This window comes from Pelophylax lessonae, assembly GCF_965119305.1.
Source record: "Pelophylax lessonae genome assembly, chromosome: 5".
Taxonomy (NCBI): domain Eukaryota; kingdom Metazoa; phylum Chordata; class Amphibia; order Anura; family Ranidae; genus Pelophylax; species Pelophylax lessonae.
The window spans coordinates 436,521,287-436,665,465 of record NC_138772.1 but is presented as its reverse complement, the minus strand read 5'-3'; the positions used below and the strand labels follow the sequence as shown (position 1 = coordinate 436,665,465).

At 45.7% G+C, this 144,179-nt stretch overlaps 1 protein-coding gene across 2 annotated transcripts; it reads right to left on the bottom strand.

The window, feature by feature from the left end:
• Positions 1-34,004: 34,004 nt before the first annotated feature.
• On the bottom strand, positions 34,005-105,519 carry YTHDF3 (YTH N6-methyladenosine RNA binding protein F3). 2 transcript variants are annotated; one of them, XM_082259214.1, is made up of 5 exons: positions 105,105-105,519; positions 80,258-80,316; positions 70,768-70,853; positions 64,926-66,506; positions 34,005-34,778 (listed from the first exon to the last, which is right to left on the bottom strand). In XM_082259214.1, the coding sequence occupies exons 3-5, from the start codon at positions 70,831-70,833 to the stop codon at positions 34,755-34,757; spliced, it is 1,671 nt and encodes a 556-aa protein (XP_082115340.1). In that variant the 5' UTR covers positions 70,834-70,853; positions 80,258-80,316; positions 105,105-105,519; the 3' UTR covers positions 34,005-34,754. The 2 variants fall into 2 exon arrangements, with proteins under 2 accessions (XP_082115340.1, XP_082115339.1); XM_082259213.1 differs by having other exon boundaries at positions 80,258-80,282; positions 105,105-105,277.
• Positions 105,520-144,179: the final 38,660 nt, after the last annotated feature.

Here is a 144,179-nt window from a genome sequence, read left to right as displayed (position 1 = left end):
CAATATTGTCAAAGGAGGCGGGAAAGGGAAACCCCTTTGCCATTTTTGAGGACCTGTGGGTGCCAAAATTGACCCGCCCCTCAGATGCTGCGTTCGTCGCATCCTCCATCTTAAGGTTTCCCCCATTGATACAATCAGTTCATCCACTAGCGCCTTTTCATGTGCAGGTAGGGGAGCAGAGGAATTATCCTCACTATCTGAGCACACAGGGTGCATGGACGCAGACCCCCGAAGTGTAACACGCATTCTCGGTGGCCTAATGAGATTCTAGATCTGATGAGACAGAGGAAACAGGTGAAGGGGGGGGCACTTTTTGCTAGCCAGTTTGCCCAGAACAAAATCTACCTTGGACACCAAGGGCTCCAGGACTGCCGTCCGTGCAGTCAGTCCTTGGGACCCGGAGGGCTGGACAGCCTCTGAGAGGGGATCAGGTGGTGAAATATGCTCCAGGGACTCGATGACAGGAAAGGGGATCACACACAAGAAAGGTGTAGAACACCGTAAGGGACACCCCACTGTGCTGTGTCACCACAAGGCCCAGCACAGAGCACTACCACAGCAATAGCAGAAAGAGGGAGAGAAAATCCCACAAAAAGGATCACCAGTCAGGTACTCACAGCACCAGATGAACTGCACACCCTGCGGCGATCAGGAAGAGAAATGTCCAGGGATCAGCACTAGGAGACGAGGAGAGGCTCCCACCGTCAAATCACCACCCATCCGGCTCGAAAAACATGGCCGCCGCTATTTGTAATGGGAAACCACAAAAAAATGGCCGCCGAGGCTGCACAAACATGGCGGCCGATCTGTAGTATGAAAACTACAAGAAAATGCTGGCCCCACGCGGCTCCCGGAGAGCCCAGCAGCACAAAAAACAATCCCAACAGAATGGGGGGCCCCGGCAGGCGCCCCCACCAGGCTCATCTCCCTCCCGATGAACAATCGCCGGTGCTGCTCCCCCCCTCACCCCCAGTGCAACACCCCAGGCTGACCTAAAAAGGTATGTTGACCACGGGGGGGGGGGGGGGGAGGGGGTGTGGGCCGATGGGGGGGGGGGGTAAAGGCCTGCAATAGACCACTGAGGCAGGGGGGAACGCTGACTGGGAGGGAGGGGAGCCCAGGGGTCCGACCTTCATAGGTAGGGGCCCACGTTCACCCCAAAACCCTCCAGGGGTAGAGGGGGGACAGTTACTTACCACACCAGGAACAGGGTGGGCACCACTTCAGACAGTCCACTGCTCCATAGTAATGTGGGTGCTGTCGGGCAGGAGGAAATGCTGCGACCCAGGCCGGAGCCAGTTCATATGCGCCCTTGCGAGACGTTTAACTCACAGGCCAGCCCCCATCCAGTGGGGCTATGTCGCGGCCGACCTTGCGTGGAGCTGCGCTCTGCATACGCTCGCTGGTCGAACTGGGAGGACCCTAAGGATCTAGATTATCCAGTTCGTCGCTCTTGACACTTGATTGTAGATCACACAGGAAGAAAATAATAAATAGAGGAAAATAAAAAATTGCCAGGACTAGAGACCCCAGTAAGGAACTAGGTCCTTACTCCTGACTAGGCAGAAAAAATGTAATACCTATAGCAGAGAGTGGGAGTATACTCCCTGGGACTGCCCCATAGGCATACTCAAGTTTTTGTCTGCCTAGTGTCCTACTCCTGTAGGGGGCAGTATAACCCAATGGTCAAGAAGATAAGGAACTGTGTTCATCAATGAACGAAAGAGAAATAAGCATGGTTTACTGCACAGTACTGCAATACAGAGTAAGTGAGGGCACTTTAAGCAATGTGTTCCATTCCTCAGGAATGGCACCTCAACACACAACCACAGTAGGTGATTTAAATATAACTCCATCTAAATAAATAGGCTGCTATAAAGGAACACATGCAGTAACATATGATAATGGATGGCTATAGTGTGAAGGGTAAACCTCTCCCCCCCCCCCCTAAAAACATGCAACTATTACACTATTTTAAAAATGTTCCATATTTTTTTAAATAGGATAATCGTGCTTCTGTGTAGAACATTTGTGATATGGACATATGAATTTAAGTAATTCCCCTAGCTGTATAGCAGACGTCCTCCAATGCCACACCTTCCACTGAAAGATTTGCATCTAATGTCTCATTTTTCATCTGCAGTCACCTAAAATACCCAAAATTGCAGATATGGTGCAAAAGTATACACTCTAAGTAGCTGTATAGAATTACAATTTTTCAGGATTTCCCTACAGTTAAAAAACAAAAACAAAAGGCAAACTAAGAAAGACAGCAGAGCGCCAGTGCCAACATAAACTAATCTTATTGCCTTGCATTTCGCACTTGCTTTAAATACCTGTAAAAATTGCCAGATAGAATTGCAGCAGAGCTTAAAAAAAAACCTAAGAGTATTATACAAGTTGAGCTTGATTCACTCTGTAATAATCAAAAAGAGCAAAAAAAACATAAAAGAAAAAAAAAATTGAATGTGCACTTAGTGGGCATGTAAGGTATCACAAATCCCAACAAGGCCAGCCACTATACAGCAAGTCTGGAAGTGAATCATTATACATATTGGTGCACAACACACACCACCAGACTCTAAAATAAAGCTGACTGCACTCAAAATGGGAACACCACATAAGCTTTAAATAAAATACAATATAGTATGCAGAAATGAACAGAATTTGTGCAACTAAAAATCCATTCTATACCGTTAAAAAAACAATATTTATATTGTTATGCTAGAAGTTAAATATAAAACTACTGAAAATGCTGTATTTCCAGAAATCTGGTGTGTATTAACTGGATACCTACGTATATCTCAGAAGCTCGTATTATGAGCATATTTCAAAATCCCTATCACAGAATGTGGATAGATTAAAGTCATTTTCATCTGCGAATATTGGAAGATTAGACTATTCAGTAGGTTTGTCAGAAACAGCCACCAAATAACTAAATAGAAATACACAGGAGTCACCAACTTAAAGCATGACTGCTTCAAATGACTGTGGAAAAGAACTGTAACAGAAATATTTTTTGGGGATGCATTATCCTTTTTCAGTGGAACAATTGCTAAACTAATCTCCAAGCCCAATAAATTGGTCCGAACAGAAAACATATTATCAAGAGCCAAGTTTAGATTTCACTGTCAGCACAGTAAGCAAAATGTAAAAAGTTTTCCAGGTAAAGTAGAAATCTTAAAAGGTGTAATGTATATCAGCGCAACTAAATAAATAAATATAAAAGTATCAAAAAATATTAAAGTATCAAAAAATATTGTGGCTGCAATATCAGCGCCGGTTCACACTGCAGCGACGCTACTTCGCACCGCGACCTCGGAGCGGCCGCCACGGACTTCATAACATTGAAGTCTATGGCGGTCGCCTCCGGGTCGCCCCAAAGAAGCTCCGGACCCTTTTTCTAGGTTGGAGCGACTTGTGTCGCTCCTATTAGAACGGGTCCGCAGCTTCCCTATGGGAGGCGACCTGCGGCAACCTGTGAGGCGACCAGGTCGCCTCACAGGTCGCCCTAGTGTGAACCGGCACTCAAAGTGGTGAATCACTACACATAAAATCAATAAATAAATAATTAAAGTGATATCGCGCTACAATAAAGTGCTAGTAACAAAAAATTGCTGTTCTATTCAAACAGCAAAAATGCTGTGCAGTGCAAATAACAAAAATTGCTGTGCAAAGGTGCAATAATAAAGGGTTGTAGAAATGATTGAATATTTCAACAAATCAATCAACATAAAACATACGTGTCCATATGATTCCTTCGCATAAACACTGAAATAACATGTAAAAATCAGCTTAATCGCATCAATTGAAAAGATAAATCAAAAGTGTAAGGTGCTAGTCCATTAAAGTGATTCCAAGTGAATACTGTAAACAGTCTCTTAAGTGCCAAAATAAGTGCAGCAGCCGCAATGGATCATTCAGGTGCTCACGATCCCGCCACCAGTGAAGGATGGCCTCTCACCTTATAATTTGACCAGTGTTTTACCACTAGGTCAAAAACAGCTTTATAGTATCCCCAGACAAATGGGTAGACTCGATCCCCTCCTGAGTGCTTCCTGGTTGCTGCACAGATAATTAGGGTGGCTCTGTCCTCACTGTATTTCCCCAGTCTACGCCCCGTTCTCCCGGCTGCCAGGCTGAGGGTCAAATTATAAGGTGAGGTGGGATCGTGAGCACCTGAATGATCCATTGCGGCAGCTGCACTTATTTTGGCACTTTAGAGACTGTTTATTCACTTGGAATCACTTTAATGGACTAGCACCTTGCACTTTTTGATTTATCTTTTCAATTGATGCGATTAAGCTGACTTTTACATGTTATTTCAGTGTTTTTGTGAAGTAATCATATGGACACATATGTTTTATGTTGATTGATTTGTTGATATATTTAATAATTTCTACAACCCTTTATTATTGCACCTTTGCACAGCACAGCAACTTTTGTTATTTGCACTGCACAGCATTTTTGCTGTTTGAATAGAACAGCAATTTTTTGTTACTAGCACTTTATTGTAGCACGATATCACTTTAATTATTTAAAGTAGAAATCTTGTTTGTGATGGACCACTCCATAATACTAAACAATCCCCCTGCTGCAACTCCATTGATATTAGGACTGTCCTTAGTGCATAGCCGCTGGCAGGTGCATGCGCATCAACCGCACAGCTCTGTGCAGGCAGCCCATACAAATGGATGCATATGCAGCACCAGCACAAAGCCACGTCATGATATTTGACAAGCAGTGGTGTCTGGGCCAGTTTGGTTTTCACATCCACTTCTATGGACTGCCTGCACGCATTTGGTAGCGGTTCTTCATGGAGGACTGCACTAATCTGCCGTCTGAATAAGCCGTTAGATCAGGGTTCCATGGAACCCAAGGCTTCCTCCAGGGGGTTGCTGGGGGTTCTTTGAGCAATGAGAAATTTCTGCCTCTCAGATAAGTTCCCACTGACACCATTCATCATTTTAGCTAGCTGTAGGGGGATCTCTATCTGTTTCTTCCCAATGACCACAAGTGTAAGGAGCATTCTTCCCACTGACCATCACACTAATGTATCATGAGATGCAGATACAGCATTTTTAGCAGGGGTTCTCTGAAACCGGAAATGTTTTTTAAGAGTTCCTCTGTGTTGAAAAGGTTGAGAAAAATTGCCTTAGATGTTTTACTTACAGCCGCACCTGCTAGCCATGCAATACAGTGGAAAAGAAAACCCATAAAACACAACTGTGGGAAAAGCTGCAGTTTTATTGACTTTGGTTTGAGTGTTGTAGTTTGCTTGAGAAATAAAAAAAAAAAAAAAAAAGGAAGGGCCCCCTCCAGTCTATTGGGGTCCTTACACACTGGCACTCCCCATTAATCTGTTGTCAGTTTTTCAGACATATCCAGACTGAACCACAATTTATGCCTTTAAGCCCCGTACACACGCACCGATTGTTGGCCGTAAATTTTCGGCCAACGTCCGATCGGCCGATTGTCGGCTTGTTAGTATGATGCTTCCGACAACCGACTGCGACTTTTCGGCCGTGTGCATGCTATAAAATTTTTGTTGGCCGTCACCAGAACGGCCGATTGTTCGTCAGTCAGTACAGATTTCGGCCGACAAAAGTCAGATGAGCAAGACTGTTCATGCTCAGAGAAGAAAAAAAAACACGAAAAGTAGACCAGAACATGACATCACTTCTGCAGTTGGTTGTTGTTGGCCGACAAAATTCGTGTGCAGTCTAGAGCACATTTCAACCAACACAACAACACTGGACAAAAGACGGCCGATCGGTCGGCCAACAATCGGTGCGTGTGTACGGGGCTTTAGGCAAGCGAATGTAGATAGACATTCATCTGTTGAAACCTTTTTTGGTTTCTACTTTTGTTACTAGGACTAGTTTCTTTAACACCTAAAAAAAAAATTGACATAGGTGTACAAATGGAGGTAAACTGACAGGATGGGGGGGGGGGGGGGGGGAGGAGCTGGGTCCAGGGTCAAAAGAGCATCGAATCGGATATGACCTGTGGGATCAAGGGGAGTCTTTGGGCAAGGCCTGGAAAGTAAACATAAATTTAGCCATGGAGGGGTCCGTCTGGGGGAAAGTATACTTGATGTAGGCGTCCCATTTCTGAGAGAATAGTTTCCGTGAGGAACGGGCTGAAAGATCCGTATTAATGCAGTCAATGGAAAGAAGTGTGGCAAGCTCTGATCGGACCCGGGCAAGTGATGGGGGGGTCGTGGAGATCCAGTTAGCCAGAAACGTTCTTCTAGCCACCAATAAACAGGATAGGATCCACAGGTGATGTGTCGCAGCGGAGGTGCTAGACCATTTTTGCAGGCGTTTGTCCCAGTAACCAAACAGGAGCAATAGAGGGTCTTTAGGCAATGTGGTCTTGGTCACTTTCTTGATAAAAGACAGAACCTGGTCCCAGAAAGAGGAGATAGAGGGACAGGACCAGAACTTGTGGCATAAGGAGGGTCTTTCCGCAGCACATAACGGACATTTGTGAGCATCCGGAATTGTTTTGTCCGACAGAAAGGGTACATAGGCACGGTGGAAAATCTTTAGCTGGGTCTCTTTCCATATCGAATTGGGTGTGAGTCCGAGGGTGGTGTTGAGACCTTGGATTATGTGAGGCAGTGTATCTTCTCCAGGGAAATCCTTGAGCCAGTTAGAAGCCGTTGAGGTGTAAAGCGCAGGCGGACACTGTTTCAGAAGTGGTTTGTAAATCGCTGATATAGTGAAGGTGGCAGAGTCCAACAAGGTGTAGATGAGGGATGGTTTAAAGCGAGCTTCTGGTTTCCCCGCGGTATTAGTGAGGAAGTGTAGGCATTGTGCCACAAAAAAAGTGTCCTTGTCCTGAAGTTCAAATTTAGCCTTGATGGTTTGGAGGGGATATGGAATGCGAGAGCCCAAATCACATAATTGTGCAAAAGTTACCAGACCCTTCCTTTCCCATTGTTGAAATACAGAATGGTCCAGGCCCGGAGGGAACCCGGGATTTCCCCGGATCGGGAGAAACTTGGAGAAATGTAAAGGTAGCTTCAGGAGTTTCCGTACCTCCCTCCACGCTATGGCAGTGTCTCTCAAAAGTATATTATGGCGGAGTGCAGGGCATAGCTGCGCCCACTTAACGTGCATAAGAGCTGTCAGGGAGATTGGACTGGACATCTGAGATTCAAGCTCATAATTGGAATAATGCGATGTCTGGGATATCCAGTCCAAGGCCACCCTGAGTAAACATGACAGATTATACATTCTCAGATTAGGAAGATAGATACCCGCGTCGCTCCTGGGGAGATGGAGCTTTTTATAGGAGATCCGTGGCCTCTTCCCCTGCTAGAGAAAGCGAGAAAACGCCCTCTGGAGGGTTTGAGCATCTTTATGTTTGATCAGCAGGGGAAGAGTCTGGAGGAGATAAAGCAGGCGAGCAAAACTGACCATCTTAATGAGATGACATCTCCCCAGAAGCGACAGCGGTAGTTCCATCCAATTATCCAGTTCCCTCGTTATTTTGGAGAATAATGGGGGGTAGTTCAGTGTGTAGATAGAGGCAGGAGTGCGCCCTATCTTAATACCCAAATAGGTGATATGTTTAGATGCTATCATGAACGGGGAGTTCCCCTCCCAGGGGCGAGAAGCACCGGTTCCTAAAGGGAGTATTTCCCTTTTATAGTAGTTTATTTTTAGACCGGAGCAGAGCCTGAAACTGTCAAAAGTGGAAACCACCACCGGGATGTCAACTGCAGGGTCCGAGGTAAATAGAAGCACATCATCCGCAAACAGGGATAGGCGGAGTTCCTGAGAGCCCACACCGATCCCATGCAGGGGGGCTTTAGTCAGCAGGTAGCGAGAAAGGGGTTCGAGTGCAAGATTAAACAATAGCGGCGAGAGGGGGCAGCCTTGTCTGGTACTTTTAAATAGGCGGAAATCATCGGTGAGAGCACCCCCTACACATAGTCTGGCTGAAGGTGACAGGTACATCGAGGTAACGAGGTTGACAAAGGGTCCGCTGAAACCCATAGCATCTAGGACTCGGCGTAGCCACGTAAAGTTCACATTGTCAAATGCCTTTTCGGCATCGAGTGTTACTATGGCCATGTCTTGGTCCGGATGCAATCTGGCCTGTTCCAGTGCTACCAGCACTTTCCTGATATTTGCCGTAGCCGAGCGACCCTTGGTGAACCCCGATTGCGCTGGATGTATAAGATAGGGCATAATATTGGCTAAGCGAGACGCCGTGATTTTCGAGAGGATTTTGACATTGAGGTTTAACAAGGAGATAGGGCGGTACGAGCCCGGCTCCAAGGGATCTTTTCCCTTTTTCGCCAGCAACTTAATGATGGCCTGATTACCCATCGGGAGATAGGGGCTGCCGTTCCATATCGAGGAGTATACTTTGACGAGTGTGGGGATTATACTGGGTTCAATGACTTTATAGAACTCCCCGGAAAGACCATCGGGGCCAGGCGCCTTGTTCGCCGCTAGATGTTTAATTGTTGCTGAAATCTCCTCAGCCGTAATCGGGGCATTAAGTGTGTCAAGATGTTCTCTGGTAATTTTAGGCAGCCCAGTACCAAACAAAAAGAGATCGGCCACAGATCCGTCCACCTCATCGGGAGCATATAGCGAGGCGTAAAAGTCCCGCATAATCTGTTGAACCCCCTGAGGGGTAGAATCGACCACTCCCGCTTTGTTTCGTAGTGAGCCAATGTGCGTGGTGGACATCGAACCTTTACACAGCCTAGCCAACAATTTCCCAGCTTTGTTGCCGAAGCAGTGCAAAGTTGCCGATAGATGCGCTTTGTGAATAGATTGGACCTTGTCGGCCCATGTATCAAACTCGTGTTTTGCCTCCAGCCAGGATGTTCGAGCCGTGGGAGTGTCCGCTTGTATAAGTGCACGCTGTGCTTTTTACAGCTTGTCGCTAGCCGATTTGTACCCGCTGTTCGCATGTCGTTTAAAAGCCGCCGCATAAGAGATAATACGGCCTCTCAAGAAGGCTTTGCCCGCCTCCCAAAATAGGAGAGGGGAACCGGAGTGTAGTGAATTGGCTGCCGAGTATTCTTCCCATTCACGACGTAGAAATAATTCGAAGTCGGTGTTATTTTTTAGATAGGAGGGGAATCTCCAAATACGGGGGGCAGGAGGGGAGTCCGAGAGCGTCAGGGATACGGAGACTGGGGAATGGTCTGAGATCGCTATGTCGTGTATGGTGGCCTCGCGCAGGAGAGGGAGGAGGGAGTCTGTGCAGAACAAATAATCGATTCTCGTGAACAATTTATGAGGGCGTGAATAAAAAGAGTATTCCCGATCCGTTGGGTGGGAGTGTCGCCAAACGTCCGTCATGGAAAGCGAATCGATCACCGACGCCAGCGGAGTAGGACATTCGGGGGGGTGGGGAAGCGGCGACAATCTAGAGGAGGACTTGCCCAGGACAGGATCCATAACGGCATTGAAATCCCCGCCAACAAGGCGAGGGACATTCGGAAGGGTGAGAAGTCTGGCAGAGATCGCAGCGTGAAAGGATTGGTCAAACACATTGGGGGCATATACATTGGAGATGATTATTTCAGTGTCGTACAGACGCAGATGAACCGAGACATATCGCCCCTCAGAATCCGCGTCCGTGGAGAGAATTTCCACCGGGAGTCTTTTATGAAACAGTATCATTACTCCAGCTTTACGGCCGGAGGAAGCTGAGCCTACAATTTTGCCCACCCATAGTTTTTCCATGCGTTTCATGTCCTCTGCGGGGAGATGCGATTCCTGGATAAGAGCAAAGTCCGCCTTAAGCCTTTTAAGGTGACGTAAAACTTTCATCCTCTTAGCCGGGGATCGGAGACCCTTAACGTTCCACGCCACAATAGGCATGAGACGTGAGGAGGGGATCTAGGAAAAAGGGAGATCATAAGTAAACTATCATTACCCGGGGGTAGGGAAAATGGGCACCCGATTCTGGACGAACCGACCCACAAGAAATCACGGACCCAGGAGACCAAAGGAAAAGGGGACCCATGTTTGATCCTCAGGGACAGGGATAGGGAGGGGGCAAATAGGAGAATGGGATGGAACCAAAATGAGATGTAACAAGTAATACAGCAGGATAACAGTAAACTCAGTAAGAACTTCGCTTTTTTCCGCATGTGTACAACACGGAGCACAGCTCGCCAAGCAGGACCCCATAGCTGAAACGGGGATACAAAGGCCCATTCGTCAGCCCAGTATCGCAGAGTCGCATGAGTCTCGGTCCAGGACAAGGAGGAAGCAGGCCACCGAGGTGTACACAAACGGAGCAGGAGAGGAGCACATAACAATGAAAGTGCAGTAACAAGTACAACGAAGCATCAACCCATAATGTACCAATAAAGAAAAATAAAAGTACACAAAAACTTTAACCTGAGAAGGTGCCAGGGAGAGCACCAAGTGAGCCCCGGGCAGGCAGCCCTGGGTTAGACAGCCAGGACAGTTCCAAGAAAAAGGCACAAAAACTCACGTGAAAGGACAGTTCAGTGCGGCGCGCCCGGGCGACCAGAGCTAACCACGTTAGAGTACCTTTGACGCTTGGGGGATTCCTTCCTGGGGCTCCTTTGATCCATAGGTCTGGAAAATGGAAGGGCTTTAGCAGAAGAAGAGGGTCCCTGATCGCCATGATGGAGTGAGCGGACGAAGGCCTCTGCTTCCTCAGGGTCCTGGAAGGAAAGTTGGTTGCCGTTAGGTGCACGAAGGCGCAGTGTCGCCGGATAGGCCAAGGTGAATTTCAGGTGTTCCTGATGCAGTTTGGTGCAAACGGTCTGGAAGGCTTTGTGTCTTTTTGCGACATCGACAGAGTAGTCCGCGAAAATCAATATTTTCATGCCTTCAATTTGGAAATTAGTAGTTTGGCGGAATTTTTGCAGGATAGGAGATTTGTCCGCATAGTTCAAATATTTAGCAATGATAGGGCGCGGAGTTTTGCGTTCTTCCGAGTACAAACCCATCCTGTGAGCCCGCTCTACCAGGGGATTTTTTTTGCACAGAGTTCAGGGATAGCTGATGGGGCGACATTTTCAGGAACCCCAATAAATCGCAGGTTGCTCCGTCGCGATCTGTTCTCCAAGTCCTCTAGTTTATCCATTATGATGCGATTGAGCTTGTCTTGTGACTGCTCGGTTCCCTGGGATTGATACAGTTCATCCTCGACGTTAGATAGCCGGGACTCCACCTCGTTGAGCCTTTGGGAATGTGCTGCCAACTCCTTCTTTATGCCAGCCATGCCAGCAGCCACAGCCTTTTCCACAGAGGCCGCAATTGTAGGGGTTAAAAGAGCCACTACTGCCTGAGCAATCTGGTCTGTGGAGGAGCCAGGTATGGGAGAGACAGGAGCAGATGGCTGCTGGAGGGTGCCTGGTGTCACATTAGTGGTGTCCATAGCTGCTGAGTCCGCAGCAGCGCCGGAGTAGGCCGAAACCGGGGCCTCGATTTGGGATGCAGCCGGCGGAGGGCGCGGGGCGGCCTTCTACAAGAATCGATCCATCGGGCGGGCAGTGACTGACCTCCGCCGGGTCCCTAGGGTATGTCGGGCCGGAGTTATATGCGGATTTAGGGGTCTGCCGCGGGAGCTGCGGATCGCTCACTCACTCCATGCGGAGCCCGGAACCGGAAGTCTCTAGGAACACTTTTTAATCAGAGTATAGTATGAAGTCAATTAACCTTCTGAGATATTGATCTGTTCAGTTAGGCCCCTTTCACACTAGCAAACCGTTCAGATCCACCTGTAAGTTTTTCAGGCGGATCTGAACGGATGCCCCATGCATCTCTATAGGGCATCGGATGTCAGCGGAGACATGTCCGCTGACATCTGATCCGGTCCATCAAATCTGGACAGATGGAAACCCTATTTTCCATCCGTCCAGCAGATCGGATGAGAACGGACAGGCTGTCCATTCTCATCCGATTCCCCCATAGAGAACAGCGGGACCTGACAGCTCTGTCTCTGCACATAGCACAGGGACAGAACTGCCAACCGCCTGTTCAGCGGGGGATCAGTAGATCGATCCCCCCGCTGAGAAAAAACGGAGTCCGCCGACAGACTCCCATGTGTGAAAGAGGCCTTAAGTAGCAGAGAGGGTTTCAGCTGCTTTAGTATTAATGAAATTAACAGGTCCACTAGATGGGCAACAATGGGACAACCTCCAAAACAGGAATGTTTTACAGGTGGAGGCCACGGCTTTTTTTCCCTACTCATCTTTTCTGACAGTTTTTCACTCGTTTTGCAAGGTCAATGTCACTACTGGTAGCATGAGGCGATACCTGGACCCTATAGAGGTTGTACAGGCAGTCCATCTCCTCCAGGATAGCACAATAATAAGAACCATTGCTAGAAGGTGTGTGGTTTCTTCTAGCACATTCTGAAGATCAAGGAGGTGATTCCAGGATACAGGCAGTTACTCTAGGAGAGCTGGACAGGGCCATAGGTCGTCATTAATCCATCAGCAGGACCAGTATCTGCTTCTTTGTGCAAGGAGGAACATGATGAGCACTGCCAGAGCCCTACAAAATGACCTTCAGCAAGCCACTGGTGTGAAAGAGAGAAGTGCTTATGCCGCTGTACAGAACACTGGTGAGACCTCACTTGGAGTATTGTGCGCAGTACTGGAGGCCATATCTCCAGAAGGATATAGATACTCTAGAGAGAGTTCAGAGAAGAGCTACTAAACTAGTACATGGATTGCAGGAAAAAACTTACCAGGAAAGGTTAAAGGACCTTAACATGTATAGCTTGGAAGTAAGAAGAGACAGAGGGGATATGATAGAAACTTTTAAATACATAAAGGGAATCAACTCGGTAAAGGAGGAGAGCATATTTAAAAGAAGAAAAACTACCACAAGAGGACACAGTTTTAAATTAGAGGGGCAAAGGTTTAAAAGTAATATGAGGAAGTATTACTTTACTGAGAGAGTAGTGGATGCATGGGATAACCTTCCTGCAGAAGTGGTAGCTGCAAATACAGTGAAGGAGTTTAAGCATGCATGGGATAGGCATAAGGCTATCCTTCATATAAGATAGGGCCAGGGATTATTCAGAGGATTCAGATATATTGGGCAGACTAGATGGGCCAAATGGTTCTTATCTGCCGACACATTCTATGTTTCTATGAATGTCTCCGATCAATCAGAAACAGACTTCATGAGGGTGGCCTGAGGGCCCCACATCCTCTATTGGGCCCTGTGCTCACTTCCCTGCACAGTGGAGCTTGCTTGGCATTTGCCTTTGAACACCAGAATTGCAAAGTCCGCCATTGGCACCCTGTGCTTTTCACAGATGAGAGCAGGCTCACCCTGAGCACGTGACAGGCGCGAAAGGGTCTGGGGAAACCGTGGAGAATGTTTTGCTGCCGATAACATCGTTCAGCATGACCAGATTGGTGGTCGGTCAGTGATGGGTCTGGGAAGGCATATCATGAAGGGACACACAGATCTCTACAGGCTACACAATGGCACCCTGACTGCCATTAGGTATCGGGATGAAATCATTAGACCCATTGTCAGACCCTGTGCTGGTGCAGTGGGTCCTGGGTTCATCCTGGTGCAGAACAGTGCCCAACCTCATGTGGTGAGAGTATGCAGCCAGTTCCTGGAGGATAAAGAAATGGATACCATTGAATGCCCCTCCACACTCACCTGACCTAAATCCAACAGACCACCTTTGGAACATTGTAAGTTGCTGCAATGAAATTTCAGTAAAGTGGACAAGCCTGCTGCATAATTTTTCATTTTTTTTTTTTTATTTTTAGGGTGTCTTTGAATTCAGTCCTCTGTAGGTTCATAATTTTCATTTCCATCAAATGACGTGACATCGTTTTGTTCCTAACACATTACCCAGTCCTTATTAATATACATATCCAGCATGATATTTTTCCCTACTGAGATCTAATGTATTTTCAAAGTGTTTCTTTAAATGTTAGCACTGCTGATTACATGTAACAGAGGCTGGGCAGGAAGCAGTAAACAGCAAGAAACAAAATTTAGACACACCTAGAAATGTAGGATTGTTCTAATTTTATCTCTGTATGCAACTCTGCAGTGAGTTAATATCATTGCCCGAGGGAACAATATTTATTTTAAATAAAGCATTTTTTTTTAACACAGGATGCTCGTTTTCCTTTTTAATAAAATACAAAAGCTTAAAAAAACACAGCTTACTGTACACTGAAATTGTGGAGCGCCAGTCAAAGACTTAGAAAGACCTGAAACCTCTTTTGGGGGGTTTCTGCTATTGGTCTCTCCACAGAGCATGATCGCTCGTGCTTCCTGTCTTATGGATGATTTAGGTGGTAACTAGGACAGGAATCGAGGGGGGGGGGGTTTCAGCTAAGGGAAAACAATTTTTGTAAAATCTTACCGTAAAATTCTTTTCTCCGAGTCCTCCGACAGTCACCGCCCACTCATACAGTCTTCACCAATGAGTATTGACTTCCTCTCCGCAGGAGTAGCTAGCCATAAGACTTGTTAAAAACAAAAGCATTTAACATAGACACACCCATGGGGGCTGTCCCACTGGTCAATACCCCCCTGCAGTAAGCCATCCCAACTCAGTTTGGTAGCATAGCAGTAAGTGTACAAGAAAACCCCACAAGAGAGGCGGGGGCGGCGACTGTCGGAGGACTCAGAGAAAGGAATTTCACGGTAAGATTTTACAAAAATTCCTTTTTCTCTTACGTCCTCCAACAGTCGCCGCCCACTCATACCGTCTTCACCAATGGGATGTCCCAAAACAGTGTAGACACGAGGGGTGGGAAACGCAACCGTCAGAAAGGCAACGCAGTACCCACATCAGAGAAAGGAACCTTACACGCACAGTAAGAGAACCTCCTGGGCAACAGAAAAAGGCTCAACAGGAGCAACAACCCAGGAAAGCAAATAACCCAGGGGATAAACACCCCAACAGCCAGGGACCCCCCCCCCCCAAAAAAAAAAAAAAACAGGGTCCCCCTATGGCACTGCCGCACAGAGAACTTTGCGGCGAAGGGGGGCATCAGCTGATGCTAGAACATTAATCTTATAGAATTTGGAAAAGGTGTGCACTGACGACCAAGTCGCAGCCTTGCACACCTGGGCCACGAAGCCTGATGCCGGTAGGCCCAGGACGTACTCACCGATCTAGTAGAGTGCGCCTTAACAGGGAAGGGTGGAACCCGTTCCTTCAAGGCATAGCCCTGAACAATTGTCTGTCTGATCCATTTGGCAATGGTCACCGCAAACGCAGCCATGCCCTTCCTAGATCCCTCAGGAAGGACAAAGCGAGAATCCGATTTTCGAAAGGATTCAGTGGACGACAGGTAAACCCTGATCGCCCTGACAACATCCAAGGAATGCTATGCAATCTCCTTAGGATGCTTAGGCTTCGCACAGAGCGAAGGCAAAACAATGTCCTCATAAAGGTGAAAATCAGACACCAGTGCAATTTGGGTGGGTGGTGCGCTTCAGAAGTGGAAATGTAACTTATAAGGGTGTGGCTTAAAACATGGCTTAAAATGGTGAATATATAAAATAAAGACGTGTTCCTGTGATAAAATTGTGTATTCGTTAAATTATGCCGTGGTGATCAAACAAATTAAAATGTAAATAAACCATTACAATATATCTTCTATACAAAAAAAGTGCTGAGTACTTCAATTTCATAAAAAATCAGTAAATAAATAATCCGTTAATAAAGTATAAATATATAGATGGAGTTTCAAAACCAATTAAAGGTGCTTTGTGCTTTCTGAAATAAATAAATAAAGTGCACTGTTCAAGGTGTCCATTTATAAAAATCCAAAAATCAGGTACAATTCCCTTCAATAGCTTCAAAGAATAGTAAACGTGCTCTCATGCAAGAAATAAGGGTGTTGTGACTTGCTGCCTCCACCAGGTGTCACATCTAGGTGTTCTATATTCTCACCTCAATAAGGTGTATATTGCGCCTGTATGTAAAGCTTAGCCTCCGGGTAACATGTAGGCTTTTGCTAATTCCAGTCTCCTGTTTCGACCTCCGGGTGTTTTCCTGTCCTGTCCTTTCAGCTTTTGGGGTGTAATCTGTAATCTCAATAAGGTGTATATTGCGCCTGTATGTAAAGCTTAGCCTCCGGGTAACATGTAGGCTTTTGCTAATTCCAGTCTCCTGTTTCGACCTCCGGGTGTTTTCCTGTCCTGTCCTTTCAGCTTTTGGGGTGTAATCTGTAATCTGGCTATCCCGGCCCGGGATAGCCAGATTACAGATTACACCCCAAAAGCTGAAAGGACAGGACAGGAAAACACCCGGAGGTCGAAACAGGAGACTGGAATTAGCAAAAGCCTACATGTTACCCGGAGGCTAAGCTTTACATACAGGCGCAATATACACCTTATTGAGATTACAGATTACACCCCAAAAGCTGAAAGGACAGGACAGGAAAACACCCGGAGGTCGAAACAGGAGACTGGAATTAGCAAAAGCCTACATGTTACCCGGAGGCTAAGCTTTACATACAGGCGCAATATACACCTTATTGAGGTGAGAATATAGAACACCTAGATGTGACACCTGGTGGAGGCAGCAAGTCACAACACCCTTATTTCTTGCATGAGAGCACGTTTACTATTCTTTGAAGCTATTGAAGGGAATTGTACCTGATTTTTGGATTTTTATAAATGGACACCTTGAACAGTGCACTTTATTTATTTATTTCAGAAAGCACAAAGCACCTTTAATTGGTTTTGAAACTCCATCTATATATTTATACTTTATTAACGGATTATTTATTTACTGATTTTTTATGAAATTGAAGTACTCAGCACTTTTTTTGTATAGAAGATATATTGTAATGGTTTATTTACATTTTAATTTGTTTGATCACCACGGCATAATTTAACGAATACACAATTTTATCACAGGAACACGTCTTTATTTTATATATTCACCATTTTAAGCCATGTTTTAAGCCACACCCTTATAAGTTACATTTCCACTTCTGAAGCGCACCACCCACCCAAATTGCACTATTGTATTGACTGGTTCCTGGTACCAGTATTGTGGTGCAGCAGCAGGAAGGGAAACATATACGACCTCGGATAGCGCAGGAACCACCCATACATATAAGAAAATCAGACACCACCTTAGGGAGAAAATACGGGTTAGGTAGCAAAACCACCTTATCCTTAAGAACCACTAGGTAAGGAGAGGGGCAAGACAACGCCGCCAACTCCGACACCCTGCGAGCCGAAGTGATCGCCACTAAAAAGGCAACCTTCTTAGACAGCAGAGGCAACGATACCTCGCGGATGTTTTCAAAGGGAGAATGCTGGAACACGGACAGAACCAAGTTCAAGTCCCATGGAGGTAAAGGCGCCCTCCAGGGAGGGGCCAAGTGACGCACACCTTAAATGAAGGTGCGAATTAAAGAATGAGATGCCACAGGGCGTTGAAAAAGAACAGCCAGTGCAGATACCTGGCCCTTAACCGTGGCCAACTCAAGGCGCTGGTCCACACCACACTGTAGGAAAGCTGCCACCGAGCATGAACGAGGAGAAAAACCCCTGGACTCACACCAGGAAAAAAACTGAATTTTTGTAAAATCTTACCGTAAAATTCCTTTCTCCGAGTCCTCAGACAGTCGCCGCCACTTCAAAATCTTCACTAATGGGGTAATTGACCTTTTCTCCGCAGGAATAGCTAGGCAACAAGATTTGTTAATATCAAAGCTTTTAGCATATCACACCCCTAGGGGGTGGTCCCCTCAGTCAATACCTCCCTGCTTCCAGCATTCTCAACTCACTTTCAGTAGCATAGCAGTAGAGTACATAAACAAACCCCAAAAGAGGGGCAGGGGGCGGCGACTGTAAGAGGACTCAGAGAAAGGAATTTTACGGTAAGATTTTACAAAAATTCAGTTTTCTCTTACGTCCTCCGACAGTCGCCACCACTTCATAATCTTCACTAATGGGGACGTCCCAAAGCAGTGTAGACATGAGGGGTGGGAAAAAAGGCAGCCGCGCATAAAGCAACGCAGTAACCACATCAGAGAAAGGAACCTTACCAAAGTAAGAGAACCAACCTGGCAACAGGAAAACATGCTCAACAGGAGCAACAACCCAGGAAGAACAAGTAACCCAGGGGTAAAAAAACACCCCAACAGCCAAGGGCCCAAACAAGGGACCCTAAGGCACTGCCGCACTAAGAACTTTACGGCCAAAGGAAGCATCTGCCGATGCCTGAACATCCACTTTGTAAAATTTTGAGAAGGTGTGAACGGACGACCAAGTCGCCGCCTTACACACCTGGGCCACAGAAGCCTGATGACGATAAGCCCAATACGTACTCAGAGATCTGGTAGAGTGCGCCTTCACAGGGAAAGGAGGAACCTTCCCCCTCAAAGCATAGGCTTGCACAATCGTCTATCTGATCCATTTGGCGATGGTAGCAGCCGACGCCGCCATGCCCTTCCGAGGTCCCTCTGGAAGGACGAATAGGGAATCCGACTTGCGAAAGGACTGGTAAACCCTGATCGCCCGAACAACATCCAAGGCATGCAAAGCCACCTCCTTCGGATGCTTAGGCTTCGCGCAAAGCGAAGGCAAGACAATATCCTCATTCAGGTGAAACTCCGAGATCCTTTGAACAAAGGTGCTAACCAATGAATTAAGACGCCACAGGGTGTTGAAAAAGAACGGCCAGCGCAGAAATCTGACCCTTAATTGTGGCCAGCGCCAAACGCTGGTCCACTCCAGTTTGGAGGAAAGCCAACACTCTCGACAACGAGTATGAGCGAGGGGAATACCCCCTGGACTCACACCAGGCAAAGTACGCTTTCCAAGTACGGTAGTAAATTTTTCCCGAAGAGGCTTTTCTAGCCTTGATCAAAGTGGGAATGACCTCAGGGGAGAGACCCCTATCCTTCAGGACCTGGCGTTCAACAGCCAGGCCGTTAAAGCCAGCGACTGAAAAGCAGGATGGAATATCGGCCCTTGAGACAGAAGGTCTTCCCGAAGCGGCAGGCGCCACGGAGCGTCGATTGCCAGATTTACGAGGTCTGCGGACCAAGACCGGCGAGGCCAGTCCGGTGCCACCAGAATCACCACGTGCAGTTCCGAGGCCAATCTGTGAAGCAGCCTGGACAGCAGCTGAATCGGTGGAAAGGCATACATCAGACGATACTGATGCCAGGGTGCCACTAACGCGTCTGCCTGAGGATCGCGCGTCCTTGCCACGAACCTTTCCACCTTGTTGTTCAGACGAGACGCGAACAGGTCCACATCCGGAAGACCCCACTTCGCGCACAACATCTGGAAGACATCCGGGTGAAGGGACCATTCTCCCTGGTCCAGGGTCTGGCGACTCAGATAGTCCGCCTGCCAGTTCTCCACCCCCGGAATGTGCACAGCCGTTATCGTCGGGACGTGTGTCTCGGCCCACGACAGAATGCCGTTTACTTCCCGAGCAGCACGGGCACTCCTGGTGCCCCCTTGATGGTTGATGTAGGCCACCCCTGTGGCATTGTCCGTCTGAACCCGAACCGGACGGCCCTGAAGCCGCTCCGACCAATGCAGAAGACAAAGTTTTATCGCTCGCAATTCCAGAATGTTGATCGGAAGGGAGGATTCCTCCTCCGACCAAGTTCCCTGGGCGGACAGAACGCCCAGACCACCACCCCAGCCCAACAGGCTGGCATCCGTGGTGATCACCGTCCACGACAAAGGACGAAAGGACTTGCCCCCCCGACACCGCCGGGGACTGGAGTCACCACAAAAGACCCCTTCGGGTGTGGCGGCTCAACGAAAGCTGCCGATCCAGAGATTGCGGACGCCCGTCCCACCTGGCCAGGATCTCCGCCTGAAGACCCCGCGTGTGAAACTGGGCGAAGGGAATCGCCTCGAAAGCCGAGACCATTAGACCTAGACATCGCATACATGTCCGGAGGGACGAACACTGAGTGTCCCTGAGGGACCTGACCTCGTCCCGAAGTGTCCGGAGCTTGTCTTCCGGCAGGAAGACCTTCGCTTGAGCAGAGTCCAGGATCATCCCCAGGTAGGGAAGACGAACCGATGGGCACAACGTTGATTTTGGAAAATTTATCGTCCAACCAAACTCCTGCAGAGTCTGCATCGTGGTGGACAGGTCGTTCACCAGGCCCTGACTGGTCGCAGACCGAAGCAAGATATCGTCCAGATACCCCAAGACAGAGACGCCCTGGGCTCTCAATAAAGCCAGGACCGGCGCAAGCACCTTGGTGAAAACCTGCGGAGCCGAAGCGAGACCGAAGGGTAACGCCACGAATTGGTAATGATCCTCCGCAATGGCGAATCGAAGGTACATCTGGTGACCCTCGAAAATGGGGATGTGAAGGTACGCATCCTTCAGATCGATGGAGGCCATGAATTCCCCGGACTCAGGGCAGCCACCACTGAGCGCAGGGATTCCATGCGGAACTTGCGAACCCGCACAAAGCGGTTCAGAGCTTTCAAGTCCAGAATCGGACGCACTTTGCCCTCCTTTCTGGGCACAGTGAACAGATTGGAGTAGAACCCCCGAAATCTGTCCCGATGAGGCACCGGAACCACCACTCCCTGGGCCCGCAGATCCCGCACCGCTAGGTGCAGATCCTGCAAACGCTCCGGAGACAGCTGAAGATTTGAGGGAAAAAATCTGCTCGCCGGCCGAGAGAGAAACTCGATCTTGTATCCAGATCGAACAATTTCCTGAACCCACCTGTCCGGAATGCGAGCCAGCCAGGGTTGAAGAAAACCGAGCAAACGTCCCCCCACCCCAGAACCGGGTGAGGGCACCCCTTCAGGCCGAATTGGTATGGGCAGCGGACCCGGACTGACCGGACTTCTGCTTACCTGCCCACGGCTTCTTCTGGGAGCCTTGGCCCTTGAAGGGCTTGCCCTTGTATTGCGACCGAAAGGCACGAAAGGACCCCTGAGAGGGCCTAAACTAGGTATTCTTCTTACTGCGAACAAACTTATTCTTGTGAGTTTGGGGTAAGAGAGTGCTCTTACCCCCGGAAATTCCCTTTATCAGAGAATCCAAAGACTCGCCAAAAAGGCGAGATCCCGCGTAGGGAAGATTAGCTAGAGTCTTGCGAGAAGATTGGTCAACTGACCAACATTTCAGCCATATCAGGCGACGGTTCAACACCGCTACACTGGAGAGGCATGCAGCCAAAGGGACTAAATCCAAGTCCGCATCGCACAAATACATGACACCCTGATGAATTTGATCTACCATAGCCAACGTTGTCGGCGGAGCAGAGTCAGCCACCAGGGTGCGCATGAGCACCTGCGTCCAATCCGCAATAGCTTGGGCTGCCATAATGGAAGCAAAAATAGGCTTCAGCATAGAACCAGCAACCGTATAAGTATGACGGGCCAGAGACTCCAATCCGTATTTATTCAAAACTGCCACCGCGTGATCCACCTGAGGCGGCACACACCAACGCTCATCAGTGGTGGGTGTAAACGGATAACGCAGCTTGAACTTACTTGGCACAGTAAAAGGCTTCTTTAAATTGCGCCATTGCTCATCAACAGCGCGCTGAAATTCCGCAGGACAGGGAAAAACCTGCGCGGATTTGCGTTTCCTTTTCGTCCCGTAAGAGGACATCAAAGCAGGAGGACATGGTTCATCCTGCAGATGCAGTGTTTCCTTGATAGAAGTAATCAGCTCATCCATGAGTGCAGGCTCTTCAGGCGAGCCAGGGGGAGAAGTATCAACCCCTTCAACCTCAGCCTCCCCCTCTGACCCCACAAGGTCCAGAGATGAACGAGACCCTGAGAAGGGCACTCCAGCCATAGCAGCCCCATCGCCCTCTGAATCAGAGGAAATAGATAATCTGGGCCGTTTTGCGGATCGATCAGACATTAGCATCTGCACCTGAGAAGCCAAGGTTGCTACAACAGCAGCCAGATCAGCCCCTTCGGGGGATGCAGCAGCCCCTTGGCCCCCCACCAGGGTGGGAGGAAACTTGCAATCCTGAGAATCCATGCCCCAGTATCAACTGAAATAAAGGACTGCCCCTTTAAGACCGCGGTGAGCGCAGCCCACCACACACTACTGTATGTACCGACCCCCGCAGGGATGAGGAGCACTGAGCAAGGAAATACAGGATAAGGAAGGTAAAAACCTGGAGAGACCACACAGGCTGCTGCCACCGATCGCTGTTCCAGAGCAAAAGGAAGTGATGCAATGACTGACCGCCCTATATAGCCTATGAGGCTTCACAAACATGGCCGCTCGGCTGAGGGAATCAAGGCAACAAGAAAATGGCGCCGACATGTGCTCGCAGGAGCGATCGCCGCCAAAATGTGTGCCCCATACATCACACACAGCAGAGCGGGAGAGCCCCCCCCCCCCCCGCAGCCCACAGAAAGGCAGCTATTCCACACAGGAATCTGACAGGGAGCTCAGCATTTACACAGACATGCAGGGTCACACATTCACAGACTGACACCCAAACAGACAGGTCCCCACATAGAAATTTACTTACCAGTCCAGATGGCGTGGGGAGCCCTCTCTAGCGACCAAACCGCTGTACTGAGGACAGGGAGTGTCGCAGCCAGGACGCAGTGGCCTGGGGTGCGAAACCGAAAATGGCGTCCGGTGAGGTAGCCACCTCACAGGCAGCATCCCTGCAGCGAACAGGGATGGGTCGTTCAATATGCCAGGAAAACCTGAGCTGAACGCTCGATGGCAGGCTGGGGAAACCCCTGGCTTCCAGCCCTGGGATCCAGGGTGGCCAGACCGAGACCCAGCTCCGCATGATCATCTTCATCCGAAGAAGACTAAACTAATGCTGAGAAAAAAAACAGCTAAGTAAAAGAAAGAGAAAAATACTTGAAATAAAATCAAAAAGAGGATAGAAGGCTGAGGCTGAAAACCCCAGCACAGGAACAGCCAGCTACTCCTAAGCTAGGCAATTGAAAACTGAGTTGAGAATGCTGGAAGCAGGGAGGTATTGACTGAGGGGACCACCCCCTAGGGGTGTGATATTCTAAAAGCTTTGGTATTAACAAATCTTGTTGCCTAGCTACTCCTGCGGAGCAAGGGTCAATTACCCCATTAGTGAAGATTATGAAGTGGCGGCGACTGTCGGAGGACGTAAGAGAAATAAGCTTTCCATGTACAGTAATAAATCTTACCAGAAGAGGCTTTTCTAGCCTTGATCAAAAGTAGGAATAACCTGAGGAGAGACCCCTGTCTCTCAGGACCTGGCTCTCAACAGCCATGCCATTAAAGCCAGCGACTGTAAAGCAGGATGGAAGATCGGTCCCTGAGACAGAAGATTGTCCCGCATAGGGAGCCGCCAAGGAGACTCGACGGCTAGGTGAACGATGTCCGCGTACCAGGACCAGCGTGGCCAGTCCAGCGCCACCAGAATCACCAACGTCGGTTCCGAAGCCAATCTGCGAAGGAACCTGGATAACAACTGAATCGGAGGAAAGGCATACAGACGATACTGATGCCAAGGGGCCACCAGCGCATCCGAGGCGTCCACCAGAGGATCGCGCGTTCTTGCCACGAACCTTTCCACCTTGTTGTTTAGCCGAGACGCGAACAGATCCACATCCAGGGATCCCCACTTCGCACACAGCATTTGGAAGACCTCCGGGTGTAGGGACCATTCCCCCTGATCCAGGGTCTGGCGGCTCAGATAAATTGGCCTGCCAATTCTCCACACCCGGAATGTGAACTGCCGAAATCACCGGGACATGAGTCTCGGCCCAAGACAAAATGCCGGTTACCTCCTGGGCCACCCGGGCACTGCTGGTGCCCCCTTGGTGGTTGATGTAAGCCACCGAGGTAGCATTGTCCATCTGTACCCGTACAGGACGGCCCAGAAGACGATCCGACCACTGGAAGAGACACAGTTTGATCGCTCTCAATTCCAATATGTTGATCGGAAGGGAGGATTCCTCCTCCGACCAAGTGCCCTGGGCAGACAGGTTGCCCAGGACTCCACCCCAGCCCGACAGGCTGGCATCCGTGGTAATCACTGTCCACAGTAACGGTCAGAAGGATTTCCCGTCCGACACAGCCGGGGACTGAAGCCACCACAGAAGATACATTCTGGTCTGGCGACTCGAGACACTCCGATCCAAGGACTGAGGTAGTCTGGCCCACCTGGCCAGGATCTCCGCTTGGAGAGACCACGTGTGAAACTGAGCAAATGGTATCGCCTCGAAGGCTGCCACCATCAACCCCAGGAACCACATACAGGTCCTGAGTGACGAGACTTCGTTGTCCCTGAGGGACCTGATCTCGTTCTGTAAGGTCCGGAGCTTGTCCTCCGGCAGAAACACCTTTGCTTGAGCAGAGTCCAGAACCATTCCCAAATAGGCAAGACGAACCGAAGGAGACAAAGTCGACTTCTTAACGTTGATGGTCCAACCGAACTCCTGGAGCGTCTTTAGTGTAGTCGACAGATCGCACAACAGGCTCTGACTGGCACTCGATCTTAACAGGAGATCGTCCAGATATCCCAAAACCGCAATGCCCTGTGCCCGCAACAGGCCCAGAACAGGCGCCAGCACTTTGGTAAAGACCCTTGGAGCCGAAACGAGACCGAAAGGTAACGCTACAAACTGATAGTGGTCCTCCGCTATGGCGAATTGTAGGTACCTCTGATGACCCTCAAAAATGGGGATGTGCAGGTACGCTTCCTTCAGGTCGATAGAGGCCTGGAATTCCCCTGGACTCAGGGAGGCCACCACCGAGCGGAGAGACTCCATGCGGAACTTTTGAACACGCACAAAGCGGTTCAGAGCTTTCAAGTCCAGGATCGGATGTACCTTGCCCTCCTTTCTGGGCACAGTGAACAGATTCAAGTAAAACCCCCGAAACCTGTCCCGATGAGGCACCGGGACAATCACCCCCTGGGCAAGAAGGTCCTGCACCGCTTGATGCAGGTCCTGTAACCGCCCTGGGGTCAAATGAAGATTTGAGGGAAAGAATCTGTCCGCCAGCCGCAAAAGGAATTCGATCTTGTATCCTGATCGAATGTTTTCCTGAACCCACCTGTCCGGAATTTGCGTTGCGCGGTTTCCTCCAACCTTGGCTGAACCAAACGTCCCCCCACCCCTGAAACAGGTGAGGGCGTCCCTTCAGGCAGAGGCGGATTGGGCCGCCGCACCGGCGTGGCCGGTCTTCTGCTTGCCCGCCCATGGCTTTCTCTGGCCACCTTGGCCCTTGAAAAGTTTGCCCTTGTTTTGTGCCTTGAAGGCACGAAAGGACCCCTGATTGGGTTTAAAGGCGGGACCCCGCTTACCGCAGAAAGACTTGTTCCTCGGATTCTGGGGCAGCAGAGTGCTCTTGCCCCCAGTGACTCCTTTCATCAAAGTATCTAAGGCCTCGCCAAAAAGGCGAGACCCTGCATAAGGAAAATCAGCCACCGTTTTCCGTGACATCTGGTCAGCCGACCAGCTCTTCAACCAGATCAGTCGACGGTTAAGTACCGCGACACTAGACAGGCGTGCAGCCAAAGGGGCCTCATTCAAGGCCGCATCTCACAAATACATGACCCCTTGATGAATTTGGTCCACCATGTCCAGCGTGGTAGGTGGGGCAGAATGAGTCACGAGAGTGCGTCTAAGCACCTTAGTCCAATCCGCCACCGCCTGAGCCACCATGACAGAGGCGAAAATAGGTTTGAGCATGGAACCGGCCACCATGTAAGCATGGCGGGCCAGAGACTCCAACCTCCTGTCCGTAGGATCCCGGAACACCGGGGTATCCTCAGCGGGGACCAGGGTAGCCTTGTTAAACACGGCCACTGTGTGATCCACCTGGGGCCACACACAAGCGCGAATCCGTAGAAGGCGCAAAGGGGTAAAGCAGTTGAAACCTTTTGGCACAGTGAAGGGGCGTTTCAAACTGCGCCATTGTTCATTCACTGTGTGATGAAACTCAGCGGGGCAGGGAAAAACCTGCGCCAACTCGCAGGTCCTATGTGTACCAAAAGAGAACACAATGCCCGGAGGATTGGGCTCATCCTCCAAATGTAGTGTTTCTTTTACAGAAGAAATCAATGTATCCATAGCTGCGCGTTCTTCAGGTGACCCCGGGGGAGAATCATCTACCCCCCTCCACCTCCGCCTCCCCCTCAGACCCCAGCGGGTCCTGAGAAGAGCGAGACCCTGAAAAGGGCACGCCCCCCACAGCAGCCACATCCCCATCTGAATCAGAAGAGAAAGATATCCTAGGCCTTTTTCTAGCAGCCCGTTCAGCCATCAGCACCGCCATTTTGGACACTAAAGTCGCCACCACAGCGGCCAAATTAGGTAGAACAGGGGGTTGAGCAGAACTGGGGTCCCCCATCAAGGTCAGGGGGAATTTGCTGTCCTGAGATTCCATTGCAGAAAACACAATTTTTAAAGGTACTGGCCCTTTAAGAGCGCTGCGGACCCCACAGCCCACCGCTAAATAGACTGTGTACACAGACCCCCTACAGGGAAAAAACTGAGCCAGAAAGGACAAAACAGAGGAAATATAGAAAGGACAGTCTTGCAGAGCCCCACAGAGTGTTACCACACCGATCGCTGCTCCAGAGGAAAAGGAAGTGAGGTCGTCAGAGGCTGAACAATATGCTGCAGGCTAAGGGAAAATGGCTGCCCATAGGAAGTAATGGGAGGCTTCGGAAAGATGGCCGCTGGCATGTGCACCGAACGATCGTTCGCCACACACAAGATGGCACCAGATGGCGCCAAAAACACTACATAGAAGCTGTGTAAAAAAAGCCCACAGTGAAGCCAGACATGCTGCCCACACCTAAAATGGCAGACCGCGCGGTTTTCACCCCGCAGCGGCCGCCACACACAGTCTGCACCTCCAAACACCGAAGTGACATAGGAGAAGGGCCCCCACACATACACAGCGCCAGTATTGCAAATAAAAAGGGATCGCATCAGGGAGCCCCCACAAACGCACAGACATGAGGGGACACCACAGCACAACAGGACTGCCACCCCAGAGGCCCCACACAGATAGTACTTACCCATACCGGATGGCGTGGGGTGCCTCTTAGTAACAGAAAGCCACTGCCCTCAGATGGCAGGGAATGCCGTCAGCCAAAAATGCAGGACACTGCAGCATGCGAGTGAAAACGCAGATGTGTCCAGTGAGGTAGCCACCTCACAGGCTGGATCCCTGCTGTGAACAGGGATGGGTCGTTCCTAATGCCAGGGCGAACACATGGCTGAACGCTCGATGGTGGGCTGGGGATCCATCTGACCCTCTGTCCTGGAGAACCAGGGCGGTCAGTCCGATTCCCAGCTCCGCAAAATCCATCTTCCTCCAAAGATCCGACTAAACTAAAGCTGACAAATAAACAGCTAGTAACGCAAAGAAAAAATGACATTCTTACAAACAAAATCATAAGAAAAAGATTAGAAGGCGGAGACTGGAGCCCCAGCACAGGGAAGCCTATCTACTCCTAACGCTAGGCAGAAGACAAACTGAGTTGGGATGGCTTACTGCAGGGGGGTATTGACCAGTGGGACAGCCCCCATGGGTGTGTCTAAGTTAAATGCTTTTGTTTTTAACAAGTCTTATGCCTAGCTACTCCTGCGGAGAGGAAGTCAATACCCATTGGTGAAGACTGTATGAGTGGGTGGCAACTGTCAGAGGACGCAAGAGAAATGGGTGTTTTTTGTAAGTCCAGTATGCATGGAGCCTTAGGTGACTATTGAAGAAAATATCTGCAGCTGGTATAGATGATTATGAACTAATTAACCACCAGGGGGTAATTATGTACTGAATTGAGACACCTACACTTGCATGATGTGGTCTGCCTAAAAAGATAAGTGGTTTCATGTTATACAGAAAACAAAAAAATAAGAAATTGGATCGTAATCACATCTGCATTCAAATTCAAAATTACCCCATGACATCGCCAGGCAATCAACTGAGGATGGCCATAGACTAGTCCATTTGTTTTTTTTTAAAACGGACTTGATTTCCCCCTTTTACACATTGAAGGTGGATGGGGGATTTCCCCCTGCTGTCTCTTTATTCGGACAGCAGGGAGAACCCCCACCACCATCAGCATACACAGATCAGAGTTGCAGTCTATCGCCTGCAACCGATTAAGCAGAGATTTTTCAACATGGTGGTTGAACAGAAGTTGACTTCTGTTCAACCACAGTTGAAATTCAGCTGGTCCCAGTTCAACCAGTCCAATTTCAATCCATGCTCGGTAAGCCTATAACTGAGCACTTTCATTTTAAGATGTTTCTCCCTTTAGAAAATTCCTAAACATCTTAAGGCCCTCTGTCAACAAGCTTTTTGTTCGCCAATCACTCCAGTCTATGAGAATGCAAAAACACCTAAAAGCAAGTTGAATGCAGATAAGGAGGTGGTCAACTGCACCTATCAATGAATTCTGAATGATCTCAGTAGTCTCCCAAACTGATGGCATTGACAAGAACCTAAAGCTCGTAGACACAGCTCTCAAAATGTTGATATCTTCATGATAATTTATCATGCTCATAGGTTCAAGAATCTTTGGTGGGTTTATGGATTCTTCATGTCAGATTGTATCTGCTTGCCCATACAGGATGTACGGGTAAGCAGATACAATCTGACAGGAAGAATCAATATATATTCTGGCAACGTGCCAGTTAACCACTTAAGTCCCGGAGGATTTGGCTGCTAAACGACCAGGGGGTATTTTGCGATTCGGCACTGCGTGACTTTAACGGACAATTTCGCGGTCGTGCTACGCTGTACCTAAACAATTTGGCGTCCTTTTTTCCCACAAACAGAGCTTTCTTTTGGCGGTATTTGGTCACCTGTGCAATTTTTTGATCATGCGCTATACATAGTAGATCCGTATGATCATCTCTCATACAGAGGGGAGAATGACAGGCAGCTTGTTTACACAAGCTGCCTGACTTTCTCCCTCTCCCCCGCCGATCGCAGAGTGGCCGGCGGACATCGGGTCCGCCGGTCACACGCGCGGGGGGGGGGGGGGGGCCGTGACCACGCGGGAGCGCGCCTCCGGCGGCACGCACTCGCTCCCTAGACCCTCACAAGCTAGTGACGTAGCCCTACGTCACTTTGCCTGTGAGGGGCTGACCGCCGCCATAGATAGTCGTGCGGCGGTCGGCAAGTGGTTAATATACTCTTCCATGAATGGTGAAAAGTAATGCCTTCTGGGATATATGACATCCATCACTTTTCCTAGTCAGACAGTGACACCTCCTGGAATACTGCCATCACATATCCCAGGAGGCACTGCTATCCTCCATTAATAAAATTTGTAAACTAACACACCGCCAGATCTCTATCTGGAGCTACATTATTAGTGGCCAGCATTAAAGAAATAAAGGCGGTGAAGAACTGGAGCTGTAGCAGGACAGCAGTATAAGAAAAGAGGGCAATTCTTGATCCCCTAGACTTGTAAGTATAGCAAAAAAAGAGCAGTAAGGGTAAAAGTGAAATAAGAGGGACATTTTGATTAGATGGGTGAAGCTGCTCTTTAAAGGAGGCTCCTACATTCTGTTAATCTAATCCAGCAGGAAGAATGAGAACAAAGACAATAGGTAGTTCACTGAAAGTAAAGCCTCGTACACACGCACAGATTGTTGGCCGACCGAGCGGCCGTCTTTTGTCCAGTGTTGTTTGAAATGTGCTCTAGACTTGCACTGGACTTTTGTTGGCCAACAAAAACCAACTTCAGAAGTGATGTCATGTGATGGTTGACTTTCCGTGTGTTTTTTCTTCTCTGAGCATGCCCAGTCTTGCTCATCTGATTTTTGTCTGCCGAAATCTGTACTGACTGAGGAACAATTGGCCGTTCTGTTGTTGGCCAACAAAAATCTTATAACATGCACACCAGATTTTTTTCGGCCGAAAATTCGCAGTTGATTGTCGGAAGCATCATACTAACAAGCCTACAATCGGCCGATCGGACGTTGGCCGACAATTTACGGCCAACAATCTGTGCGTGTGTACGGGGCTTTAGTCACTTGTGGGTAGACTATGTGTTACGTACCAAGCATATACTCACCAAAAAAAAAAAAAGATTAGACTGAAAACAATGGAAATAGGAAGCGGTAAAACAGCTGCAGTGAAATATTTTGGTGTAATGCTTTTGATCTTAAATTTATTTTTTATGGAAATACATATATAATTTTTTTCTCTCCATTCAATAAAGAAGCATCAACTACAATTATGTGAAATCATTCTAGGTCATTAAAATTTGTTTCAGAAGTTTAGATGTGTTAACCATTTTTTTTTTTTTTTTAAACGAAGAAACCAGAGGACAAAAATAACTGTATGACAGCAAATTATCTTTAGTATTCATGATGGACAGACATGTTTAGCATAAAAAACATTTCTACGGCATGGTGACCCCAAGTTTGCACTACATTAGGATACGCTAGAAAGCAGCTTTCAAGAGAATGCACGATTACTGCCATTTTAGTGAGGCTCATATACTTTACATTAATACATTTGTATCTGCAATACATTACCAAGTATTTTTTTTTTTTTTTTTTAAACTAAACTATAATGAAATCAAAAAAAAATATATGAAATGAAAGAGGCACTTAAAACAAATCAAAGCGGGCAATGGAAGTGAATCAAGACTGGATTAAGACAGGGCCCACAAGAAAGAGGAAAGCTGAAAGAATTGCTCAGGGCTACAAAACAAAGTGCCAAACTTCATGAATATGTTTCTAATCAAAAATGTTTATTAAGCTAGTAAATTAGAGAAATTGATTACTATCTCGTGTGAGCACTTGGTCAGGCTTGCAAACACCCACAAATCTGAATTTAAATGTAGTTATAAAAAGGTTTTAGCTGGACCAAGGTACCTGTTCTCAAAACTTTTTGAGATTTGTGACACTGAGTGGTATCAAACAAGAACTTCTTGCAGGCTCTTCATTACAGCTGTGTAAGTAGAGTTATTTTTGACAGTAAGGTCTTATAACCACCAGAGTGCTTCCCGCAGGATGCATCTGCCAACGTCTAAGAATGTTGCAATTTACCAGCTCCCAGTAACATGTAGTTCACTATAGAAACCACCACTTTTAGCCTAGGTTCACACTGCTCCCACATGAAAGTTAAGCGACTTTCAGTGCAACTTTGGAATCAGACTTTGATGTGGCATTTTACACTCTGTGCAATTGAAGTTGTATCGAAGTCAGACCAAAGTAGTACAGGAACCTTTTCAAAAGTCAGAGCAACTTGTGTAAGATCAGTTAAGACAGCTCTCACAGGGAAAAATTTGACATGCCATGCAACTTGTGCTCTCACAAGTCAGATCCCATGTTGCACCAGTGTGATCCGGGCCTTCATGGTGGAAACCGGTATCAGTACTCAATGCCACTTTGCTACATGTGTTTACTCATAGAATGTCAATGTCTATCAAGTGGTCAGCAAATTGTTTGTGATTACCAATACAGTCATCTATAAAAAGCAGCTATCTATATAGTAAGCCCTTCCACCTTAGGGCACATAAATTCATGAATACTCCCCTTTTCAAAAAAGCATAGAAACTACTGAGCTAGAAATAGTTATATCTCAGGAGGTGCATGTGATCTCCAGGAAGGCTGCCGATTCTATTCACTATACTTCTTGCACTTTACCGGAAACTTCCGGCTCTCCTACAACAAGCCGCTCTTTCAGTGCTATGTATTCTGTGGACTGTTCATAAAATGCTTTGCATTCCATGAACTGTTCACAATACACACTGTGAATGGACTAAAGGATAGGTGTGTGCAAAGGACAGTCCCAAGTCTGCTGTTCGAGCATCACAAGTAAAGCGAAAGCTATATTTTACGGCTTAATTTGTAAAGAACAAGAAGCGATTAGGGAGGTCACACACTCTTCCTGCAGAGTAGCTATTTGTAACCCAGCAGGTTTCTAAAAAAAAGTTTTTTTTTTTAATCGTAAGTTCTTTAACTTGCTTGGATGAATAAATTAAGGGCAACAGAAAGGGGACCTCTACTGAACAAAATGCTGTTTGTAGCTTCTGGCAGTACTTGTCAATACCAGCATTGGAAAAAGCTTAGGCTTTTGGTAACAATTCTGCTAGAATGAAGGATAAGCCAATGTGAACTGTAACTTTCCCTTTTAGTAGTGGTTACAAAACCTAGGGCCTTTGGCCATGTGCACAGCACTAGAGAACCGCAGCAGCAGCATTGTGTAAAGGAAGTGAAGTCCTTCTATTGGTGTTAACATTCAACAAGGATCTATAGGCTTTTTGATATTTTCTAGTAAAAACTGAATTAAGTGTACTTAAAGTTCAAAAAAGTGCTTGCATGTTTAAATAAAAAAAATTAAAAAAAACTAGCTTTTAGATGAAGTTTATGATTATTATGCGGGAGCAGACATTTTGATTATTACAAAAGCAGATTCCAGATATCCTTTATCACTGATATATTCAAAGTGAAAATGGGCAATGAAATCTCTATTGATGCCAAACAACCACAATTCTCATGGTAGCCTGTGGCAGGAGCAGAACTTAAATTACAGCAAGAAAAAGGGTACTTTTTTTTTTAATGCCAAGATGTCCTTTAGATGTAAAGAACTTTTAAAGTATATTTCCACTTTTGCCTCCAAATTGGGATAACACCTACTTTATACTGGTTACACGTTCCCTTGTTTAAGTAGCAAAACCTTAAAGAAACTTAAATAAAAATGCAGCTTAACCTTTTTGGTCCCCCCTTAAATGAAACTTAAGCTCTATAAAATAGTACTAATTCTCTATATGAGGGGACCGTGTTAGTCATAATTAATCTCTGAACTGTGCAAGAGATCTTTATTACCAGTTGTAGAGTAAAGCCTAGTACACATCATTCGTTTTTCATTCAACCTAGCAGGCTGAACAAAAAGAAAAAACGATTGCTCCAGTCAAAGCCGCTGTACTAACAATTCGAGGTTAGTAAAGCGTTCTCCCCTGCTGAGCTGTTGTGTTCTGACAGGGGGACAGCTATTGGCTGAGAGCGCTGATCGGCCGCTGGTTTTCCAGCATGCAGGGCCGCCTGCCATACACATGGGCCAAATGTCTTTTGAACTGGCTGATGTCATCCGAGATTCGGCTTTATAGGTTTGGAAGCTGGGCTTCTTGCACTGTATGTTAATGAGAGAAAACACAGCCTGGCCCCAGGACAGGCTTACTCTTAATCTGATCGTTCGTATACCGCTTTCGCTCAAAATTATCCGAAGGGACAAACAGGAAAATGATGGCCAAAAATACAATACCAATACAACAAATTACATCACTTCCAAATTTTTGCTGTGTCGTATGAGAATTTGAACTTTAGGAACCGCTTCATTTTTTAAATTGAGACTTGCATTAAAAAAAAATATAAAAATTATGGACAATCGCTTGTCTGATAATCTCATGGCATGTACCAGCCTTAAGGCCGGCCATAGATGGAGTGAATGTCCTGTGGTTGCAGGAAAGAAATTTGCTAATTTCCCCCATAAACACAGCCCCGTTTACTCCTGTACTAAATTGAAACTGTACTGTCTGCTATCATGTTGTAAAGTGCTGCACAAACTGTTGGCGCTATATAAATCCTGTATAATAATTTTTTTTTTTCTTTAGGTATGCTGTGTAAACAGTAACACATAAAAGATAATAGAATTTTCCCAAATTTCACTGAAAACTGGAAATATATTTTAAGGTTAGGCTGACTTAACATTTATATATTTTTTTTTAAGATTTTCTTTTTTTTCCCTTGCTGTATTTACTTTTTAAAAATCACGTATGTAGTGGCACATAAGGGATATGGGACATATTTGCAGTAAGGGTAGCATCTCCACAGCAATGGAATTCTGGTACATTCATAAAATATGGTTTGACATCTCAAGTACATTGAAGAGTGCAGCGCCACTATGGCAGCCCCTGACTATGCACAAAAGCATTGCACGGGGGCAGACATGAACAAAGTGTCATGTAACATTTCATTCAGGCTTCTGCACTGCAAGGACTCCTGTATATTAATGAACTGGTTTGGCAAGAGTGTCAAATTAATTAAAAAAGATAACGGAGAGCAGGTAAAAAAAAAAAACACATTCCAATTGAAACAGAAGTATCCACGCCTGTGAATAGGAGTCCTAGCCTAAATCCGACAATGTTAAAGAAGCCTAAATGTGCATTAAAAAGGGGAGGTGGCCACAAAGCTGAATTTAAACATTCTTACACCAAAACAGCCGATACATAAATCTCTACTAAATCTGCAGTCTTAAAACTTGGTTTGCCATATCAATGCCACTATAATAATCTTGATAGACAACTAGAGTGTACTGAATAAAATATGGCATGATGCAATTTCAATTTTAATTCTTTCAACAACTAAGGAAAAAAAAAAAAAAAAAAAAGACAATAAAAAAAGAAAATAGAATAAAATAAATGAAGACATGTGAATTTCACATCAGTGACTAACCAATTTTCTAATAGTTGTTAGTATTGAACAAACCAAAACAAGGGAAGGATCCTTGCATTTATAATGAGTCTCCTGCGTCTTTGCTAGAATGCTTGATTACAAAAAGACAGCAGATACTGGTAAAAGCTTCAGGACAGAAAGTGCTTAACAAAGTTAAAGTTCTCAGGTGTGTTTGGTGAGATACAACGGCAGATGCACTGATGAAAACAATTATGCGAAAAAATAAAATAAAATAAGAGTCAAATTTATGTTAAAGTGTTCAAAGATGATGCCTTAAGCAGAAAAAAAAGCATTAATTATGTTTTCTTCAACAAAGTAGGCGAATTCCAGAGTCTGCATCATTAGTGTTGTTTTTAGATTTACTCCACGCAATTATTGTTTGTTTCGATTTCTCTCCTGCAAAAAAGAAAAAAAAAAAAAAAGATCATTAGATTCTACCAAAATCCTCCACAGGACATGATCTAAAGATGTAATGCAGTTCATGCTCACAAACAAAATACAAATTTGCTACACTTCTAAACACTTCTTTAAACAGGTTTGAATTGTCTACGAATAACCATTCTGATGTCTTTGTGATAGGACTCTTATTTGGGATAAGTTAGGTTCCCTTTTGGAAATATTTTTTTGCTAAAAGTTATTATATTTTCTATGGAATCTATGACCGACACAAAAATAAAGCACTTTTTTCTATTTTGACTACTGTATAGATTAAAAAAGTCATTTTATTGTAAATAAAATGTACACATTTTATAACCGGTCCCATTTAAAACACTGAATGTATTTTTCTCCTATGTTTGGCAAAGTTATTTGGAAATGCAAAAAACTCCTTCAAAGCTTTTGCAACTTGTTATGCACCACTGACAAAAAGTAATATTAAACAGTAAAAAAAAAAAAAAAAAAAAAAAAAAAAACACAAGCAGGAGAAAAATAATAGCGAAGGGTTAAAGGGAAGAAACTACCGTATTTATCGGCGTATAACACGCACTTTTTCCTCCTAAAAATGGAGGAAAAAGCAGCAGTGAGTGTTATACGCCGATATTAAAAAAAAAAACGGCCAGGAAGCATTGCCAAGAGCAGAAGGGGCGGGTCGGGCTGAGGAGAAGGAAGGACGAGCTGTCATAAGAGCAAAAGGGGGCGGGCCGGACCGAGGAGAAGGGAGAACGAGCGAGCGCAGTCATCGGAAGTCCCGACTATGACAGACGTCACACGTCTCGGCAGAGGAGGCGGGACTTCCGATGACTGCGCTCGCTAGTTCTTCCTTCTCCTCTGCTGTAAATGCTGCTATATTTATTGCTGCATGGTCTGATAGTGTCATAATTCCTATTGATGTATTAACAACTGATTCTAACAATCTGTGCTCTGCCATAATATAATCCAGTCTTGAATACATCCCCATGCACAGGGGAGTGGTAGGAGTAATCTCTCTCCCTAGGGTATTGGACTCTCCACAAATCCACTAGTTGGCAGTTTATAGTAGAATATTTTTTTTTTTTTTTCCACCATCCTGGGCTGGTGTCTCCCAGTCACCTGCGCACGAGATGTACAATCCACGAGTGAATCCATGCAGAAATTAAAGCGGAGTTCCAGCCATTTCACTCACCTGTCCAACGGTCCAGCGATGCGGCCGCCCGAAGCCTCGATCCTCTCCCTCGGCGCCGGCATCACTGCTGTGGGCACCCGGCTGTGACAGTTTGCGGCTTCACAGCCGGGTACCCACTGCGCGCCGTGATTAGCCGCCAATCTTCTGGGACCTCTGACATGTCCCAGAAGATTGCAGGGAGGGAGGGGGCGCTCCGAGCGGAAGTGGGAGCGGGTACCTGTCAAAACCAGGTACCCGCTCCCCCCCCCCAAAAAAATTACATGTCAGGGGGTTAGGACCACCTAAAGCGGAAGTTCCACTTTTGGGTGGAACTCCGCTTTAAAATCTCCTGTCATATTCAATTTATCTTTTTTTAAACCCCACCAACTTCTCTAGTACTCTTAAAATAATCTTTTGGGTTTTTGTTGGGCAGTACACATTTGCCACAGTACATTCCATTCACTGCAGCTGACCCTTCAAAAATATATACCGCCCTTATGGGTCAACCAACCTATCCTCCAAAACAAACCTTACAATCCTTGCCACGCCAATTGCTACTCCCTTTTCTATCTTGGTTGGAGAGTCTCCATAGTACCAAACTGGGTATTATTCTGAGTATAATTTCACATTTGTTTCTTGTGCTATGTGGGTCTCCTCTAGAAATATTATACTGGCAGAGTAACGCCTAATTTCTTCTATAACCTTATGTCTTTTAGTTGCTGTTTAGTCCTCTTGCACTGTATGTCAAGAAATTTAGGGTATTTGTGTTGTTTCTCCTACCCCCTCCTGTACTTTATCTCTTTTCTTCCTCTCCCTCAATCTAAAAATTTTCTTCTTCTGTAGTTCCCCCCCCCCCTCCCCCCAATTTTGCCATACATCCTTCCCTCCGGCCTATCAGAAAAGCTGGGAAACCCCAGTTGTACAATACTGCATGGTTTTGCATCAACTCCAAGAGGAGTTTCAATAGTCTCCTCCATGTTTCCTGTGCCAAATCTGTGAAGATCTGTAGGTTGACACTTTACTATTTTATTGGTGTTTTTCTTTCCACGCTCTCCCAAATTTGGGCTCTCTTTTTGCAGTTTTGATCTTCTAATCCGGTGTACTCTATTTTTATCTGTTCTGCTTCTACTCCAATATTGGATTGAAAATGTTCTTCATTTTATCTATTAGATCCTCTTCGTGTGTAGGTTCTGGTTAGCCTCGTATTTCCAAGTTCTTCCTTCTATTCCGATTTTCTTGGTCTTCCAGTTTATATGCCAGGTTCCTCTGATCCTTTTTTTTAGAGCTTTAATTTCTCTTTTTAGCTTGTTTATTGTTTGTGTGTGACTGTCTTGTCTTTTTTTTCCATACCTTCAACAAGTGAGATTATGTGGCCCATAACGTTATGTATTGTTGCCATTTTTGAGTTTAAAGATTTTCTAATGCTGTAAACATGGCTGCCATTTCCATTTTGGTAGCCAATTGGGCTGGCTTCCGTGATTTGTTCTGCAGTATGGTTCATCTCCGGGTCACTCTCTAAATCTCATCCCACTCCTGGTTGCCCCAGAGTGTTTTTACGCATTAGTGATCTATTTTGTCAACTTTTTCCTTTACCTCTTCCTGTTTTGCATGGGAACCCTATTTTTTTTAATACTTGCTTATCTGGGCCATCATATGGTGTAATTTTTTTTAATTGTTCCAGGACCTGAGCTAATCTTGGGTGATTTTGTGGTCGCACCTCCTCTTTGCAGACCCCTATGGTGCTTCAATCTCCCCCGTGTAGCTGACTGAGTTCAGCAGACAGTCAGTGCAAAGCAAAGTCAACAACCGTAGAAAAAAGAAAAAAAAATAGGAGGTCCGCTCACCATTCTGCAGGGGGTCTGCCAAAAAATAGACAAGTGTTGGCGGGTCCAATTTACCGGTAGAGGGGGTGCTTAGGCCAGCCCCACTTAATTCCTTGTCTCAGACGGGGTTGTTGTATCTGTAAAATGTCCGGTCTTGACCTTCCCTCCTCGATCTCTGGTCTTCTAGCCAGTTTTCCCGCTCTCCTGCAGTCTCGCTCTCCCCTGCGTGCCTCCATGTACTGGTCGGTTGCCGCTTGGCTTGTCTGTCGCTCTCGACGGCCTTCGGCCGTCTCTGCGCCATCAGTCACATGCCATCTGAGCTCTCTTGCGCGTCCCAGCCGGCGCCAGCCTGCCTGAGCTTCCAGGGTCTTCCACAGATGCCTGCCAGCCCGCCTTCCGACAAGCCAGCTCTTCATCCCCACTGCTACTGCCAGCCGCACCAAGAGGCTCTGAACCCTCTCTGATCGCAAGGGGTCCACGCTGGGCTAAGTGTGAGGGGTGGGGCGGGGCATCAGATAGGCCACTGCATAGGTGGATGGCTGCCTAGAGCTCGTAGGACAAGCTCCCTATGCACGCCATAGGTAGGCTCCTCCCCCAGGATAGCCATCCAATGCCATTTAGAACTATCTTCAGTGTAAAGAAGAACAAGGAGTCCTGGAAGTGATCGTTTGGCCCAGAACTATCTTCAGTGTAAAGAAGAACAACAAGGAGTTCTGGAAGTGATCGTTTGGCCCCCACAGAGCCCTGATCTCAACATCAAGTCTGTCTGGGATTACATGAACAGTCAGAAGGATTTGAGGCCGCCTACAAACACAGATCTTTGGTTAGTTCTCCAAGATGTCTGGAACAACCTGCATGCCTAGTTCCTTCAAGAACTGTGTGCAAGTGATCCTAGAAGAATTGAACTAATGCTGGTTTGAAGGCAAAGGGAGGTCACACCAAATACGGATTTGATTTGGATTTCCCTTCTGTTAATTTACTTTCCATTTTAATGGATTAAAAAACAAAATATATATATATATATATATATATATATATATATATATATATATATATATATATATATATATATATTTTTACATGTTTAAGCTCCAGAGCAATTCATCTGGAAATGTTAGAAGATATGTCAACTAACGCATTCATCAATGCCTTGAGATGTTTCATAGCCATTAGAGGTACTGTCAGAGAGCTTAGATCTGACCAAGGATGCAATTGTCGTAGCAAAAAATGAATTGAAGAAAGCTCTATAAGAGATCGACAAAGAAAAGGTAACGGAGTATTTGTCACAGAATCAATGTGACTTTCATATGAATGCTCCACATGCAAGCCACACAAGGAGTTTGGGAAAGACAAAATCAGAACTGTAAGAAATGTGTTAAATTCAATGTTGAAAAAGAACTCCGGAAGAATGGATGATGCTTCACTTAGGACTTTATTCTATGAAATAATGTCTATTAACAGTCGTCCACTTACAGTCGACAACATCAATGATCCAACAAGTTTGGAACCTTTAACTCCCAACCATCTACTTCACCTTAAGTCTGATTACATACAACCACCACCTGGCAAGTTCATCAAAGAGGATTTATATGCCAAAAGGAGATAGCGAAGAGTTCAATATCTATCAGAAGTTTTGGAATAGATGGAGGAAAGAGTACTTAGCCAATCTTACACTAAGAAGTAAATGGCAAACACCCAGAAGAAATGTCCAAGTTGGTGACATAGTATTAGTGAAAGAAGATTTACCTAGAAGTCAATGGAAATTGGCCAAAGTTCAAAATGAAAAAAAGACAGACTAGTAAGAAGAGCGTTGCTACAAATAGACTCAAAACTTGACAAAAAGGGAAAACGTCTCACCACTCCACTCCTATTGGAATGTCCTATACAGCAGTTAGCTGTTCAATTTGAGAGTGATAAAAGGCACTTGGAAGTTGAGAATCTGATGGAAAATTCCCCAAATTCATGTTCAAATCCTACTATAGAGAACATAGAATTATAGGTAATTTTGGTGGGAGTGTCCTGGGTTGCTAATATGACTTACATGTATATACAGCTAGACCTGCTAATAACTAATACAGTTCATATGTTTATATGTGAGGGGACAAGAGCAGATTTACTGTGATGTTTGGATTTCATATAACAATTGAATATTGTGTTCACAGAAGCAAAAAAGAAAATATGCCTTTAAGATTCATTATATGACATTAGCTAAGGTAAGCTCAATGACACAGCAGAATTGAAACCAGGAAGCATAGAATTAAGCTTTTGTTACTCAATGAGCAAGAGTCTTGGCCAATAACAGCCAGCCTTACACCCATTTTTGTCTGGGAAAGTTCCCCAGCACACTGCTAGAAATCATTACACCAGAGAGAGAAGAGCTGAACACACAGATCCAGTCAGTTTTATGAAAGAAAGTGGCCAAAATAGGCATTTAATACAGTTATATATGTTTCTATTGTTAGCAATGTGATTAGAACTGTATACTGAACTAGTTATGTGTTCACTTCTAGTTCCACCAAACGTTCAAACGTCCCTACAAACTCATACTGTAAACTGCAAATGTCCCATCAAACGTTCCAGCAAACAGCAAAATATCAGATAACAGCAAACAGCAAGTGAAACTATTGGTTAAGCATCAGATAGATCATAAAGTGCTTAAATAACTTAAAGTGAGAGTACAGATACTGAAGAAAATAAATATATCTACCATTTTATGTAGACCGACAAGATTGAACAGTTGTACCGCCATTTTGTTATACTTTAACACATGTTTGTACATGGACTTGTCTGCTGCGAAAGTGTCAGTGTTATATATGAAGAAAAGCTGAAGTTAATAAAGAAGTTATCATAAGCGTTTGGTGTGCTCTTTAACCACATCCCGCCCGCCCTATAGCAAATTGACGACGGGATTGTGGTTGTATTATACTGACCGGACGTCATAGGACGGCGGCAGGATAATACAGCTCTGCGCGCCCCCCGGGGGCACGCAGAGCGGCGATCGGTGATGCGAGGTGTCAGTCTGACTCCCTGCATCTCCGATCTCGGTAAAGAGCCTACTGAAGTAGGCTCTTTACCATGTGACCAGCCGTGTCCAATCACGGCTGGTCACATAGTAAACAGGAAGAGCCGTTGATCGGCTTTCCTTAGTTCGTGCCTGACGGGCACAATTAAAGGAGCGCCGATCGGCGGCTCCCCTGACGGGGGGGGGGGGTCGTCACTGGTAATCCGATCATTGATTACCAGTGCAGACCCTCGGGGGGGGGGGGGGTGCCACTAGAACCACCAGGGATGCCCACCTATGACCCCAGGGATACCCACTATGGCCACCAGGGATGGCAATCAGGGCTCAGAGAGCCCCCCCATTGCCCTCCCCATCAGTGTTGCCCGCCAGTGCCCTCCCTATCAGTGTCGCCCACCAGTGCCCATTATTGCCCACCAGTGCCGCCTATCAGTGCCCATCAGTGCCGCCTATCAGTGCCACCCATCAGTGCCGCCCATCAGTGCCCATCAGTGCCCATCAGTGCCGCCTATCAGTGCCGCCCATCAGTGACCACCAATGCTGCATATCAGTGCCGCCCATCAGTGACCACCAATGCTGCATATCAGTGCCGCCCATCAGTGACCACCAATGCTGCATATCAGTGCCACCTATCAGTGCCACCCCATCAGTGCCACCCCATCAGTGCCACCCCATCAGTGCCACCCCATCAGTGCCACCCCATCAGTGCAGTCTCATCAGTGCAGTCTCATCAGTGCAGTCTCATCAGTGCAGTCTCATCAGTGCAGTCTCATCAGTGCAGTCTCATCAGTGCAGTCTCATCAGTGCAGTCTCATCAGTGCAGTCTCATCAGTGCAGGAAAAAACTTATTTATTTACAAAATTGTATAACAAAAAAACTTTTTTTTTTTTCAAACTTTTCGGTCTTTTTTTATTTGTTTATCAAAAAGGAAAAAACCCAGAGGTGATCAAATACCACCAAAAGAAAGCTCTATTTGTGGGGGGAAAATTTGGTGTAGGTACAGTGTTGCATGACCGCGCAATTGTCATTCAAAATGCAACAGCGCTAAAAGGGGAAAATTGGCCTGGGCAGGAAGGGGGTGAAAGTGCCCAGTATTGAAGTGGTTAAACCTACTGCTTCCATAGAATGGCGCTAGGAGTTATAGAGTAACAGATAGTCTTGTTTGGACTAAAAGGTCAGAGAAATCAAAATTCTTCTAATGCCATAGTGCATAAGGCACTTCATAGTGCTGCGCCTGCCACAGTGTATAGTCGCGTGGTGATGAGAAGATTCACTTGGTGAATACTGAGAAGAAAAAAAAGTGTTGGGATCATATGTTTGGGGACAATTTTTGTTTTATTTTGTAAACCCTCCTATCGTTTTTAGCCAAAGCTGCCGCCATCTTGGCCTCTGTTTAACAGCTTCCCGTGAATCGACCCAGCCCTACGTCAGCTCAGAGAAGTGGTTGTACCGGGGTGATCCCTGCGGCTAGAGGCATCATCCCGGTACCATTTTTTCAGATGATAAGAGCCGCTCGACTATTATCCCAGCAAGCGGGAGGGGACGCTCCCCCCCTTCTCACGCCTCTGCCCGTGTCTTTCGTCCTACTGGGAGACCCAAGCAACCAGTAAGCAGGTCCGCTGGCTGATTGGAGTCCCGATCAAAGCCATATTTGGCTTGGTCTCCAATGTAGTAACCCGGAAGCTGCATGATGTCCCGTCCGGGTTACTCGGCGGCTAAATGCACCATTTAAAATTGTCAGTATTCAAAAATGCCAATTTCAGCATTTTGAATACATCGAAGTCCATTGGAGGGGTCTAGGGTCTTTTAGACCCCCAATCCCTCCATAAAGAGTACCCGTCACTGCCTATTTCTGTCACAAGGGATGTTTACATTGCTTGTCACAAAAATAAAAGTGATCAGATTAAAAAAAAAAAAAAAAAAAAAAAAAAGAAGTGCTATGTGAGTTTGCGCACAAAAAAAAAAAAAAAAAAAAAGATACGCAAGCCGCGCCCACAAATGAAACGTGAGGCATCGTGATCGCCAGAGCGAGAGCAAAATCTATAAAAAAAGAGCTGCTTTAACGCTAAACTGGTAATCGTTAAAACATTTTAAAGCGTCGCCTATGGAGATTTTTATGTATCGTAGTTTGTCGCCATTCCGCAGGTGTGCGCAATTTTAAACCGTAACATGTTCGATATCTATTTACTCGGCGTGACATCTTTCACGATATATAAAAAAAAAAAAATTAAAAAAATGGGCCAACTTTACTGTTTAGTTTTTTTTTTTTTTAAATGCAGTGAAAGGTTTTTTTTTTGGGGAAAAGGTGTTTGAAAGATCGCTGCGCAAAAAATACCACGTGACAAAAAAATATTGCAATGACCGCCATTTTATTTTCCACAGTCTTTGCAAAAAAATATAATTTCCTAGCTAAAAATACAGATTTTGACTTGTAATTGGCTCGGTACAGAAGTGGTTAATCAACTGTCATGATGCTGAAAATATGATCAGTTAGGATACCAGCCATTGGATGGTTTGACAGTTTGGTTGAGAGCACAACCTAGGTGACAGTGGCGGGAACGTAAATGGTTGAAATTGTTCAATCAATAGGTTTACTTCCATGTTAATGCTGGATGACTTTATTTGAGCACAGCACCTCCTCAAATTGGGATTTATATTCTAATTTGGTAGATGGAAAATTTGACTCTCGCTACAACACAAACATGATATGTTGGAAAGCATAGTACTGGATTGACTTTTCTTTCCCCTCAAAAAGGGAAGGCCTAACTTTAGGAAGATCCTGACTGATGCATATGCATGAGCTGTTCCTCTGCTAAACCATAGTACAGGGGAGAAGAGAGCTCTCATCCTTTCCCCACCACTCTATTTCCCTATAAATCAAAATCCTCTAGCCTCATCCCACTCCCCCCCCCCCTTTATTTTACCTTTCTTACCCAATTATTGGTTTCACATTAACCCCCATATTATATTTGTTTGTGTGCAAATAAATGAAAGTGTATTTTTTCACAAAAAATTGAGTTTCCCGGATGTCAAAATTCAATGGAACAAGAAACACTGCTTGTGTTATTTTTTTTTTCCGCTCAACCCCACCCAGTGTGTACCCAGCTTTGGACTAAATTTCAAGCACAGGAAAAGGAGGGAAAAAAAAAAAAACACAACCTATAATCAAACACCTGGGTTTCCAGTTCATACCGGACAAATAGATTTGATAGAAAAACCCCATACACAAGCAAATCTCCAACCGGTAGTGAAGAGTCTACCAGTAGCTCTTGGACCACCATACAACTTCTCTTGCTAGGGATGCCATCATGTGCTGCATGTGTGGCTAAGCCATTGAGAACATTGGTTAATTTTCCACATCTTAAAGCGGAGTTCCAGGCACAAAATCTTCCTAATCGATTTTGTGCCCATACGCTGGATCTTCTTCACCTGAAAAGGAATTGGATAGTTAGGTATATATTTTTTTTTTTTTTTACTCACCTTGTAATTGTAGATAGAAAATACTCACCTATTCTCCACTTCGTCCCTCTGTGCCGTGGCTCCGCCGTCACTTCCTGTCTTGCAATGATTCCTGGGAGCTGAACATCATCGCTCCCAGGAATCAATGCGACGGCACCGGCCCCGCTCGTCACTTCCGGGGCGACGCTGCATTCCCTGCTAAACAGCTTCTGGGCAAGCCCAGAAGCTGTGGAGGAATGCGGCACCGCACCGGAAGTGACGAGAGGGGCCGGTGCAGGCGCATTCTGGGAGAAGACGACACGGAAGTGGACACAGAAGAGGATCGCGCCGGCTTCAGCTGCCCACAACAGAGATGGCAACGCTGGAGAAGACATTTTATGAGTATTTCTTCTTGCAGGTAAGTGCGAACCGGGACAGATCAGAGGCTAACCATTGTGGAATGTACTAGCCCTGACTGTCCCGGGGGTATGTTTATTGAAAAAACGTTTTCGTGCCCGGAACTCCGCTTTAACAATGCTAGCAATCATATTGTAAAATCTGGTTAAATCTCACACAATGTAGCAACAATGCGACCAGTGATGTCCTCTAGAAATTCGCTCAGAGAAGGCAGAAAAAGTATGGATAATTCACACTCATTTCTCTGGAGTAAATCCAGAAATTCAGGGCAAGGCGCTAAAACATAAGGAACAGGACTGCTTTATCTTACTAAGGATTTGTAATTCTGTGCAGCCTATTTTGTATTGAAGGTACTATTGCCAAAACGGCATGGCCTGGTCCTTGACTTCAGTTGCAGTAGCAGAGTTTAATTGGGAAGTTCTAGCTCTTTTCAGTAGGCTGGGGTAGTGTTTTGACAGAGACAGCTCAGCGGTACCCTGTGAGGCATTATCTTTGCTCCCTCCTACTGTCATGTTCCACGTCAACACGTTCACACATGTCTGATTTCAAATGCATCCCTTCACTTTTTAATGCTGACGGGATTACTGGAGCTGAATATCAAGGCTGACTCTGATGCTTACACTAGCTGCTTTTATTTTTAATACACAACTGGAGTAATGTTTTTCTAGAGTTTAAAGAAATACACTAAAAAGAATGTGCGTTCTGTCAAAGTAACTCAGCATTGGGGTGCCCCATTAGCACCTGAAAAACCTAACAGTATGAAAGGGTATCTAATCCACACTTGCAATGAAATGCCACCTTCTGCATGGAGATTTTAGGTTTCAACTATAAAAACCGTAACTAAACCAAGAATGTCACAATTATTTAAAAAAAACATATGTAGGTGTGTGACAAAATATCACAGATAGGTATCATATAAACCAATATCAAAAGAGTAAGTCCCGTTTAGGACAGTCCCACAGCGAAAGTAAATTGCCAGTGCTCCTTATGAGCAGATCATTGAGCTCCACTCCACAGTGCTCTTGGTGCCCCACATGGACTTAAACTCACCAAACGTAGTATAGTCAAAAATGCTTGTGGGCATTCCTCTGATGAGTCTCCACCTCTGTTTGCTCAAGTAGTAATCAGTATATACGACAGATAATCTCATTGAGCGGGAAGGATAACGGGAAGAGAATTTTAAAGCGTAAAATCACTCAACATTTATTTAATAAAAGTATACAGAATTACACTCACTTGGTTCTAGTGGCTTAAAACCTGGCACCTCGTGTAAACGGCTTTTGTTTGTATGCGGGGAATGATGGCCGCACCTCCCATCTTTAATGGAGTGGATTTTTGCTATAAAAATTCTCTTCCTGACATACATCTTGGAGGGTCAGGGAGTCTTACAAAAAAAACAAAAAAAACATGGGCAAAGGTTCACCAATCTGGGAAGAGCTGCGTCTAAAAATACATTTCAGAATAATGTTCAACGTAAAATTACAGAGACTTTATATAAACTACAGTACACAATATGAAAAGATTCCAAGATCTCTGTGTGCAAGGGACAAGGCCAAAGTGCATTATTGAATGCCCATGATCTTTGGGCCCTCAGACAGCACCACATTGAAAACAGATTATCTACATGTGTCTGGACAGTTCACCATGCCATCCAAGAATGCAAGGTAAAGATCTATCATGCAAAGAAGCCGCCATATCTGATCATCACACAAAAAATGCTGTCTTCTCTGAGCCAAAGCCAATTTAAAGTGATTTTTTTGATTAGTTCTAAACAAAAAAACAAGACTAACATGTTACATTTACCTGCTCTATGTAATGGTTTTGCACAGAGCAGCCCCAATCCTCCTCTTATGTCCCCACCAACTCATCTGGCCCCTAACTGCTTCTGAGTGCCCCCACAGCAAGCAGCTTGCTATGGGGGCACCAGAGTCGAGCTGCTGCTCTGTGTGTCCATTCAGGCATGGAGCTGGGGGTCAGTCCCGACCCCTTTCCATCCTCATTGGCTAACTGACTGACAGCAGCGGGAGCAAATGGCCTGTGTCTGAGCCAATGTTCTCATGCAAAATAGCTGGATCCAGATGGGGTTCGGGTAAGTAATAGGGGGGCTGCTGCAACATTCTGCCCTTAGGAACACTTGAAATGGTCTGTTGCAAAGTGGAAAACTTATGTGGCCAGACAAATCAATAATTTGGCCATCTTTTTGGCAACCACTATAGAGGATAGGGACCTTCCGGCTTATTGGATCTCATTTTAAAAGTCTGCATCTCTGAGGGTATAGGGGTGCATTAGGTTTTATGGAATGGGCAGCTTGCAGACCTGGAAAGACACCATCAATGCTAAACGATATAGCCAGGTTTTTAGAGCAGCATATGCTCCTAAGGAGATGGCATCTTTTTTAGGAAAGGCCTTGCATATTTCAGCAGAACAATGCTAAACTGCATCTAGGACAACAGCATGGCTTCGTAGTAGAAAAATCCAGGTTCTTAACTGGCCTGCCTACGTTTCGGCCTTGTGCCTTGCTCACAGATTTATCCAGATTTCCGGAATCTTTTGATATTATGTACTGTAGATAATATATTTAAAGTCTTCACAACTTTACGTTGAACATTATTCTGAACCTTTGACAATGGTTTAGACGCACCTTTTCACAGATTGGCAAATCTCTTCCCATCTTTCTTCTGAAACACTGACTCTCTAAGATGCCCTTTTTAAATACACAATCATGTTACTAACCTGTTGCCAATTAACTTTTGTGCAAGCGGTGGGGCCTTAACGCAGCATATATGTGTATCAGAATGTAAACAAAGCTGTGCTGATAGCACACACCCAACACAGTTACCGGCGGCTAACGGAAAGTTCCAGATCTCTATTTGCAATTGGGAGCCATCAGATCATATTACCGCCAATCACGATCATCAAATTATCAGAAACCCCTTAAAAGGGCCAGGAGGCACCAACATTAACCTAATTGGTTTCAAAACGTTCTTCCAGCTCTTGGTTAGTACCACTTTGCCAACTTTTTGATGCTCTGTCACATTGTGTTATGATGTAGATTTTACACAGGGCCGCAACTTTTTTTTTCTAAATTGGGGTTATACTAAGTGTCTGTCCAGCTTAAGAACGGGCATACTGTTGGAGGGGTTTCTTATAAATATGTGAGGTGCCAAGAGTCCTGATAGAGCAGGTTGGGCCTCAGTATTAGGCATGAGAAGAAAATTGTCCTAGCAACCTTGCCTTCCAAGCTCTCTAAACTCAAATCAAATGTAATTGCCGTGTAGAGGGAAGCTGACCAGTTCTGCCGAACTGGCACTCATCATCCTCCCTCCTTTAATAATTATCCCATGACCTTGTATGTAACATTGCATAAAGGAAAAAACGGACAAGCCGACAGCCAGAGGTATTCCCACAAAAAGACAGCAAGACAGACCCCACAAGTGCTACCTACACGCCTGCCGATCTCCTCTATGCAGAAAGAGGAAGTGATGTCACCGCAATAGGCTGAACTAGGATTTTAGACCAAGGAAAAATGGTTGCCCATAGAAAGTAATGGGAGGCTTCGGGAAAATGGTCGCCGACATTTGCTCAGCAAAAAAAACACATTGCCACACATAAGATGGCACCGCAGGGCACCAAAACACACTACATACACTGCTGTATAAGCGCCCACAGTGAAGCCAGCATGCTGCCCACACCTAAAATGGCGGACCGGCGGTTTTTAACCCCGCAGCGGTCGGCGCACGTGTCTGCACCTCCAAAAACACCATAAAGTAACATAGGAGAGGGATCCCCACAAACCCACATAGCGTACCAGCTGTGAGAGAGCCCCCGCAGGGACCAGGATCAGGGAGCCCAAAAAAAATGCACAGACATTAGGGGATAACACAGACACACAGGACTGCCTGCCCCAGACAGAGGCCCCACACAGAGTGTACTTACTGTACCCGATGGCTTGGGGTGCCTCTCATCGACGGGAAACCTCCCACCCTCAGATGGCGGGGGTGCCGTCAGCCAAATACGCAGGACGCTAGCAGTGCACGGAGAACCGTGGGGAGACGTCCAGGCGAGGTAGCCACCTCGCAGGCTGCATCCCTGAGGACAGGGATGGGTCGTTTGCGAAGCCAGGGTGAACACATACCCTGCTAAATGCTCGATGGCGGGCTGGGATTCCATAAGGCCCACTGTCCTGGAACACCAGGACGACCAGTGTGACTCCCAGCTCCGCTACGCCATCATCTTGAAGAAATTACTAACTAAACGCTGATAAAACAAACAGCTAGTAGTGCAAAGAAAAAACGAATTTTTCAGAAATTAAAATCATAAAACAGATGAAAAGGCTGAGACTGTAGACCCAGCACAGGGAGAGCCTATCTCACTCCTAACTAGGCAGAAGACAAACTTAGTTGGGATGGCTGATTGCAGGGGGGTATTGGACCAGTGGGACAGCCCCCATAGGTCTATGTAAATTACTTTGTTTTTAACAAGTCTTATGCCTAGCTTTCTCCTATGGATAAGAGGTCAATACCCATTGGCGAAGACTGTATGAGTGGGCGGCGACTGTCAGAGGACGTAAGAGAAAAATGGGATTTTTTACTTAAAAGAAAATCCATTTCTCTGATGTTCATTGGCGGACACAGCTCCTAATCTTAATAACCATTGGGTTATACTGCACCCTACAGGAGTAGAACACTAGGCAGAAAAAGAATTTGGCTACGCCTTTGGGCAGTTCCAGGGGGTATAGGTACTCAGTTTTGCAACAAGCAGTGTCAGAAGAATTACAACTCTACAGAGGGGTGGGGTGCTGTGTCCAATGAACATCTGAGAAATGGATTTTATGGTAAGTCCAAAATCCCATTTTCTTCTTCGTTCATTGACGGACAGCTCCTGAACTTCATAACCATTGGGACATCCCAAAGCAGTGTTAAACATTCCCCAGGCTAAACAGTAGCCAACCAGGCAACAGGAGCTCAACCAAAACAACTGGAGGTCACCTGAAAATAAAAACAAACAACACACCCTCAAAGAGATCAAGTCCTCTTAACAGCAGCCTGCAAAACCTTGCGGCCAAAAGGAAGCATCCGCAGATGCCAACACATCCACTTTATAGAACTTAGGCAAAACCAGGTGGCCGCCCTGCAAACCTGAGTCACTGACACCTGATGATGGAAGGCCCAGGAGGAGCACCTGAGTAGAGTCCACCTGCCAATTTTTCCACCCCGGGAATGTAAAACCCACCTTAGAATTCCTGCTACCTCCCAAGCCGCCCGGAAACTTTGACCCCCCTAGTGATTGACATAAGCCACCGCCGTGGCATTGTCCGATTGAATGCGCGCTGAACATCCCTGAAGACGGTCCGTCCAATGGTCCAGGCACTCGGAGTTCCAAGACATTGCCCCGTAGTCTGGACTCTTCCAGTGTCCAGATCCCCTGAGCAGAATTTTTGCAGAGGACGCCTCTCTAGCCAGAGAGGCTGGCATCCATGGAGACCAGCCTCTCTAGCCGGAAAGGCTGGCATCCATGGAGACCACTGTCCAATACAAGGGGAGGAATGATTTGCCCAGCCGAAGCCCTGGAGAATGAAGCCACTATATCAGGGACTCCTACATTCCCTGACTCAGCCAGATCTGATTGTCCAGAGACTGCGGAGTCTTGTCCCATTCAGCCAGATTCTCCTTTTTGCTGGGACCTCGTATGGAAGTGTGCAAACGGAACCACCTTGAAGGTAGTCACCATCAGGCCCAGCACCCGCATGCAAGTTCAGAGGGATAACCATCTACTGGGCAGCAGGAGACAGACAAATTGCAGCCTGCAATGTTTGGAGTTTGTCCAGAGGAAGGAGCACTCTGGCTAAGGCAGAGTCAGACCCAGATAGTCCAGGTTTGTGGACCGAACCAGAGCAGACTTCTGAAAATTCAGAATCCAGCCAAACTCCCTCCGAGTTTGTATGGCGATTTCCAGGTTTTCCACCACAGCAATAGGGGACTTCGCTCACAGAAGGAGGTTGTCCAAGTAGCCCAGTACCCCGATCCCCCGTTGGTGTAACAAGGCTAGCAACAGAGCTAACACTTGTGTAGACCCAAGAAGCAGAGGTGAGACCAAAGGGTAATGCCACAAACTGATAATGCTCCTCTCCCACGGCAAAGCTAAGGAAATGCTGATGACAGGCACATATTGGAATGTGAAGGTAAGCATCCTCGATGTCGATCGAGGCAAAAAAGCCCCCCTAATGCAGGGATGCCACCACCGTGCGAAAGGACTCTGTCCTGAACTTCTGCACTTGCACAAAGCAGTAAGGCGCCTTGAGGTCCAGAATTGGATGCACCTTGTCTTTCTTCCTGGGAACTGTAAACAGGTTTGAGTAAAACCCCTGAAAATGTCCCAAAGTCAGAACCAGGACAATCACCCCTTGGAGCAACAAGTCTTGTACAGCCCCAAACAGACCCTGTAAACGGTCCGGGGACAGGCGCAAGTTGGAAGGAAAGAACCTTGCCGGGGGACAAGAGTAAAACCGAGCAATATCGAACAACTTCGTGGACCCACTTGTCTTGTACCAGGGAAGTCCATGAGTCCGGAAACCAACGAAGATGCCCCCCCACCCCTGAAAACTGGTGAGGAGGTACCTTCATGCTAAAGGAGCATTGTCAGTGGGTCTGGAGAAGCCCGCTCTCGGCTTGCCAGACCAGGATCGTTTGGATCCTCCAGAAGAGGCCATGAAAGGCTTTAAGCCCTTGTCAGTCGACCCTGAGGGGCGAAAAAAAAAACCTATGAGCCGAGAAGGAGGGACAACGTCTACCACAATGTTCTTGGCCTTTAGTAGCCTGTGGAAGAAAAGTACTCTTTCCCCCTGTGAGATCATTAATGATGTCATCCAGGGTAGCCCCAAACAGGCGATGCCCTTGAAAGGGGAGATCAGACAAGGCCTTTTTAGAAGTCTGATCCACAGACCAGCATGAGGCAAAAGACACACCGAAGGACCACTGCCAAAAAAGAGCCGAGCCACTAGGGGAGCTGCATCCAAAGAGGCATCGCAGATAAACTGTAGGCCCTGGACCAGCTGGTTCGCCAGCGCAGCAAAGGCAGGCAGCTTAGCCCACTCAGTCAGAGTTTGCGACACCAGGGCAATGGTGAATACCGGCCTCAGTGCCGAACCAGCCAGAGTGTACATATTGCGGGCCACAGACTCCGCCTTCTGTCAGCCGGATCCTTAAAGGTCGGGGACTCCAACCAGAATCATGGTTGCATTGTTCAATCTGGAAAACGGAGGGTCCACCACTGGTGGGAACAGTCCACTTCTTAATAAGGGACTCCTCATAGGGGTAACACTTGGTAAATCACTTAGGGACCCCAAAGGGACGCTTTGGCCGTCCCCACTGTTAACGACAATTCTGACAAAATAGGGGAAAGGGGACACCTTTGCCACTCTGGATGGCTTGTGAGTGCTAAAGGGAACCTGTGCCTCTGTTGCAGCTGCACGCTCTATCTTCAAGGTTTCACACAGATACAATCAGTGCTTTCACCAGCGCCTTTTAATGCGCAATTGCAGATGTGGAGGAATCATCCTCACTATCTGAGGATTCCGGGCGCATGGTCGCAGACCCAGCAGGGTGACCCATGTCCGTGGTGGCCGAATCAGATTTAGGATCGTATAAGATAGATGAGCCAGGGGAAGGCAGGGGGCACTTTTTGTTAGCCCGTTGCTGGAAACCACCTGCACCCGGGACACAAAGGACTCCAGGACCAGTGCATCGATGGATGGTTGGGACCCGGAGGGCCCTGCAGCCTCAGAGAGGGGGGTTAGGTGTCGAGATGTGCTCCAAAGACTTCATGAGTCCCCAGGCGGACACCACAAAAAGGGACAACCCCCACCGCACTGGCAGCACCACCCGGTCACCAGGCACAAGCAAAAAGGGAACTTCAGCCGAGAGGGAGAGAACCCCATCAAACTCACAACCCAGCCGAAACAGGCACCTGCAGCCACCAGGATAATCTGAACTCCACGTGCAGCGATAGGAAATGGAAATGAAAATATCCAGGAGTCAGCATCAGGGGATGAGGGGGGGCTCCCACCGCCAAAAATCGCCACACACACACAGGGCTCTGATGTCATGGCCGCCGCTATTTTAAATGGCAAACCACAGCAAAATGGCGGTTGGACTACACAAACATGGCTGTTATGCATTGGAATACAGAGGCTACAGCAAAATGGTGGCACCACAAGGCTCTCAGGGGCCCAGAAGGGATCCCTAGGCCTCAAGGACAGACCCAGGCAGGACGTGGGGGCTTGGCAGGAGCACCACCAGGTACAACCTCCCCGCACAGCCGATCGTCCGGTCTGGGCAGCGCACCCCCCTGGCCCCCATCGCCAGCACAGCGTCCTGCCCCCACCCCAGGAGATTAACCGGACCACCCACACAGCCCCAGCATAAGTGGAGGGGGGGGGGTAGGATGGGGGACAGATGAAAAAGAATGGTGCCTGACAGGAAGGAGGGGGACCCGGGGGTCGGACCGTCCCAAAGAGGGGCCCACATCCACCCCAAAACCCTCCAACCGGAGAGGGGGACAGCTACTCACCATACCAGGAACCAGGCGGGCACTGCTCCAGACAGAGACACGGTCGTATGAGAGAATTTACGAGGCGTTTAACTCGCAGACCAGCCTTCGACCAGTGCGGCTATGTCAGGGCCGATCGACCTAGCACGGAGCAAAGGTCTGCGCGCGCTAACTGCCTAGGGGGGTGGGGGACCTCTTCCGCTGATGGGACCACTTTTCTGTGAAAGAGAACCGCCGGCCGTTTTAGAAAAAAAAAAAAAAAAATTTGCCAGGACCAGAGATCCCAGCAAGGAACTTACTCATGACTAGACAGGGAAAAAAACGGAGTACCTATAGCAGGGAGAGGGAATATAGCCCCTGGGACTGCCCATAGGTGTAGCCAGATTCTTTTTCGGTCTAGTGTCCTACTACTGTAGGGGGCAGTATCACCCAATGTTTATGAAGATCAGGAGCTCTGTCCATCAATGAAAGAAAGAAAAAATTCCACTTTATCCTAAAAGAAGCGCATTTATAAACAAATTCCATCTATATTTAACAAAGTTTGGAATCACTTGCTGCAGACTCTTAACATGTGGGTCACCCTAGTTGACATTACCTCATACCCGTTGAAGCAATGTCAACCAAGCAGTGCAACTTATTGGCTATACACCACACTTACTGTTTAAGGGCCACATTTCTCCAACATTGCCTTTTTAAGACCTACACTGCTTTTTTGTACTGGTCGTTTGATGGGCTACACCATCCTAGTCTTTCTTTGCCAATTGTCATATGCATCTCCCCTTGAAATAAACGTAATGTCACAATCTGTTTTGTTCTTACGCTTTTATGTACGCTATGCATTGTGTAATACCCTGTTGCCTATACAAAGAATAGGTTTTCCAATAAAAAATATCCCGTAATGACGCAAGAGGTGCTATGTCTCACAGACACTTCCCTACGTACGCTCTGAATATAGGGTGGGTGTAAGGAAAGTATTTCGGAAGAGGAACATGATGGCACCAGGTTGTACTTATGAATATAACAGGCAGCACCATATTGAAAGTTACTCTAACTAGGGGCACACAAAAACCAATTAATGATATTTTATTTTTTTTATCTTCTTATCAATGACCACACCCACATTAATTTGGCCATGTCCTCTTGTAAACGTCACATCCTCAGTAATCTTTGGCTTCTTCTGTGTTTTTAAAGTAGATTTCAAACCTCACTTGGGTTTTCTATACTGGGCACTATGGGGGGACGTCATCAAAACTGGACCAGCTTTTAATTTCAGCTTGTTCACTTAGATCCTGTTCACATCAGCGTGATTTGACAGGTCAAATCACATGACAAAATCGCAGGCTATTGCCAACAATGATAGCATCCCAATCAGTGCTACACCATCTTCGCGGCGCCGCCCTGATTTCCAAACGTAGTTCCTGCACTGATTTTGGTAAATTTGGGGGTGACTACAATAGACAATGGTGCATGAACCCACACAGATGTCTTTCAATTCACCCCCAAAATCAGACTGAAATACGGCTTTGAAATTGTGCGAGTTCAGATGAAGTTTCGCGATTTCAAAGCCACGTTCAATGTGAATGAGGGCTTACGCTTTGAAAAAGAACGAACCCATGCCCCTTCTTGATTTACTATAAAGAACTCGAGTCTTTTTTTTTTTTTTCACACAAATACTGGGGAGATTTCTTCTCAAATCTTGTGTTGGTAACCGTTTCACATGGACAGGAGTCAGAAGAAATCCCAGTGGAAATCACAGACATTAATAAATCATTCCCCATTCACGCTTAAGAAAAATGTTTTGACTGGTGTTGGGCTTTAAGACTTTCACACTCGATTCTTAAAGCAGTAATAAATTCCGCTTTTGAGCTTCTACCCACAGATAAGGTTTAACTGTAGGTAGAGTTAATATCTCTAACGTTCAGTGTTTAGGAGATATATTGGTATTGGATCCAGCCAGCGACATCTCTAATGTATGCGCTCTGAAGGGACGGTATACCCGTGCTGTCCCTTTAGAGATCTGTGCTGTAAACAGTGACTTGTCATGATTTAGCCCAGGGATCCTCAACCTACGGCCCTCCAGCTGTTGTGGAACTACACGTCCCATTAGGCATTGACATTCACAGACATGACTAGGCATGATGGGAATTGTAGTTCCTGAACAACTGGAGGGCCATAGTTTGAAGATCCCCGATTTAGCCATTCAAAAGAAGCAGCGCCAGTGAACCCAGAAGGAAGGCCGGGGGAAGATGAAAGCCCTGTCAGCGTTGACAGTGCACCGTTGAAAGGCTTTGTTCTAAGGTAAGTAATTTCATATATTCATCACTATGCATACTAGCACATTATGCCATTGCCTTGCAGGGGACTTTTTTTTCTTTTTTTGAAAGGCCGTGGTTTACTACAGCTTGAAAAAGAAAAGTTTTAGCCACGTTTCCACTTTCTAGGTGAGGTCATAAAAAGATTCCAGTGGTGGTACACATGCAATATCAAAAGTATATTTTTGGACTGATTAGAATGTCCTTAGGTAATTCTACAAACCGGACAGATGAACTTTTTTTCATATTCATTTGCAAACCTACAAGGATTTTCATGCAAAAGTTCTGCCAGCAGACAATCAGCCCCATAACATTCCCAGAAAACCAGGCACATTTAGACATGAAACCACTGAAAGGAGTGGAGTTGAGAGCCACCTGCTGGTATATACTGAAAGCATCAATATAAGCATTGTAAATATATAAGCCTTGGTCCATTTCTTAAAGTTGGTGTGTGCCACAGAATAAGATTGATTTATTCAGCTCAGAAAAAGCAAAGTCATGCCTAAAAGGGAAGGCCATCATTCACCAACTTGATTTATCTGCACACAGCTACATAAGAATTGTGCAATTCAAAACATTTGAAGAATTTACACCTTGTAAAATCTAGGAATGCCTGCAGCACATTTTTCTTCTGTGTATATGCAATGACCATTCATAGCCAAGTTGGGTGAAATCAATACAAAAAACAAGAGTTCTGTGTGCATTAAGACCCCGTTCACACTGGGGCGAGCCGACTTTGCCGGGCGACCTGTGAAGTCGCGGTGCGCAGCTCGCGGCTGGCACGGACTTCATATAATTGAAGTCAATGCAGGTCGCATCGGGTCGCCCCAAAGAAGCTCCGGACCCTTTTTCCAAGTCAGGGCGACTTGTGTCGCTCCTATTAGAACGGGTCCACAGCTTCTCTATGGCAGGCGACCTACGGCGACCTGTCAGGCGACCAGGTCACCTGACAGGTCGCCCCAGTGTGAACCGGCTCTTAAACAAAAGGTTTTTATTGCACTTCCATAAAGCTAAACTCTGTGCAAATGCCCGACTGCGTGGAATAAAAAAAAAATGCCTGGATTTGGGCTTTAGGACTGAAGAGCCACTATAATGTTCTGAATAGCAGTCCCCAAGAGGTGTCTTGGAAGACGCATGATTATCAATCGCCCATGCGGATGGGGAGATGGTAAAAATAGGCTATGAGCTGCAGTATTACCAACAAACGCCTCCAAGCTCAACACAATGCCCAGAGGAGGTTGTACAGATGTCATTGGCTTTGTGGCTAAAACAATATCAATCTTGAATTGGGTGGGCAGTACCGCCACTGAATGTAACCCATTCAAGTCAACAGGTTCGTGCCACAAAATGTCCTGTAGTGGTGGTGCTGGCTTTTTAGGTTTAACACAGGTGGTGAAGGAAACACCTCCCAGACACCTGTCAACTGCCCTTGAACGTGATCCACCGTGGATTGCTTTTCAGAGGGGCGGCAAGGGTGGCTTCTGCTGTAAACGAGTCTTTAAATTAATTCACAGAATCTGTCTTAACTGTAGTTCCTGCAAGACAGGTTATTATATTGCACAAGGATGGTTTTCCTTGCCAGAAATTTGCAATTCTGTTTGCCTAAATGTACCCAAGGAAAAAAAAAAAAAAATACAAAGTAAGCACAAAAAGACATTACTCCAATACCCCCTTCACCCCCACTGCAATCTTCTGGTGCAGCAAGAGTTACTAGAACAGGAGGAGCCATCCAGAAGTTCTCATCAAGAGTGGCCAGCTATGCTAGCTCTTTCTGCTTAACTCCATCATTCATAGAAGCAATTACTACAGTGTCTATGAATTAAACAAGATCTATGAATGGAGGACAGGCAGGTGATTGAAAGATACGCTCCCTCCATTCATAGATTTGATTTATGGAAGCTGTAGCAACAGATTGTATGAAAGGAAGAGCTGGGGGGAAAGGGTGGGCATAGAGGGCCATTCTTGATGAGAGCCTGTGAAAGCTCCTCAGTTCTAAGAGTATGAACGCTGCCGCACTAGAGGGCATTGGAGGAGGAAGATTTCGACTTAAAGGCAGAGGCTCAAAAAGACACCAAACTGAAGGTAAAGTCAGCCATTGAAGGTTTAAACCTCAGCTGGTACAGCAGGGACCAGCTGAGGTTAGAACTATTTATGGGTAAGCTGATTTTACCCAAGTCAATTTATCGATCGACTGGGGTACAACCAGCATGTCGGATTTCTAGCATGTGATTACTACCAGCAGCATAAGCGGCTAGCAATCATTGTGTTCTCCCTGCAGGGATGGCTCCCCACGCCGGGAGAACACAATAGCTTCGCGGGAGAGATTCCCCCATCAACACTGACTGTTGGGCCGTATGACGTCGCTCCGGTCCTCCAAGGCCATTGAGTCGAATGGGGGCCATATTGCCCTCACTCGACTTCCTGCCTAAGACTGGAACGGACAGGATAGTTTTCTCCACTACCGACAGCTCCGGTAAGCGGTGGGTGGGCACCTCCCCCCCCCCGCCCATAAAAGAAATCACGCAGCGAATCCGCTGCTGGGACCACTTTTCAGTGAAAAAGAACCGCCAGCTATGTAGAAAAATAGGGTTATGGTAGGTATCTGCTGTCATGACACTGGTATTTAACATCAAAGTCCTGACGTAAATACACGGTGGGCGGTCCGGAAGTGGCCAAGTATTTACCCTTGTGTTTATTTTGTTTTTTCCAATCTTTTAAACTACACAACTTTGCAGACCCAGGTGGGTGACACGTATACTGTTTCGGAAGCAGTTTTGGCAACATTATCTGCCTCTCAGTATCAGCTGAATCATTGTCCTGTGAGCAAGCAACTAAGAAGCTGCAACAGTAAAACACATGGTCACCTCCTTTTCTTAAGAAACACATGGGCCGGATATCGGACGGCATCAGCCGGTTCAATAGAAACCGGCCAACATTTGGCCCGTGTGTGCTGCAGCTAGAGCTGTAGGATTAATTGTTGAAAAATCGCTATCTCGATTCAACCCCCTCATGATCTTAATACGGCATTTCCACGATTCATGCAAGTGCCAAGCAGTTCCATTCTCACAGATGTCCAAAAAAAAAAAAACAGTGGCAAAGTTTATCACAACATTGCTCAGCCATGAGAGATGAAAAGAAACATTGTATCATTTGCTTCTTTTGGAACAAAGGAATTAACTTCAGTCTGCAAATGTCAGTTTAACCTCTTAAAAACCAAGCCTTGTTCTGACTGACACTTGTTTGCTTACAAGTTAAAAACAGTATTTGCTAGAAAATTACTTTGAACCCCCAAAATTTTTTTTTCAGCAGGGACCCTAGAGAGAAAAAAAAAAAGGCAGCTGTTGCAATATTTTATGTCACACTATTTGCGCATTCAATCGGAATGTTTGGGAAAAAATACACTTCAATGAATTAAAAACTAAAAACAGTAAAAAGTTATCCCAATTTTTGTTTTCTTTTTGTATAATGTGAAAGATGTTACTCCAAGAATCGTGATTTATTCTAAGCAAAAAAGAAAATGGGATTTTTGACATATCGTAAAATCCATTTCTCTGACGTTCATTGACGGGACACAGCTCCTGATGTTCTTGACCACTGAGTTATACTGCCCTCTACAGGAGTAGGGCACTAGGCAGAAAAAGAACTCGACTAAGCCTATGGGCAGTCCCAGGAGGTAAACTCCCCCCCTTCCTGCCTGCTATCGGTACAAGCAGTGTCAGAGATAATACAACTCCATAGAGGGGTGGGTGCTGTGTCTGTCAATGAACATCAGAGAAATGGATTTTACAGTAAGTCAAAAATCTAATTTTCTCTTTCGTTCATTGACGGACAGCTCCTGATCTTCTTGACCATTGGGACGTCCCAAAGCAGTGTCAACCATGAGGAGTGGGAACAGCAAGAAGAAAATCCCAAAGGCCAACCAAGCAACAGGGGCTCAACCAAAGCAATTGGACCCCCCCCCCCCCCTTGAAAAACATTACAGCCCCAAAGAGGGAACAAGCCCTCTTAACAGCCTGCAAAACCTTGCGGCCAAAAGAGGAATCCACAGATGCCAACACATCCACTTTTTAAAATTTTGTGAAAACGTGCACCGGCCCCCAAGTAGCCGCCTTGCACACCTGCGTTACCGACGCACGGTGACGAAAGGCCCAAGAAGCACTTAGCGCCCAGGTAGAATGCGCCTTCACAAGAAAACAAGAAACCTCACCCTTAATTGCGTCACCGTCACTGAGTCACCATCTGTCTGATCCATTCAGAAATGATCACAGAAGAAGCGGATAGTCCGTTCCGAGGCACATCCATAAGCCCAAATAGTGAGTCTGACTTCCTAAAAGGCTCTGCAGCTGCCAGGTACACCCGAATAGCCCAAACCACATCCAGGGAATGCAATGCAATTTCCTTAAGATTATTTGGCCTGGGACACAGAGAAAGCAACACAATGTCCACATTCAGATGAAAAGTCAGACTACCTTTGGAAGGAATGGAGTCAAATGTCAAACCTCCTGAATAAAAGTATGCACCAGGGAGTGCATGGCCAAGGGTCTTGAAAGAAGACCGCAAAGGCCGACACCCGACACTTAAGGAAGGTCAAGACCCGAGCCCCAAAAAAAGAGCGAGGGTGAACACCAAGCAACTCACACCACGAAATGTACGCTTTTCATCGTACGTTCCTAGCCTTCAGTAGTGTGGAAGTCACTGACCCCGACAAATCTCTATCCTTCAGCATCTAGCTTTCAACAGCCAAGCGGTCAAAGCCAGCGACTGTAAAGCAGGATGGAAGATCGGCCCTTGGGATAGCAGATCCTCCCTGAGAGGTAGTCTCCAAGGGGCATCGGCGTACCAAAAATGGCGAGGCCAATCCGGGGCAACTAAAATGACTGGAATTCCTCTTGCCTCGATCCTGCGCAAGAGTCTTGGAAGAAACTTGGAGAGGGAAACCTAAATCCCCAGGGGGCAACTAGCGCGTCTGTGGCGTCTGCTAGCGCATCCCATGCCACAAACTTGTGCACCTTCCTGTTGAGCTGAGAAACCAACAGATCCACCTCGGGGGTGCCCCATCGGAGACACATCTAGTCCAGAGCTGCCAATACACTTCTTGTTCCACCCTGGTGATTGACAAAAGCCACGGCCGTGACATTGTCCAATTGGATTCGCACCAGACACCCCTGAAGGTGATCCATCCAGTGATTCAGGCACAGCCTGATCGCTCAGAGTTCCAGGACATTGATCGGGAGTCTGGACTCTTCCAGTGTCCAAACTCCCTGAACGGAGTGCCGATCCAGGACACCTCCCCAACCAGACAGACTGGCATCCGTGGTGACCACTGTCCAATACAGGGGGAGAAGAGATTTGCCCTGGCGAAGAGCTGGAGAGCGAAGCCAAGACTGCTCACAAGAGAAGGTCGTCCAGGTAGCCCAACACTGATTCCTCACGGACATAAAGCCAGCACCAGAGCCAACACCTTTGTGAAGACCCGAGGAGCAGAGGCGAGACCAAAGGGTAACACCACAAACTGACCATGCTCCTCTCCCAAGGCAAAGTGGAGGAAGCGTTGGTGACAGACACATATTGGAGTGTGTAAGTAAGTTTACTTGATGTCGATAGAGGCAAGGAAATCCTCCTCATGCAAGGATGCCACCACCGTGCGAAGAGACTCCATTCTGAACTTCCGTACCTGTACAAAGCAGTTCAGGGCCGCGAGATCCAGAATTTGACACCTTGCTGCCTTCTATGGGACTGACAGGTTTGGACTAAAACCCCCTAAAAACATTCCGCAGTCGGAACAAACAATTACCCCTTGAAGTAACCGGTCTTGCACCGCCCCAAAGAGGACTTGCAATCGGTCCAGGGACAGACGCACATTGGAAGGAAAGAACCTCTCTGGAGCGTAAGAACGAAACACGATCTTGTAGCCAAACCATATCACTTAGTGGACCCATTTGTCTTGTCTTGCATCAAGGAGGTACACAGGTCCCGGAAACCAGCAAAGACTTCCCCCCCCACCCCAGGCACAGGTGAGGGCACACCTTAATGCAGAAGGAGCCTTGTCTGCAGTTCTGGAGAAACCCGCTTTGGACTTGCCAGACCAAGTTCGCTTGGATCTTCCCAAAGAGGCCTTGAAAGGCTTTGAACCCTTGTCAGTTGACCCTGAGGGACGGAAAAAAATTCTGTGAGCTGAGAAGGGCGGGCCACGTCTGCGACGAGGTTCCTTACCCTTACTAGCCTGCGGACGAAAGGTGTTCTTCCCCCGTGAGACTCCTAATGATGTCATCCAAGGTAGCTAAAAACTGGAGATCCGGTAGCAGTTTTTACATATTTAAAAAAAAAAAAAAAAAAAAAAAAAAAAAAAAAAAGATTCCAAACAGGCGATCTCTTTGAAAAGGAAGATCAGTTAAGGCTTTTTTTTTTTTTTTTTTAAAAAGGTCTGGTTAGCAGCCCAACATTTGAGCCACAAAACACGCCTAAGGACCACTGCCGAAACAGACAGTCTAGAAATCAGGGGAGCCACATCCAAAGAGGCATCACAGATAAACTGCAGCCCTGGACCAACTAGTCCGCCTGCTCCACAAAGACAGGGGGGAGCTGCTCACCCTCCAGGTCATGGCGTAAAAGCTTAGCCCACTAGGACAGAGTTTATGACACCAGGGCAAGGGTGAAGACGGGTCTGGGTACCGAGCCAGGCACAGTGAACATACTGTGGGCCACAGCCTCAGCCTGTCAGCCAGATCCTTAAAAGCCGGTGATCCTTCTACCGCAATCATAGTTGCCTTATTCAACCTGGAAACCAGGGCATCCAAAACTGGTTTAACAGTTCACTTCTTAAGGAGGCATTCTTCAAATGGGTACCCAATTGCAAATCACTTAGGGAACAGAAAAAGGACACTTTGAACGTTACCTTTCTTTTGCGACAAATCTGTAAAAATAGGAAGGAAACGGAAACACCTTCGCCACTCTAGACAGCTTGCAAGTGCCAAAAGGAAGCGGTTCCTCCGCCGCATCAGCTGCGTCCTCCATTTTTAAAGTCTCATGCACTGAAAAACAGTGTGTCCACCACCTCCTTTTCGTGCGCAGCTACAGGAAACTCAGGGTGCAGACCCCTCAGGGCGGGCCTCGACCGTGACAGCAAGATCAGAGTCAGAATCTGAGGAGACAGATTAAGTAGGGGAAGGATGGGGTGTTTTTTACTACCCCGCCGCCCAAAAGCCACCTCCACCTGGGACACAAAAGACTCCAGGACTGACGTCAGTGCATCAATGGATGGTTGGGACCGGGAGGGCTCCGCAGGCTCTGGGAGGGGGTCAGGTGGGAAGAAGTGCTCCAAGGACTCAATGAGGAATAAGGGTACCCCACAAAATTTCAGAAAAACACTGCTAAGGGACACCCTCATCACGCTGCTAGCACCACCCAGTCGCCAGCCAAAGAGCAACCCCTGATCCTGCAGCAGAGAGGGAGAGGACCCCACCAGAATCACCACCCCACCATGCAGTCACCGGCAGCACAAGGATCAAAGCACTATACGTGCAGCGTCCACAAAAGGAGAGGCCCAGGAGTCAGCACCAGGGGATAAGGAGGGGCTCCCACAGCTAAAATGGATGCTTAGAAGGCTCCACAGTAATAGCTGCCATTCAATGCCGGACTAACGTAAAATGGCAGTCGTTGCTACACAAACATGGCCGCCAGCCTAAACAGAAAATCGGCTACCCAGGGACCCAGGCAAGACACACAGAAAGAAGGGGGGGGGCCGTGGCAGGTTCCCCCACTGAAGCACAGCCCCCCGACAAATTCTTCTGGTCATGGGAGGCGTACCCCCCCCCCCCCCCCCATTTCCCATCGCCAGTACAGCACCCTGTATAACCCCAGTATAGATGGAGGGGAAAGGGGGGCGCAGATGACCCACAAGACCAGACTTGAGGAATGGGCTGACGGGAAGGAGAGGAACATGGGGGTCTGACTGTCCCAGGGAGGGGCCCGCGTCCACTCCAAAAACCCTACAGGGGGAGAGGGGGAATAGCTAATCGCCATACCAGGAACCAGGCGGGCACCGCTCAACAGAACCTCCTTGCCATTGAAATGTGGGGCTGTCGACCAGGAAGAATGCTATGACGCAGGTTGAGACCCACTCGTATGTGACCTCGCGAGGCATTTAACTCGCAGGCCAGCCCCCATCCAGTGGGGCTATGTCGCAGCCGACCTAGCAAGGAGCTGGCCAGACCAGGGTGACCAAGAGAAAAAAAAAAATATATAATCTAAAAAAATAAAAAAAACTGCCAGGACCAGGGATCCCAACAAGGAACTAAGTCCTTACTCCTGACTAGGCAGAAAAAGAAAACTGAGTACCTATAGCAGAGAGGGAGAGTATGCCCCCTGGGACTGCCCATATGGTCAAGAATATCAGGAGCTGTGTCCATCGGTGAATGAAAGTGAAATCACGATTCTCATTTTATACAGAATCGTGCAGCTCTAGCAGCAGCCAGCCGCTTAACCAGCATGATAAAAAAAAAAGGTCTGCCGATCGGCAGCCACTGGTTAAGAGCGCTGACCAGTGCGTTTTGGCAGGGGAGGCGTCCCCGGTCAGAACACAATAGCTCAGTGGGGGAGATCGCTATACTAACATCAGATTGTTAGTACAGGATCGCCTCCCTGAGTTCATCAGTTTCTTTGTTCAGCCCGCTGGGTTAAAAAAAAAAAAAAACTGTGTACCAGGCTTAAGTAGTGTTCCAAAGACATGTGAATTACAAGTGCGATGGAACAGAATTACAAATCCTTTAGCAAGTAACAGTTTAAATGTTTTTAAACCTTGTATTTAGCCATTAGACTAGTGGCTATTAACTGCTGCTGTGTTATGTACTTTGTAGAGGTCAGGTAATAAACCGTTCCTAGTTGTTGGACCTCTCCATGATTGCAAAGTTTGAGATTCAGAGGCTAGAGAAAAAGTAAAACTGATTGGTGCTTTTACAGTCATTTATTTTGGACTTGTTTTGATAGCTCATAGGTCCTCATCATGCAATTTGTTCAGAAATGTTCTCTAAGTAATCAACTGCATTTGAAGCCATATGATATTTAAAATTCACACATTTGGACTCCAATTATAACTTCTGAAGGCAATGATTTGCACCAATGCTTACTTAAAATAATAAATTCATGTTCTTTTGCAATTGACTTTTCACTTTTATCTGTTCAAAACTTGGAAAACTGTGTTTTTTTTTTTTTTTAGATAACATTCAATACAATTATGTATAAATATGTGACATTCAATGCCACTGATTTAAGTTTGGGACATCTGTTACCGGCATTTATCATGAGAATGGCATGTCAAACAGATCAACATGTGGTCCCAAAATAATAGAAAATCTGGGAGCACACATGCACATGACGTAGTCAAAAAGCTCAAACTGAGAATTCACTTACCCTACGCATGGCTTCCTCCTCTTCTTGACGCTTCTCATAATGTGCAAAGTCATCAAAGATAGAGGTTGTATGCTTGAAAGTTGCAATAATTTTAAGAACTTGCTTGGCTTTTTCTAGGGGTACCTCTTGAGTGTCTCTTGAGTTGGTAACAGGCTTATTATCGTTGTTTTCCAAACGAATGTGTCGCAATTGGTTATTGGGAACGTCTTTCACAAAGACCCATTTGACTTCAAACTTTCCCTTCCATTTGTCTTGGGACCAAACTCCAGCATATGCATTGTAGTCCACTACAGACTTCATTTCTGCAACGCCACAAAAATGTCCACTTCCATTTACACTGAAGAGTAAATAAAGTGGCCCTTTCCCATTTAAAGATCGATAAGCAGCATCCAAACGCTTATTGCCATGTTCAGTACTGCACCAAATTGAGTATTTGATAGAACGGTGAATGTCATCCTCAGAGTAGCTTTTAATTATAAAGACTCGCCCGTTTTTCAGACTCCAATCAAAGTCTTTGGGATTATAGTTGTTTATGGCCTTCAGTTTCTCCAGTACAGGGTGAACCTCAACACCAGAAGGCAAGGAGCTAACAGGCACAACACCTAAGCTAAAGTTCTCATTCCCAGAGATATTGTTCTGATTGAAGCCCACTCCCCTGTTCCTAGGTGCCACCCAGCGGTTTTGAAGCTGTTGCTGCACCTGATGTGTTGGGGCCTGCTGCTGAGGTCCTTGTTGCTGCTGTGGTTGTTGCTGTAGCTGCTGTTGAGGCAGTTGATTTTGCACCATTGGTAGAGGCTGATTTAATGGCTGAGGCTGTTGAATTACAGGCTGAGGTGGCATAACTGGTTGAGCTAGTGGGGTCTTTACAACAGCCCCCTTATCATCCCAAGTTCCAATATTAATGTTGTGTTTTATAGGCGGGGGAGGAACTGCAGTACTACCAACACCCACATTGCCCTTGGGTTTTAGTTTAGGCTGAGGTTTCGCTGGTTTTCGAGCAATGGCAGCCCATGAGGTTGGCTTAGGTGCTGAACTGCTAACTGGGGGAACACTGTTTGCAGCTATACTAGTCATTCCTGCACTAGTCAAAGCTGACCCAACAGTTTTTGTCACGGCAGCTGTCATATCTCCTCCGATTTTCAGTCCGGTCATTCCTTGTTCAATGCTGTTAATGCCCGGCACTTTGCTCAGAGTATCGCTGCCAAAACCAGCTTGCCCATCAGCAATGGCTCTACCAAGGGAACTAGGAGGATATCCATAGCTGCTGCTATATGCAGAACTTTGTGTTGATTGTCCCTGAGATCCACTTGTCCCCCATGTGGAGAAATCTGCATTCCCAGGAAAAAAGTTAAACCCATGCTGGCTTAGGAAAGGAGGAGTGTTCCCCAAAGCTCCAGGCTGACTAAACACTCCATCCGGTATGTAGTGGTGTTCTCCATTGCTCATCTGTCCATACAAGTATGGCATTGGTGGGTCCCCAGCAGTTGACCATGCTGCCTCACCAAGGGAGTAAGGAAATCCAATGGATGGAGCATAATAACTAGGCATGTATGGGTCTGACATTGGTGGATAGCTATTACTCTGCAACAGAAAACAAAAAGGTAGGTTTTAACATCATTGGACAAAATTAAGGCATGTGTGTAAAACAGTAAATAGCACCAAACAAGCATTGAAACCCATTAAATATTACTTGAAAAGGGTTGAGACAGTTTTGATCAAATAAAAACATAGAAAACAAAGTTTTAAAACAAAATCATGGCGTGTTAACCAGGAAGTCCTGGTATGACTTGACGAACGTGCTCTTCATTAGAGAATTGAGAGGGGCCTAGAAACCTAACACTGATTGTCAATCGAATCGTACCAGTATCATGGGTTGATTTTTAAACACTGCAAAAGTACCATATTCATTAAATCGCAGGAACAGTGGTCTCCAAACTATGGCCCTATGCTCGCCTTTATCTAGCCCACTAATACAAGACACTGTTCCTCACACTGATACAAGACTTTTCCTCCCACTGACACCAATGATGGGGCATTGTTCCTCACACTAACACCAACAGTGTACAGCCCTCTATAGCGCCTTTTGCTTTATCCAGCCTTTGGGGTACCTTTCTTCCCACTGACGACAATGATGGGGCTCTGTTCATCCCACTGGAACAAACGATGGGGCACTATTCCTCACACCAACACCAACGACTGGGTGCTATTTCTCCCCTAATATAAAGCATTGCTTACTCCAAACAATGCCAAGACAATTTCTCCCAATGACCTCAATCTGGTCCCCCTAAAGTCTAAAAGGAAAGTAAACGGGCTCCATATTTAGAAAGTCTAGAGACCCCTGCTCTAGTAGACCATGCACAAGCATCTCAACTTTGGGAAAAGTTAAGGCATTGGAAGGGCCGAGTTTGCAAAAGGTATGTAAAGTATGAAGTTACAAAAAAAATAAATAAGTAGGTATTTCAGGCTTGCATGTCTACAGTACAAGCAGGTAAATCCTTCATAACAGGGCAGCTGTAAACTGAGCCCTTTTGGAAAAACAGTCATGCTAAGCCTGACTACCAAAGGTAGTTCCTGAATTAAAATGTACTACCCTAATAACTGGTTTGTCTCAGCACCTTTGATTTGAGGAATGGAATTAGCCTTGATAAATCCCTGGTTGCTCCCACACCCTTAACCACTTGCCGACTGCCTAACGCCGAGCAATTTTTCTGGCTCTGAGGAAGGGGGTTCGCCCCTGAAACGCGTCAGCCCAGCCATAGCAGCCCCATGTGACACTGCATGCCATTCAGCTTTGCGTGGGACTTTGGCTACCTTGGAGAGATTTTATGTGCAATATTGATGTGTGTATTATCACACCTGTCTTGTGAGTATACTGTATACTTTTTAATATTTTAATAAATGCTTCCAGTGGTGATGCACTAGGTCGGTGCGCCCCTTTTTCTTTTGTCTAAAAACTTAGCCAACCAGGTAACATGGAGCTCAACCAGCAACAACCGGAGCTCACCTAAAAGCACATACACCTTCAAAGAGAATGGTTTCTATTTAAACAGCAGCCTGCAAAACCTTGAGACCAAAAAAGAGGCATCTAAGGATACCAACACATCCACCTTGTAGAATTTTGTGAACGTGTGCACTGATGACCAAGTTGCCACCTTGAAAACTTGCATCACTGACGCCTGATGGCGAAAAGCCCAAGAGGCACTCAGCGCCCTAGTAGAATGCACCTTCACAAGGAAAGGAGAAACCTGACCCTTTAGCAAATAAGCTTGAACCACCGTCTGCCTGATCCATCTGGATATGGTCGCAGCAGACGCAGCCAACCCTTTGAGGTCCTTCAGTGAGGACAAGGTCTGATTTCCTGAAAGAGTCAGTAGCCACCAGGTAAACTCAAATTGCCCGAACCACATCCAAAGAATGAAAAGCCATTTCCTTGGGATGCTTGGGCTTAGGACAGAGTGAAGGCAGCACAAGGTCTTCATTCAGATGAAAATCAAACCACCTTAGGAAGGAACGACTATGGGGGGGGGGGGTCGATGTACCACTATCTCTTTGGACCACGCCGCCATTTCAGATACTCTGCGGGCAGAGGCAATAGCCATCAAAAAGGCTATCTTCTGTGAAAGAGTAAGCAGAGGAATCTCCCTAATGTTTTCAAAAGGTTTTGAAGAACAGATAAAACAAAATTAAAGGTCCCACGGAGGTAGCGGGGATCGTCTCAGAGGAGCCATATGGCCAACCCCTTGTACAAAACTGCAATTTAAAGGCATACATAGCTAAAGGACATTGGAAAAAACACAGACAAGGCCGACACTTAGCCTTTGATAGTGCCCAAAGCCAACAGCTGTTCGACCCCTTTTTTAAAAAAAAGGCCAAAATCCTAGCCACCGAAAACAGGCGAGGATGCACCTTCAGCGATTCACACCATAAGATGTACGATTTCCACATACAATGATAAATCTTCCTGGAAGTAGACTTCCTGGCCTTCAAAGTGTAGGAATCAAAATCTGAAAGACCTCTGTCCTTCGATACTTGGCTTTCAACAGTCATGCCGTTCAAGCCAGAAACCGGATGATGCACCTTTGGTGGCACAGTCCACCTAGTGAAAACCGCATCCACGAAGGGGTATCGCCTTTTAAAGCGCTTAGGCACCACTAACATTTGTTTGATGTGCCCCAACTGTTCATTGACAATGTTGTCAAAAAGTTCCGGACAGGGAAACACCTTGTCTGACGTCTGAGATTTGCGAGTACCAAAAAGACACCTGCGGTCCCTGACGCTGTAGACTCATTCGCCATTTTTAAGGTTTACCGCACCGACACCAAGTGCCTCCCCCAGCTCACTTTCCCACGCGGCAGTTGACGAGGAAATGTCCTTCTCGCCATCAGAATGATGCAGATCCACCAGGATGGTATGCGTCCACATCTACCTCAGAATCTGGGGATTCTACAGAGGAGGTGGAGGCAAAGGGCGCTTTCGGCAGGTGGCATTTTTTTAAAACTAAATCCACTTTTGACACCAGGCTTTCCAAAACTGCTGTAAAAGCAGACAGGGGCTGTGACCTGGAGGGTCCCGCAACTGCACTAAGGGGGTCTGTAGGTGAGATTTGGTCCTGAGACTTCATTAGCACTGAGTATAAAAAAAAGCAGTGTCAATTTAAGAAAAGTCGCAAAAAATGCGATCCACACCGCTGCACCAATGGTCCCACAAGTCCCAGCCCTAACATAGCTTTCAGCAGGGTGAGGAATCACAGGAACAGACCACCAAAAGAGTCCGGAGGCTTTAGAAACGTTCTGTGCAGAGAATAGAAACAATCTGACACAGGAAACCGAAAAACAGCTGGGTCATGGCCGCCCCATGCATTCCTATGGGAAACTACCAAAGCATGGCTGCCAATGCATTACATTGAGAACATTTTTAAATTAATGCAGAGCAGAAAGACTACAGCAAAATGGCGACCCCCACACCGCGCCATGCGGTCTCCATTACCCCCTGGGGAGTCAGACAGAGGCATCAGTGGGTCCCCAGGAGGAGAGCGACTCAGGGCATCCCAGGTCGTGTGCATCCCGCCGAGGTGTTTCATTTGCGGGCCCACCGCCTGTCGTGGTGAGGTCTAGTGATAGACTATACCCTGCTCGCTGGCCAGGCTGGGAGACCTTAAGGATCTGGGACATCCAGTCCGAAACCCCGATGGCTGTAGCTTGTAGTTCTCTCAGGAACACTAACTAAAAAATAAAGTCTTACAAAAAAGGTTCCCAAAAACAAACAGCCAAGACCAAAGTCCCAGCAGGGAACTAGGTCCTACTCCTAAACAAGGCAGAAACAAACCGTGGGCTATAGCAGAGTGGGTGGGTGTATGACTGCAAGGACTGCCCCATAGGCGTGGTAAAGTTTTTTCCTGCTCAGTGTCCTACTCCTGTAGGGGCAGCATAACCCAATGGTCAAAAAGATATGGAAATGCGTCTGTCAATGAACGATAGAGAAAAACACTTTTGAAGGAAAACACTTTAGAAAGTGATCATACGGTAATCTGAAATTACCTGAAGCGACAAGTAGAAAATGACCAGATTGTACAATTGTCGCTTAATCAGCACAGTATTCATCCGAAAACACAATACAATACATCACTTCCAAAATTTTTATTTGGCTGTGCAAAAATGTTTTTTTAACTAGTATCCTCTTCATTTTCAATAGGAGACTAGCATGCAAAAGAAAATGGACGATCATTTGTCTGATAAGCTCATAATGTGTACCATGATTTAGACATTAAAAAGCTGTGGGCTGTAAGTCAACAACAGCAACCAAGCTAAGACATTCAACTTCACAAGTTGCAATTTTAACCAACCTGATTCGTCTGGCTAGTTAAATATGGCTCAAAGTCGTCATCGTTTACTGCATCTTTCTGATGCATTGAACCGTTCTGCACTGCAACTGAAAAAACAAAAAAAACAGTTAGAAATCAGAGCAGCTGTACACAGTGTTCATTTATACACATCTATAATTCAATAGAAGGCAAGCATAACAGTAACAAACGTGTTACCTCTTCGGAAAAACCTTTTAGCAGGATCATCAAATCTGACAGACAGTCTGTTTTTACAATACCTGAACTTGTGAATGTGCTAATGGACACCTTAGCAGATAGATATACAAGCCAACTTAAACCGGTCACAATGTATGATTGCAGTAAACATCTCTTTACACATTTTTAGTTCAGCCTACAAATTTTAACAAGTCTAGTCTGTAAATATAAACTTAGCAAAAACTATAACCTTCTTAATAGGAGAAAAAAAAAAAGTTATGCCAGTTATGAGTTATTCAAGTGCCCATAGCAGAGGAATTTGTACAATTTAAATTACACCTTAGAGTCTAAAATGTAACTTCCAACTAATGACACTGACGCTACATGAAGTTTTAGGTAGCTAGAGATTCCATCAGGACCAGGAATATATGCTTGTATAATGCTTTCAAAGTACTTTCCATTTACTTTAACCCCTTGTCTACCAAGGAATGTTTATAATATCCTGGTATTGAAGGGGTTTACCTGCTTACCGTCCAGCCTATTGTCATAGGCTTGCTATTGGGGGCAGTAAGCATGTGGGAGAACCCAAGACCGCCACAGAGGGACCCAAAAAAGATTGAGGGTCTGGCTGCTCTGTTCAAAACCATTGCACAGAACAGGTAAGTATGACATGTTTGTTTTTTTAAAGGACAATCTCTAGAATCACTTTCACAGTCAACAGTAGAAAACAGCATGCGGTGGGAGAGCAGGTATTCCACACACCTGAAAGAGTGGAATACTTTAAACACCACTGCTTTCTGCACTCTGGCCATCCAAAAAGTAGGTATATTTCCTCTTTTTTTTAATCCGGTATACTTTTGAATAAAGCTTCTCTTACAAATGTAAATGGTTCCTAGCCACAAAGTGATTCCATATGGTTACATGGTTAGTGAGGTTGACAAAAAAAAAAAAAAAAAAAAAAAACACCAGTCCATCTTATGGGGTATGTGTGTGTGTATGTGTTTATGTCAATAGTACATTGTGGTTGCTAAGGTGCCCATCTAATAGTTTTTTGAAACCATTGATGCTCCCTGCTGATACCACTGCCTGTGGAAGAGAATTCCACATCCTTACCGCTCTGACAGTAAAGAACCCTTTACGCAGTTCAAGATTAAACCGATTCTCTTCTAATGGCCACGTGAAAAGTTTGTTCTCTATGCTAGGATTGCCAGTAGGGTATTTGTTCATTGATATCATATCCCTTCTCAAGTGTCTTCTCCAGAGCGAATAGGTTCAATGCTAGTCTTTCCTCATAGCTGCAATGCTAGTCTTTCCGCATAGCCAAAGTCCTCCAGTCCCTTTATTACACCTTGTTGCCCTTCTCTGGACTGGTGCCTGGAACTGGACAGCATACTCAAGATCTCTAGAGTGGATCCCCTTTTTAATACATGCCAATATTCTATTGGCTTTGCTTGCAGCAGTTTGGCATAGCATGCCATTTCAGTTTTTAATGGGTCAGAAAACCTAGATTGGCACTGTGCAAATAAGCTGTAGTGCTGCAAAGCAGGAAGCAGAACCTGAAGATCACCAATAGAAGATCACCAATAGAAGGTCCGCATTACCAGTAGCAGGTCCGAATCACCAGTTCCAGGTCACCAGTAGTAGGTCCCGATCACCAGTAGCAGGTCTCTCCTCGAAGGCTGCATAGGAGAAGTTTTGGTTTCAAAAGATCCCGGGCCAGTGTGCAATAATTTCCAAGGTCTTTTTATATCGGCAATCTGGTGAGTGGGGAACCGTGAGGGGCACCTTATCACTTTGCAAGCACTTTTGATTACTTGGCACTTTGGCACTTTATTTGGATCACACTAAGGACTTTTCTTCTCAAGCACTGAATATTTACTTGGACTTATTTACAATCACTTATGTGGATTTATGCACTTAAGCGCCGGTTCACACTGCAGCGACGCTACTTCGCACCGCGATCTCCGAGGTCGCGGTGCGAACGGCGCGCCGCGACCTCGGAGCGGCTGCCACGGACTTCATAACATTGAAGTCTATGGCGGTCGCCTCCGGGTCGCCCCAAAGAAGCTCCGGACCCTTTTTCTAGGTCGGAGCGACTTGTGTTGCTCCTATTAGAACGGGTCCGCAGCTTCCCTATGGGAGGTGACCTGCGGCGACCAGGTCGCCTCACAGGTCGCCCTAGTGTGAACCGGCACTTATAATTTATTGGTTATTGCATATATGATCATTTCAGCACTTAGCACTTTATGTTTATGACAATTTGATATATAACCAAATAGTATTGGAGCTAGCGCTGCATAAATTAGTTTACATCAGGAAGCAGAACCTACCTTGGGTAAATATGGCTGATCCCCATGTATACACTATATTGTCAAAAGTATCAGGATGCCTGCCTTTACACGCACATGAACTTTAATGGCATCCCAGTCAATAGGGTAGGGTTCAATATTGAGTTGGCCCACCTTTTGCAGCTATAACAGCTTCAACTCTTCTAGGAAGGCTGTACACAAGGTTTAGTAGTGTGTCTATGGGAGTGTTTGACCATTCTACCAGAAGCGCATTTGTGAGCTCAGGCACTGATGTTGGACGAGAAGACCTGGCTCACATTCTCTGCTCCAATTCATTCCAAAGGTGTTCTACTGGGCTGAGGTCAGGACTCTGTGCAGGCCAGTCAAGTTCCTCCACCCCAAACTTGCTCACCCTCGTCTTTATGGACCTTGCTTTGTGCACTGGTGCGCAGTCATGTTGGAACAGGAAGGGGCCATCCCCAAACCATTCCCACAAAGTTGGGAGCATGAAATTGTCCAAAATGTCTTGATATGCCGACACCTGGGTTCCCTTCAGTGGAACTAAGGGGCCAAGCCCAACCCCTGAAAAAAACACCACCACACCCCAATCCCCCTACACCAAATGATCTGGACCAGGGCACAAAGCAAGGTCCATAAAGACATGGATGAGTGAGTTTGGGGTGGAGGAACTTGACTGTCCTGCACAGAGTTCTGACCTCAACCTGAAAGAACGCCTTTGGGATGAATTAGACCGGAGACTACGAGCCAGGCCTTCCCGCCACATCAGTGCCTGACCTCACAAATGCGCTTTGTGAATTACGGTCAAACATTCCCATAGACACACTCCTAAACCTTGCAGACCGCATTCCCAGAAGAGTTGAAGCTGTTATAGCTGCAAAGAGTGGGCACACTCAGTATTGAACCCTACAGACTAAGACTGGGATGCCATTAAAGTTTATGTGCGTGTAAAGGCAGGTGTCCCAATACTTTTGACAATATAGTGTAAATAGAAATTTTAAATGTTGCAAATGTCTTAATAGAACCAGGTTTCTTTGTAAAGTGACATTTTTAATCCTAAACAGAATTCGCTCATGTTTATTGAATAACACTGAAGAAAATACATTTGCTATAAGCAAAATTGGACTAAGAAAATAAAGCTACGTGTAACTACTTCACATAACAGTGTTCTTAGGAACATGTTGGTCGCTGAAGCAGTTTTGGCAAATTATCCTATGAACCATGGCTTACACCACCTACATTTTTCTTATTCATTTTGTACTGAGTAAATATTGTTTACTATTGCAACACAAGAGAACTTGAATCAGCAAGATGTGAAAACAAAGACTTGCAGCTGGGAATACTCTTAGACAAAGAAAACTATTTCCCCATAGCTGCAACACAAGAACATGATGTATCTATCTGGGAAATACCCAACAATTTGATGAAGAAATGTCTATCAGAAAGTCTAGGATAATCAGTATCTCTCTTGTCAAGAAAACATATCACCTATTCCTGCTATGCAGCACAAGAAACCAGGAATACAAGCAGTAGTAAAGCTCCAGCTCCATGTTATTCACCAGGAAACATACCATAAGGCTACGTTCACATGTGGGCGTAGCGGATCGCGGGCAGAATCACTGCGATTCTGCCCGTGATCCGGAAATTACTGCAAATCGCGGGACGCCTGTGGGATGCCCGTGATTTGCAATGGCACCCCAAACGCTGTGCGCGATGTTGCCGCAATTTCCGCCTGCCGAACCGCATTAACATCGCGCAAACAGAATCGAGGGACGCATGATGCCCAAAAAAGGTACAAGAGCTTCTTTGGGGTGTCATGCGTCCCGCGATTTTGTTTGCGCGATGTTTCCCGCGATTCGGCAGGCGGAAACCACGGCAACATCGCACAGCGTTTGGGGTGCCATTGCAAATCACAGGCAACGCACAGGCGTCCCGCGATTTGCAATGATTTCCGGATCGAGGGCAGAATCACCGTGATTCTGCCCGCGATCCGCTACCCCCACATGTGAACATAGCCTCAAGCAAAGTTTGAGTCAGTTTTCGGTTTATTAAAACGCAGCAGCTACAAAAAGTGTAGCTGCTGACTTTTATTAAACAGTCACTTACCTGTCCCACGATCCAGAGGGGTACTCACCCCAGCCATGTTCGCCCCGCATCCTCCCTCAGCGGAATCTCTACCATGGGCACCCGGCTGTGACAGCTTGCGGCTTCACAGCCGGGTGCACACTGCGCATGCGAAAGTGGCACTGTGCTCTGACTGGTCCTGAAGTCTTCTAGGACCCGTCATGTGTCCCAGAAGACTTTGGGAAGGAGAACTTCCGCTACCAATCGCCTAAGGCGACCGGAACGGAAGTGAGAGCAGGTACCTATCAAAATCATCACTTGAGGCCAGTCACTTCACTGGGTATATGGAAAGATTTACAACCACTTTGCGTTATGTTGTGCAAGACACAATGTGTTTTTAGTTTTATGAACCTTGGTTCCATGTGCTTCACTGTTCCTCCTTTCAAGTCTTTCAGTATGCTGATCCACTGAAAAACAATGCTCTCCCTACTTGGCAAGTAAGTGACTCCTAAAGTCATTGTATATTGGAATAAATAATAAATAATATATATATATATATATATATATATATATATATATATATATATATATATATATATATATATATATATATATATATATATATATATATATATATATATATATACACAGTGGGTATAGAAAAATCACATTTTGTTGCTTTGCACCCTGAAATAAAAGACAGGTTTTTGTTTTATCCAGCTGTATTTATTAGTGCAACTTATAACATCCAAGTGGAAGCTATAAGATGCCAACATGTCAGAAAAAAATTAAATCAATCAATCAAAAACAATCATTGAGTTGGAAAAAGGATCCCCCCTTATGTCATTATTTTGTTGAAGCAACTTTTGCTTTAATTCCAGCCTTTAGTCTGTTGGTATGGGTCTCTAAAGATGGATACACACTATACAGTTTTCTTTAGATTTATTCCTTTAGATTTCTCAAAACCATATAATAGGAGATCAGACCTAAACACTTTTAGTTTGTATGCAAACAGGCAGGCCCTTGCACTACATAGTTGAAGGTAAATCTATAGGCAATCCAACAACAAAAGTTGTATGGAGTGTATCCAGCTTAACTGTGTACATCTAGATCTTCACTGCAGAACTGCTCAAGTTCAGTTAAATTTGATAGTTGACTATTTGTGGACTGCAGTCTTCAAGTCATTACACAGATTTTCAAATGGGGTTAAGTCAGGGCTCAGTGATGGCGAACCTTGGCACCCCAGATGTTTTGAAACAACATTTCCCATGATGCTCAAATACACTGCAAAGTGCATAAACATCATGGGAAATGTGCTTCCAAAACATCTGGGGTGCCAAGGTTCGCCATCACTGGACTAGGCCATGCAAGGATGTTCACCCTTTTCTCCTTCAACCACTGTGTGGTCTTTTTTGCTGTGTGCTTTGGGTCATTGTCATGTTGGAAGGTAAACCGTCTCATTGACAACTTTCTTTATTCTTTATCTTTACTCATCCAAATAACGGCATTCCTACAGTAAAGCATGGAGGTGGTAACTTCCTGTTAAAAAAAAAAAAAAAAAGTGGTCATTGGGAAGGTTTACCTTCCAACATGACAATGACCCAAAGCACACAGCAAAAATGACCACACAGTGGTTGGAGGAAAAAGGTGAATGTCCCTGCATGGGCTAGTCAGAGCCCAGACTTAAACTCCACTGAAAATCTGTGGAATGACTTGAAGACTGCAGTCCACAAACCGTAACCATGAAATGTAACCTGAACTTGAGCAGTTCTGCAAAGAAGAGTGGGCAAATATTACAATGTCTAGATGTGAAAAGTTAGCAGAGACTTATCTCAACAGACTAAAAGCTGTAATTAAAGCAAAAGGTGGTCCAATAAAATACTGACATACGGGGGTGATTCTTTTTCCAACTCAGTGATTGTTTTTGAATGTTATTTTATTTTTTATTTGACATGTTGGTGTTCTTTCACTTGGATATTATAGGTTGCACCAATAAATACAGCTGGACAAACCAAAAACTGTCTTCATTTCAGGGTGCAAAGCAACAAAATGTGATCATTTTAAAGTGGGTGATTCTTTTCTATACCCACTGTACACAGGTGCATTTCACAATTTGAATATCAAAAAGTTAATTTTAAGTAATTAAATTCATAAAGTAAAACTCATTTTATATAGATGCATTATACACAGAGCAGAGTTGCATATTTCAAGCATTTCTTTCTTTTAATTTGGATTATGGCTTACAGCTAGTGAAAACCCAAAATGCAGTATCTCAGAAAATCAGATTACTACATAAGACCAATAAAAACCAAGAAAAAAATAAAAAAAGGATTTTTAATACAGAAATGTTGGCTTACTGAAAAGTATGTCCATGTACAGTATAGTAAGCACTCAATACTTGGTCAGGGCTACTTTTGCCTGAATAACTGCATCAATGGAGTGTGGCATGGAGGTAATCAGCCTATGGCACTGCTGAGGTGTTATGGAAGCCATGGGTTGCTTTGATAGCGGCCATCCCTGACTATAGAAACGTCACACTGGACCGCATGCAACGTGGATTCTGTGCCTCTCCACTCTTGCTCCAGACGCTGGGACCTTTATTTCAAAATGAAATGCAAAATTTTCCACAGACTGATGATTTTGATTTTTTAAAATGGCATTGTGAAGTGATGTCAGGTCATCGCTTCCGGGGTTATCACAGCCCAGAGATAAACAAAGCCAATCCAGTCTTATAACCACCTGAGGTCCAATGACATACAAGGTATGTGACTGGTCGGCAAGTGGTAAAGAGGAATAATAGCCATAGAGAGGAATATTGCTGACAGTCACTAAAAGCTTGTGAGGGGAATTAACCAAAACAGGAGAAGTTATGCATGCCAACCAATCAGCTTCTATCCTGCATTTTCAAAGCTTAACTAAAACTGAAGATGGAAGCCAATTGGTTACTATGCACAGCTGCTCAAGATTTGACAAATTCCCCACTCATGTCTCTTCTACAATAGAATATCATCTTCTTCCTGACAGACATTTGAGCTGCACATGCATACCAGTCTACATTCACAGTATGCCTTGGTGCCGGTGTTCTGTGAGAATTACCTAACCCGTGAGAAAAACCTACCCTCGTCACTTCCTGCCAGGAACAGCTGAGTAGCGCAGCAGTGCGCATGCTCACAGCCCCGAATACCTAATGGAGCGGCTGAGGAGCTGACTAGTGCGCATGCTCACTAGTATGAAATGATCACGGTGTTCCGTGAAAAAACCTACCCACGCGGCGGTTACGTTAAAACAGCTGTGCTGCAATAGGAGTTATCTCCGCTCCTATCCCTGTCACTACCCTGATCTTGGCTAGTAAATATAAAAGCGGCTCTCTGCTCCGTGATTTATATTTTCATACACCCGCCGCCGCTTTTATATTTACTAGCCCAGATCAGGGAAGTGACAGGGATAGGAGCGGAGATGACTCATACTGCAACACAGCTGTTTTAATGTAACCGCCGCATTACACACACTGCCGTGCGCCGGAAGTGACGAGGGTAGGTTTTTCTCATGGGTAGGTAATTCTCACGGAACACCGGAATGAACTCCCATGCGCATACCTTGTCTCTTTATCCCTATTACAGTGGAGGTGGGAGAATTGGTTTACAGAAGGAAGATAACATGGCTTGTGTTTTTAGTGCAATTAAAGTGATAAGAACACATTTCAGGCAGAATTAACAGGGGTTTTCTTTATCTACTGAAAATGTTTTAAGCCTATGTAATCGAATGCAGTCATCACATCCAAGAATTGGTAAGCTAAAATAGATTGCATTTTGTATTCCTAAATAAGGGTGACTGCCATAACTGGTGAGAAATGTGAATTTATTTAACTGAAGTAAGGCTGAAAGTTTATAATTGAAGATGAACTAAAGGATTAGTTCACATCTGAGCAATGTTTTTGGAGAGACATCATTGAATGGGCTGCGCTCCCCTCCAAAAACGCACCAAGGTAGTTGATGTACCATTTTTTTGGAGCATTTTTAAATATCACATTTTGATGTGTTTTTGGGCATTTTGTTATACAACAAAAAACCAATGTTGGCATATTTGGAGTACTATTAACAATGAATGGCACCCTAATGCTCAATATAGAATTGTGCAATCGATTCCGAGTCACTCAGATATGAACAGGGCCTTAATGTCTGAACAATGTAGTTTTCTGGCTATCATTGCAAACACCAGTTACTTATCCTGCACTACAGACTTTATCCTGTGGATATGGGTGGCTGGCACCGGGCTGCTGTGGGTGCATGTATGGCTGTGATAGACTCCCGGGAGACTAGTCCCGACTACAGACGAGGCTGTCCAATGCAAGGGAGGCGGCCTAGGAAGGCAAAATGAGGTCACAAAAATATCGGGCAGTTCCGGGGCCGATACCGATATAACGGGGGAAAGTGCATATCGGCCCCCGATAATCGGTCTATCCCTAATATATATATATATATATATATATATATATATATATATATATATATATATATATATATATATATATATATATATATATATATATATATATATACATACATACATATATATACATACACACATATATATATAAAACATACATATACACACACATACATATTACATATATACACGCGCACACACACTTTCACTAAACTTCAGCTTTGATATTTGAATGTGAATGCTAATAAATAATGCCAAGAACTGTGAGTGCTAATAAAAGATCTTTACTATGAAACTATTCATTTCACCAACTCTCAAAGTATAATTCCATGACAGGTTTAATTAAACCATTTCAGTAAACTCGATCCTAATGAAAAGTCACAAAATAAGCCAAGATCAATCACTAGATTTTTTTCCCCACATACAGTATGTATTATTGATTTGTCAAAAATATTGGAATACAAAAAAAAAATAAATAAAAAAAAGAAGAGCAGACATACCTTTGTTTCCCTGTCCTTTAGGTCTCTGCAACAACGTAGAAAAAGAAAGAAAAAGGTCACTGGAATTAAATACACAGAGAATTCTTTAGAAGTTAGAAGAAACAATACTACACTTACATGCATCTTCAAGATAATATTGTGATAAACCTGTTTTTAGGGCAGAGCCTATAGCACAATTCCATCACATTATGGACCACAAAATACACAAATATGTTAAACAAATAAAGATATGTAGGAGAAAAAAATCAAAAATCAAAAAGCAGTTCTGACAAGAAAGTTCTAGAATATAAAATTTTAACTAAACCTAAAAGTATTAATTTACAAAAAGAAAATAAAAAAAAAAACCTTAACAGACTTTATATACAATACACAGGACTGAGAAATTCTTAAAGTGGAACTCCAGGGGATTTTTTTTTTTATTGTGATTGGGAAGTTATGTGTATTGGTTTTTCATCTACATGTAGATGTTCAAGTGTTTGTAAAGTCTCAAGGTTTTTCACCTTAATGCATTCCATGCTTTAAGATGAAAAACCTTCTGTGCTGCAAATCCCCCCAGACCCCCCCCCCCCTTTTCTTACCTGAGCAGCGGCTCCAGCCACTGTCTCTCTCCTCATTGGACAAATTGATAGCAGTGGAAGCCATTGGCTCCCACTGCTGTCAATCAAACCCAGTGACATGGGAACGAGAGGCGGGAGGGCCGAGTCCCACTGTCTGTGTCAATGGGAGCAAGCACGCAGGGTGCTCCCAGGAAAAGCAGCTTTCTGTGGGGGCACCCAATGAAGAGGAGGGGCCTGGAGCGCTTTTTAGAGGAGGAGTGAGGGATTGGAAAATAAACACACAGTTGTCCCCCATCAGCTCTAATGACATGACCGCTCAGTTTTCAATCTTTACCATCAGTCACCGCTCTGCCCCTCCAGCGCTGGGTTGTGAAGAGGGTAGGAGCGGCTGGCTGAGGCTTTCAGCGGCGCACTAAAGGTGCTTTTCCACTGCATGGAACCGAACGATTTGGCTCGCTTTTGCGCTTTTCCACTGCATGGTACAGTGTTGGAACGGTTCGGAACGGTTCGGTACGGTGGCGCTTTTCCACTACATTGAACTGAACGGTACGGCTCGCTTAAACAGTACCACCTTGGTTGTGGTTCCAAGAGGGCCGTACCGATACCATATCCCACAATCCTTTGCATGCAGCCTTGACTGTTTGTCACTACTAGCCACTGATTGGTCAGAGAATCGTTATCCCACCCACTTACTACTTTAGTGGAAAAGCAAACCGTACCGAACCGTTGCAACACCGTACCATGCGGTACCATGCAGTGGAAAACCAAACCGAGCCAAGCAGGGCCGAGTGGAGCCGAGCCGGTACTTGCAGTGGAAAAGTGCCATAAGAGGCTGCGCCAGCTACTGGTCAGGTTTCTGGACAGATCCAGACATTATTGTAAGGATCCCTGCAGAGCCTAGACCACCTCTTTGACATCATCGGGCAGAAATAGGTGCAATCTTGTGAACCAGAAGAGAAGTATGGCCAAAAAAGCTTTGGCCATACTTCTCTTAATTATATTATGCCAGATTCTACCATCAGCTGTAGAGACTTTTGCTGCTCAGCGATGATCGTGGGTCACTTGCTTTACATCTTGACCATTAGGCTCGTTTAGACTAATGGAAGGCAGCAAAAATGTACAGTTTAGCTACCCGCTAACCTCCCAGCCTAAAGCTGCAATAAGTAGAAGGTCGGGGGGTATTTCCATGCCACAGCCGTAATGCTTTGCGGCAGAGTGGACTCAACATCTGTCATTCAGCGGGCGGCAAGCAATGCAAGTCCATGGTCAAGCACCACAAATGCTCAGCAACAGACGGTTGCTACTCCATTGTTGGCACAAATGGAGTTTAGAACAGGCTGCGAGGAGGCATCACATTGCTTTCTCAATAGCTGTCAGCAGCCTCTGGACCGCGATCCTAACGCAGATCGTGCTTCAGAGGCAAGGGAGATATAGACATGTCTAAATCTACCATTGACAAAATATCCTGTATTCTTTTCACTGAAAACAGATGAATTGAAAACCCATGGCACCTCCTAACCTATAGTACATTCAAAGCATTTCACATATCTTCTCTGGACCAATCACAATTTACAAGTACTTTTTTTCCTGGAGTGCCACGTTAAAAATTCGTAAATAGACACATAGTAAAAATGTGGTCTTTTTTCCAACCTTATTCACTATACGGTATATGCACAGATAACAGCTGTAATGAGCATTACTGTTCATGAGTCAGTTAATACCTTAGTCTGTATGTGGTGCCTGGGGGGAAAAAAGTAGTGAAGAGTTAGAAACCCTGTAAGGTTTTCACTGCTATCCCCGGCTTCATTAGAAAAATCTATCACAAATTAGACAGAAATTAACATTTTAAGAGAGTAATATCTGTAACGGAGATCTAATAGGGGTTCTACTCATTCACACTCTTTCCAAAACTAAAGAAAAAAAAACTTCTTGCTGAGCATGCACTTTTTAATCTCAATGACCGCCATGTTGTTTTTCTTCATTTTTTTGGGCTTTAGTCTATGTTCACATCTTGGCATTGCTATTACAGGCGTTTTTATGGGAGTTTTTACAGGCGTTTTTAGATTGAATAGAGACCAATGGAAAACGCCTATAATCTGCCCAAAAAGAAGCTCATGTACTTTGAGCGTTGGGCGTTTTGCTCACAGCGTCAAAACGCTCAGATGTGAACAGGGGCCATTGAAATGAATAGGATTTGTCTTGTTGGGCGTTTTGAGAGCTGATCCTAGAGCAGAAAAACGCCCTCAAAACGCCTACATGCGAACGGAGCCTTGAAGTTCAAAGGGATAACAACTCAGGCATACAAGGTTTGGGTTTTGCCGGGAAAAATGTGGGGAGAGTCTTCTCAATGTGACAAGGTTCTAACCTTTCCCTGCTCTATGAAATGTAGGGTTTTACTGGGGTGTATGTCTCTGTTGGAAATGGTTTTCTTCATTTCACATTACATGAATACACAAACTAATCAGAAAACTGCTAAAAAGCAAAAAAAAAAAAAAAAAAAAAAAAAAAAAACACCCAACGACATTTTTCCCCAATCTTTCAAAAAAAAAAAAAAGTGGCTTGAGTTGGGCTTTAGCTGTTGTAATATGCAAACCTTATCCATAAGTAGATTTGCCTATCCTTGAAGGGCGCTTCCAATCCGAATTTGGTTCAACACACGGACAGTGACTAGATCTTACTGATAATAAAAGCAAGAAATTAGTTCTGGAGCACTTAGCAAACCCTCTTAAGTTCCACCAACAGCTCATGCAGACAGCAAAACCACATTGCCAAGACACCAATTACTCCCCCGGTCCTACATTTGAAACTACCTTCAAAACATGTGCTACTGGTGGGTCTTCAGGATGGGCTTGGCTTTAGGGCTCAGTCACACCAGCAGATGCCTATACAGTACCAGATGATGTACGCTGTGAAGGGAACGATGCCAATGCATTTTTAAGGATGTACTGCAATATTTACTTTTTTTTCTCTCCTTTATTACATGTCACAAAATGATATTTGCTTCATCAGTGTGTCACAATGAAGTGTAATGCGTCACATCATTCCGTGCTGAAAAAAGTAGAGCATGTCCTACTTTTTTCAGTAGAAATCACAATGGTGTGAACTGAACTAGGACTACGCAGCCCTACGCATAGTGTGAATGGGCCCTAAATGGTAATACATATATGTAGGTGTATTGTAGGTGGCCATTTATAAATGCATGCAAATGTTGGTAGAAAATGAAAGGTCTCTTCTGTAAAAGGCGTAAAAAATCCAACACTTTGCCGCGCCCAAGGAGCTGCAGGTGTTGAATACAGCTGACAACACAAATAACTGTACACATCCAAACTTCTGCATAAGCATTTACCCGCACAGGCATACAGTGTATTTTTCCTATGTTGTGCATTCAGCTAAGGTCCATGTGCTTGAGGTCTAATTCAGAAGGCACAACAGAAAAATCCAAATTATTCTAAGCCCCCGTTCACATTAGTTCGCTCCGACTTCGGGGGCGACCTGTGAAGTCGCGTGCACCGCGACTTGCACGGACTTCATATAATGAATGTCTATGAAAGTCGCCTCCAGGTCGCCCCGAAGTAGTACAGGACCATTTTTCTAAGTCGGAGCAACTTGTGCCGCTCCTATTAGAACGGCTCCTGTACTACTCAATGGACCCGACGGTGCGCGACTTGCCAGGCTGACCAAGTCGCCTGGCAAGTCGTAATGGCGTGAACCGGCTCTAAAGCCAGCCAAAAATGGTTCAAATTTCAGCCGGCACCGGCTGAGACTCTAACCATGTATGGGCAGGCTGAATGTACCCGTTGATCGATCAACTTTGGTACAACCAGCCTGTCGGATTTTACATGCGATTATTGCTAGTGGCTATTATAGCCACTAGCAGTAATCACTGTGTTCTCCTGGAGGTTTGCAGGAAAGAAAGCCTGAGCATAGATCATGCAATTTTCTTTCCTTTAACCATGGGTTAAAGAGAAAAATAAGAAACCTTGACTCCAACACTGACCTCCCACTGCACTATTGTATTCTGACAGTGAAAAGTTTCCTGGTTGTCAGAATACAATGACCACTGCGGGCAATAGTCGTCAATTGACTTCAATACAACAAGCCTGCCCATCGACATTCGACCCGTCTCGGCTCAACTAGCCAAATTTGAATCCATCTATTGCCTACTTTACCAGCAATTGGTTTCCCAGTAGTCTTTTAGGACAGCACCTGACATATTGTATCACCTTCCACTAGACGCAGGAAACGTCTACCTTCAGATTTTAAAGAGGCTCATTCCCACAGATGCTTAGTTGTAGTAGTGTACCTCAGGCCAAGCTGAAACATATAAAGAATAACAAAGCATATTACAACATACGGGTGGGGCAATCAGTGCTGTTCTGAAAGACTACTGGAAAACAAGTTACAGTTAAGTCTGAGTTTTCCTAAAACATCTTTCAGGACAGTACCTGAGAGGCTAAAACAAGAATTGCCAGTCTTAAAGAGGTTGTAAACCCATTCAACTTTTTTTTTTTTTGCAACCTGAAAGACAAACACATAATGAGCTAGTATGCATCGCATACTAGCTCATTATGAAATACTTACCTTAGAACGAGCCCCCGCCATGCCGCCCGCTTACCTGTATGATGGGCGACATGTCCAGTCCGGGATCGCGGCATCCGGCCATCTGACTGGCCGGAGCTGCGGTGACGTCACACACGCGGGAGCTGACGGTCACGGCATGGGACTCTGAAGGAACGGCACCAGCGGCCGTTCCTTCAGAGCGCATGCGCCAGTGACGTCACTGGCTGCATATAAGGTAAATATCTCCTAAACGGTACATGTTTAGGAGATATTTACAGTACCTATAGGTAAGCCTTAATATAGGATCATCTATAGGTACAAGTTACAGAGGAGGGTTTACTTCCTCTTTAAGTAGGGACAACAGTATGCAAAACCTTTCTGCCAAAGGCCTGGTCTCTCGTTGACAACATGTCCAATCTGTAGTGGTGAAGGAAAAGTGGCTGGGGTGGCTCTAGCCCTTTCTGCCCAAGCGGCTGCAAGGGCTCTTGGAGAATGCGCATGAATCCGCAAAGAGGCGATCCAAATTCATCCAGACATAAGCCTATGTGATAACCATCTGGATATGAAACCCTTAGTCGTCTTCTGCCCTTCTTAACGGCAGCATACACAACACAAAAGGAGTCTGTAATCCTGGTTACCCCCAGGTAACACAAAACTGCTCTTTTCACATCAAAGACATAAAAAAAAAAAACTTCTCTTTTACTCCTGATGGGTTTGGGCAAAATGTTGGGAGGACATTGTACCTTTGGCAGAAATTCTGTCCTTAATAAAATCCGATCTGAAAAAAGTTTACAAAAAAATGTTCCCTAATAGAGCCTGTAGTTCACTACTTCTGCATGCAGAAGTTACTGCCATCAGGAGAAGGTAATAAAGTTCAGAGCTGATAAATCTAAAAGATTTGAATGGATACTTTGTTAGAGCCTGCAGGACCACTGAAAGATCCCATACTAGAAAGATCTGAATCGGCACAGAGCCTTAATTAAAATCTTACCACCAAAGATTCTGTAGAAATTGAGTCCACGCTGTCTCCCACACCTGATGCCTGCTCAGGAAGTCGACCACCAAATTCAAAGTGCCTTTGAGGTGAACTACCAATAAGGATGCCAGATGCCCCTATGCCAAGAGAAGGCTCTCCTGCTAAATTTTGAACGGCTCTGCTCCTTGTGCCCCCTTGCCTGTTTATATAGACAACTGTTGTGGTATTGTCCAAAAAGACGGATGACATGATGACCGATAGGACAAAAAAATGATAAGGCTGAAGCACTAGCTTTTACCTCTCTCCAGTTTGAGGATTTGATGCTTGGGTCTTTGTCAAAGAACCCTGCGCCATTTTCTGCTCAAGTGGGCTCCCCAGCCCCAGGAGCTGGCATCCATGGGCAGTTTTTTGCTCACTGGAAAAGGACCCAAATAGACCCTCAATAAGAACTTTCCGCTCTTCCCACCATAACAGTGATCTCTCTAACTTTGGTGGGTAATTCTTCACCATGATTTCTAACAAGCTCACCTACCAATCCCATACTCGCAGAAGATATGGCTGAAGCGGGCAAAAATGCAGTCTTGCCCATTGAACCACTGTGACGAAAGAAGTTAGAAAGCCTAGAGCCAACATCAGATTCCTGATAGACACAGGATGAATGGATCATAGCATAGCCATGGCTGCTTGCAAGTTCTTTCTCGTCCTTCAGAAGAAAAACATTTCTGTTCGACAGTATTGATCAAGTAGTCTAGAAAAAGAACCTCCTGAGCAGGTATTCAATTTGACTTGTTGATATTTACAATCCAGCCCAAACTCTCTAAATGGTTGCAAGCAAGTGTTAATTAAATCCTCTCACAAATTCTCTTCTGAAAATGCAAAGAAAAGGAGATAAATCAAGGAAACACTACTACCCCTCTCAGGAGCAGAGGTACCAGGGCCTTGTAAACACTCGCAGAGCGGACCAGAGACTAAAATGTAGAGTTCTTAACTGTAAATGCATAATATTTCCTGAACTTATCGCTAGCCTTAGGAACTTCTGAGATCGATGGCAAATAGGAATGTGGAGGAAGACATCCTTTAGGTCCTGGTGCCCAACATGCAAACCGAGGGCCACAAGCATCCCTTTGGTGTTTGAAGTGCGGGTCATGGGCCCCAGCAGTCAGTAACAGGACCATTGTAATAGGTCCATTAAGAGTAGTGAAGTCTAGCGACACAATGCAACATGTCCTCAGTCTCTGACTGTCTACTCTAGCCCTGACCCAGAAGCCCTGTCCCTCGTGGAAATGACGCAAGTGCCTTCCAGCCACCAGAAACTTGGTCCTGTGGCCCACAAAGAAGGAAGCACTGGTGTCCGCCCCTGCAAGAAAAAAAACAAGGCCAAACCTCTAGGCAGTACAGGCTCTCCCAGAGCAGAAAGTGAAGAAGCCGGAACATCCCCTACCTATAACCAGGAAATGCCTAGGGCCCAAAAAATAAAAACACCACATTAAAAAGAAAAAAGGGTTAGGGAAGACATTACTCTTCCAGGCCAGCCCTGAAGGATCTTAGCCTCCCCACAGTTCTGCAATGTTCCTGCCAAGCCTGATGAAACAAACCAAGGATCTGTGGGAAGGAGTCACTTTTTAAAGCCTGAAGGTAGAAGCGTTTCCTGTGTCTGGAAGGAGCTACAATCTCTCAGGTGCAGTTCTGAAAGAAGTTTTGGGAAATAACGATTTTAAGGCTGCGCTTATTCTATAATTCAACTATCCTACAAACAGCTACCAACATCAAGCATGCCTCCTTCAAACACCAGCCTAGAGTCCCGTTTAATAAACCAAACACCACAATAAGTACATAAATCTATATGAATAAAGAGGTTGTAAACCCCCAGATGAAAGAAAAACATACAAACCTCTAAAACAAAGGCATAATGAGCTAGTATGCATCGCATACTAGCTCATTATGAAATACTTACCTTAGAACGAAGCCCTTCCAGCGGCGCCCGTTCACCGCTGAGACGGCTGACATCTTCCCAGGTGTTTCTTCCGAGTTCGCAGGTTTCGGCGATGTGAGTGACCAGAGCCGCGATGACGTTACTCCTGCAGGAGCTGCCTGTTTGCGGCATAGGCTCTGAAGGTCCAACATAGTAAGCCGGACCTTCAGAGTGCATGCAGCCGATGACGTCACATAAACAAGTTTAGAAGATATGCACAGTACCTACAGGTAAGCCATTTTATAGACTTACCTGTAGGTACAAGTGGTGTAACAAAGTTTACAACCACTTTAACTATATGATCACTCAGACTCTAGATAAAAGCAAACTAATGTGTTTCCTAGGTAAACCTCTACATAAGTATACCAGTTATTTGTACAGGATGAGACTGTAGATAAAAATAATGGACAGTAATGCTCGGTACACGCAGGGAAGTTTTTCTTTTTTCCGTTTAACGATTATTAGCGATCTCCCCCCGCTCAGCTATTGTGTTCTGACAGGGGGACTGCCCCCCCACCACAACACACTGATGAATGCTCACAGCTATTGACTGCAAGCGCTGATCAGATGCTGGTTTTCTAGCATGTTCTTTCGATAAAAGGCTATCGTTAAACCGGCTTCTGTTGGAACAGGCTGCTGTCAGCCAGTTTCTGTTGAACCGGCGGATTTTCGTACCTGTGTGTACTAGCCGTAAGAAGCCATACACGGCTAGATCTGCCGATTCTCCAATCTAAAGTAAAGCACTGAGGCAGCCCATACATTTTTTTTTTTTTTTCGGTCAGAGGAATGAGAAAAAAAAATGTAAAAAAAAAAAAAGATCCAATTCCCTCATTCACATATTTGAGGTGAATAGGGGAATCCTTCCTGCTGTATCCATGTATTCTGATGGCGGGGAGCCTTTCCCACCATTAAAAACTAGTGGTGAAAATTTTAGTACTGAAACCGAAAATTCAGGCTACACTTGGCCGAAACCAAAATTTAAGTTTTATTAAAAATTATATTTATAAAGAATTGTATTATTTATGACTTAAAATAATGTCTTGAATTCAATTGGATTTGAATGTATTGTCAGCCATCATTGGCACCTTTTGAAGTTGTGTGAAAAATCCTGCTTGCTGCATATTTGGCAAACCGCACCTTTTAAATGAAAAAACGCAACAATGCATCAAAAATGCTACCGTGTTGCGTTTAATGCATTTTTTGAGTCACGACCTATGAAAAACACATAAGTGAAGTAAAATCCCAGCAAAATTTTTTCGCCAGCCATTACCAATTTTTTTTCCCTTTCCTTTCGGCGCAACGCTGAAAAACCTATTTTTAAACAATTGTTTTCGGTGGATGTAACTTTGGCGCGTCACTAGCAAAAATAAATTAGTTAGTGTTGCCATCTATAGCTGAAGGCACAAATTGTTCAGGGGAAAAAACAGACAGGCTGGTTGTAAACAAGACGTTTTATAGATCAACTTGTATACAACCAGCTTACCGATACATGGGCCAAATTTTAATCCATGTATGGCTGGCTTAACCAATGTCTTCTGTTCCAAATACCCTTGTTGCATTAGCTGTTCTATGAAGATAGGTTACCATCGTTGTGCATTTATTATTTTCTGCTGTGCCTATGAACAGCTAGATATTATGCCTCTAGGCAGTTCACTAGATGTGAATGATTTCTGACTAATAAAGATGTTGGTAACTCCAAAGCATCGGGCTGACTGCGGTTACCCAAGGCGGTTATTCTAGCAGAACCACTATACTTTGATTAGGATTCTTACTCTCTGTGCAATCTGAGTAATCTGAGAAGAACCCTGGACACAATGATCCCATGTGGATAACAAACCAATCTCCATGCAATGCAAAACACCGCTAACACTCAGAGAGAAAAAGATTTAATGGAGCTCAACAACGTAGAACATCAAGTTAAAGACTTTGTAAGGTCCATATTCTGAAGGGTAATCATCCCAAAACGCTCTGCATTAGCTGCTAAAACAAATACAGTAAACCCCCGCTCCATCGCGGTTCAGTTTTTGCGGTCCCGGTATATTGCGTTTTTTTTGTAATGTTATTTTACTATATAAATCATTAGAAATGAAATATTTTTGTGTTTTCCATAGCTCTTGCTCTGTCTCTCAGTATATTTTATTTGTTTAAATGAGTTTCTATTGTTTTAAGTGTGTTTAAAGCAGAGTTCCACCCATTTTTAATAGGTTGGAATACATAGCTGAATGTAATCCCCTTTAAAACGGCTTTTACCAATGGAAACTTTTTTTTTTTTTTTTGCTAGTAAATACCTTAATTTCGGCTTTATTCCTCCTCTCCTCACTTCCTGCTCCGATCGGCGATGACGTCATCCGGCGATCCGCAGTGTCTGCTGGGATGTATTCTATTCCAGAAATCTCGCAGTAGCTGTATCTGTACTGAGCCGTGCCTGCCCCGCCTCCGCCTCCTCTCATTGAGTTGCATTTTAGAATGTATTAAGGCTGTTCTCTGCCCCGCCTCCGCCCCGCCTCCTCTCATTGAGTTGTATTGCAATACAACTCAATGAGAGGAGGCGGGGCGGAGGCGGGGCAGAGAACGGCCTTAATACATTCATACAATGCAACTCAATGAGAGGAGGCGGGGCGGAGGCGGGGCAGAGAACGGCCTTAATACATTCATACAATGCAACTCAATGAGAGGAGGCGGGGCGGAGGCGGGGCAGGCACGGCTCAGTACAGATACAGCTACTGCGAGATTTCTGGAATAGAATACATCCCAGCAGACACTGCGGATCGCCGAATGACATCATCGTCGATTGGACCAGGAAGTGAGGAGAGGAAGAATAAAGCCGAAATTAAGGTATTTACTAGCAAAAAAAAAAGTTTCCATTGGTAAAAGCCATTTTAAAGGGGATTACATAGATCTAAAGTTCCAAAAATGGGTGGAACTCCACTTTAAAGACCTTAAAATGCTTTTACACGTACAGTGACAGTAAAAAAAACAACATGCCTACAATCCATTTTAATAGGGTTTTTCTATTTCGCGGATTTTCACTTTTCGCGACTGGGTCCGGAACGTAACCCCCGCAATGGAGGGGGGGGGGGGGTTTACTTTATACGCCAATGTCCTCCTGTTACTGCTGTAACCTTTGGCTATACTGAACAAGGGTACCCATAGAAAAGCAGTTAAAGTACTACTATTATTTTATTGTGGGTAGAGCAGAAGAGGGTTAAAACCGCTGCCATTTATCTCATTAGGGAGATCTGCACTCACTTCCTGTAGACTCAGGAAAATAGAAGCTATATTTCCAATGTGATGAAAATCCCCCTTAAACCAGCCACACACTGCTCACATTTCAGTTAATTTAGGCTGTAGCTGGCCCCCCATAAGCACCACCTGGCTGGACAAAACTCCCTATTGACTTCTCTCATTCAGCCTGTGGGGCTAATCAACAGATAAAAAAAAAAAAAAGTATTGCTAGCTTTGGACAGTAGCCATTGAAAGATTTAACCTTTATTCTTGTTTTAGCAGCAAGTCCAAATTTGGTGACATGGGTGAGCAGAGTGGGAATCTCCCTAATAGGGACACACAGCAATAAAAACCTGACAGTGGTTCCAACCCACCACTAAAATATACAAAAAAAAAAATACAAAAAAGTTTTCCCAGGAGCCAGGTAGCCACTGCTCCTTAAAAGTAGAACTAAAGGCAAACATTTTTGTTTCCATTGTGGATAGAGTAAGGGAGGGTTATGACCCCTATTTTTTGCCATTGGTGTCCCATTGAGGAGATTTCCATTCACTTCTGGTCTCCTAGCCAAAACAGGAAGTGAGAGGAAATCCCTGCAAGTGTTACTAAACCCAGGACCCTGCATTCACTATATCTGGTCTCCCACATACACAGAAAAAGTCCTGCTGGCTATTGGATTGAATGGGTTGGCCCTTGCACTCAGGGGAGGACTGGGCCAGGGGGCAGGGGGGCAATTACCCCCTGGGCTGCTCTCATGCCCCGTAAAAAAAAAAGGCTGCATCGCTTCTGCCACAGACATGCATTGATGGATTCCTGGTGAAGAGAAGTAAAAAGTCCCTGCCGCTGACCTACTAGGTGCGGGTTGAAGACAAGGACAGAGCGCAGCCCCCCCCCCCCAGCATGGATGGTGTAAACTGTGTCTGAGCAGAGGCCGGTTCAATCCCCTGGCCAGCCCCAACCGAGCTGTCCCAGCTTCCCCCAACTGCCCCCTGCCAGCCAGGTTGGGAACCCTGATTTAGCCAGTGAGTAGATAGTACCTGGAGCGGAGCTTCAGCCTGGAATAGGGTCAGGAGGAGGCCGGGAAGAGCTAGAGTGGGAGGGGGGGGGGGCAAGTTTTCTGCACCTTAAGTGTCTGGTTTGTACTTGCCCCCTGGGCCAAAAGTTGCCAGTCAGCCCCTGCTTGCACTCCATTTCACAAGGAAATTTCACGCAGGAAGTAGGAAACACTCAGTGGATCGAGGCTCTGGAAACATCCTAAATTTACAGTTGGCATCCACCCAGATGCCAGGACCGATAGCTTGCATAGCCTCACAGTGAACCCCTGGGAGACTAAACCAACCACCCCCCCCCCCCACACTGTCCAGCAATCCAGTGAGCGCTGGAGAAGAGCAGAGAGCCAGTGACTGATAGCCTCCAATTCCCTGCAGATTGAACACTGAGAAATGAGCAGTCTTTGATCACTCAGTTCTCGATGTGGAGCCGGCGGTGAACAGCTGCAGCCATCTAGGGTAGTAGACTTGTTTATTGGTTTGTATTCCTAAACATCTCTTTTAAAGTGGAAGTCAAGACAAATCCTATCTAGACAAACTTGCTCCCACCACCATTCTAAGCCTTGCACTAACTACCCTGTAGAGCAGGGATCTCGAAACTTTCTAAACGATGGGCCAGTTTACTGTCCTTCAGACTTTAAGGGGGGGGGGGGGGGGCGGAACTGTGGCCCCTGGGAGTAGAAAAAATCCCAACGTCGGAAGGAAAAAATAATGCCCTATCGTTTGTTTCAGTGGGAGTAATTGCGCCCCATCGTTGGAGAAATTTTGCCGCATCACTGATGTCATTGCGAAAAATTGTGCCCCATCATTGCTGTCATGCGGAGGAATTGTGCCTCAAAGTCATTGTGCCCCATCGTTGGTATCATTGAGACACATTGTGCCCCATCAATGCTGTCTTATGGAGAAATGGGGCCCCATCATTGATGTCATTGAACTCCATTGTTGGTTTCATTGTGAGGAATTGTGCCCCTTAATTGGGATCAGAAGGGGGGGGGGGGTAATTCTGCTCCATTGTTGGTATCGTGGATGAAATAGTTCCCCAAGGGCTGGATCAAAGCAAGCAACGGGCCGCAGTTTGGAGACCACTACTGTAGAAGGATGGGTGTACTTACCTATTCCCCACTCACACGATCGGCTATCAACCAACCTCAGGGGAGAGGTGGGAGAGCCGACAGATGTTCCATTATAAGTCTATGGGGATAGCACGGACTGGACAAGAGCACCCAGGGAATAGGTAAGTATTCACATCTTTCCTCTACAGGCTAACTGATACAGGGCTCAGAAAAAGGGTGGGAGCAGGATTAAGTTCAGATAGGATTTCATTGAATTTTTACTGAACTTACTTCCTGTATATCCTGGGCTAGAAGAGAATGAGGTTTCCAGAGAGAGCTATAAAATATCTTGCACAATCATTGGTGCACTGGGAGGCTCTGTCAGGTCTTTAGCACCTCGCAGAGACCCGGGGTGTGTCTGCATGTGTGTAAGATCCCAGACCCCCCATGAATGTGCATAAAGTCTATGGACCTGAGCGACAAGCAGTATATTTACAGGACTTTGTGCATGTGCAGACACTTTAGGAGCATTTGCCAGGTCTTTGTATGTGTACATGTGAAATCCTGCACAACCCCCATCAAGCCTCACCCAAAAAAAAAAAGCTTAAAAAGGCAAAAGTTCATGTTTTTTTTTTTTTTTTTTTGGAAATCGGAATTTGTTTTCATAAACAGGGGCCAGTAAAGTATTGCACCCACAACCAGCAGATCATGGATTCAATTTCAGAATCTTGCAGCTTTCAGCCGTCCACCTCTGTACATGCTGTCAGCTTGCAATTTAGGAGTGTGAATGGACTAATTCATATGCTTGTGGCCCAAACTACAAGTCCCCATGCAGTGGTGGCAGACAGGATTTGGTTTCTCATTCACAGATCCCGGTGAACAAATAGCACAGCTCTGTGGGCTGAGCCCTTTCAAAATGTGACAGCAGGTGCAAGGAGAGGACCGCTTGCTGTCACAGGAAGGGTTGGATGCGGGGGGCAGGTCTTGAGCATGTTACACTACACCCCAACTATGGGTGTAACATGTAACAGAAGGTGAACGTATCCTTTAACGCTGATGTCATTGGAGTGCAGCCGAGTTGTTCCCAATTTTTGTTACCATTGGAGTGCAAGCATGAGGAAAGTAGAATGTGCTTTTTACAAAACAGGGAAAGAAATGATCAGTCAGGTTCTTCCCCTAAATGAAGACCGGCACATCGCACTGACCGTTAATCTCTCACGACTTCTCCTATACACTATCCAAGGGATGTTTCAGTGTCACCAGCAACAAACACCAAATCAAGTTCTACAACTGGCCCCAGTGGGTGAAACATCACTGCAATGGGGCTCCGAGCAGGAATGTATTCTGAAATGACCATAAATTATACAATCTGGATGTACAATCTCCTTTAGATCTGCTATCAACTATAGAGTGTAAGGGCCTGCCTGACTGGCTACTAGGTAAATAGATTGCTTTAGTTTGTCTCTGTATAGTTTTGTTATATATAATGCTGACTGTACAATCCGATTGGTCAGATGACAGCTCATAACACACAAACTGACCGTACAATCAACTTTAGATTTACTAAAACCTTGTAATAGGAGAACCACCCATCACACCCACCTACTTGAGCAGTGCAGCCCTTTTCATGCCTATCCTTTGATTGTATGATGGGAGTACCTTTCCCTTATATCAGGGGTCTCCAAACTTTCTAAACCAAGGGCCAGTTTACAGTCCTTCAGACTTTAGGAGGGCCGGGCTGTAGCCAACAGAAGTAGAAAAGGTCAGTGAGAAAAAACAATACTCTCTCTTTGGTGTCACTGGAAGAAATTGTGCCCCATCATTGGTGTCATTGGGAGAAATTGTGCCCCATCACTGGTGCCATTAGGAGACATTGTGCCCCATCATTGGTATCCTTGGGCCCCATCGTTAGTGTCATTGGGAATAACTGTGTCCCATTTATTGGGGCACAATTTCTCCCAATGACACATCATTGGTGTCATTAAGAGGAATTGGTGTCCCTTTATTGGTGGCAGTCGAAGGAATTATGCCCCATCTTTGGTATCAGTGAGTGGAATTATATCCCCTTATTTCTGTAACTGGGGGGGGGGGGGCAGATAAAAGCCCCCAGGCCACAGTTTGGAGACCAATGCCTTACATATGAAAGGTGTGAACACCAGTGTTAATTTCGTCGACTAAAACCGACTAAAACGTTTTCGTCGACTAACATAATTCAGATGACTAAAATACGACTAAAAACTAAAATGGCATTTTAGTCAAAAGACAATTAAAACTAAATGAAAATTTAGATTTTGAATATTAGATTTTTCACTCCAGGACCAGCAGTAGTATATAATATGTTTGGAAATTGTAGAGAAATGCTTAAATAATGCATTACAAATTACAATTGAACTACACCCATTCGATTATAGATGACTAAAATGAGCTTTAGTCGACTAAAATGTAAGACATTTAGTCGACTAAAATATATTGGAGTTTTAGTCAACTAAATACGACTAAAACTAAAACACTTGCAGAAGACTAAAATGGGACTAAAACTAAAATGCCATTTTAGTCCTAAGACTAAAACTAAATTGAAATTTGCTGCCAAAATTAACACTGGTGAACACTTTCTACACTTTGGAGCTCTTTTTTATTCCCTATATATATTAGATACCATTGAGCTCAGCATTGTTGGATGACTGGAGTGGAGGAGATCTATTGAGTCTAAAGCCCTGTACACATGCGTCGAAAATTGGCAGGGAATTTTCGTCTGACGTCCGATCGGCCGATTTTCGGCTTGTTAGTATGATGCTTCCGACAACCAACTCTGACTTTTCGGCCGAAAAAAATCTGGTGTGCAGACTATAAAATTTTTGTTGGCCGTCAACATAACGGCCGATTTTCGTGCAGTCAGTACAGATATCGACAGGGAAAAATCAGATGACCAAGTCTGGGCATGCTCAGTGAAGAAAGAACACAAAGAAAGCAAACCAACACATGACATCACTTCTGAAGTAGAATTTTGTCGGGCGGGAAAATTCGTGTGCAGTCTAGGCACATTCCAACCAACAAAACACCACTCTGGACAAAAGACAGACGATCGGTCGGCCGATAATCGTTGCGTGTACGGGGCTTAAGACCATATCCGGATGTTAGTAAGAGTGCTGGCGGACCTATAGTATGAGGTCTATGTCTCTGGTAATCGGTTTATGTACATGAAGGTGGTGGCACGCAGAAGACAACACACAACTGGTTTTTATCCTGGGTTATATGGACGTCATCACCACATCACAGTTTTGCTACTAGATATATTTTTTGTGTCACACTACTGTAGTGCAAATCTGGATGCGACTTGAGTCGCACATAATTGCATGACAATTGTTTCCAGTGGTGGCCGTACACATCAATGCAACTCAGAATGGCACAATTTTAAACTATGGGATAAACAGCAGGTAAAATAAGTATTGAACACGTCACCGTTCTTCTAGGTAAATATATTTCTAAAGGTGCCATTGACATGAAATTTTCACCACGTCAGTAACAACCCATGCATACAAAAATAAAACAAAAAAACATGTTCAGAAATTAGGTTATGTGTAATAAAAATGGAATGACAGAGGAAAAAAGTTATTGAACACATGAAGACAGGGGGGTGCAAAAAGGCATGGAAAGCCAAGACACCAGCTAAAATCTATCAGTAATTAGAAAGCAATCCTGCCCCTTGTCAGTGCAAATTACTATCAGCTGATTCAGTCTCAACCGATGGCTTATAAAATAGGTGTCTCCTTACCAAGGTGTCAAAAAAGAAACCTCTCATAAAAGCAAAGATCTGTCAGAACCTTTGCAACCTTATTGTTGCAAAGCATACTGATGGCATTGGTTACAGAAGGATGTCTAAACTTCTAAATGTTCCAGTGAGCACTGTTGGGGCCATAATCTGGAAGTGGAAAGAACATCATTTCACCATAAAACGGCCACAGCCAGGTGTTCTTCGCAAGATTTCTGACAGAGGAGTTAATTATCAGAAGAGTTGTCCAAGAGCCAAGGACCACTTGTGGACAGCTTCAGAAAGACCTGGAATTAGCAGTTACAATTGTTTCAAAGAAAACAATAAGTAATGCACTCAGCCGCCATGGCCTGTATGCGCGCTCAACACGCAAGACTCCATTGCAGAAGAAAAAGCATGGTAAACTCATTTTAAGTTTGCTGCACAACATTTAGACAAGCCTGTGAAATACTAGAATATAGTCTGGTCAGGTGAGACCATAATTAAAACTCTGGATGCCATAATATACACCATGTTTGGCGGTAAAACGGCACTGCACCTCACCCCAAAAACACCCCCATACCAACAGTGAAGTTTGGTGGTGGGAACCTCATGGTGTGGGGCTGTTTTTCCGCATTCAGTAGTGACAAACTTCAGATCATTGAAGGAAGGATGAAGTCATTGAAGGAAGGATGAAGACATTCTTGATAAAAATCTTCTGCCATCTACCAGGATGATGAAGGTGAAACGAGGGTGAACATTTCAGCAAGACAATGACCCCAAACACAAAGCCAAGGAAACTCTCAGTTGGTTTCATAGAGAGAAAATAAAACTGCTGTAATGGCCCAGCCAATCACCTGATTTTAATCCAAAATAAAATCTATGGAAAGAACTAAAGATCGGAGTTCATAGAAGAGGCCCACGGAACCTTCAAGATTTGAAGACTGTGTGGAAGAATGGGCCAAAATCACAGCTGAGCAATGCATGTGACTCGTTCCTCCATACAGGAGGTGTCCTGAAGCCGTCATTACAAAGGATTTGTACCAAGTATTACATTTCATTCAGCGTGTTCAATACTTGTTCCCTGTGTCATTCCATTTTATTACACAGAACTTCATTTCTGAACCCATTTGTTTTGGTTTCTTTGTATGTTTGGAATTGCATGGGCTGTTACCAACGTGGTGAAATTTTCATGTCAATAGCACCTTTAGAAATTGATTTACCTAGAAAAATGGTGACGTGTTCAATACTTGTTTTACCTGCTGTATACTGGAACTTATATTATACTTGTAATGGCGGCGATCAGCGACTTATAGCGGAACTGTGATAATGCAGCAGACATTGACACTTTGCGGGGACCAGTGACACCAATACATTGATCAGTGCTAAAAAATATACATGGTACTGACACTGGCTAGGAAGGGGTTAAACATCTAGGGCAATCAACCATTGCCTAGCCAGTGTTTTGGTGTACTGTGTGTGCACTGTTTTTACTAAAGGACGTGATGAACTTTTTTTCCCTGCTTTGCAGGTAAAGAAAATCCATCCCTTCCCTGCTGACATAACAGAGCTCCGCATTGCTTATATAGGAAGAGTTCACTGCATGACGATCAGCAGGTGCCGCCGGACAGCCATTAGTTGTCACCCACCGATCAGCTTCTGCTGTGACTAATCACAGCATAAGTGGCATGTGCACCCCCCCCCCCCCCACCGCAAGTGCAGAATCACATATATAAATTCACACGCCAGAGCTGCACAATTCTGGTTAAAAGGAGAATCACTAGTTTTCTGCTTAGAATAAAGATCACGATTCTCGGAACATCTTTCACATTATGCAAAAAAATTGGGATAACTTTACGGTTTTGTTTTTTTTCTAAATTTATTGAAGTGTATTTTTCCCAAAAACTTGCATTTAAAAAGACCGCTGAGCAAATTCATAAAATATTGCAATGCCTGCCATTTTATTCTCTAGGGTCTCTACTAAAAAAAAAAATATATATATGTTTAGGGGTTCTAAGTAATTTTCTAGCAAAAAATACTGATTTTAGCAACAAGTGTAAAAAAAAAAAAAAAAAAAAAAAAAGGCCTGGTCTTTAACCGCTTGCCGACCGCCGCACGACTATATACTGCGGCGGTCAGCCCCCTCACAGGCAGAGTAACGTAGCGGTACGTCACTAGCCTGGGAGGGTCTGGGGAGCCGGCGGCGCGCTCCCGCGCGGTCACGGACCCCCCCGCGCGTGTGACCAGCGGACCCGATGTCCGCCGGCCACTCTACGATCGGCGGGGGAGAGGGAGAAAGTCAGGCAGCTTGTGTAAACAAGCCACCTGTCATTCTCCTCGGTGTAAAGACACTGATCACACGGATCTAGTATGTAGATCCGTTGATCAGTGTCCTTACAGCTCAAGCCACAGCCAATCACAGTAGAAAGCACGCCCCTAGGGACACACACAGCCCCTCCCTCCCAAATAAAGTTAACCCCTTCACTACCAGTGTATTTTTACAGTAACAGTGCATATGTATAGCACTGATTACTGTAGAAATGTCACTGGTAACCCCAAAAGTGTCAAAAATGTCAGTCAAGGGTCCGATCTGTCCGCCGCAATGTCACAGTACCGCAAAAAAAAAAAAAAAAAAAAAAAAATCGCAGATCGCCGCCATTACGCGTTAAAAAAAAAACAACAAAAATGACAGAAATCTTTCCCTTTGTTAGTAAACGCGATAACTTTTGCGCAAACCAATAAAAATACGCTTTTTGCGATTTTTTTTTACCAAACATAGGTAGCATAAAACAAATTGGCCGAAAATGTTAAAAAATTTTGATTTTTACATTTTTTTTTTGGGGAATTTCATATAAAAAAATGTGAAAAATATTGTTATTTTTGCAAAATTGACGCTCTTTTTTTGTTTATAGCGCGTGATCAAAAAAAAAAAAAAAAAAAAAAAAAAAAAAAAAAAAAAAAAAAATCGCACAGGTGATCAAATACCACCAAAAGAAAGCTCTGTTTGTTGGAAAAAAAGGACGCCGAATTCGTTTAGGTACAGCGTCGCACGACCGCGCAATTGTCCGTTAAAGTCACGCAGTGCCGAATCGCAAAATACCCCCTGGTCGTTTAGCAGCCAAATCCTCCGGGGCTTAAGTTGTAATAAAGGAGTTGTAAAGTCAAAGTTTTTATCTCCATGCGTTCTATGCATCCAGCACCACTGTGGGCTGTCAAAGTCAGTGAGCCAATCAGGAGAAGGGGCGGGGCTGAACAGCAGCTCCATGTCTGAATGGACACACAGAGCTGCAGCTCAGCTCCGGTGCCCCCAATGCAACCTGCTGCTGTGGGGACACTCGATAGGAAGGAGGGGCCAGCAGCCGAAAGAAGGACCCGAGAAGAGGAGGATCCAGGCTGCTCTGTGCAAAACCAACTGCACAGAGGAGGTAAGTACATATTTTTTTTGTTTTTTTTAAACGAGACTTTACAATCACTTTGGTAAACTGACCTCATTAAGAGCCGGTTCACACTGGGGCGACTGCCATAGATTAGCATAGGACCCGTTCTAATAGGAGCGACACAAGTCGCTCTGACTTAGAAAAAGGGTCCTGTACTACTTTGGGGCGACCTGCATTGACTTCAATGATATGAAGTCCGTGCAAGTCGCTCCGAGGTCGCGGTGCGCGCTGTGCACCACGACTTCACAGGTCGCCCCGGCAAGTTGGGTCGCCCCTATGTGAACCGGCTCTTACTGAAGAAGTTCATCCCTTGGATCTAAAAGAACCAAATGCGCCGAGCAACGTTGTGATAATCTTTGCCAGCTGCCTTTTTTTTTTTAACAGCTGTGAGCAGAGAGCAGCTCTGCATTTGTTTAACATGAATTGTGGAAATGCCAGATTAAGATCACAAGGGGGGGGGGGGGGGGGGGGGGTTGAATCAAGATCATGATTTTTGAACAAATAATCATTTAGCTGTGATTCTGCACAGAGCGATCGTCCTATAGCAATAAGGCCCCATGCACACGGGGCGTTAGAAAAAACGTACGTCAAAGTTAGTTCTGACGCCGGAAAAAGCAGCTGTAAAAACGTGCTTTCAGTAGCTTTTTCCATTGGCGTTTTTGCACGTTTTGCCACGTTGCTTTTAGCAGCGTTTTTTTTTCTTCCATTCAAAATCAATGGTTCCCTATGGGAGCCTATTGATTTGAATGGAGGTCGCACCGCAACACCACAAGTCGGATCCGACTTGCGGGGCGACTTGCGCTGTGAGAATCTTGAGGGGGAACTCCATGCCAAAATGGGAAAAAAACGGCGTGGGGGTCCCCCCCAGGGTTCCAAACCAGGCCCTTCGGGTCTGTTATGGAATTTGAGGGTAGCCCCATGCCGAAAAAACGGCGTGGGGTCCCCCCCAAAATCCATACCAGACCCTTATCCGAGCATGCAGCCCGGCAGGCCAGGAAAGGGGAGGGGACGAGCGAGCGGCCCCCACCCCCCCTGGACCACACCAGGCCACATGCCCTCAACATGGGGGGGTGTTGGTGCTTTGGGGCAGGGGGAGCTCTGCACCCCCCACCTCAAAGCACCTTGCCCCCATGTTGATGAGGACAAGGGCCTCATCCCCACAACCCTGGCCGGTGGTTGTGGGGGTCTGCGGGCAGGGGGCTCATCGGAATCTGGAAGCCCCCTTTAACAAGGGGGCACCCCAGATCCCGGACCCCCTCCCTATGTGAATGGGTATGGGGTACACTGTACCCCTACCCATTCACCCCATAAAAGGCAGTGTATGGAAATAACGACAGGAGACGTTTTGGAAAGTTTATTAAAAATCTTCATCCGACTCTTCTTGTCTTCTCCTCTCCGGGGTCTTCTCCGGGGTCTTCTGCTCTTTTGCTGTCCGCCCTTCTTGTCTTCTCCTCTCCGGGGTCTTCTGCTCTTTTGCTGTCCCCCTCTTCTTGTGTTCTTCTCTCCGGGGTCTTCTGCTGTCCCCTCTTCTGCTGTCCTCTCTTCTTTTCTTCTCCTCTCCGGTCTTCTGCTCTTTTGCTGTCGGCTGTCGGCTGTCTTCTTCCTCCGGTCCTCCTCCGACGACGTCTCCGCTGATTATGCCTATCTCCGGTCTCTTCAGCTTATTATATAGCCATTAGGGGCGTGGCCCCGATGACGTCATCTGGAGGCCCCGCCCTCTCATGTCACATATGACGTCATCTGTGACATGAGGGGGCGGGGTCTCCAGATGACGTCATCGGGGCCACGCCCCTAATGGCTATATAATAAGCTGAAGAGACCGGAGATAGGCATAATCAGCGGAGATGTCGTCGGAGGAGGACCGGAGGAAGAAGACAGCCGACAGCCGACAGCCGACAGCAAAAGAGCAGAAGACCGGAGAGGAGAAGAAAAGAAGAGAGGACAGCAGAAGAGGGGACAGCAGAAGACCCCGGAGAGAAGAACACAAGAAGAGGGGGACAGCAAAAGAGCAGAAGACCCCGGAGAGGAGAAGACAAGAAGGGCGGACAGCAAAAGAGCAGAAGACCCCGGAGAAGACCCCGGAGAGGAGAAGACAAGAAGAGTCGGATGAAGATTTTTAATAAACTTTCCAAAACGTCTCCTGTCGTTATTTCCATACACTGCCTTTTATGGGGTGAATGGGTAGGGGTACAGTGTACCCCATACCCATTCACATAGGGAGGGGGTCCGGGATCTGGGGTGCCCCCTTGTTAAAGGGGGCTTCCAGATTCCGATGAGCCCCCTGCCCGCAGACCCCCACAACCACCGGCCAGGGTTGTGGGGATGAGGCCCTTGTCCTCATCAACATGGGGGCAAGGTGCTTTGAGGTGGGGGGTGCAGAGCTCCCCCTGCCCCAAAGCACCAACACCCCCCCATGTTGAGGGCATGTGGCCTGGTGTGGTCCAGGGGGGGTGGGGGCCGCTCGCTCGTCCCCTCCCCTTTCCTGGCCTGCCGGGCTGCATGCTCGGATAAGGGTCTGGTATGGATTTTGGGGGGGACCCCACGCCGTTTTTTCGGCATGGGGGCTACCCTCAAATTCCATAACAGACCCGAAGGGCCTGGTTTGGAACCCTGGGGGGGACCCCCCACGCCGTTTTTTTCCCATTTTGGCGTGGAGTTCCCCCTCAAGATTCCCACAGCGTAAGTCACCCCGCAAGTCGGATCCGACTTGCGGTGTTGCGGTGCGACCTCCATTCAAATCAATAGGCTCCCATAGGGAACCATTGATTTTGAATGGAAGAAAAAAAAACGTATAACGTGGCTTAACGCACGTTAAGCCACGTTATAGCAAAGTTATTCAGCTTTTAGCAGCGTCAGGCGTTTTTAACGCTGTAACGCTGGTCCTCAGAACGCGCAGGTGGTGGGTTCTTGTTGCAGCCTAAAAACGCCTAAGCCACTTACAGCTCAAAAACGTCTGAGTGTGCATGAGGCCATAGAATAACATGGAGGGGCGTTTTTAGGCTGCAAAAAGAAAACGCCTGACGCTGCTTACAGCAGCGTTAAAAACGTCCCGTGTGCATGGGGCCTAAAACTGTGATAGGGGCAGACAGGGGCGGTCAGGGAAGTGGTAAAAGCTAAACTAAAGTTCCTGTGATCAGACAGGCTTTTATATCAGAAGAGACTTGTAATACACACTGACCTACCTGATCACAGCAATCCCACTATGTACACTGAGCCACGCATGCACAGGGCACCTAACAGCAGCTGCCCAATCACTCTGCACAGAGATGACAGGAGGAGTGAAATCCTCCCTCACCGGCCAATGGAGAGGCCTGGAAACCGACACACAGGAGAAAGAGCCGGGGGCTGATGGGAATGCAATTACTGAATATGTGATAAGACACGCCTACTTATTCCATGTCTAGCCAATCAGGCAGGCCTTTCCACTATATAACTGTTGGTAGATCTAAAGCAGATTGTATTGTGTGTGGGAAGCTTTAGATCTGCCAGCTACATAGAACGGGGTCCTGCCTGATTGGAGAGCTCAGGTAAGGTGTTCCTATGACAGTTCTGGTAGATCCAAGGCTGATCGTACCATCAGATAAGGTGTATGGTGACTGGCAATCAGATTGTATGGTGAGCATTAGATCTGAAAACTACATAGAGCTCCTGTCTCATTGGATAGAGACTGTATAGTGAGCTTTAGATCTGCCATCTATGGCCTCCTGCTTCCTTCATTGGACACACATTGTAAGGTTCAGGTAGGTGGTGATCATAAGACAGAGTTCTGGTAGCTCTAAGGTTGATTGTAAAGTGTATGATGACCCCCGTGGGTGATCATACAATCAGATTGTGAGGTGTGTGCTGATCAGAATACAATCAGATTGTACGTTATATGATGCCCCTGTGGGAGATCACACAAGCAGATTGTAAGGTGTATGATGACCCTTTGAGAGATTGTACAATCAGATTGTAAGGTGATCAGAATACAATCAGATTGGAAGGTGTGTGGGGTGATCAGAGTACAATCCGATTGAAAGGTGATCAGAACGCAATCAGATTGTAAGGTGTGTGGTGACCCTGTGGGTGATCAGAGTACAATCAGATTGTAAGGTGTGATTAGAATAGTCAGATTGTAATGTGTGTGATGACCCTGTAGGAGATCGTACAATCAGATTGTAAGGTGTGTGATGACCCTGTGGGAGATCGTACAATCATATTGTAAGGTGATGATGATACAGATGTGATGATCTCCATGGTATGTTGGTGTGTACTCCCCGTCCTCCCGGGGTTACCTGATCCACGCTGGTGGCAGACATTCTCCTGCGGAGCGGCCTGTGCTCCGTACGATGTCGGTGTGTGTGTGGGGTGGAGGTACGTACAGAGCCGGGGGGGGGATCGCAGCGTCTATAGGCCCGCAGAGGGCTGATTGTTCATGTAGAGTCGGATCGCACACACATCGGAGGGCCCCGCTAGGCACACATCCGTAGTCTGTAGACAGGGCCTCGGTGTGGGGCTCCTGGACTCCTCCTGAGTGCGGCGCCCTGACAGCTGTGTACGGGGAGAGGGCGGGGGGGACACCGCCTCCTGTCTCTGGTGCTCCTCGGCCCCGGCTCGGCTTCTTCTTCTTCTTCTCCGGACAGGATCTCTCTTCTCCACAATGGCGGACGAGGCCTCGCACTCTCACTTCCTCTACGAGCCTCTCTGACCTTCCGCTGTGACGTCAGTGCTGAACCACTTCCCTGTCATGTGACTGCGGGGGGGCGGGGCTCGGCTTGTTGCTGTGAGGATGGAGTGACCCCGTGTAAACATTGACTAGGAGGGAGGATGCTGGGAGTGTTGGATGGGCACGGAATGCACAGGTGTTCCATGCATCCCCATGTGGGCGGACACATTCTTCTACACGTGTTACAAGTCTCCTTTCTCCTGCTGCATTGCAATGTCTGTATGAATATACAAATATAAAGACCTTGGTATTCATCAGAATGCATCCATCCTGCTCTGAATTCAAAGTTGACTTTGAAGTGAACACATGTCCAGACCGTACTCTCTAAAAGTCTATTTCATGTTCTGAACAATCAGTAAGGGCCGCATGCTCACTGGGCACCATAAACACCACGGTTACCCCCACCCCTTTAACTGCTTGCCGGCCAACTGCCATCATTTAACTGCAGCAGGTCGGTCCTGTCCTGCGAAACAACGTACCTGTACGTCGCTTTGGGGGGGGGCACGTGCCGATTGGCTGCAGAGGGAGCCAATCTGCGGGTCCAGCGGCCATGATGTCCGCTGGGCACCGGGATCACTCCCCATGGAGACAGAATGCCGGTCTGCCGTTGTAAACACAGCAGACCGCTGTTCTGTCAGTGATGAACACAGGGATCCTGTGTTCCTCCTATTTAGGAACATGGGTCTCTCTGTCCATCCAGCATTTCCATCCCCCACACAGTTAGAAAGCATCCCCTAGGCACACATTTAACCCTTTGATCGCCCCTGGTGTTAATCCCTTCCCTGCCAGTGTTATTATTACAGTAACAGTGCATATTTTTATCACTGATTACTGCAGTAATGTCACTGGTCCCCCCAAAAGTGTAAAAAATGTCAGTCAAGGGTCCGAGCTGTCCACCGCAATGTCGCAGTCCCGCTAAAATTCGCAGAACGCCGCCATTACTAGTAGAAAAATAAATAAATAAAAATGCCATAAATCTTTCCCCTAGTTTGTAGACGTGATAACTTTTGCGCAAACCAATCAATATACACTTATTGGGATTTTTTTTTTTTTTACCAAAAATATGTAGCAGAATACAAATTGGCCTAAAATGATGAAAAAATTAGATTTTTACATTTTTTTTTTTTGGAAATGTTTTATAGCAGAAAGTAAAAAATACTGCTTTTTTCTCAGAATTTGTTTGCTTATAGCGCAAAAAATACAGAGGTGATCAAATACCTCCAAAAGAAAGCTCTATGTGTGGGAAAAAGGACATCAATTTTATTTGGGTACAGTGTCGCATTACTGCACAATTGTCAGTTAAAATAGCGCAGTGCCGTATCACAAAAAATGGCCTGGTCATTGGGGTAAAACCTTCCGGTACAGAAGTGGTTAAAAGTGCTTCTGCACTATTCCCAATGCACATGTTCGTGTAGAAATGGCTGTGCATAAAGGTGGGTGCCGAAGCGACTGCCGACTGAAACCATGGCTAGTCAGAGCAAGAGAATGTCACCAGCACACCAAGGATCACCAGAACGGGTCCAAAGCGTGATTCAGCGATCACATCGTTACAGCAGATAGCAACATTTCAGAGCCACCCAGGACGATGTCACATGCCTGAGGAAGGAGTCCTGCATGGATCCGAAACGTTCCTATCTGCTGTAACGATGTGATCGCTGAATAACGCTTTGGACTCGTTCTGGTGATCCTTGGTGTGCTGGTGACATCCTCCTGCTCTTGCTTTAAAAGTTCCTAAAGCGGTTGTATACTCAGTAAAAAAAAAAAACCTGCAGGACAAAGGCATAATGAGCTAGTATGCATCGCATACTAGCTCATTATGAAATACCTTAAAACGAAGCCCCGACACAGTCGCCTGGACAACGCTAAGGGCGCTGTCATGTTGCCTCGGCGTCTCTTTCTGGTTCTGCGGCTCCGGCGCTGTGAGTGGGCGGAGCCACGATGATGTCACTCCCGCGCATACGCCGCTGAAGTCAGCGGCTGCATGCAGGGCAAATATCTCCTAAACCGTGCAGGTTTAGGAGATATTAATTGTACCTACAGGTAAGCCTTATTATAGGCTTACCTGTAGGTAAAAGTCAAATAGCGGAGTATACTACCTCTTTAATGCCTCGTTTCCACTGAGTGGTACGGTACGGTTCGGAAAGGTACACATTGCGTTTCCACTGCCAATAGTACCCTTTCATGATAGGCGTGGTGTAGAAAGAAAGCTGTGATCGACGATTCTCTGTCAACCAATCAAGTTCTGCAGAGTGTAGCTCCACCCTGTTGGTACGGTACTAATGTGCTTGGTACCCCAACGAAAGGGTACCAAAAAAGTGGTACAGTTCGGAATTAGGGTATGTGAGGGATTAGCTCGGTGGTAGGCGTGGATGACCCCTTTGGGGGTGCGTTTTCACAGAGAGATAGCCCAAAAGTGCTTGCAAACAACAGGTTTATTCTTCAAACAAGTGCATGCAGCAAAACATCCAAAATAAAATAAAACAAAATAAATCCTTGCCTCTGTGGGCGGCTACCTTCTCACAACTGGAACCTACCTAAGAAGTCTTTCCAACCTACTGTTGGGCCGACACTGCTGATCCTACAGCAGACACTCAAATGTCCATTTGTTTGCTTTTCACACAGCACAAACATTGTCCATTGAACATGTCCCTTTGTTTTCTTTCACACAGCACATGTCCATTTATAACAGGTCCCTTTACTCTTCACACTCTTCACATGGAACACTTTGTCTTCTCACCTTTGAGACGTCTTCACTCGTGGTTACCCTCCTTAGCTTCACATCGCTGTAGGGGGTCTTCTCCCATGCTCACCAGCTTGTCGGGAGGCACACATCCGACTGTCCCCCTCTCCCAGCCTACACGGCGACAGGCGGCAGCAGTCCTTCTCCCATGCCCACCAGCTTCGGGAGGTACACGTATGTCTGTCCTCCTCTCCCAGCCTACACGGCGACAGGAGGCAGCAAACAATAGGACTTTCTCTGAACAAATTATAGAGCCTTAACTCCCTCATTCTGAACAGGTGAAGGCCTTTCAACTTCCTGCTGGCTAGCTCTGTAGCCAACACCCTAAATTAATTAATGGACTTCTCAATCAGGTGGAAATGTATCTCCTTCCTGTGACTACATTCCCAGATTTAGCTGACTTCCTGTCACATACCCCCCCCTCTTGTTTCAACCCTAGGGTTGGGACACATATTTCCAGGCACGCATGTGTCAGGCACTGCTGACTCACTGATATGCCTCCTATTATCCTCAAGCTTCCGGATGAAACTGTTTTGTCATCTTCATTGACGGATTTCTCATAAATGCCACACAGTTTGTCTCTCATCTCATATACACATTCTTCAACTGCATTTTTGGCATCATTTTGCTCCTTCTCGTTTCTGTCATCTTCATTGACAGCTTTCTCATAAATGTCAGACAGCTTGTCCCTCATAACCGTCTGTCCAATCCACCATGGAGGACCGTGATCCATAGGCAACTCAATTGGGCTAGTCTTAATGTCTTCAACATTCTTAAGACGCCTCTCTCTGCAATCCATAAATGTTTTCCACAAAACTTTGAGAACCTTTGCTTCACTAAGCTTTGTTCCAAGTAGGGACTCTTGACATCCCTCTGTGACTTGAGTTGCCTCTCCATACAGCTGTACACAATCATTGACTTTTTGTTGTAAAAGGGAATGATCTTCCTTCTTGAGCTTTGCTTGCTCTAAGATGCTGTGCAGAGGATTTTCCAATTGAGACAACAGGCTGTCACACATTTCTTCAAAGTGACCCCTGTTCCTTTTCCCAGAGATATCAATATCATTCAAACATTTCATATTCATAGGCAGATCTGAAGCATTTGCACTCATCAACTTCTTAAACTTTTCGCCCTCCTGAGCGAGTCGCAGTAAAGGCCTACTATTTGATTTGATATTGAGTTTATATTTCTTGCCAAACTCTTCACAGAAGAAGCCAACCAGAACATCATCAACTTTCCTTCCACCAACATAGGGGTCAAAGGCAACAACACAGTTGAACCCAGCGATCTGGGTGGTATCCATTATAGACCTCCTCTCTGCATCAGTGAAGAAGCATGGAACTGCAACACATTCTTTTACAGGTTTCTTCAATGCACTTTCTGCTGAACTATTTGACCGCTCAAGGTCACCTAGTTCTTTTTCTCTATCTGAATTCCACATGGAATGCATCTCAAGATCACGATCAAACTTCTGCCACCCGTCTTTCACCAGTTCCATTTTGGAAACACTCCCTGAAAGGCACTTATTCATTTGCTTCACGTTTTCACCAACAGCCTTAGTTTTCTCCACTAGGTTTTCAGCCTGAACTGAGAAATCATCACATTTCTTACTCAGCTCCTTTGTTTGCTGAAGTTCTAATGATACATTTTCCAATGCTTGAAGTTTTTGAAGGAACGGTTTATTCCAAAGGGGTGATTCAAGCCACGTGTCATCACATTTCTGAGGCTCACTCAGGACAGACCCCAAAACACTGATCCTTTTAAAAACTGCATCAGGCACACTATCCCCTCTTTGGGACAGATCCTCTGTTGCCTGGAATTCCTCTTCCAGTTCCTGCAACGGAATCTTCATCTCTTCTAGTTGCTGTTCTAAGGCTCGCTTAGACTTTTCTAGCTCCTGAACGCTTTTCACAACATCATCCTTGGAGCTGACCAATTCTTCCATTTCTGTACGCAGCTGTTTAACACTTTCTAGTTCAGCCTTACACTCTAGAGCTTCCTCCAAAGAGCGAGCCAAGAACAGGGCTTTGCTCTCGTTATCACGCGCCTCCGTTTTTGCACGGTCGCGTTCTTCTGCATATTTTGCAGACACAGTCTTCTCTTCACCAAGCATCTGATCAAACTTCTTTTTCACATCTTCAACACACTGTAATGAACCAACGCTTTCTTCCATGCGTTTTTTCATATCCGCTATCTGAGCTTGCAATGTTGCGACTTGCTCTGATAGGTTTTTCTTTGCTTCCGCCTCCTCTTTTAATTGTTCCAGGAAGCCATTTTTCTCATCTTCCATTTGTTTGAGCTTTGTGCTAAAACTCAGCCTTTGACACCTCTCTTCCTGTAAGAGTTCCTGCGTGTCTTGCAGCTGCGATTCCAAGATAGAAAAATCTTCCGCAATTTCTCTAGATTTGCTGTCTGCTTGAGAAAGCTGATTTGTAACATTGTCCAACTCAACCTGCAGTCGGTTTGCCTTCTCTGACAGCTTAGCACACAATCGGTCACCTTCTGACACCTTGACTTGCGATTCCAGAAGCTGTGCCTCTACTTTTTCCCTCTTATGTTCACAATCTCCTTTTCCCTGCATAAGAGCCTTCACCTCATTGGCTAGCATCTGGGAATAAGAATGTAATTCTGCCACACAGGCTTCTTTCTCCTTTAACTGCTGCTGGACACGTTGGGCTTCCCCTTTCCAACTTTCACAGTCCGCACGCCATTCATCTACCACATTGCTCAAAGTAGTGAGCTCATACACAGTACTCAGTAATTTAGCCTCTCTTTCACTTTTCTCGTTGTCGCTGAGAGACAATGTCGTTTTCAGAGCGACATTCTGTTCCTGCGACTCCTGCAGGTCTATTTTTGTATTTTTCAGGCGTTTGGACCGCCCCATCTTCAATAACTCCACAAACAAATTTTTCACAGTCCAGCAAACAATTTTCAGACCACTGTCTCTTCAACACATGTAGTTTTTCTCTCTCTTGCAGGATCTCTTTTCCTGCGCACACAGTTTGTGCAGTCACTTGCACCAGACACAACAAAGTTCATCAAAAAATTTTGAGACCCCTGTCTCTTTAAAACACTTTTTTTTTTTTTTCTGTCAGGATCTTCTCTCCTGCACACATAGATTGTGCAATCTCATGCACCAGACAAAGTTCATCAAACATTTGCACTTCCTTGCAGGGATCTCTGCTTATGCCCACTGCATACCTCCACCATATGTGAGGGATTAGCTCGGTGGTAGGCGTGGATGACCCCTTTGGGGGTGCGTTTTCACAGAGAGATAGCCCAAAAGTGCTTGCAAACAACAGGTTTATTCTTCAAACAAGTGCATGCAGCAAAACATCCAAAATAAAATAAAACAAAATAAATCCTTGCCTCTGTGGGCGGCTACCTTCTCACAACTGGAACCTACCTAAGAAGTCTTTCCAACCTACTGTTGGGCCGACACTGCTGATCCTACAGCAGACACTCAAATGTCCATTTGTTTGCTTTTCACACAGCACAAACATTGTCCATTGAACATGTCCCTTTGTTTTCTTTCACACAGCACATGTCCATTTATAACAGGTCCCTTTACTCTTCACACTCTTCACATGGAACACTTTGTCTTCTCACCTTTGAGACGTCTTCACTCGTGGTTACCCTCCTTAGCTTCACATCGCTGTAGGGGGTCTTCTCCCATGCTCACCAGCTTGTCGGGAGGCACACATCCGACTGTCCCCCTCTCCCAGCCTACACGGCGACAGGCGGCAGCAGTCCTTCTCCCATGCCCACCAGCTTCGGGAGGTACACGTATGTCTGTCCTCCTCTCCCAGCCTACACGGCGACAGGAGGCAGCAAACAATAGGACTTTCTCTGAACAAATTATAGAGCCTTAACTCCCTCATTCTGAACAGGTGAAGGCCTTTCAACTTCCTGCTGGCTAGCTCTGTAGCCAACACCCTAAATTAATTAATGGACTTCTCAATCAGGTGGAAATGTATCTCCTTCCTGTGACTACATTCCCAGATTTAGCTGACTTCCTGTCACAGGTACCATTCATAATGGAAACGGCATAAATAGCGTACCGTACCGAACCGTACCAGAAAGCTCAGTGGAAACGAGCCATAATGCTCAGGGGGGGCAGGAAGGATCAATGATCATGTGACTACTGTGATTGGCTGTCACAGTGATCACTAGACATGTGCAATTTGTTTTGTTAGGAATCAAAAGACAACATTTTCGTTATTCGGAGATTTGAATGGATCCGAGTTTCCAAATCACAATAGTAACAAATTTCAACGACTCTGAAATAAATTATGAAGAAAAATTTGGTTTCTAAAATGAATTCAAGTTTGAATTCGAAATGGAAACATGTTGCAATAAATACAGGATGGTATGAAAGTGAAATAAGATGATGATTCTGACTTATAGAATAGAAAAGAGTAGAATAGAATAAAGCAGAATAGAATAGAACAGAATAAAGCAGAATAGAATAGAAAATACAAGATAAGAGTAGGGTAGAATGGAAAAAATAGAAATAAATAAAATAAACTGAATATAGCCATCTTCCGAGATTCGAATTTCGGAGGACAGCTATATTCATTCTATTTTTTTTCTATTCTAATCTATTCTATTCTTTGCCTTTCTATTCTACTCTATTCTTTGTATTTTAGTCTATTAAGTAGCCTAAGTAGGAATCATCATCTTATTTCACTTTTATATCTTACTGCATTCATTGCAATATGTTTTCACTTCAAATTGGAATTCATCTAATTTCAAATTAATTTGATATTAATGAACATCCAAAAGGAATCTGAATATATGAAACGAGTTCCAAAAAAGAATCATTCTAATATAACAAATATGACAAAACAAAATTATTAATTTAAAGCAAAACTACAACTAAAATTTGAAGTTCCGCTTGTTTGCATCCCCCCTCCTCTGCCACATTTGGCACTTTTATGGGGGGAGGGGTTATCGGGTACCTGGTTTTGACAGGTACTCACTCCCACATCCAGGTCAGATTGCTGCGGCGATCTGTTAGGATGTTTGGCCCCCTCCTCCTTTCCCCTGCAGCCTTCTGGGACACACAAAGGTCCCAAAAGGCTGCGGAACCTCTTAGAAAGCGTAGCACAGCTCGCACGTGGGCAGAAGGAAGTCTGCTGTGAAGCCAGAAAGCTTCACTGCCGGTCTCCTTTAACTAAAATGCCAGTGCCTGCACCCAAAACCAAATAAAGAATCGGCTGGGGCGAGGACATCGCTGGATCCCTGGTCAGGTAAATGTCAATAAATTAAGTCAGAAACTACAGTATTTGTAACTACTGACGTGTAGTTTTTTGGGGGGAGACTGGAGCTGCTCTTTAACCACTTAACTGGTTGCCGACCACCCGCCACCTTTTTACTGTGGCAGGGTGGCTCTCCTGCGCAAACCGACGTAGGCCTACGTCGGTCGCACGCAGGCAGCTAGGGGCGAGCGTGCGCCGGCACGCTCCCGCCCCCACTTGGCAGTGGGGAAGCCGATGCACGGGTCAGGCGGCTCCGATTGCCGCCTGACACCTGCGATCGCTCCCCGCTGAGAGAGAAGGACGGGCAGCTGTTGTAAACACAGCCGACCGTCCTTCTCCCTGGAATGATCATAGAGCCCCTGTGATCCTTCTATATAGGATCACAGGTCTCTATGATCATTTCATAAGCCACGCCCCTCACAGTTAGAATCACTCCCCTAGGCTCACATTTAACCCCTTGATTACCCACAATGTTAATGTTAACCCCCTTCCCTGCCCGTGTCATTATTACAGTAACAGTGCATATCATATTTTTAGCACTGATTACTGTAGTAATGTCACTGGTCCCCCCAAAAGTGTCAAATGTCAGTTAAGGGTCTGATCTGTCCGCCGCAATGTCGCAGTCCCGCTAAAAGTTGCAGATCGCCGCCATTACTTGTAAAAAAAAAAAAAAAACAATAAAAATGACATAAATCTTTCCCGTAGTTAATAGACGCGATAACTTTTGCGCAAACCAATCAAAATACGCTTATTGCGATTTTTTTTTTATTTACCAAAAATATGTAGCAGAAAACAAATTGGCCTAAAATGTTAAAAAAGTTTGATTTTCAATATTTTTATTGGGAATGTTTTATAGCAGAATATGAAAAATATTGTTTTTTTTTTTTTAGAATTGTCGCTCTTTTTTTGATTATAGCGCAAAAAATAAAAATCACACAGGTGATCGAATGCCACCAAAAGAAAGCTCTATTTGTGGGAACAAAAGGACATCAATTTTATTTAGGTACAGCATCGCACGACCACGCAATTGTCCGTTAAAGTATCACAGTGCCGAATCGCACAATATGGCCTGGTCATTAAGGGGGAAAATCTTCCGGTCCAGAAGTGGTTAAGGACCAGAAGGTTTTACCAGGGCCGGACTGGGTATGAAAACCAGCCCTGGAAAAAATGACATACCAGCCCCATAGCATTGCGTCATTATACCAGCGCAAGATCATTTTCAGCGCAACCTCCCTCCCCCTAATACAATGCTGTTCCCCCGGCCCCGCCCCCTTATAAAATGCTGACCCCCCCTCCCCCTAATACAATGCTGTTTTCCCCCCTATCCCTAATACAATACAGACCCCCCAGCAAGCCCCCCTCCCAATACAGACCCCCCAGCAAGCCCCCCTCCCAGTACAGACCCCTCAGCAAGCCCCCCTACCAGTACAGACCCCCCAGCAAGCCCCCTTCCCAATACAGACCCCCCAGCAAGCCCCCCTCCCAGTACAGACCCCCCAGTAAGCCCCCCTCCCAGTACAGACCCCTCAGCAAGCCCCCCTCCCAATACAGACCCCCCAGCAAGCCCCCCTCCCAGTACAGACCCCTCAGCAAGCCCCCCTCCCAGTACAGACCCCTCAGCAAGCCCCCCTCCCAGTACAGACCCCCCAGAAAGCCCCCTCCCAATAAAGACCCCCCAGCAAGCCCCCCTCCCAGTACAGACCCCTCAGCAAGCCCCCTTCCCAGTACAGACCCCTCAGCAAGCCCCCCTCCCAGTACAGACCCCTCAGCAAGCCCCCCTCCCAGTACAGACCCCTCAGCAAGCCCCCTTCCCAGTACAGACCCCCCAGCAAGCCCCTCTCCCAGTACAGACCCCCCAGCAAGCCCCCCTCCCACTACAGACCCCTCAGTAAGCCCCCTCCCACTACAGACCCCCCAGTAAGCCCCCTACCAGTACAGACCCCTCAGTAAGCCTCCCTCCCAGTACAGACCCCTTAGTAAGCCCCCCTCCCAGTACAGACCCCTTAGTAAGCCCCCCTACCAGAACAGACCCCCCAGTAAGCCCCCTCCCAGTACAGACCCCTTAGTAAGCCCCCCTACCAGAACAGACCCCCCAGTAAGCCCCCCTCCCAGTACAGACCCCTTAGTAAGCCCCCCTACCAGAACAGACCCCCCAGTAAGCCTCCCTCCCACTACAGACCCCTTAGTAAGCCCCTCCACTACAGACCCCTTAGTAAGCCCCCCTCCCAGTACAGACCCCTTAGTAAGCCCCCTTCCCAGTACAGACCCCTCAGCAAGCCCCCCTCCCAGTACAGACCCCTCAGCAAGCCCCCCTCCCAGTACAGACCCCTCAGCAAGCCCCCTTCCCAGTACAGACCCCCCAGCAAGCCCCTCTCCCAGTACAGACCCCCCAGCAAGCCCCCCTCCCAGTACAGACCCCTCAGTAAGCCCCCCTCCCACTACAGACCCCCCAGTAAGCCCCCTACCAGTACAGACCCCTCAGTAAGCCTCCCTCCCAGTACAGACCCCTTAGTAAGCCCCCCCTCCCAGTACAGACCCCTTAGTAAGCCCCCCTACCAGAACAGACCCCCCAGTAAGCCCCCCTCCCAGTACAGACCCCTTAGTAAGCCCCCCTACCAGAACAGACCCCCCAGTAAGCCCCCCTCCCAGTACAGACCCCTTAGTAAGCCCCCCTACCAGAACAGACCCCCCAGTAAGCCTCCCTCCCACTACAGACCCCTTAGTAAGCCCCTCCACTACAGACCCCTTAGTAAGCCCCCCTCCCAGTACAGACCCCTTAGTAAGCCCCCCTCCCAGTACAGACCCCTTAGTAAGCCCCCCTACCAGTACAGACCCCCCAGTAAGCCCCCCTCCCACTACAGACCCCTTAGTAAGCCCCTCCACTACAGACCCCTTAGTAAGCCCCTCCACTACAGACCCCTTAGTAAGCAGCAGCCCCCTCCCAGTACAGAGTACAGACAGCCCCCTCAGTAAGCCCCTCCACTACAGACCCCTTAGTAAGCCCCTCCACTACAGACCCCTTAGTAAGCCCCTCCCACTACAGACCCCTTAGTAAGCCCCTCCCACTACAGACCCCTTAGTAAGCGGCAGCCCCCTCCCACTACAGAGTACAGACAGACCCCTCAGTAAGCCCCCTCACCTGCGATCACATCACATGTGGTGCATGACGTCTCGTCTATTTCACAGGAGGAGGGACCATCCTTGTCGGCGCCGTGACAGGCATTCTTCAGCAGCCGCGCCAGCCACAGCTCGCCTCAGCTCATGCACCGCACAGCACCGCCGCCGATCCGCCGCGCAGGGGCAGCCGCCTCGTGACGTCACGCCGCTCACAGCGGCTGACGTAGGAGAGACGTAGCCCAGCGGGGGGCGGGGCAGTGCAGGCCTGCAGTGTCCAACCATTATCAGCGGCGCCGGCGACCGGCCCCAATCAATGCAGCGGCCGCCAATGCTTAAAGCGGCGCTGCGGGCGGCCTGGTCTTAAAGCGGCCCCAGGGCCGGCGGCCCATCGGGAAATCTCCCGGTATCCCGATAGGCCAGTCCGGCCCTGGGTTTTACCCCCTTAATGACCAGGCCATTTTTTGTGATAAGGCACTTTAACTGACAATTGCACTGTCGTGCAACGCTGTACCCAAACAAAATTGATTGCCTTTTGATCATCTGTGCGATTTTTTATTTTTTGCGTTGTAAAGAAAAAAAGAGCGACAATTCTGAAAAAGAGACAATATTTTTTACATTCTGCTATAAAACATTTCCAATAAAAAAATAAATAAAAAAATTAATTTTTTTCATAATTTTAGACCAATATGTATTCTGCTACATATTTTTGGTAAAGAAAATTCCAATAAGGTTATATTGATTGGTTTGCACAAAAGTTATCGCACCTACAAACTAGGGGAAAGATTTATGTCATTTTTATTTTATTTTTATTTTCACTAGTAATGGCGGCGTTCAGCGATTTTTTTTATTTATTTTTTTTTTTTTTGCGGGACTTTGACATTGCGGCGGACTGATCGGACACATAGCTGACACTTTTTGGGAGGACCATTGACATTAATACAGTAATTAGGGAGAAAAATATGCAGTTACAGTACTAATGACACTGGCAGGGAAGGGGTAAACACCAGGGGCGATCAAAGGGTTAAATGTGTGCATTTTAACTGTGTGGGGGTTGTATTCACTGGAGGAACACAGGATCCCTGTGTTCATCACTGACAGAACAGAGGTCTGACATGTTTACATCGGCAGACCGCTGTTCTGTCTCCATTGGGAGCGATCGCAGGTGCCAAGTGGTCCGCCGGACCCGCTGATTGGCTCCCCCTCTAGCCAATTGCGCCCCCACTAACTGCTACACGAAAGGACATAAATGTACATCGTTTCCCGTAACAGAGCTGACCTGCCGCAGAATAACTATGGTGGCTGGTCAGAAAGTGGTTAATGAACAAATACAAAGCAAAACATATTTTTCCTTTGAGCACATCTCTAGTGGTCACATGATCAGAAGCCGGTCCCACTGACTACTGACGTAGATAAAAACAAACTGTGCAGCTCTGACTAAAGTTGAATAATGTCCTTGTTATAGGTGTAGGCCATTTATGCATGTCATAAAGGCATACCTGCCAACTGTCCCGTTTTTCCCAGGACAATCCCGGCAAATAGGAGCCTGTCCCGGGTATTTTACAGTGTCCCTGTTAATCAGGGACAATGTAAATCATAAAAAAAAAAAAAATTTTTTTTTTTTTTTTAAATTTTGTGCCACAGTGTCGCTCTCACCCCAGCTAGGAGTTGTAGTTCTGGCAGCAAGTTGTCTCTCTCTCTGTCTCACTCACTCTTCCCACCTGTCGCAAATTTAACGTGTCACCGAAGGCAGGGTGTCAGCATGGTGCACTTTCCAAAATCCGCCAGCAGGGGGAGGCAGAGCACCTTCCGACAAGCTGGAGGCCTCACACTCCATTAATTACTACTATCAATAATGTTTTTTTATAAATATAATTTACACACCTGTTAATTGATACATATATATAGTTTTGTAGCTCTAGATAAATGTGTGTACATATCCGCGTATGTGTATGTGTGTGCATATATATATATATATATATATATATATATATATATATATATATATATATATATATTGCTCAAAAAAAATGAAAACAGACCTCAATCCTCAATGGGAAAAATCTCATGCTATATATTTATACTGGTGTGGAGCAGAATTTGGACTGGGTAATGTGTTAGGATCTATACTGGTATGGACTATACTGGTATGGACTCTGTAATGTGTTAGGATGGTATGGACTGGGTAATGTGTTAGGATCTATACTGGTATGGACTGGGTAATGTGTTAGGATCTATACTGGTATGGACTGGGGAATGTGTTAGGATCTATACCGGTATGGACTGGGTAATGTGTTAGGATCTATACTGGTATGGACTGGGTAATGTGTTAGGATCTGTACTGGTATGGACTGGGTAATGTGTTAGAATCTATACTGGTATGGACTGGGTAATGTGTTAGGATCTATACTGGTATGGACTGGGTAATGTGTTAGGATCAATACTGGTATGGACTGGGGAATGTGTTAGGATCTATACCGGTATGGACTGGGTAATGTGTTAGGATCTATACTGGTATGGACTGGGTAATGTGTTAGGATCTATACTGGTATGGACTGGGTAATGTGTTAGGATCTATACTGGTATGGACTGGGTAATGTGTTAGGATCTATACTGGTATGGACTGGGTAATGTGTTAGGATCTATACTGGTATGGACTGGGTAATGTGTTAGGATCTATACTGGTATGGACTGGGTAATGTGTTAGGATCTATACCGGTATGGACTGGGGAATGTGTTAGGATCTATACCGGTATGGACTGGGTAATGTGTTAGGATCTATACTGGTATGGACTGGGTAATGTGTTAGGATCAATACTGGTATGGACTGGGTAATGTGTTAGGATCTATACTGGTATGGACTGGGTAATGTGTTAGGATCTATACTGGTATGGACTGGGTAATGTGTTAGGATCAATACTGGTATGGACTGGGTAATGTGTTAGGATCTATACTGGTATGGACTGGGTAATGTGTTAGGATCAATACTGGTATGGACTGGGTAATGTGTTAGGATCTATACTGGTATGGACTGGGAAATGTGTTAGGATCTATACTGGTATGAACTGGGTAATGTGTTAGGATCAATACTGGTATGGACTGGGTATGTGTTAGGAAGGAAAGGATGCATTTATGTAAATGAAAATTATCACCCTACAGAGGGCTGAATTCAAAGACAGGTGAATAAAGTGTGAAATGTGCTCAGGTGTGACCATACAAAAAATGGAATATATAAATCTAAATAAAGTATTAGATGTAAATAAGTACAATAAAACCTAATTATACCAGATAGTATAATCATACTTATTTACACCTTGCACTTTATTTATATTTCCATATTACATTTTTTCTATGGTCACACCTGAGCACATTTCACACTTTAGAATTGCAGGGAATTGTGATGAGAATTTTAAACTTTAGGCAGAAGTAGTGCAGCTGAATGGGGGAATTATTCCAACTCTGCTACTTTGGCCTCAAGTTTTCAATTCCCTTTTCAATTTCCTGTAATTCTCTCTTTATGAAGTAGACCCTATAATCTGATAAGTAGGCGGAGATTAATTATGCGGAGTGGGCGGAGCTTCTGGGAAGTGGGTGTGGTAAGTAATTGATAGCTGTGCTGCAAAGTGTCCCTGGAAATTTTTTTCAAATGTTGGCAACTATGTAAAGGCTGATTGGAATACTCCCAGCACGTTGCTAAGATAGGCCTAGCTGTTACTATTTACCTTTGTCCTCACAGGAGTGAGCTCTATCTCTGATTCAAACCCCCTCACCAAGCTCTTTCTCCCCTCAGATGCAGTAGATCTGAGCTCAGTGCTGGAGAGCTCTCTCCTGTGATGGTGAAGGTAAATAGTAACAGCAGACCTCTCTTGGCAAAGTCCTGGGAGTATTCCAGTCAGGTTTCATGAGGCCTACACCTATAGCAATTGTATTCAACTTTATTCAGAGCTGCACAGTTTGTTTTTATCTGCTGGCACCCCTTATCTGCATAGGCAGATTTTTGGTAAAGATGAACTTACCCTTTAAGGCAGGCATGTCCAACCTGCGGCCCGAAACCGCAAGCAATGCGGCCCACTGCCCCCTGACAATTTTTATTTGCTGGGGAGGAAGGAAGTCGAGTCGGGGGAACGGCCACAGAGGCTGATTCGGAGGGGATCATCCATTAGTTGTGTTAAATTAGTGCTGGGGGGGTGGGCGCGGCAGCATGGGAAGGGCACAGCGGCGTTTTATTACTTATATACCTGAACTATAGTATATATGTTATATGCGGCCCGAGAAAATTTCTCTACACTCAATGTGGCCCAGAGAAGCCAAAAGGTTGGACACCCATTCTTTAAGGCATAATGCACACAGACGCTTGGCAGCTCCTGTATGCTGAAGTGTGAAATCCCCAGAGGTTTTCTTTGTTTTGTGTAAACTTCATTGAAATGTCACAAAGTGACATTTCATTAACCTCTTCCAGCCGAGTGTACGTATATGTGGCTTCATGGAAATGGGTCTTTATCCTTGGGGCCATATACACTATAATGTCAAAAGTATTGGAACGCCTGCCTTTACACGCACATGAATGGCATCCCAGTCTTAGTTCGTAGGGTTCAATATTGAGTTGGCAAATTTTTTTTTTTTTTAAATCTTGCAAACAAGGAGCACATCTCAATGTTTTTTTTTTTTTTTTACAAAAATACAAAAAATAAATATTTAACATTTTTTAATTTATTTTTGGTATACATAACATATTGTATACATAACTAAACATCTTAATAAAAGATAACTTCAACCTATAATATAGTATCAAAAGGGTTAAGTGCAATATACTATATTATATTATTCTATATATAACACTAAATAGCACAGACATCTTTGAAATTCTACATATCATTACCCAAACTTCATTAACCACTTGCCGACCGCTCACATGGAGCGTACTGCGGAAAAGTGGCTCGATTCCGTCCAGCGACGTAGACCTACGTCGCTGGACTCCTCCCCTTGTGGGCGGCGCGCGTGCCACCGGAGGCTCGCTCCCGCTGTATTCAGACACAGCGGGAGTCGGGCCAGGGGAGGAGAGGCGGTGATCACCGCCGCTCTTCCCCGATCGTCGGGGATCGAGTGAGGAAATCCGCCCGCTTGTGTAAACAAAGCGGGTGGATCTTCTATGTGACAGGCAGGGACAGATTACAGGATTCAGCATTGCTGAACCTGTGATCTGTGCCTGTGTCACTCAATCCCCTCCCCCCACACACGTCAGTAAGCAACAGGCATACAGTTAACCCCTTGATCACAAATAAAGTTAACCACTTCCCTGCCAGTGTCATTATTACAGTAACAGTGCATATTTATAGCACTGATTACTGTAGTAATGTCACTGGTACCCCCAAAAGTGTCAGAAATGTCAGTTAGGGGTCCGATCTGTCCACTGCAATGTCGCAGTCCCACAAAAAAAATCGCATTACTAGTTAAAAAAAAAAAAAACAATAAAAATGACATAAATTTCCCGTTGTTAGTAGCTGCAATAACTTTTGCGCAAACCAAAATACGCTTATTGCAATTTTTTTTTTACCAAACATATATAGCAGAAAAGAAATTGGCCTAAAATGTTAAAAAAGTTTGATTTTTACATTTTTTTGGGGGGGAATTTCATATAAAAAAATGTGAAAAATATTGTTATTTTTTCAAAATTGTCGCTCTTTTTTTGTTTATAGCGCAAAAAGTAAAAATCGCACAGGTGATCAAATACCACCAAAAGAAAGTTCTATTTGTGGGGGAAAAAAGGACACAAATTTAATTTGGGTACAGCGTCGCATGACCGCGCAATTGTCCATTAAAATAACGCAGTGCCGAATCACAAAATATGGCCTAGTCAGGAATGGGGTAAAATCTTCCGGTCTTAAAGCAGTTAGAAATACGCTCATTGAGATTTTTTTTGTCAAAGACATGTAGCTAAATACATTTTGGCCTAAATATTTGACAAAAATGGAATATATTGGATATTTTTTGACTGTCAAAGTAGAAAAATATTGTTATTTTTTCAAAATTGTCGCTCTTTTTTTATTAATATCGCAAAAAATGAAAAGCGCAGAGGTGATCAAATACCAAAAGAAAGCTCTGTTTGTGAGAAAAAAAGAACGTAAATTTCGTTTGGGTACGGCGTTGCATGACCGCGCAATTGTCAGTTAAAGTCACACAGTGCCAAGTTTAAAAAAGTGGCCTGGACATAAAGCAGGAAAATCCTCCGGTGGTAAAGTGGTTAACATTCAGACCAAGAAACATAGATTATCATGTGTACGTAGCCTTTCTTCAAAATAATGTTAATCCTTCAATTCTTAGGAAGAGTCCAGAGAGAAAACAGGGAAAGAACCCAACACGTAGAGATTAACAAACAGCAGCTACAGGCCTGATATTCCTCCACGTCTTTATCCAGACCCTTTGCCGCAATCTGTCTTTCTCAAGACCCCAAATTTTCCCTACCTCACCAAAAATCTCACACACCACCACCACAACAGGAAGGACTTTCTGCCGAAGGGATACCTGACACCGTGCATTCCAGGTGTAATATCGGACTACTACGCTGACTAGAAAAAGAGTGTCTAAATCAAGTCCCTTGCAATGCTCCATACACCCACTTAGCATAAGACATGCTAGGCAAGAAAGGAATATTCAGAGCCCTCCTCACCTTTTTATAGACTTCTACATTGAAAGGGCACACAAGAAAGAAGTGGTCCATGGTTTCCACTTCACCATGATACTCCACTCTTGGACAACCACGGTTGTCCAAAGAGCGGCACTTCACGTTCCCCCTCACATAGAGCCTACCATGGAAAGCGAGTCAGCCCTGGTCCATAAATGTCCCTTTTCACCACAGCGATGACATAGCTTTGGTTGTCCTGCATAAAAAGTAATGATCCTGTCACGACCTATAAAGGCAGATGAAGGGATGTGCTTAACAACATTACCTGTGACATGCAGTTTTACCAACACTGTCCATCCTCCCGTCCATATCCCCCTATCATCTACAACTTTCCTCAAGGGGCTTGGACATCCGCATGTCTCCCCAACCACACCACCAGATTTGCAGCAGGAATGGACTCATTATGTACTAAAATAGTTACGTTTTTGTATAACAGCTGGCGAGAGACTACTTTGGATGACAAACCTGCCCATCTTGGGAATTCCTTCCACCTCTGCTCATACCTCTCCCAGAAGATATCCAATCCTTCCGCCTTGACAAAGGAGAGGTCATACTCGTATGACCAATTTGGGCTGATAAGGGCAAATATCTCCTTTGCTTTGAAACGCATCCCTAGAATACGGTCTACCACATCTCGGGTGGGGGGGCTTCTTCCCAGTCCACCTCAACAGTGCGGTGTTTAAAGGAGCTACCAGATGGTGCCAGATTGGCCTGACCTCCACTGACATCACTCCTTGTGACCACAGAAGAACTGGCCCTGCTCACCCTCGGAACAGGTACAGTCACTGCTGCAGCATAGGAAATGACCACACTCCAGGGTTCGTACGGTCCTTGAAAACCTGGAAAAGTTTTGGAATTTGGAGATGACACTTTTCCTTCCTTGAAAAGGTCATAGAAAGTTAGGATTCCACTAAGGTTTGTGAAAAGTCATGGAAATATATACTGGGGAGGAGCGGGGAGAGCGGATGCTTAAAGTGTAATTTATTATTTTATTCTGTAATGTTTAATAAATTGCCAGTGCCACATACTATTTGCCTTCCGGGTCCGCGGTATGCCCGTGCACTGTCACTGGCCAGCAGCCGAGGAGATGATCATGAACCAATCACTGGCAGCGGGGAGGCCCGGCCGCGGTTTGCCTGGATGTGACTGGCCAGCAGCAGCAAACCAATCACAGGCAGTGGAAGCGTCACTGATGGGCGGGACGGCCGCATGAACTTGATGATGACGCGGAAGGGGGCGGTAACCGTTTCGGTTACCGCACCCCTACGTCATCACGTTCATGCGGCCGGCCCGCCCTCCAGTGACGCTTCCGCTGCCTGTGATTGGTTTGCTGCTGCTGGGCAGTCACATCCAGGCAAACCGCGGCCGGCCCTCCCCGCTGCCAGTGATTGGTTCACGATCATCTCCTCGGCTGCTGCTGGCCAGTGACCGACAGTAGGGCAAACTGCGGACCCGGAAGGACACCTACTGTACCAGTCCTATACGGGGAATGTAAAAAACTAAATGTCAATAAAGTATTAAGCATCCAATCCTGAGTCGCCTTTCTGTGAACTCTTTTCTGCCTGTTTGTGGGACTGTTAGGTTCGGCCTAAGAGTAGTAAGCGCCGCATTTTGTGCATTTAACTGTGCCATCCATATCACAGTGTCCAGCTGCACCTTCATGACTGCCTGAGCTGCTTTATTTCGGCAAGCAGGAGCACCCATTACTGTTCTTTCTCCAAGAGTAAGTGCCGCATTTGTGCACCATCAGATCTATGCCATCCATACCAGTCCGCCTGCACCTCATGACTGTGGCTTGGGCCTAAAAGATTACTGTGCTGCATTTTGTGCATCTGACTGTCTGTGCCATCCATACCAGTCCGCCTGCACCTCATGACTGTGGCTTGGGCCTAAAAGATTACTGTGCTGCATTTTGTGCATCTGACTGTCTGTGCCATCCATACCAGTCCGCCTGCACCTCATGACTGTGGCTTGGGCCTAAAAGATTACTGTGCTGCATTTTGTGCATCTGACTGTCTGTGCCATCCATACCAGTCCGCCTGCACCTCATGACTGTGGCTTGGGCCTAAAAAGATTAAGTGCTGCATTTTGTGCCATCCATACCAGTCCGTTCACAGTGTTACAGCAATGCCAGGGAAATGCAGCTTTAAAAATGTATGGCTTCATGACGAAAAGTATGAGAGGTGGCTGGAGAAAGATCAGGATGTGCTAAATGTACAGTGTGTCGTAAAACGTTTGACATTTCGAACATGGGAGAGGCAGCGCTGTCTAGCCACGCTAAAGGTGCAAAGCACCAGTCTGCAGTTGCGTGCTCGACAGCTTCCAATCCGATCGCTGGCTTTTTCACCCGTGCGCCTGAAGTGACACCGGCTCCCAGCTGCGGCAGCGGTGCTTCCATCTCATCTACTGTAAAACAAGGGACCATTTTGAGTCACGCTGTATCCAGAAACGAAACTCTAACTGCAGAGGTACTGTGGGCTCTAAAGGTGGCTAATTCACACTATTCATACAAGTCTTGCGAAGACACAGGCCAGCTTTTCCAGACTATGTTCCCAGACGAACGTAAGTGCTCATATTTATGCACTTTTGGACTGGCTCCTTTTTTTAAGAAACTGACTTTGAAAGATGTATTGAAGCAAAGCGTCTATGTTATGCTCTTTGATGAAAGTCTCAATCACTATTTACAGTCTAAACAGTTAGACATGCATGTCAGGCTGTGGAACGGTTCTGAGGTGAAAACTAAATACATCGGTTTAGAGTTCACGGGCCATTCATCAGCTCAAGACATTGCTGAAAAAATGAATAACTTGCTCTCAGAGATCGGAATCAAGAATCTTGTCCAGATCTCAATGGACGGACCGCACGTCAACTGGAAAGTATTCCAAATACTCCAGAAGCAAGTGCAGGAAGATGCTGGAAAGTCCCTAATTAACATTGGTTCATGCGGGTTGCACATACTGCACAATGTGTTCAGAGATGGATGTAAAGCCACCGGATGGGAAGTTGAACGCGGAATCTCTAGCTTGTATTGGCTGTTCCATGATTGCCCTGCATGTCACGAGGATTTTATGACAGCAACCGGTTGTAAAACTCCCATGCTTAAATTTTGTAAGCACCAGTGGATTGAGAATGTCAATGTTTCAGAAAGAGGATTGCAACTCTGGCCACACGTCAAAACAATACATTGAGAAAAGAAGGGGAGACCAGCTCATACAAGTAATGATTACTTAAGGTATAAAGCACTTGCTCTTTTTCCAAACAATACATCGAGATGGTAGAGAGAGGGAAACTACACAATCCAAAAATAAAGTCATTTAAAGAGAGAAGATGCGCTGTGCTGATCCTCTCTTCCCAGTGAAAGTGGGAATATTCAACAGCATTGCAAGAGAAGTCGACCCATTCCTCACCATGTATCAGTCTGACCAACCAATGCTGCCGTTTCTCTCCGGTGATATGTACAAACTGATTAAAGGTAAGGATAAACATAAATTCTGTTTTTGCTAATAATGTTTATTAATATAATGATATACACTGCAGTGCATTACAATTTGGCTTGTAAACTAGCAAAAAACACTTAATTTCACTTTTTTCATAGGCATCATGGGACGATTTCTAAAGGAAAAGCATCTGGAAGAGGCCACATCCACTCTAAAGCTCCTCCATGTCCCTTATCAAGACAGCAGTCTGCACAAGGACAGTTCAAAGATTGACATTGGGTTTGCAGCAGAAATCACCCCGACCCAACTCAAGTCTTCCAAAAAAATTTCAGATAGGCAAAACCTAGAGATTAAGATGGACTGCAAGAAATTTTTGATCACACTCCTGGACAAGTTGCTGAAAAAGGCTCCAGTGCATTACATGTTAGTGAGAAGCATGCAGTGCCTTGACCCGAGACGCATGGCTGGAAGTAGTAAGGAACTCTGCGTAACGCAAATGAGAAGGATGTTGCACATACTTGTTGAGGCTAAACATGTAAATGAGGCAGTGTGCGACGATATCCTTAGGGAGTTTAGAGAGTTTTGTGATTTGGCTGCTCTTCAGGTAAAGTTCAGGGAATTTGACCCCAAAACTGCTCGAGTGGACACCCTGCTGTATGAGACAATGGGAACAAATCCATCCCTTTCCAGAGTGTGGAATGTGGTGAAGCTTCTTCTTGTCTTATCACATGGTCAGGCAAGTGTCGAAAGAGGTTTTTAAATCAACAAAGAATTAATAGTTGAGAATCAGAGGGAAAGATCTCTGGTAGCTCAGAGGCTCATTGTTGACCATGTCAGATCTGTAGAGGGCATAACCAAAGTAGAAATCACAAAGGAGCTGCTCCTTTCAGCTGCAGAAGCCAGGCAGAAGTACCATGGGTACCTGGATGAAGAAAAGAGAAAGAAAGAACAACAAGCTGTTGACTTAAAGAGGAAGGCTTTCACAGATGAGCTGGAAGATTTGAAAAAAAAGAGGGCTAGGATGGAGGCGGACATTTGTGCTCTCGAGAAATCAGCGGATGAATATGCTGAAAAGGCTGAATCTTCAGGTAATCTGACCTTTATCAGCAAATCCAACAGTTTCCGCCGTACTGCAAAAGAAAAAGATTCTCTGCTGAAAATTGAAAAACAGATTGATGAGAAGCTTTCAGAAATGAAAAATTAAATGATGTTGATTGTTTTTTGGCAATGTTTAAGTTAACTTTTTAAAGACTGTTATCGGGTCAATTTATGGCACTTTAAGTTCAGAACAGTGTTGCTGGACACTTTTATTTATTTTTTAGTTGCTTTCCCTTGATTTATGTTATATCTCCTGTGGATTACGTTAATCCATTTCTAAGCAGTTCTCAGGGTTTATATTAAACGTCCTTACTGTGCAAGCGTTATTTAAATAAATATTTCATATTCCACTGTACACTACAAAGCTTGTCATTTATATTAGAAAAATATATGGGGGGGGCATAGATTTTCTTCTTATTTAACACGTATACATAGACATTTCATGAAACATTAGGTCATGAATATTTACGTAAAGTCATGGAAAAGTCATGGAATTTCATTGGTGAAAATGTGTATGAACCCTGGCACTCCTTGCAAAATCCCACACATCACTTTTAGTTACAGACCCCACTTTAGATAAGGTAGAAACAACATTATTGTCCAGAAACAGATGGAACAGAGGCTTCTGACACAGAAATTTTGTTTACATTACCCTTGGTAATTCTTATTTCATTACCAATAACAAAAGGGTTACCAACAATGGAGATGTCCTTATCAACACAGCAGAGTCGCACGCCCTTCACTGTCTGGCTGTTCACAGGTGGGAGCCTGAGCCAGGAGATGAGCTTACTCTCCACCACCCTCTGCTGCACCATCCATAGGAACTACACCTCCATTATGTTGTATAGGCAAATCATAAACACAAACAGCTTTTTCTGTCACCCGTTGTTTTAAAGGCTTTGGGGGGGACATCATTATCCTCCTCTTCATTCTCAGACAATCCTGACATGGCAAACTTGCGACCATGCAAAGGTGATTTCATTTCTGTAATGAACTTTAGCAAACCTGCTCCCTCCACAGGCTCAGATGAATCATCTTGCTACATAGACTGCTGCTGCGGTGACAAGGGCACAGAAATTCCTTGGCCTGATCCAAATTCACTCTGCAATCTTAGCATTATATTCTGATCCTTCGGCACATGTGTTCAGAGGGAATGTATTCCATTGCCTTTCCAATAACGAATGGCACTGTCCTCTGTCACCCCTAATCTTTGCCTTGTTGATGGAATCCCTGGCTGTAAGGATTAGAACACATCCAAATATTCAAGGAATTTTATTGGGTAGCCAACAACATACCATCACACTATTTGCAGATAATGGTATATTATGACTTTGCAACCCACTCCACTCACTCCCTGCTGTATATTAAATATTCAACGCATTTAATAGGGTATCTTATTACAAAACAACGCCACCAAGTCCAACATAATGGGTAATTTGATTGACAATACAGCTAAAAAAACCCTGCAATGTAGATTTCCCTTCTTTCCCTGAAGATTCCTTAAAATACCTGGGAATTAAGTGGACCCCGTCCACAGGTTGCTTATTCAAAATGAACTTCCCTCCACTCCTTAATACAGCCCGGCAAGAACTGACTCGACTGAAAAAATTATTTCTTTCCTGGTCAGGCAGACTAGTGGCATACAAGGTGAATTTACTACCTAAAATATTCTAATAATATAATATTCGTACACTACCTATTCATGTACCAGCCACCTTTCTCTCTAACCAATTGCCGACCACTCGCCGCAGTTTTACTGCGGCAAGATGGCTCGGCTGCGCAAACCGACGTAACCTGTATTTTGATCGTGCGCTGGGCTAGGAGGCACATGCGCACGCCCGCCGTCCCCACGATGTTCTGATTCGGTTCAGAATCGATCAGTCATCAGGTCCAGGCCAATGATTTTTGGCCTGGACCTGGTGATTGGTTCTGACAAATTGCAGAACGTCCTGTGCCTGTGTAATGTAAACACAAGCACAGGAAATAATGCAATCTCCTCTCCTGGAGCCCCTTTCGGTTCCAGCGTGAGAGAAGAGAACATCAACTGTGAGTACACAAGCACTACACTGACACCAGTACACATAGGCACACATTTAATCCCCTGATCACCCCCCAGTTAACGCTTTCACTACCTGTCACAGTGTACTTTATATACAGTAAACAGGTAATTTACTGATCACTGTATTAGTGTCACTTGTGACTTTAGTTAGTGTGAGAGGCAGTTTAGTAGTAGTCTCAGATTGGTTTTGGGTCCCCACCATATATCCCCTAATAAATTAATAAATTTAACTAATAAATAAATTTACTCCCCTGATCACCCCCCATTAACCCTTTCACTCCCTGTCACAGTGTACACTACATACTGTAAACAGATACATTTTCTGACAACTATATTAGTGTCACTTGTGACTTCAGTTAGTGTGAGAGACAGTTAGTGGTAGTTAGAGGGAGTCCCAGATAGGTTTAGGGTACCCGCTATATATCCCCTAATAAAGATTTAACCTCCTAATCACCCCCAGTTAACCCCTTAATTGCCCTTTCACAGTGTCACTATTATAGTGTACAGATTTTTTTTTTCTGATCACTGTATTAGTGTCACAGGTGACATCAGTAAGCGTTAACGTTAGTTAGCATCAATACAGGATAGTGTCAGATTGCCCGCTGCATATTTAGGAATACATTTTAACCCTTTAATTGCCAGGGACACACACACACACACACACAATAAACCCCTCCATTACTAGTAGTCTGAATAGATCAATATCTTTGATCGGATCAGAACTATACTAGCATCCGTAAAAGTTTAGTATAGTATTTCCAAAATGCAGCGTTAACAGGATCAGCTCTGACACCTGCCAGCACTGGTGTTTAGCCCCTCCGCCAATCCCCCAAGAAGTGCAGTATCAGCAGATTACTGTTCCTTACGATACACAGCACACTAAACCTCAGCATTAGCAGAGTCAGGCCTGATCTCTGCTAGCACTAGCAGTTACATTTTTTGGTAGCGGTTCAAACAGTCCTTGACAAACAGGTGCTTTTTTACCTGTGAATCACACTAGGTACCAAGCGTGCCAGATATGGGGTCAAGATGTATAAGCTCTGTGACAGGGCAACAAGCTATACATGTAAGTTCCGGATTTATGAGGGAAAATATAGCAATGTGGAGCCCCCCAACTGCCCAGACTACATGGGGAGCAGCAGCAAGATTTTTTGGGACATGGTGTCACTCTTATTTGGAAAGAGGTAACATTTATACGTGGACAAATATTACACAAACGTGCTACTTTTTATTTACCTTTTTGATTTTGGAATTGGCGCATGTGGCACCGTGCGACCTAATCGCCGGGGCTTCCCCCAATGGCTTGTAGATTTCTGACTTAGACCAGGGGAGAGAGCCTGCCTGAAGTATAATAAATAGCTTGCAGTGAAGTGGAGGGATACACGGAATGTTTTCATCCTGTCCTCCATTCACGCAAATACGACAGTCCAATTTGCAATGGCGACTGGTGTTGTTAAGAAGCCCCTCTGTGTCCACGAATACAACCTTAACATGGGAGGGGTGGACTTCAACGACCAGATGATGGCACCGTACCTTATTGCCCGTAAGGCCAGACGTTGGTACAAAAAAGTGTCTGTATACTTATTCCAATTGGCTCTGCTGAACGTTTATGTGCTTTACAAAGCGTCAGGAAGAAGTGGATGCTTCCTAAAATTCCAGGAAGAGATCACCACAGCCCTTCTGTATCCAGGAGGTGCTGTTGCCCAAATTCACAATCCAGATGCAGTGAGACGGCTGCATGAGAGGCATTTTCCAGATGTCCTCTCTAGTACCCCTACCCAAAGAGCACCCCAAAGAAGATGTCGTGTCTGTGGAAAGCGTGGATATAGGCGTAACACCCGCTTTTTTTGTCCCCCCTGTCCTGGCCAACCTGGTCTCTGCATCGGGGGACTGTTTCTGTCGCTAACACACACTAGTAGGGTATTAGTATAAGGTACAGCATAGCACAGGCTAGGGCACACTTTCACACAGGGTATCGAAAGATGTTAGATGGCTATCGCATTTTGAGAGACCCTAGCCTGGAACATTTAACCCACCCACACACACCTCTGGACCCCTTTTGCATTACACAGCCCCCCACACACACCTCTGGACCCCTTTCGCATTACACAGCCCCCCATAGCTATGCCCCTTCCTACCTGATTCATGCATGCAGAGGGGGAGACACGGGAGAGTGGAGCAGGAAGCAGGACAGGGGTAGAACTGGAGAGAGAAACACCAGTGCTGATTAGACAGTGGGAGTTGCCGGAGGTAATTTTCAAAGTTACCCAGCAGGTGATTGGTTGCTAGATGGTGCTAGCTACCAATATCACCTGTTGGGTAACTTGGAAAGTTAACTCCAGCAGCTACCACTCTCTATTCAGCACTGGTGTGCAAACTGCATACTAAAGCTCCATACCTCCCAACTTTTGAACTTCAGAATGAGGGACACTTGAGAGAGGAAGTGAACTGTGGCGCGTAGCATGGCAAAATGGGTGTGGCCAAATGCTTAAAAGAAAACACGCTTCCATGTACTTATAAAAAATCTTTGATTGCTGTCCCACAAGCTGGAGTCTCAAGGACACAAACCCCAGTACGATCATAAAAAAAAAAAAAAAAAAAGAAATAGAATAAAAATGCATCCAATACAAATGGTTTTGCACAAACTGTGGTAGAGTATGTTACGCTAAGTGTGGAAGGATTTGTGCATTTGTGTGCAAAGAGTGCAAAGTTCAGGAATGCATTGTACAGAATGCAAGGTTAAGGAATGCTTTTCACAGTGTACAAGGTTCAGTAATGCGTTACATACAGAGTGCAAGGTTCAGGTGTGCGTTGTACAGGGTGCAAGGTTCAGGAATGCATTGTACAGGGTGCAAGGTTCAGGAATGCATTGTACAGGGTGCAAGGTTCAGGAATGCATTGTACAGGGTGCAGAGTTCAGGAGTGCATTGTACAGAGTGCAAGGTTCAGGAGTGCATTTTGTACAGGGTGCAAGGTTCTGGAGTGCGTTTCGTACAGGGTGCAAGGTTCAGGAGTGCGTTGTACAGAGTGCAAGGTTCAGAAATGCGGTGTACAGAGTTCAAGGTTCAGGAATGCATTTCGTACTGGGTGCAAGGTTCTGGAGTGTGTTTTGTACAGGGTGCAAGGTTCTGGAGTGTGTTTCGTACAAGGTGCAAGGTTCAGGAATGCGCTGTACAGAGTGCAAGGTTCAGGAATGCGTTGTACAGAGTGCAAGGTTCAGGAATGCATTTCGTACAGGGTGCAAGGTTTAGGAATGTGTTGCACGGGATGCAAGGTTCAAGAACGGGTTGTACAGAGTGCAAGGTTCAGGAATGCATTGTACAGAGTGCAAGGTTCAGGAATTAGTTAACCACTTCCTGCCCGTCATATAGCAAAATGACGGCCGCTAAGTGGTTGCTCTATCCTGACTGGGCGTCATATGACGGGGGGGCGCAGAGCAGCGATCGGTGGTGCAGTGGTGGTGACACACTGCATCTCCGATCCCAGTAAAGAGTCTATGACATAGGCTCTTTACCATGTGACCAGCTGTGTCCAATCACAGCTGGTTACATAGTAAGCAGAAAGTGCCATTGATCGGCTTTCCTCGCCCTGACAGGCGTGAGTAGAGTAGAGCCGATTGGCAGCTCTCCTGACAGGGGAGGTCTGTGCTGGTAATCAGAGCATTGATTACCAGTGCAGACCCTTGGGGGATGCCACTAGAGCCACCAGGGATTGCCCACCCATGGCCACCAGGGATGCACACCCATGGCCACCAGGGATGCTCAACCATGCCACCAAGGATGCCAGTCAGTGTTCAGAGAGCCTGTCAGTGCCCTCCTCATCAGGGCTGCTCATCATTGCCATCTATCAGTGCCGCCCACCAGTGCCCATCATTTCCATCTATCAGTGCCACCCACCAGTGCCCATCTTTGCCTATCAGTGCCGCCCACCAGTGCCCATCAGTGGTGCCTATCAGTGCCTATCAGTGCTCATCAGTTCTGCCCATCAGTGCCGCCTATCAGTGCCGCCTATGAGTGCCCATTAATACTGCATATCAGTGCTACCTATCAGTGCCCATCAGTGCTGCATATTACTGACTCATCATCAGTGCCACCCCATCAGTGCCTCCTCATCAGTGCCTGTCAGTGCAGCCTCATCAGTGCTCGTCAGTGCAGAAACAAATATATTTATTTACAAAATTTTATAACATAAACAAAAAAACGTGTTTTTTTTTTTTCAAACTTTTCAGAATTTTTTTATTTGTTTAGCAAAAACTAAAAAATCTTGCGGTGATCAAATACCACCAAAAGAAAGCTCTATTTGTGGGAAAAAAATTACATAAATTTGGTTTAGGTACAGTGTTGCATGACCGCGCAATTGTCATTCAAAATGCAACAGCGCTAAAAGCTGAAAATTGGCCTGGGCGGGAAGGGGGTGAAAGGGCCCTGTATTGAAGTGGTTAAACTGCAAAGACACTAATAAGTTAAATATAGCGCACTTTTCCTAAAATCTTGATTAGCAGCACACAGGAACCGAGGGAAGAATGGCGACATCAGATGGAACATAAATGAGTGCAGCCTACAGCAGGACATGCAGCAGTATAACATTTATACAGCACAGCAAGTGATTGGTGGGCAATCCGGGGCAGCCGCAATGAGAGTGATTGGAGCTGTCAAGTTGAAGCACTGATGTCGGGGGTGGGCGGGGCTGATATGCCGGGCTCCACCCCTTTGTCCTATTCATAGACAAACATTCGCTGGCCAGGGAAGAAGGTAGCAGGGGGCGGGACCAATTGTAACTACTGTATGTGCATCCACAGCGGTGTATAATAAACCTGAACTATACACCGCTGTGGGTGCACATACAGCCGTTACAATTGGTCCCGCCCCCTGGCACCTTCCTCCCCAGCCAGCTGCTGTTTGTCTATGCATGGAACAAGGGGACGGAGCCCCGCATACAGACCCCGCCCACCCCCGACATCAGTGCTTCAACTTGACAGCTCCAATTACTCTCATTGCGGCTGCCCCAGATTGCCCACCAATCACAATATGTGCTGTATAAATGTTACACTGCTGAGGTATGTAGCCCAGAGTTTCTGGCCAACCCCAGGCCTTGGGACTTGGGGCTAATAGTTTTTAAATAAGCAATAGGAGACCTAGAGCTATAGCCCCGGTCAGCCCCCCCCCCCCCCTCCCGATGCCATTAACTGCATGCAGTATTTTTAGCCCACACCACCATAGTGCAGTGGTGTGAACTTCCCTGATAGAGAAAAATTATTTTTTGCCTTGTCCTGTGTTGGGACTGCACTGGGCAAGGGTGTTGGGCAAAATAGTTGAATGTCCATAGTCTGGGCACAGGTGCACTTTAAAATGTTTTTTGTTCTTGTGTTATAGACACAAGATATGGACAATATAGACAGCTGTGGATTTGCCACTAGAGGTAGCCCTGTGCGCAGACAGGGAATACATTGTTTTCAGTGAGTCAGCTGACTTGTAGACTGCTTACTGCTACAAAAAGAGCAATAAAGGACAGCCATTATGTAGTACTGCTGAGTAGGAGGCAGAGCCTGCATGTGTAGTGAACAAATATGACCCCCTAAACATACAGTATAATAATTACAAATTAAACATAAAAAAGGTTTTCAGTTCAATATTTTTTATTGAAGATTATCTAAAAGAACAAAAAAGTGAACAGTATTTGCCCTACATCAGTCCAACACCTCCAGACACCTCATCTGGGAGCAAACTGTGTCGGGAGGGGAAGACAGTACACCAACCTTCACTTTCATTCTTTCTTTATTGTTTTATCAAGTGAACAAACAGCATTTCAGGTTGTGTAACATATAGATCGTTAGGCAAAGAAGGATAGCAAGGGTAAGAAGGGGGAGGGATGGTATGGTATAAGATGTTTCGTGGTTAAATCATAGACTTAAATTTGTGTGTTCACGTTTGATTATGACACACCGAGGCCAAGATAGTATACAACAAACCAATAAATAAAGCAGTAGTGTACAATGATAAAGAGATCTGAAGGTAGGCTAAGGTTCAGATGGGGAAAGGCATTAATTCAATGGGAAGTTGGCCAAGTATGAGAAATTATGGATTGATGGGTTTTAGTTATAGGATTTGTTAGAAGTATAGAAGTGGTAAGATAACCAGTGTTTCCATTGGCGTAGGAATTTGTCTTGTGTCAAGTAAGCCTTGGCAAATGCGTATTCAAGTTGGGCATGTTCATTTGGGGGGGAGTGTCACATCCTTAATAGATTGTGCTTTTGAGATTTTCCAATTGGGAGCAATGTAGAGTCTCGCAGCTATGAAGAAATGGGTAAAGTAGGGCATTAGATTGATAATGCCATGAATCCACGTCTAAGCCCAACAAAGCTAGTTTGGGATCATTTGATATTTCTATGTTGGTAACTGTTGCTTTTAGCCAGAAAACTTGAGTTCAAAAGGGTTGAATAACAGGGCATTGCCACCAAATTTGAAGGGATGATCCAGTAGATCCACATTGCCTCCAACATAAAGAAGACTGATTGGTGTAGATCACAGCTAGTTTTTGTGGGGTGTAGTACCATTGGTACACAAGCTTTTGGGGGGATTCTCAGTGCACGATACATTGGGAGTATTTTAGAGGAAGAGTGTGCGCTTGTTGCCATTGCTTTAAGGTGGTAGAGAAGGATAGGGAGTGTTCCCAGGATAACATCGGTTTGGCTTTCTCTATGGTCTGTGGGGTAGACAGTAGGAGGTAAATGGGGGATAATTCTTTGTGTATATGTGGAGGCGATCTGAATATGTAGATGGATTCCGCTAAGCCTGTTTTATCAATTTGGATATGTCTTAAGGTGTAGCGAATTTGCAGGTATTGGAAGAATGAGGTACGAGAGATAGGGAAGGATGAACATAATTCCTGAAAATAGTTGAGATGGTTTTGTCCGTATAGGTGCCCAATTGTGTAGATTCCTGCAGTTTCCCATGTGTGGGTAGATATATGAGGTATAAGGAATTGCAAAGCGTTCAGGGGGATTATATGTAACGTGGTGATGGATAGTCAATGTGAGTGGTTCATTATGGAAGTCCAGACCTTGAAGATGGATGTGATTGTGTCCAGAAAGTGTTTATGAGGTTAGGGGTGAAGAAGTGCTTCTCCCAGACATGTTTTAGGGTTCTTTTCCAGGGCCGTGCTTTCGTTTTGGATTCTGGCTGTGGGGCCATTAGGTTGCCACCACAAACTTAGTTGGCTTAAAATTGTACCTCTGTAATACAGAGTGATGTTTGAGGCCCCTGGTCCTGTAAGCTTGGTAGATCTGAGGAGAGTAGTAGATTTTATCCTAGGGCATTTGCCCCGCAATATGAAGGTGCTTAAGATGGATTGTATTTTTTTTCAGGGGACCTGAGAGAAAGGGTACAGGTAAGGCCTGGAATACATATAAAATATGAGGTAGTAAAAGCATCTTAACTAATGAAATTCTCCCTGCCCACGATGGGGATGCAGTTTGGAGGAATGAGCTAATTTGAGTGAGTTTGGTTATCAGGATAAAGAAATTATTGTAGAGTAATTTAGAGCTAGGGGAAGATAATTGAATCCCCAAATATTTTAGGGATGATAAGGGAGTCCACGAGAACGACACAACAGATGTAACAGCATTTTTGGTTGACAGGGCCAAATTGATGGGGAGCATGTGGCACTTGTTGTGATTCGATTTATTTAATGACAGAGTACCAAAATTGTTGAGTATTTGACTAATGGGAGTTAATGAGCATAGAGGGTCCGTGAGGAAGAGTATTAAGTCGTCCGTGTAAAGGCCTATTTTGTGGTGTGTGTGTCTCCAACTTTTATTCCAGATATGTGATGTGGTGTTCGGCCCATTGGATGAGATTGATGGAACGTCTGGTGCCATCTGAGGTTTTGCGGCCAGAAACGAAGCCTACTTGGTCAGAGTGAATGAGGCAAAACATTAGTATTTGCACAACACCTGTCCCAGGATGTACTGGAAATTGAGAGGGAAGGATTGGAGGACATGGGCTGTCCTCTGGAAGGCAAGGTTTCAAAAAGATGGCAAAAGATGTCAACAAACGATGTTTACTCCGAAGTCTGGAACGGTCTTCACAGCGAAGCAGAATGTTGATCCTCGCAACCTGGAGGTTGCCCAGTTGCTGTCATTTCTTCATATGGATCTGGATTTGAGGCTCAGCCTAGTTCCATAAGGGTTTACATTTCAGCCATTTGAGCATTTACTAGGGAAAATTGGCGTATGAGCTGCCAGAGGAACACTTCAGGTTGGTCCTGAGACTTTGCCCTGAGGAGGAATAATATTCCCCAGTAGACTTTTTTTTCCAGGTCCTGGATTTCCCTGTCACGACTGTGTTTGCATCAACAGAAAGCAGTCCTCAGTGGGATATCAGTCAAGAGGTAGTGTCCCTTGATAACGTCAGGCGGTAACTTCAAAGGGCAGAGTATCGGATCTTCACGCATTTGGGGCTACATGGTCCTACAACATATTCCTTCTGAACAAGTTGGGGTCTATGCCCCTTGAGCACCTTTGTTCCCAAGGTGACTTCTGTTTTCAACTATAAAGTGGCTGCTCCATCTCTTCTGACAGAGGCAGTACCTAACTTACACAAGCTGGATGTACCAAGTGTCTAAAATGCCTACCTTCATGCCACTTTTTAGTTAAAATCCTCCAGGAGGCTGTTTGTGTTTCCATCAGGAAAGTTTGGAGGAGGAGGAAGCTACAGCAAACCTTGTCATCTTGGAGAGTGAAGGTCATCCAGAAAACTTACAGTGCGGCCAGGCAGGAGCCTCCAGAAGTGATAGAGGCTCATTCAGCTTGGTCCGTATCTTTGTCTTTAAGTTCGGGGCAGCCCATGCAAAATGTCTATGGAGACCTCTGCAAAGCAGCAAGCTTGTTGGCACAGTGCACCTGCCTAAAGTGCTACAGGAAAGATCCAGGAGCTCGTATGTCAATGGACTTCGAATGATGGTCAAGGCTTCCATGTCCATTGTATTAAAGTTTGATTATACATTTTACCCTCCCTGTTTAGCTCATTATTTATCACATGTTTGCTGCCATGTTGGCATCAGGAAAAGGGAAAATTGTACCAAATACTTACAGTAAATTTCCCTTCATGACGCAAATTCATGGCAGCATACAAACCCTCTTTTTTTTATCTTGTTATTTTAACAGAGAATGGGGGAGGTTGCTTTAGCTTTCCTTTTATAGATTTAAACAGGTCCTGAGGGTGGATATAAGAGTAGAGCTATAGCACATGTATGCTGCCATGGATTGGCATCAGCAAAGGAAAATTACAGTAAGTATTTGATACAATTTTCTGTTATCCCAAAAGTGAAAAAAACAAAGCTGTTTACAAGGTATGAGCTGAAGTTCAACTTCAATTTGTTAGTGTATTTAAATCTGCTAGTACATCTAACACTCCCTTCCCCCCAGACTGACAATGCTGCTGTCCAAAGGTGCCCTCTTTGCTCATTCATCCAAAGTGGGGGTACTCTCTGTGTTACTGGCAGATCACCAGGTGGAAACAGAGAGAAAGGCCTAATAAGAGAAAGCTAATGCAGCCACCATCATCTAATGATTGGTAAGCTGCAAAATAATGGAACATTTATTATCAAATGCTTACCATAATTTTCCTTTCCTGATAGACTTGGGTAGCCCTGCCCTCACTGCTACCCCATAGGACCCCACTCCCATAAATTTTCAGGCTGAGCCAGAGGCCATGTTCCATAACTAGCCTACCCATTACTCTGGGAGGGAACTCATGCTGCCATGGAGTCTATCAGGAAAGGAAAATGACGGTAAGTATTTGAGTAAATTTTCCATTTTCCTGACAGACTTCCAAGGCAGCATACGTTTGGGAACTAACTAGCCCGAAAAACAAGGGTGGGATGTCGGAATATGAGGGCTTCAATCATAGGCAACAAACCCTATGGATATATATTGACAGCATAAGGAAGATAGCTACACCCCACAAAGAAAGCCAGAACAGCTTTAATGGAAGATATGTCATCCTCCAACTATTCCTGGTGTCCTTTCACAGGGAGCCCACAAAGCCTACATACTCCTGGATAAATGTATGGTGACTGCTTTCATAGGAACCAAGCCCTAAGCTTTATAAGCCTAATTGCTAGCTGGAATGACCCATCCAGCAAAAATTCTGGATGACATCTCCGTCCCGCTGATTTTGCTAGAGAGAGTGACAAATATGTCCTAAAACTTCAAGCAAAACAGTAGCTTGAGAGCATGCTTGGAAAATCCCAATATCCATGGCAGGAACCAGTTTCTTGGTGGTCCTGCTTATGGGAGGAACAAATGTTTTGTTCTCATAGAATGCCGAAGCCACCTTAGATTGCCACCCAGTATGGATATAAACAATACCTGTACTGGGCAGAAAGCCACAAGGGTCCTTCTTGGCACAAAGACTGAGGAAAAGAACCTAAAGAAAGGCTGCCTAAATGACTGAGATTTTACTCAAAACTGAATTGAAAGAGATTCCACCTGGAGCAGCAAGCTGTCAAGGGGCCTTAGGAGCCTTGATTCTGACCAAGCTTCCTGCTGAGGATGTAGACCTAGAAAGATTGATATCATAGCTCAATCCTTACTCCAACTGGAGTGGAAGGGATCCTATCTGGAGCTGTAAGACACCAAAGGATCCTTCCTAGCCTAAAGCTGTGATCTTGACAAACTTCCTGGCTGAAGAGATATACATTAGAGTGCTTCATAGCTCAGTCTTTACCCAGGCTCGACTGCAAAAAGATCTCATCTGGAGCTGGCAAGGAAGCCCAGAGCAAGAAGTAAACCCTGCCTAGAGAGACTTGGTTCCCCTTCGAGTCTCAGTTGCAACTAGGGATCGACCGATTATCGGCAAGGCCGATATATCGAGGGCTGATATGCACTTTCCCCAATATATCGGAATCGACCCCAGAAGTTACCGATATTGCAGATATTTTCATGACATCATTCGTCCTTCTTAGGCCGCCTCCCTCGCCTTGGACAGCCTCGTCTGGAGTCAGGCTTAGTTTCGCGGGAGTGTAACCCAGCCATACACCCACCCACAGCAGCCCAGTGCCAGCCAGCCACAGGCACTGTACCAGTGAGCCAGCCAGCCAGCCACAGGCACTGTACCAGTGAGCCAGCCACCCACCCACAGGCCCTGTACCAGCAAGCCAGCCACCCACAGGCCTTGTACCAGCCAGCCACAGGCACTGTACCAGCCAGCCAGCCACCCACCCACAGGCCCTGTACCAGCCAGCTACCCACAGCCCCTGTGCCAGCCAGCCACCCACAGCCCCTGTGCCGGCCACCCACCCACTACAGGGTGCCAGCCAGCCACCCACCACAGGTGCCAGACAGCCAGCCACCCACCACAGGGTGCCAGACAGCCAGCCACCCACAGGCCCTGTACCAGCCAGCCTCCCACAGGCCCTGTACCAGCCAGCCACCCACAGGCCTTGTACCAGCCAGCCACAGGCACTGTACCAGCCAGCCAGCCAGCCAGCCACAGGCCCTGTACCAGCCAGCCACCCACAGCCCCTGTGCCAGCCAGGCACAGGCACTGTACCAGCCAGCCAGCCACAGGCCCTGTACCAGCCAGCCACCCACAGGCCCTGTACCAGCCAGCCACCCACAGGCCTTGTACCAGCCAGCCACAGGCACTGTACCAGCCAGCCACCCACAGCCCCTGTGCCAGCCAGCCACCCACAGCCCCTGTGCCGGCCGCCCACCCACTACAGGGTGCCAGCCAGCCACCCACCACAGGTGCCAGACAGCCAGCCACCCACCACAGGGTGCCAGACAGCCAGCCACCCACAGGCCCTGTACCAGCCAGCCACAGGCACTGTACCAGCCAGCCTCCCACAGGCCCTGTACCAGCCAGCCACCCACAGGCCTTGTGCCAGCCACCCACCCACCACAGGGTGCCAGCCACCCACCACCACAGGGTGCAAGCCAGCCAGCCACCCACCACAGGGTGCCAGACAGCCAGCCACCCACCACCACAGGGTGCCAGACAGCCAGCCACCCACTACAGGGTGCCAGACAGCCGCCCCCACCACCACAGGGTGCCAGACAGCCAACCACCCACCACAGGGTGCCAGGCAGCCAGCCATCCACCATAGGGTGCCAGCCAGCCACCCACCACAGGGTGTCAGCCAGCCACTCACCCACCACCGTGTTCCAGCAAGCCAGCCACCCACCACATCATGCCAGACAGCCAGCCACCCACCACAGGTTGCCAGACAGCCAGCCACCCACCAAAAGGTGGCAGACAGCCAGCTACCCACCACAGGAAGCCAGCTAGCCATCCACCACAGGGTGCCAGCAAGCCAGCCATCCACCACAGGGTGCCAGACAGCCAGCCACCCACCGCAGGGTGCCAGCCATTAAACATTAAACAAAAATTAACATGTTCAGTACCAGATTTGTGTCAAAAAATTTCTTTATTTTTCAAAACTTTAAATGTACATGTAGGTTTCCAGGCCTGTGGCCTGCTTACCTCTCCAGCCCATGTGAGCTGCGGCCCTGGGTGTGAGAACTGACACATTGACAACTCCGGCATCTTTGTTTGTTTGTTTTTTTTTTTTGTAGTTTTAGGGGATGGGAGAAGGGAATGAGTGGGATACTCCTTTGGCTCGACTATGTACAATTCTGGGACAGCTAGCGCTGTCTTGGCGCCAGCCGACGCTAGCCAACGCTTACTAACGATTTGAACACACTGTATCTCTGAAAGCTGTGCTGGAACACCCGACTTAAGTCTAGCAGATCCAGGAGAACCTTGAACTTCTGACACTGCTTGCACTGCAAAGTCACTGACTACTCTCTCCAGCCTTGCCCTGGCTTAAGGGAACTTGCTGTGTATTCCTGTATGGCTGCAACTCTCAACTGATGCACTCACACTGTGCATTAACTCTTCACGGCCAAACCGCAGACGCCCCCTTTACCACTTCAATGTCCTCAACCTAGGTACCCCCTCTATCACTTCAGGGTCCTCTGACTAGGTACCCCCTTTACAGCTAGCTGACACTTGGATCCTAGAACCTTCTACGGAGTGGTCCCCACTGACTCTAGGCAGACCCCCAGGGGCAATCCTCAGTACTCACGACCGGTGTAGGCTTTCCTGGGACTGGACCCCTGTAAGGTTCTGGCACTCTCAGTGCCTCCTATCACATTTATTCCGGGTGATTTCCATCTACCTAGACAGAAGAAACACATATAGGTGTGTTTCCCTTTAAGGCTGAAGCTGTCATCACCCAGCGCCGGACTAGATGGCTATTTAGGGCGTCGGTTCTCACTCACATGTGTTCGTTCAAACACCAGTACCTGGATACTAATCTTGCTTGAAGCTTCCATGCTTGCAAGCTCTCCTCGCTGACGAACCTCGCTGCGCTGATCCCTGCATCCTGCTACTGGATCATCCGCATCTCCTGAGCGATCCTTCGGCTATCACTATTAGTGCTAAGTACCCCACAGGGGAAATCTCTATAGACTTGTACTAGGCTTACACTATTTAGCTCTGCATAGCAAGGACTGTCTTTTACATCTGCATAACTAGATTGCTAGCTCTTGAGGCTACTGCTACTATTTCCTGCACTGGGTTGATCTCTCCTGTATGCACCTGCTACTCTGTCATCTGTTATCATACATGATCGCTAACCCTTCCTGCATCCATCTGCACTGTCTCACCTCAAGTGTCTGTCACCTACCACTTCCACTCAAACCTATCCCTAAGACCTTTATCATTGTCTTACCACATGTATATAAAGTCACACTAGGAACCAGCTTAATTACTGTGTGTATTTACTGGCTGAAATAAGACCTTCCATACATGATGAGTCATTGAGGCTGGGATTGGTATCTCAGCATATCTCCTACATGACTACTGACGTGGAACTACTTCTGCAGCTGAAAATCCACACCTTATAAGAAACGCAAGGAACGTTACAGATTGAACGAACCCAAAAAATGGATTCAGCAGAAGTAGCCACTCAGGTGACACAATTAAAACAGCAGGTATCTGCGTTAATACACGCACTTGCTGAATTGAAAAACGACAATCAGGCTCTGTCGCAGCAGGTAATTAGACTGACACAACTTACCTCTGCACAGTCTCCTGAACCCAAGATAAATCCCCCTTTGGTATTTACAGGCGATCGCACAAAATTTCGCGAATTTAAAAACGCATGTGAGTTACTTTTTTTGCTAAAACCTCGTACCTACCTTACTGATCACATTAAGGTTTGTACTATTATTTCTTACCTATCAGG

Excerpts from the sequence above, each read along its gene's own strand:
- YTHDF3 (XM_082259213.1), bottom strand. The coding sequence starts at position 105,128 with ATGTCTGCCACCAGCGTGGATCAG. Across the intron at positions 80,283-105,104 it reads CTGCCACCAGCGTGGATCAG|AGACCTAAAGGACAGGGAAA; the intron begins GTAACCCCGGGA and ends ACGTTGTTGCAG. Across the intron at positions 34,779-64,925 it reads AGGAGGAAGCCATGCGTAGG|GAGAGAAATCGAAACAAACA; the intron begins GTAAGTGAATTC and ends TCTTTTTTGCAG.